This window comes from Rhinopithecus roxellana, chromosome 11, assembly GCF_007565055.1.
Source record: "Rhinopithecus roxellana isolate Shanxi Qingling chromosome 11, ASM756505v1, whole genome shotgun sequence".
NCBI lineage: Eukaryota > Metazoa > Chordata > Mammalia > Primates > Cercopithecidae > Rhinopithecus > Rhinopithecus roxellana.
In genome coordinates this window covers 5,162,103-5,303,805 of record NC_044559.1, presented here as the reverse complement: position 1 = coordinate 5,303,805, position 141,703 = coordinate 5,162,103, and the positions used below count along the sequence as shown (strand labels likewise).

Below are 141,703 nucleotides of genomic sequence, written 5' to 3'. Positions count from 1 at the left end.
AAAAAGTTAAAGACACTACAATCCATGGTGACCTGACAAGCAGGAGCCAGGGAAGTAAGTACCTGATAGCCCCACTCCCACTCCACTTTTCGGATTCCCGCTGGTGCCTTCTGCTGACACAAGCCACCTGGGTCAGGGCGCTGACACACAATTCATTTGGATCTGCCTCCCAAGGGACAGAGCAGGGTGGAGAAGTGCAAGGGTACACCTGGGGGAGTAAATAGAAGTATATTTAGTAAAGCTCCCTTGGGTAGCATTTTAGAAGTTTCTAGTAACATTGACACTATACATGTAATGTAATTCAGCAGTTGTTGATACAAGTCAGGGCCTTCCTGGGAAAGGAAGAAATGAGGGAGCCAGTTGGAGACCTCATAAAGTTCAGGTGCTGGGATGCACTAATTCTCCCTACTGACTCAGTCATTGAGTCACTTGACTTGTGATTTGAAGACCTGAAAAGAAGGAGTTCTGGCCGGGCGCGGTGGCTCAAGCCTGTAATCCCAGCACTTTGGGAGGCCAAGACGGGCGGATCACGAGGTCAGGAAATCGAGACCATCCTGGCTAACACGGTGAAACCCCGTCTCTACTAAAAAATACAAAAAAAAAACAAAAAAAAACTAGCCGGGCAAGGTGGCGGGCGCCTGTAGTCCCAGCTACTCAGGAGGTTGAGGCAGGAGAATGGTGTAAACCCGGGAGGCGGAGCTTGCAGTGAGCTGAGATCTGGCCACTGCACTCCAGCCTGGGCAACAGAGCGAGACTCCGTCTCAAATAAAATAAAATAAAATAAAATAAAATAAAATAAAATAAAATAAAATAAAGGAAGGAGTTCTTCCATTGGACAGCCAAGCCCTGACTGGTGAAGAGATGCCCTTACCTATAGGCCCATGGCAGACACAATACCATGTGCTCACCAAACCAATTTATTTTTCTCCTGGGCACACAGGAGAGCTATGTTTCCCAGCCCCCTAGCATCATGTCGAATTCTGGCCAATCGAATGCAGGGAGAAGTGATGTGTGCCTTTTTCAGGGGTGGCTCTTCAAACTTTTCATGCAATCCGTCCTAGTTCTCCCCTTGCCTACCAACTGGCTAGATACAGGAGAAGAGTCCAAGATTCCCGGGGACAGTGGAGTTACTGGATAGAGAGCTTGAATTCCTGACTCACTGCTTGCAGGAGAGCTGCTCAACTGGGCACATCTGGGTTGGACTTGGCATGAACCAGTGGTGAGAAATGAGGTCTCAGGCCAACAGCCAGTGGGGAATTAAGGTTGGCCAACAACAACCTGAGTGACCTCGAAAGGGGATCCTCCTCCAGTTGAGCCTTCAAATGACTGCAGCCCGCTGGTGGTGAATGCCTGTAGTCCCAGTTACTCAGGTGGCTGAGGCAGGAGGATAGCTTAAGCCCAGGAGTTTGAGGCTGTAGTTATGACATTATGATTGTGCCTGTTAATAGCCACTGCACTCCAGCCTTGGCAACAGAGTGAGACCCTGTCTCTTAAAACGACAACAACAAAAAACAAAACTGCAGCCTGGGTCAATATCTTGTCTGCAACCTGACGAGAAATACTGAGCCAGAACCCAGTTATGCTGCTCCTGGACTCCTGACCCTCAGAACCTGAGATAATAAATGTTTGTTGTTTAAAGCTGCTAAATGTGGGGTTAATTTGTTATGCGGAGATAGATAACTAATACAGTAATACAGTTCATTTGTCATTTTTTGTTTGTTTGTCTATCTTGGGCTCATTTTGGAACCTGTTTTCATTCACGGTGTGAGGTGTAGACCAAACTTTCTTTTTTCAAAAGAATAGCCAATGGTCTCAATAATATTGATGGAATATCCACCCTTTCCACAGACTTAAAATGCTACATTTCATTTACTACCTGTGGTATTATAGTGAAGCTGTTGGTGTCTTGGTATCTAGACTCTCTTCATCAGGATGGTACACAGCCCCCAACCCCTTGCCACTGACAGCTCATATTTGCTTTTTTTTTTTGAGTTGTTCACCTTCTCTGCCAATGCCTGCAAGGCCCTTGCCTTGAGGCTGGAAAACGAAGGTGTGGTCTGAGGCCTCTCGTGGCATAGCCCGTGTGAATTTGGGGGAGCAAACCTGGCTGAGTGTTCCTCCTGACCTGGCCAGGACACCGCCACGTGCCTTATCCACCTTGAGCCCTGCTCACCTTCCACGTGCAACTGCTGAAGACAGAAGGAAAGTAAGCACTCCAGCCCAGCTCCACCTTCTCCCGCCACCCAGACTCTGCCTCGGCACCCGCAAGAGGAGGGCATCAGGAACTGACACCCCTGGCACCTTCACCAATACCCCGTTACCTGCTGTGTGCACCCGGACCCAAACAGATGCGCTCCTGCCTGGCTTAGCTCTCTGTGGCTGTTCTCCCTCCTTTCGGTTGTGCTCCTTAACTGGACTCCCTCCAAGGCACTGTTGGTTCCTCTTTTGTTTTGTCTTGTTTTTTTTTTGTTTTTTTTTTTTTTTTTTTTGAGACAGTCTCGCTCTGTCGCCCAGGCTGGAGTGCAAAGATGGCAAGGTCTCTGCTCACTGCAACTTCTGCCTTCTGGGCTCAAGCGACTCTCCCGCTTCAGCCTCCTGAGTAGCTGGGATTACAGATAGCCGCCATCATGCCCAGCTAATATTTTTTGTATTTTTGCAGAGACAGGGTTTCACCATGTTGGCCAGGCTGGTCCTGAACTCCTGACCTCAGATGACTCCCACCTCGGCCTCCCAAAGTGCTGGGATTATAGGCGTGAGCCACTGTGCCCGGCCTTGTTGTCTTGTTCTTAAGGAAGATTCAGGATCACAGCACAAGCATCGGATCGTAGAGTAGAAATTTCCCAGACAGAGAGCCTTGTAAAATAAAAATGTATCTCTTTGAATTACCATTTTGTTGCTACAGCAATGCTATAGCAATATGAGGAGCTGGTAGGGGGTGGGTTGGTATTTTTTCAAAAAGAAAGATATCTTGGGGTATATTAATTGCCCTGCCCAAATGTTCTCATTTCTGTGTGACCACATCACCAGCAGTTGTCTTCTATGTTGCTGTCTCACTTACAGAAATTCAGAAATGCTGGCATCTTCAAGACATTCCCAATGATGAGATTTCTGGGTGATGTAAATCCACAAACTTTTAGGCTTTGCTTTAGTCAGGGCCCTGGCAGGAAAAGGATGATGCACTCAAACTGAGTAATTGGAGGAGACTTTGATAAGAGACTGTTTAGAAGCTTGTGTGTAGGGCCTACGGACTCCAGCAAGGGCCACTGCAGTGCCTCAAGGTTGGGAACAGCTTGGCCAGGAAGGGCGGGAGATGGAGAAGATTATGGAAGAGGAGAGTGTAGTATATGGAGAGGGACACTAGACAAGGGGTATGGCATTTGGTGAAGGGACACAACCAACTCATGGCAGAGGGCACAGCCCAGCAGGAGGAAAGCTGGAAATACTCACCTGTCCTCACTTGTTCCCTTCCACCCATCTCCTATGGTCCTTCCCGCTGGCCAAGCCCAACTGGAAGTGTTACAGGGAAGGGGTCTCAATCCACACCCCAACAGAGGGTCCTTGGATCTTGTGCAAGAAAGAATTTAGGGCAGATCCACAGAGTACAGTGAAAGAAAGTTTATTAGGAAAGCAAAGGAATAAAAGAACGGCAACTTCATAGGCAGAGCAACCCTGAGGGCTGCTGGTTGCTCATTTTTATGGTTATTTCTTGATGACATGCTAAACAAGGGGTGGATTATTTATGCCTTTTGCTTTTAGACCATATAGGGTAACCTCCTGATGTTGCCATGGCATCTGTAACTGTCATGGCGCTGGTGGGAGTGTAGCAGTGAGGACGACCAGAGGTCACTCTCATGGCCATCTTGGTTTTGGTAGGTTTTAGCTAGCTTCTTTACTGCAACCTGTTTTAGCAGCAAGTTCTTTATGACTTGTATCTTGTGCCAACCTCCTATCGCATCCTGTAACTTACAATGCCTTAACCGTCTGGGAATGCAGCCCAGTAGGTTTCAGCCTTATTTTACCCACTCCCTACTCAAGATGGAGTTGCTGTGGTTTAAATGCCTCTGACAGAGCACATGGATGCAATCTGTAGAGTGGGTCTGGAGGGCAAATGAAAGTCATCTAGCACAGGCAGGTGGCTGAAATAAGCAAGCTACTGATATACTATTTAATGTATTATTTAGTTACTCCTCAGGAATTACAATCACATTTGTTGGATATATAGCTTTTCCACAAAATGATTTTATTTGCTCATGGATCATTGGGACGAAATTTCAAGGATGTTGAACCTTAAAAGGAACTCATAGGTAGATCTCTCCATGGAGGATCCATTGTACAGACGCAACACCAAGTAAAGTGTCTTGGACAAGGTTTCACACAAGTTTGTGATTGTCCCGGGCAGTAGAGGCCAGGTCGCTGGTTCCCTTTGCCACCTTCTGACACCCAGGACAGGCCACCACAGGCCCTCCATGGCTCTCTTCTACAGAGGTGCCAGACCCTGCCTGCTCATTTCCCAGCTTCCCAGAGAAATTCAAGCAGAGGTCTTTCTCCCACTTCCCTCTGGGAAGGCTGTGAAAGATGGCAGTGAGACAGCCGGGTGGGAAGGACTCCCTGGCAGAGCCTCTCACCGACCTGCACATTGGGAGGAGTACACACTGGGGTGGAGTCACAGAAATTTGCACCATTTGCAGCGGGGAGGAGCCTGGCCCCTCCTCTTTCTGTGTGGAACTTGAGATTCAAACTGCGAGGCAGGAAGCACACCAGCAGGGACTCTGGCCTTGCAGACAGTCCCTGTTCCCCTTTTTTTTTCCTTTTTGCTCAACAAATCCCATTATTCTCACCCTTCAAATCATCTTCAAGCCTAACATTTCATGGGCATGGGACAAGGACCCTGTCTTTAACTGAACTAAGGCAAAGTCCCACAACAGCAGGGCCAGGGTCCTTGACTAAAGGCAGACACCAGACTTTGAAGTCTGGCTGCTCTGAGGCCCTGGGTTCCTTCTGCAAACTTCTGGGCACTCTATTTCATCCAGCAAACCATTGTTGGGCCAGAGAATGCTGCTCCTGTTGTCCTTGCCTGAATATTGGACATCGGGAGCCAAAAGCATAGCCCTGGTTGCATTGTTTTACATGATTTGTAAATTTATCCTCGCTCAAGGCTCAGCTCAAATGCATCTTCCTTCCCCTGATGGAAATGTGTCACTTCTTGTGCCTGAATTGAAGCCATGAATCCATTGTTCTGAGTCATTAATTGTCTGTCTTCCACCATGAGCTTGGGAACACAGGCATCATGTCATGTTCATCTTGGCATTCCCAGTAGTTGGCCTCCTTTCTTAGACCTGGGAGAACCTTTGATTACCATGTGAATCTCCTGGGATAAAAGCTGTATTCCAGAGTGGAAAAGGTGTGATTGGCCTTGAGAGTAGGGGGGTATCAGCCCTGGGAAGAGGGGGAGTGTCAGCTCCTGTATTGCAAGAAAGGCACTTCTGTTGGGTTAGGTCAGGTTGCATAGACATCTCAGACCCGGCTTCCGGTGGATGGACAAAGGGGTAAGTAACCACCACAGTTGTGCCTAGGAGAGAATGGACAAGGGTGAGCTACTCTGGTGTCTGCAATTCCTGAGATGGGTGTGACTTCCCTGAACTGTTAGGAACTGGTGAAAAACACTGCAACAAGTGTGGGAGGTGCTGGTTGTCTTAGTCTGTTTTCTGTTGCTTAAACAGAATACCTGAAAATAGGTAATTTATGAAGAGAAGACGGGTATTTCTTATAGTTACGGAAGCTGAAAAGTCCAAGGGCTGTATGCATTTGGCAATATGCATTTCAGGTTCCTCCGTGTCTTCTCATGGTTTGATAGCTCATTTCCTTTTAGTGCTGGATAATATTCTAAGGCAGTGCAGGGTTTCACATGGCAAAGGGGCTGAATGTGCTAATGTGCTAGTTCAGGTCTCTCTTCCTTTTCTTCTTCTTTCTTTTTCTTTTCTTTTTTTTTTTTTTTTATGAGATGGAGTTTTGCTCTTGTCACCCAGGCTGGAGCGCAGTGGTGCGATCTTGGCTTACTGCAACCTCTGCCTCCCAGGTTTAGGTGATTCTCCTGCCTCAGCCTCCCGAGTACCTGGGGCTACAGGCATGCACCACCATGCCTGGCTAATTTTATATTTTTAGTAGATACGGGGTTTCACCATGTTGGCCAGGCTGATCTCAAACTCCTGACCTCAGGTGATCCACCTGCCTTGGCCTCCCAAAGTGCTGGGTACAGGCATGAGCCACCACACCCGGCCTTTCTTCCTTTTCTAATAAAGCCACCAGTTCTACTCCCATGAAAACCCATTAATTCATTAGCCTATTAATCCATGAGTGGATTAGTCTATGATCCAATCACTTCTTAAACGCCCTACCTCTCAATACTACCACACTGGGGATTAAGTTTCCACGTGAGTTTTGGAGGGGACACTCAAACCATGGTACTAACTTAGACAAGGAGGAAAGCCATCTCTGATGGAAGGTACCATGATCTTGGAGGAGCCACAAGTAACTGAAAAATCATATTACTCAAACCTTTGATTTTGTAACATAGAAAGTAAAGCTCAAAACAATCTTCTGGGCCGGGCACGGTGGCTCAAGTCTGTAATCCCAGCACTTTGGGAGGCTGAGACTGGTGGATATTGAGGTCAGGAGATCGAGACCATCCTGGCTAACACGGTGAAACCCCGTCTCTACTAAAAAATGCAAAAAACTAGCCAGGCGTGGTGGCGGGCGCCTGTAGTCCCAGCTACTCAGGAGGCTGAGGCAGGAGAATGACGTAAACTTGGGAGGTGGAGCTTGCAGTGAGCTGAGATCCGGTCACTGCACTCCAGCCTGGGCGGCAGAGCGAGACTCTGTCTCAAAGAAAAAAAAAAAAAAAAAGATTCTTCTGAGCTGGTGAAGTTACGCAGAGGCTAGGGTGAGAAACCCTGGGAGGACAGGGGAGTGGATCAGTCAGTGTGCAGCAGGAAACAGATGACACACTAAAACAGGGAAATTGAGGAGGGTTTATTGAATGGGATTCATTTACAATTGCACGGGCAGCTTCAAGGGAAAACAGCAAAATGGTGCAGTCTCCTGGGGCTAGCAAGAGGAGGAAGCTGTTGGCACCCCAGGCCTAAAAAAGCAGGGGCTGGAGGAACCTGGATAGGGAAGATATAGAAGAGGGCCTCCTCAGAAGAGGATGCAGCAACCATGGTGCCCTGGCCTGGATGGAGTGAGGAGGGTAAGTGCTCCAGCCTCACTCTCCTCCTGCTCTCTGCTCTTTTGCCTGTGCCTCCAACAGGAAGCAAAGGAACTTTGCTGTAGTCCACATGTCAGCAAAACTATAGCCAGGATTCCAAATTCAGCTTGCCACTTATATTTGCATGACCTTTGAGATGAGAAATGCTTTTTACATTTTTGAATGGTTGACAAAAACACACTCTTACCATACAACTCGGCAGTTATGCTCCTAACCCAAAGGAGTTGAAAACTATGTCCACACAAAAACCTGCACACGCATGTTTATGGCAGCTTTATTCATAATCAGCAAAACTTGGAAGCAAACAAGATGTCTTTCAGTGGATGAATGGATAAATAAACTGGATAAATACATTCGAACAATGGAATATTATTCAGCACTAAAAAGAAATGAACTATCAAGCCATGAGAAGACACGGAGGAACCTTAAATGCATATTGCTAAGTGAAATAAGCCAATCTGAAAAGGCTCTACACTGTGTGATCCCAACAATATGATATCAATGTAAAGGCAAAACTATGGAGACAGTAAAATAATTAGTAGTTGCCAGGGGCTAGAGGGGAAGAAAAAATGAATAGGTGGGGCACAAAAGATTTTTAGGGCAGCATGATACTAAAATGATGGATTCAACATTCTGCATGATACTAAAATGATGGATACATGTCATTATACATTTGTCCAAACCCATAGAGTGAATAACACCAAGAGTGAACCCTGATATAAATTACAGACTCTGGGTAATAACAATGTGTCACTGTAGATTCATTAATTGTAACAAGTGTACCACTGTGGTGGGAAATGTTGATTTGAGGGAAGACTGTTGGGGGTGGGTATATGGGAACTCTGTACTTTCCACTAAATTTTGCTGTGAACCTAAAACTGCTCTAAAAAATAAAGTCTTTTTTTAAATACATAGTTCCACTAGATCACAGGAAAAATTAAGTCTTCTTAATCAAAAGAAGAATAATATTTCATAACATAAAATTGCAGGAAATTTAAATTTCTATGTTCATAACTAAAATTTTATTGGAGTGCAGTCACACCCATTTGTTAATATTTCTATAGCTGCTTTCAGGCTACAACTGCAGGATGGAGTAGTTGCAACGGAAACCATATTCCCACAAAGCCTCAAATATTTACTCGCTGGTATCTTACAGAACAACTGTGCTCTTGTCTATCCACTTTCCAAGGCACAGAGTGGATTGAATGTCGAAAGCAAATAGAACATTTCCAGCCAGGGTATTGGTCACAAAGGCCAAAGAACTGTATCAGGTAGTTGTGATGTTTTTACTTTTAGTGCAACCCATGCAACTTTTAGACAGTTCCATGCAAGTTACCAAGTTACCAGAATCCCATTTAGGCACTGAGGTCTCTCTACTTTTTTACCTCAGGGTTTATAGTCAGTGGATAATTCTCTAATCTCCCCATCCTTTGGTGGGCTCATTATAGAAGTATTTCGGGGGATCAGGTGTGGGGGCTCACGCCTGTAATCCCAGCACTTTGGAAGGCCGAGGTGGGCGGATCACTTGAGGTCAGGAGTTTGAGACCAGCCTGGCCAACAAGGTGAGACCCTGTCTCTACTGAAAATACAAAAATTAGCTGGGTGTGGCAACGCACCTGTAGTCCCAGCTACTTGGGAGGCTGAGGCAGGAGAATCACTTGAACTTGGGAGGTAGAGATGGCGGTGAGCCGAGATGGCGCCACTGCCCTCCAGCCTGGGTGACAGTGTGAGACTCCACCAAAAAAAAAAAAAGGTAGTTCAGGGATCCCCAGTGGGAATGAGCTCAGTTGCCACACCGGCTCATCACCTTGTCCTTAATTAGCTTTCTTGCCTTTGTTTTCTCTCTTTCCCTCTCCTACATTTCTGCTTTCTGACATAATTTCCTAAGTAAACTACATACAACCAAGTACTTTTCTCAGGTCTTGCTCTTATGGGAACTCAAAGTAAGAGAATAATATTGTTCTATGTTGTTTAAAGCATTGTTTAATTATTTGGAATTCCAAACACATACAAATTTTCTACTTATATTTTTGTTACTCAGCATTTAATTGTTTTGTGATCAGAGACCATACTCTGTGGTTACTTCAAGCCTTTGAAATTTGTTGAGACTTGTTTTATGGCCCAGCATATGGTCAATTTTTGTAAAAATTCTTTATATCCTTGAAAAGAACGTGAATTTTGCAATTGTTAGGTGCAATCCTTTATATATACATGTTTTATCAGGTTAATTGTATTATTCAAATCTTATGTATTTTTACTGATTTTTTTTTTCTGATTATTCTATTCATTCGGAGGTGTGCGTTAAAATCTTCCGCTATGTTTGTGGATTTTCCTTATTACAGTTCTCTCAATTTGTGCTTTACATATTTCAAGGCTTTGTTTATTAGGTACATGTAAGTTTAGAATTGTTGTATCCTTTTGGTGATTTAAATTCTCTATGTTTATCACTGAAACTTTTTTTTGCATTAAAGTTTATTTTTTTCTGGTATTAACATACTATTTTGTTTATCTATTGTAATATAACAAATCACCCTAAAACTAGCAGCTTAAAACAATAATGACATAGTTTTGCTTATGAATCTATAATTTGGGCAAGACTCAGTGGGGATAGTTTCATCTCTGCTCCATTTAGTGTTAGCTGGGTTGGCTCAAGGACTGGAATCATCTAAAGATTTATTTACTCACATGCCTGGTGGTTGTGCCTGGTTGTGGGCTGGAATCCTAGCTGAGGGTGTTGGCCAGAATACCTACATATGGCCCCTTCTTGATTCCAAGGGTCTGCCTTCTTAGAAAAAGAATCAAGCAGAAGCTATATTGTGTTTTATTACCTACCTTCTAAAGTCATGCAGTATCATTTTCACTATATTCTGTTCATCAAGGCAGTCACAAAGGCCTGTCTAGATTCAGTAGATTCAGGAGAAGGTGAAATAGACTCTTAATGAAGGAGTGTAAATGTTCTGGAAGAACATGTAGAACCAGAAATATTGCTTTTGCATTTTTGGAAAAGCACAATTTTCCACATATAACTATACCAGTTTTATTTTGATCAGTATTAGTGCAGTATACCTTTTCCTACTCTTTTATTTTCAAAGTTCCTATATCCTTATGTTTTAGATGTGTTTCATGTAAACAGAATATATTTGGGTTTTGCTTTTTCATTCAGTCTGACAATCTTGGAATTTTAACTAAACCATGTAGTCCATTTACATTTAATGTAATTATTGGTGTATTTGGGTTCAACTCTACCATCAAACTATATGATTTCTATTTGTACTGTCTTCTTAGCACTCCTTTTAAAAAAATATTTTCTTGTGTTCTTTTTGCATGAGTTAATTAATTTTAAATTAAGACATTCATGTTTATCTTAGATATTATGGCATGTATCTTTGACTTATTAAATATTAATATTAATTAGAATTTTACCTCTTCCCAGGAATGCAAGGACCTTAGACTATTTTAACCCCATTTACCACATATACACTTTTTGTGCTATGTGATAGATTTAAATTCTACATTTTTTTCTTTTTGAGACAGGAGTCTCGCTCTGTCGCCTGGGCTGGAGTGCAGTGGCCGGATCTCAGCTCACTGCAAGCTCCGCCTTCCGGGCTTACGCCATTCTCTTGCCTCAGCCTCCCAAGTAGCTGGGACTGCAGACGCCCGCCACCTCGCCCGGCTAGTTTTTTGTATTTTTAGTAGAGACGGGGTTTCACCGTGTTAGCCAGGATGGTCTCGATCTCCTGACCTCGTGATCCGCCCGTCTCGGCCTCCCAAAGTGCTGGGATTACAGACTTGAGCCACCACGCCCAGCCTGAATACTACATTTCTTTAAAACCTTACAAGACATTATAATTGTTGTCTTACATAGCCAATATTCATTAGCCTTATCCAAATATCTACCATTTCATTGGTTTTCTTTTCTTCCCAAATCTCCAATCTTTCTTCTAGAATCATTTCCCTCTATCTGAAGAGATGAGACCTGTTTAGTTTTTCCTTCAGTGTGGTCTTCTGAAAGCAAACTATTTTGTTTTTGTTTCCCTAAAAATGTGTTTATTTAAACTTCATTCTTGGCTGGGCATGGTGGTTCATGCCTGCAATCCAGCACTTTGGGAGGCTGAGGCGAGTGGATCGCTTGAGCACAGGAGTTTGCGACCAGCCTGGGAAACATGGTGAAGCCCTGTTTCTACAAAAAAATACAAAAATTAGCCGGGCATTGTGGCAGGTGACTATAGTCCCAGCTACTCAGGAGGCTGAGGTAGGAGGATCATCTGAGCCTAGGAAGTCAAGATTGTGGTGAGCCGTGATCATGCCACTGCCATGGGTGGCTTGAGTCTGGGTGGGAGAGTGAAACCCCATCTCAACAATGAAATAATTTTTGTTTTTTTTGAGTCTCCCTCTGTCACCCAGGCTGGAGTGCAGTGGCACAATCTCAGCTCACTGCAACCTCTGCCTCCTGTGTTCAAGCAATTCTCCTGCCTCAGCCTTCTGAGTAGCTGGGATTACAGGTGCCCACCACGACATCCAGATAAATTTTGTATTTTTGCGCCGGTGTGCCCAGCCAAAAAATTTCACTTTTGAAGGATATTTTACTAAATATAAAATTCTAAGTTGTTAATTATTTTCTTTTATCACATTAAACATAATTTCACTGTCTTCCGGATTTTGTAGTTGCTAATAAAAATCAGCTGTCAGTCTGTTCCTCTGAAAATAATCTACTTTTTTCTGTTCTGCTTGTTTTTAAGATTTTCTCTTTATTTTTGGTTTTCTGCAGTTTTACAATTAAGCGTCTGTGTGTGATTTATGTTAATACTGTGTATGGCTGGATGTAGTGGCTCACGCCTGCAATCCCAACACTTCGGGAGACTGAATGGAAGGATTACTTGAGGCCAGGAGTTCAAGACCAGCTTAGGCAACTTAATGAGACACTGTCTCTACAAAAAGAAAAAAGAAAAAAAAAAAAAAAAAAGAAAATTAGCAGGGCATGGTGGCTCATGTCTGCATCACCAACTACTCAGGAAGCTGAGGTGACAGAATCACTTGAGCCTAGGGATTCAAGGCTGTAGTGAGCTATGATCACACTACTGCACTCCAGCTTGGGTGACAGAGTGAGACTCTGTCTCTAAGTAAATAAATAAATTAAGTACTGTGTGTGATTTTGGGGGCTTCTTGAATCTGTGGACTGATAATCTTTCATTACCATTTCTGCATCATGTCCTTGAATCATCAGTTCTGGAAGTCTCATTCACTATTCAAGTATTGCTTTTGCTCTATTTCTTCTTTTTTCTGGAATTCCAATTAAATGTGTATTGGTCTTTCTTACTGTGTCGTCTATGTCTCTAATCTTCTCTTCCATTCGTCATCCATTTATCTCTTGTGCTCCATTCTGGATGAATTCTTCTAACTTGTCTTATGTATTTACTCTGTTTTTAGACTCATCCATTGAGTTTTTAATTTGTGTTATTATGTTTTTTAGTCCTGAATCTTCAATGTCTGTTTTTATAGTTTCCAACATTTTGCTGGAATTTTGAGTTCAGTTTTTATCCTTATGATGATAGTAAGATAGTTTTTTTTCCCCTCATCTCTGTCTAGTAATTCCACTATCTGGAGTATCTGTGAGCCTCTTTCTGTTTTCTATTGTTCATGCTTACTTTTGTTCTTATTTTATTTCTTGTTATGCCTGGTGATCTTTGATTATGTGTTAGCAACTGTACTTGAAAAAATTTTTGGAGTAATTTTAATACTAGGATGATGTCGTCTTCCTTTAGAAATGATTTTCATTTACTTTTACAAATGTGTGGGGACATTAGCAATCCAGGACCACTGCAATCCGTTTTAGTGCTGGAAATTTTTCTGAATCACCCAGATTTCTTGAAACTGAGCTACAGTAAAGGGGAAGGCTTTTTGTTTACTTTTACTTTCAGGGTTTAGTCAATCAAAATTCCACTCCTAACGTATGGGGTGGTTTTCCAGAGTTATCCCTCCCTTGGAAAGGCCGAGCCTCCTCAGTGTTTTAACCACCTTTTCTGATTGACAAAAGTGGCCCAAATGCTGAGCTCTTCTCTCTGGATTTCTACCAAGGGATATTGACCCTTGACAATAATTGTCAAGACAATTTCTTGCTACTTGTTAGCTTTTTGATGTTTTAGAAAGAAGCTTTTTGTTTGTTTCTGGTTTGTTTTGAGAGAGAGTCTTACTCTGTTGCCTGGGCTGGACTGCAGTGTCACAATCTAGGCTCACTGCAGCTTCCATCTCCTGGGTTCAAGCAATTCTCATGCCTCAGCCTCCCGAGTAGCTGAGACTACAGGCATTTGCCACCATGCCTGGCTAATTTTTGTATTTTTAGTAGAGACAGGGTTTTGCCATGTTGGTTAGGCTGGTCTAGAACTCCTGGCCTCAAGTGATCCACCTGCCTCGGCCTCCCAAAGTGCTGGGATTACAGGCATGAGCCTCCACACCTGGCCAGAAGCTTTTTATATTCCATATGGATTGTTTCAGTTGTGTTTGGTGGGAGGGTAGTTCCAAATTATCTAGTTAACTCTTTCTGCATGTGAAAGTTTTCTACTTGCTTTAACATTGAAGAGTACCTTGGTATCCCTTTAGGGGACTGATGAATGCAGGAAGACAAATACCACAGATGATCTGCAGTCATATGTAATATTACAAAGTAGACTGATTTTGAGTATTCTTCTTGTAATTCAATACTGTGACCCTTAAAACTGTACATAATAATTTGCTCCAGAATTTCTGATCCCAGAAAGCTGCCTATGGAAATAATTAATTATAGATGTTTGAAATTATTCATTTATAAGGGAATTTTTAACACAATTGATAATTAATAGAAGACTAGTTAAAATAAAATAGGCTTCTCTTATAGGATAAGATATTGCACAGCCATTAATACTGTAAGATAATAGTAATGGCATAGAGAAATCATACCATAATGAGAATTGAAACCAGTCAATCATAATATGAACTCTTTTAATATATTTACATATACTGGAAATATCACTGAAAATATATTGACTAAAATGCTAAAAGTGGTTGTCTCAGGGTGGTGAGATAACTAGTGCTTTTATCTATCGCTTTTTGCTTTTTAATATTTTTATAATTTTGAAAATTATATATTTATAATTTTCAAAAATGAACATTTATCACTTTTGTAATGGAAAGTGAATTACAAAATAAAATGCTACAAGTGAAACCAGATGTTTTCATTATGTTGTGTTGGAAAATTTATCAATGTAAATAGCCCATAATTTAGATTGGAGAAGTCTTTTTGAATATCTAATACATGTCAGCCTCTTTCATACATATATTTTCACTAATGCTTATAAGTGCTCAATTTTCAGTCACAATGTAGTAACTAGTCATTGAAACTATCTGGACTCTGTTCAAAAAGAAGTCAAGTGGACAGATTGATTGGTACAAGGTGAATGGTATGATTTTCATAGTCAGCAAATTCCTTCAACAAAGGCCAAATAATGGGCAAGGTGAGCTCTTCCAGACATTATAATTTACCCTAATAGGATAGATGTCGAGTTATAAAAATGGCATAAATACTGTAAAAATGAGAAATATGAGAATGGAAAAATAACAACAATATTCATACACTGTACTGCAGCAATAGTTAACATTTTGGAATATGCAGGTGATTGGATTATTGATTCCAACCATCTGCTTCCTTCCCTGTAAAAGGATTATACATGTGATCTGCAGTGGCTTTCCAAAGTCAGAGTATAGTTCTTTGACCTGCTTTGGCCAGTGGGATGTGAACAGCAGTAATATCCACCACGGATGAGCCAAACCTTTAAGAGCCATTAGGTGTTTCAGCTCTGTCCCCTGTTTGTTTCCCTTTGCCACAAGAATGACATGTGCTAAAAAGAGGCTGCTCTTTCAGGCTAGTCCTGGAATGAGATGATACATGCAGTAGAGCCACCACCACTGATTTGCAGACACCAACATGCAATGTGAAACAGAAATAAATGTATATTATAGTAAGCCATGAGATTAGGTGGTGGGGGGTGCTGTCTGTTATCACAGCAAAGCTGACTAATACATTGTTTCCTCAAAAATACAATAGCAGCTCTCTTAACCAAGCTCCCATTAACTGACTCTCCAGATTGACACATGTTCTCCTTTCCTTCCTTTTTTTTTCTAACTTTTCTTTTGAGACAAGAGTCTCACTCTGTTGCCCAGGCTGGAGTGCAGTGGTGTGATCATAACTCACTGCAGCCTCAACCTCCTGGGCTAAAGAAATCCTCCCACTTCAGCCTTCCAAGTAGCTGGAACTACAGGCATGTGCCACCACGCCCAGCTAATTTTTGTTTTTGAGATGGAATCTTGCTCTGTCACCCTGGCTGGAGTGTAGTAGTATGCTCTCAGTTTACTGCAACCTCCTCCTCCTGGGTTCAAGCTATTCTCCTGCCTAAGCCTCCTGAGTAGCTGGGATTATAGGTGCAAGCCACCGTACCTGGCTAATTTTTGTATTTTTTAGTAGAGACGGCGTTTCACCATGTTGGCCAGGCTGGTCTCTACCCCCTGCCCTCAGATGATCCACCCACCTCGACCTCCCAAAGTGCTGGAATTACAGGTGTGAGCCACCACGCCTGGCCAGCTAATTTTTAAATTCTTTGAAGAGATGGGGTCTCACTATGTGCCCAGGCTGGTCTTGAACTCCTGGGCTCATGTGATCCACCTGCTTCAGCCTTTCAAAGTGCTGGGATTACAGGCATGAGTCACTGTACCCAGCTCTCTTTTTTGTCTTTAGTGCATATTGACAATGTCCATGGCACACTGCATACTCAAAGCTGGTAGGCCACTCTCCAGGATAGGTGCTCACTGCTGCCTGATTAACTGACCAAGTGCAAGTCCTAATCCAGATCAAGACAGGTGAGAAGGTTGCACAATAAACCAGTTTGAGGTTCTGGAGTGGTTGGCTGTGACGCAGTATCACATAATTGTCAAGTGAGGGAGCTTGGGAATAAAGCTCTGCAAGACCAGATCTCAATTATACCTTTAGTGGGTGTGTGCCTTTGGTCAAATTACTGAGAGACAGGACTAGCTGGATTTTCTAGGCCTACTAAGAATCCCTAAGCCTAGCTGGGAAGGTGACCACATCCACCTTTAAACAGGGGACTTGCAACTTAGCTCACACCCGACCAATCAGGTGGTAAAGAGAGCTCACTGAAAAGCTAACCAGGCAAAAACAGGAGGTAAAGAAATAGCCAATCATCTACCATCTGAGAGCACAGCAGGAGGGACAATGATCGGGATATAAACCAAGCATTCCAGCCAGCAACGGCTACCCTCTTGGGGTCCCCTCCCTTTGTGTGGGAGCTCTGTTTTCACTCTATTAAATCTTGTAACTACACTCTCTTCCGGTTCGTGTTTGTTAGGGCTGGAGCTGAGCTTTCGCTTGCCATCCACCACTGCTGTTGGCCGCTGTGGCAGACCCCTGCTGACTTCCATCTCTCCGAATCCGGCAGGGTGTCCGCTGTGCTCCTGATCCAGCGAGATGCCCATTGCCGCTCCTGATCAGGCTAAAGGCTTGCCATTGTTCCTGCATGGCTAAGTGCTTGAGTTCATCCTGATCAACCTGAACACTAGTCACTGGGTTCCACGGTTCTCTTCCGTGACCCACGGCTTTTAATAGAGCTATAACACTCACCACATGGCCCAAGATTCCCTTCCTTGGAATCCATGACGCCAAGAACCCCAGGGCAGAGAACACGAGGCTTGCCACCATCTTGGAAGAAGCCCGCCACCATCTTGGAAGCTCTGAGAGCAAGGATCCCCCAGTAACATTACTAACACAGACACCAATGTTGAGAGTAATTAGTTTTCAAAGAATCTTTCAGCAAAGAGGAAATTGTTATCTAGTTTTTATAATGCTTCTCATACTACAATTACCTAAGTTTAAAAACCAAACTTTTGCAAATATTTTATTTTGTTTTATTTTTCACTATGGAAGACATCGTACTTAAAATTAGAGAAAATGGCATAATCCTCCCCCAGGTACTCACGACCTAGCTTGACTAATCATCAGCTGTGGCCAATCTTGTTTCGTCTTCACTTGCCTCCCTATCCCAAAATACACACAGTCTTCCTCCCTGTATTGTCTTCAGTTCTTGCACTGGACTATTTAAAGAAAATTCTAGACATCGTAATTTTTTATTTTTTATTTTTTTGATACAGAGTCTCTCTCTGTTGCCCAGGCTGGAGTGCGGTGGCACAATCTCGGCTCACTGCAACCTCCACCTCCCGGGTTCAAGAGATTCTCCTGCCTCAGCCTCCCAAGTAGCTAGGACTATAGGCATGTGCCACCACGCCTGGCTAATTTTTTTGTATTCTTGTGGAGACAGGGTTTCACCATGTTGGTCAGGCTGGTCTTGAACTCCTGACCTCAGGTGATCCGCCCACCTCGGCCTCCCAAAGTGCTGCGATGACAAGTGTGAGCCACTGCGCCCAGCCTGTTGATACAACTCAAAACTTTTCTCAAAGTTTCCCTCTTTTATTTTTTTTTTCTTTTAACATAAGCAACCCTTGTAAATCCTTTGTCCATGAGATAATCCGTTGTGACCACGTTGCAAATGTCAGGGTCCTTAGCTTTTCTCACCCTTTAGTAAACAGTGCTTTGGGTGTTCCCTTGGTGTTAGGCCAGCCTCACACCTCTGCTGAGTGGTCAAGCAGGCAACCATTTCCACCTGCGATAAGTGCACCATCTGAAAACTCATTTCCTTGAGACCTTTATGAGAGTAAATAGGGAATTGAACTCCTCAAGGCTTTTTGGTCTTGTTGGTCTCAAGAAAGGAGGTTTTCCAGAAACATGTGGGATGACTCAACATGAGGCTCCAGGGATGATAAAGACCCTGAGGTCCCTGATCCATGCAGAAGTTTTAGAAATAAAATTGCTTCAGAAAATGTAGAATGGGCAAATGCAGCATGTATAAATGGAAATATTGCTTTCTGTGATATGTGGTTTAAAGTGTGACTAACTAAATAAATTAGGTATACATAGACATAACTACTTTTTCTTCTCTTTTTTTTTTGTGACAGAGTCTCACTCTGTCTCTCAGCCTGGATTGCAGTGGTGTGATCTCGGCTCACTGCAACCTTTGCCTCCCGGGTTCAAGCAATTGTCCTGCCTCAGCCCCCTGAGTATCTGGAACTACAGGTGTGCACTGCCATGCCCAGCTAAATGTTGCATTTTTGTAGAGATGGGGTTGGCTCATCTCTACTCCATGTTGGCCAGGCTGTTCTCGAACTTCTGACCTCAGGTGATCCACCCACCTGGGCCTCCCAAAGTGCCGGGATTACAGGCTGAGCCACTGCGCCCAGCCAACATAACTATTTTTTCTACAACTCAGAAGTTTTGTGTACTTGTGATGAACTGAAGTTGGAAAAACTGAGCTTTGCATAAGGAGCAGTCTTGCCTGGGGTTACATAAGGTGCTGTTCCAGTTATAGGACAGACTCGTGCCCTGAGAGGGCCCCGCCTCCCCTTGTCCTGCTACATTTCGTCTTTGACTTTGTGAAGTCACTCCTCCTGCCACTGCCCTTGATCAGGTCTCTCACATGCATCACATAAAGAACACTGTGAAGATCCCCTGGATTTGGTCCCTGGTTATTGGCCATCCCCTGGTACCATCCAGTCTACCTGCTTTTATCTAAGTCTCTGCTGGCTTCTCCCTGACTCACTTCCCCTAGCTGCACACACCCTTCATGCTACATGAGAGCAATTGCTGACATGAAAATTCAAAAAGATGAGACAAACACTTCAATAACCTCAAGCCTCAAGAGTCAGAGAGTTAACTTCCTTTTCATTTCCTCCCATAGCCAGGAGGGGTGTTCCAGTGGCTTCTGCTTGGCTTTTCATTGCAATAGACTTATCCTCTAAGTCAGGAAGCAATTCCATGGCAGTGAGGCCATCTGCTCTATCTACACATCCAAAAACTGGGGAAATGACCCTGAATGATTGCTGCTGCCCCATGCCATGGGGCTGTTGTTGACTCTGGTCAGTTTCATTTATCACCTGATACTGTGAGAACCCTGATTGGTGAACCAACCTGGTGGTCTGTGTATCAACGAATTGGTTTTATCACAGAGCCATGGTCAACTGTAATTGAAAATTTTGGGGATTACTCTTCACTTGGCACAGTTACCTGCCAAAATCATCACAGATTCCTTTGTGGAAGACTAGCAGAAAGGTGCACACTATGTACTTGTTCGCCAGGGACCTCAAGTCTGGAAATGGAATGGGTGAGGGGCTGCAACTCTCGTGAAATTGGGCCTCAAGTCACCAGACCTAGGTACATTTGATTATATGGTTCATATGCAATTGGAGTAATGCTGTTGACCAAATATTTCCCATGCTCCACCTTTGGGGCATGTGGTTAGTTGCACTTCCTGGTTCTGTTGTGGTTGAGTGGAACCATATGGCTAGTCCTGACCAATAAGTTGTAAGCAGATGATGTGCGTCACTTCAGGGCCAGAGCATCTAATTACCAATTTATCATCCTCTGGAGCTCTCTGTCTTTCCATTTTTGAGTTGGGCAATGTTCAAGATTATGACTGCTCCATTGGCCTAGATCCTAGCATGAAAAGATGGAAAGTGAAGAGGCCCCAGCAACAAATAAACATCCAGCATGAATGAAAAATAAATCTTTGTTATTCTATGTCATTATGATTTTGACATAGCTTAGCATATCTTGATTGATACAAAAATTGATGCCTAGAGATGAAGGGTCTTTACAAAAACCAGGTTTTTGTGGCATTGGCTTAGGGATCAAGTGATGGGGCAAGGAAACTAATTTTGGAACCTGTTTTCCATTGGTACATTTGACAAAACGATCACCCACAATAACTTGAAAGGTAGATAATAAACCTTGTATGCTTGTAGCTCCAGGAGAAGAGACTAGAAAACAAAATATTAATGTTGGCTGCATATGACATGCTAAATTAAGGAAGAGATGTACCAAGAAAATAATGAATTAATTTGTAGGGCAGGAATGGAAGGGAATAGAGAGTATAGAAACTCAGGAATTTGCAGGATTGAGAGTGGCAAATGTGGTTGTTTTTTGTTTGTTTGTTTGTTTGTTTTTGCAACAGAGTCTTGCTCTGTCACCCAGGCTGGAGTGCAGTGGCGCGATCTTGACTAACTGCAAACTCCACCTCCCGGGCTCACACCATTCTCCTGCCTCAGCCTCTCGAGTAGCTGGGACTACAGGTGCCTACCACCACGCCTGGCTAATTTTTTTGTATTTTTAGTAGAGATGGGGTTTCACCATGTTAGCCAATGTCTTTTATTTCCAGTTAATAAAGTATAGACTTTAGAGGAACTTTAAACAACAAGAAAGACTATTAGAACTCATATTTCAGGCAAGGATCCAACCAAGATTATTTCTGTCACATCCATCATTAAAATCTCTGAATAGATTTAGTTGTCACCCAGTAAATCCTCTCAACTGGATGTAATGGTTCAGGAGGAAAAGAACAAAAGTATTGCTCTCTGTATTAGTTTGCCAGGGTTGTCATAACAAAGTACCAGAAACTAGGTGATTTAAACAACAGAAATTTGTTTTCTCACAGTTCTGGAGACTAGAAGTGCAAGATCAAGGCATTGGCAGGGTTGGTTTTATTATGAGCCTCTCTCCCTTTCTTCTAGATGACCATCTTCTTCTTTTGTCTTCGTATTGTCTCTCCTTCATGTGTGTCTATGTCCTATTTTTTTTTTTTTTTTTTTGAGATGGAGTCTCACTCTGTCACCCAGGCTGGAGTGCAATGACTCCATGTTGGCTCACTGGAAACTCCGCCTCCCGGATTCAAGCAATTTTCCTGCTTCAGCCTCCCAAGTAGCTGGAATTACAGGCACATGCCACCACACCCAGCCAATTTTTGTATTTTTAGTAGAGACGGGGTGTCACCATATTGGCCAGGCTTGCCTTGAACTCCTGATTTCACCATGCCTCGGCCTCCTGAAGTGCTGGGATTACAGGCATGAGCCACCACTCCCGGCCTTGTCCTAATATTTTTTTATAAGGACACTGGTCATACTGGACTAGGGTCCACCCCATTTACCTGATTTAAACTTAATTATCTCTTTAAAGACCCCATCTCCAAATACAGTCACATTCAGAGTATTGGGAGTTAGGACTTCAACATATGAACTTCAGGAAGATATAATCCAGCCAATAACACTCGCTCACTGTATTAGTTCATTCTCACACTGCTATAAAGAACTACCTGAGGCTGGGAAATTTATAAAGTAAAGAGGTTTAATTGACTCACAGTTCTGCAGGCTTAATAGGAAGCATGACTGGGAGGCCTCAGGAAACTTACAATCATGGCAGAAGATGAAAAGGAAGTAAGCACCTTCTTCCCATGGCATAGCAGGGCAGAGAGAGAGAGTGAAGGGGGAAGTGCCATATACTTTTAAACCATCAGATCTCATGAGAACAGCAAGGGAGATATCTGCTTGCATTATCCAACCAGGCCCCTCCTCCAATTTGACATGAGATTTGGGCAGGGACATAAATCCAAACCGTATTACTCACTAAGCATGATGGGCTCCTTGTTCCTGGTACTAAATAGATAGATAGGTGGAGCTGTGTCAAGAAAAGAATGGTGGGCCAGGCTTGGTGGCTCATGCTTGTAATCTCAACACTTTGGGAGGCTAAGGCAGACAGATTGCTTGAGCTCAGGAGTTCGAGACCAGCCTGGGCAACATGGTGAAATCCTGTCTCTACCAAAAATAATAATAATAATAATAATAATAATACAAAAATTAGCCAGGCATGGTGACATGTGCCTATATTCTCAGCTACTTAGCCTGAGGTGGGAGGATTTCTTGAACCCAGGAAGCAGAGGTTGCAGTGAACTAAGTTGTGCCACTGCACTCCAGTCTAGGTGACAGAGACCCTGTCAAAAAAAAAAAAAAGGAAAAGAAAAGAAAAGAACCATGTACTGGGCGCAGTGGCTCATGCCTGTAATCCCAGCACTTTGGGAGGCTGAGGTGGGAGGATCACTTGAGGTCAGGAGTTCAAGACCAGCCTGGCCAACATGGTGAAATCCTGTCTGTACTACAAATACAAAAAATTAGTTGGATATGGTGGCACACACCTGTAATCACAGCTACTTGGGAGGCTGAGGCATGAGAATCACTTGAACCCAGGAGGCAGAGGTTGCAGTGAGCCAAGATTGCACTCCAGCCTGGTGACAGAGTGAGGTGAGGCTCAAAAACAAAAAAGAACTGTGGATATGCTGTTGCAAATGAAGCTGATTAGAATTAGATAGTGCCAAATAAATAAAGAGCCTGGACATGACATTAAATGTTCCCTGAAAACCTCCAGCATTCTTTTTTTTTTTTTTTTTTTTTGAGATAGAGTCTAGCTCTGTCACCCAGGCTGGAATGCAGTGGCGTAATCTTGGCTCACTGCAACCTCCACCTCCCAGGATCAAGTGATTCTCCTGCCTCAGCCTCCTGAGTAGCTACGATTACAGGTGCATGCCACCACACCTGGCTAATTTTTGTATTTTTAGTAGAGATGGAGTTTTGCCATGTTGGCCAGGCTGGTCTTGAACTCCTGACCTCAGGTGATCCACCCACCTCGGCCTCTGAAAGTGCTGGGATTACAAGCATGAGCAACTGTGCCTGGTCAAAAAAAAAAAAAAAAACCCTCCAGACTTCTATAGACAAGAAAGAAGCTCAGAACACTGCTCAGCTTCCGAAGAGTGCATAGTCTCCAATGCCCACTTCAGAAAATGTCAAGCAGGATAATAGAAAGGGACGGACTCTTTCCCAGAAGCTAGTCAAGAGGTATAGAGAATAATGAATTGGGAACACCTACTAAAGATCAGAATAAGTATCTAATTCAAGGAATATTTTCTACACACAGGGTAGCAGGACCTCACAGTATCTTGCCATGAACCAATGTTCATTCTGTATCTTCATTCATTCCTTTTTGATGGAATGTCTTTGTGGTAACCTGTCTCTGTTCCACCATTGTGTATTGGATTTGTAAGGAGCAGATAATTTGTCTTTTTAGTTCATAGAGTCTTTCATGTTGAAATGAAAAGTCACTAGACAGTAATTTTCAGTCATACGAAAATATAAAGGTCTGTAGTAAATGCATGGGCAAATATAAAAATCAGTATTATTGTAATTTTGGTTTGTAAGCCATTTTTTATCTTCCACAGGATTTAAAAGACAAATACATAAAAATTACAAATCTGTATTAATGAGTACACAATGTATGAAGATGTAATTTTGGCATTAATACCATAAAGTAGGGGAGAGAAGAGCTTTATAGAAGTGTTTTATGGCATTGAAGTTAAGTTTGCATCAATTTAAATTAGATTGCTATAACTTTAGGATGTTATATGTAATCCCCAAGGTAATAATAAATTATTCTATCAAAAAATATTGATAGAACTAATGCAGGAACAGAAAGCCAAATACTACATGTCTTCACTTATAAGTGGGAGCTGAACAATGAGAACACATGGACACAGGGACCCCTGGGGCCTGTTGGGGGGTGGTGCATTGGGGGAGAGAGAGCATGAGGTAAAATAGCTAATGCATTCTGGGCTTAATACTTAGGTGATGGGCTGATAGGCATAGCAAACCACCATGGCACATGTTTACCTATGTAACAAACCTGCACATCCTGCACATGTACCCCAGAACTTAAAATAAAATAAAATAAATATTGATAGAATAAATACAAAAGGAAATGAGAAAGGAATCAAAATGTGGCACTGAAAAAATGTAACTAAACACAGCAGATGAGAGTAAAGGAGTAAGTAAGAGCCAACAAAGCTATAAGACATACAAAAACAAATAACAAAGCAGCAAAAGTAAATCTTTCCTCATCAGTAATTACTTTAAATGTAAATGGGTTAAAATCCCCAGTCGAAAGGAATAGATCGGTGGAATGGATTAAAAAGAAAACATGATTCAACTATATGCTGTCAACAAGAGACTCATTTTAGAGCAAAGGACACAAAGAGATAGAAAATGACAGGATAGAAAATGATATTCCATGCAAATAGTAACTAAAAGATTGACTGGGGTGGCTATAATAAAATCAGACAAAATAGACTTCAAATTAAAAATGGTTACAAGAGACAAAGAAAGACATTATACATTGATAAAATGGTTAAAACAGCAAGAAGATATAACAATTATAAACATATGGACTAAACATCACATCTCCAAACTATATGAAGCAAACACTGACAGAATTGAAGGGAGAAACAGACAGTTCTACAATAATAATCAGACACTTGGCCAGGCGCAATGGCTCATGCCTGTAATCCCAGCACTTTGGGAGGCTAAGGCAGGCAGATCACCTGAGATTGGGAGTTTGAGATCAGCCTGACCAACATGGAGAAACCCCATCTATACTAAAAATACAAAAATAGCTGGGCGTGGTGGCACATGCCTATAATCCCAGCTATTCGGGAGGCTGAGGCAGGAAAATCGCTTGAACCCAGGAGGCAGAGTTTGCAGTGAGCTGAGATCACACCATTGCACTCCAGCTTGGGCAACAAGAGTGAAACTCCATCTCAAAAAAGTTAAAATAAAAAATAAAAATAATTGGATGCTTAAACATTCCACTTTCAATGATGAATACCACAACCAGATCAAAGATCAATAAGGAAATAGAAGACTTGAGCAATACTGCAATGGACTGAATGTTTATGTTCTCCCAACATTCATATCTTGAAATTCAACACCAAACATAATGGTATTAGGAGGTGGGGACTTTGGAAGGTTAGGTTATGACAGCAGATTCCTCATGAATGAGAACAGTGCCCTTACAAAAGAGACCCCAGAGAGATCCCTCAGCCCTCCAACCACATGAGGTAACAGTGAAAAGATGGCTGTCTATAAGGAAGCAGTCCCTCACCAGATGTCAAATTTAGTGATGCCTTCATCTCGGACTTCCCAGCCTCCAGAACTGTGAGAAATAAGTTTGCATTGTTTATAAGCCACCCTGTTTATTATATGTTATAACAGTCTAAATAGACTAAAACAAACAATATAAACCAACTGTACCTAACAGACATGTATAAGATAATATAACATTTTTCTCAAGAGCACATGGAGCATTCTCTAAGAGAGACCACATTATAGGTCACAAAACTAGTCAATAAATTTTAATAGATTGCAATCACACAAACTATATTTTTTATCACAATAGAATTAAACTAGAAATCAATAACAGAAGAAAAGCTGGAACAATCACAAATATATGGAAATTAAACAACATAATCTTACATAACCAACAGGTCAAAAAAGAAAACACAAAGGAAAATACAAAATATCTTGAGACAAATGAAAACAAAAATGCAGCATGCCAGGCTGGGTGTGGTGGCTCATGTCTATAATCCCAGCACTTTGGGAGGTCGAGGCAGGCAGATCACTTGAGTTCATGAGAGTTTGAAACCAGCCTGGGCAATATAGTGAAAATTCATCTCTACCAAAAACACAACAAATTAGCCAGGTGTGGTGGTGCATGCCTGCGGTCCTAGCTACTTGGCATGAATTGGTGGGAGGATGACTTGAGCCTGGGAGACAGAGGTTGTAGTAAGCCAAGATCATGCCACTGCACTCCAGCCTGGGTGACAGGTAAGAATCTGTTTCAAAAAGAAAAAAAAAAAAGCAGCATGCCAAAACTTACAGGAGTTATAGGAGCACTCCTAAGAGGGGAAATTTTGTTTTGCTTTTGTTTTGTTTTGTTTCATCTTGTTTTGTTTTGTTTGAGACGGAGTCTAGCTCTGTCGCCCAGGCTGGAGTGCAGTGGTACGATCTCGGCTCACTGCAAGCTCCACCACCCAGGTTCAAGTGATTCTCCTGCCTCAGCCTCCCGAGTAGCTGGGACTACAGGTGCCCGCCACCACACCCGGCTAATTTGTTGTATTTTAGTAGAGACGGGATTTCACCGTGTTCCCCAGGCTGGTCGCGAACTCCTGAGCTCAGGCAATCTGCCCGCCTCCGTCTCCCAAAGTGCTGAGATTACAGGTGTGAGGCACCGTGCCCGGCCTAAGAGGGAAATTTATAGCTATAAATGATTACTTTAAAAAGGAGAAAGATCTCAAATCAATAACCTAACTTTACATCTTAAGGGACTAGAAAAAGCACAAATTAAACCCAAAGCTGTCAGAAGGAAGGAAATAATAGTCAAACAGACAAATAATACAAGAAATAGAAAACCTATAGAAAAACAGTGAAGACAAAAGGCAAATATTGTATCATTTCACTTATATGAGGTACCTAGAATAGGCAGTCATAGATTCAGAAAGTAGAATGTGGTTACCAGTGGCTGTTGTGAAGGGAGAATAGGGAGTTATTGTTTAATGGGTGCAGAGTTTCAATTTTTAAAAATTCTAGAGGTGGTTAGTGGTGATAGTTGCACAACAGTGTTAATACACTTAATGCCACTGAGTTGTACACTTAAAAATGGTTAAAATGATACATTTTATGCCATGTATATTTTATCACAATTTAAAAGATCATTCATCAGGATCAAACAGTAGTCTTCAGTTTTGCTTCATGCTTTCAGATAAGAATTTAGGGAAATGATTTTGTCGTTATGTTCTAAGTTATACATGTGGAAGAAGTGACCCTATGCTGGCTTGTTTATATTCCTCACACCCCTCATAATAATCTATGGCAGATGATATGTGTTCTCCTAGAATCTTGGCCTCAACTGGACACTTAATTTTATTTGACTAGAAGCAAGACCTTAACTCTTTTTTACTTACTTTTAACTTTTTCGCTGCTCTGAAGGTACATCAGGGAACTTAACTCTTTCATAACTGGATACAAAAGGCTACTAGATTCCCACTCTGGAATATGAATGAGAATTTCACTGTCCTATTTTCATGGCTGCGTGATTGCCAAACACCTTCTCTTCCCTTGGGTTTTAGCCCTCAGCCTATTCTTTTGTACCACTTTCTATGTCATTTGAGATTCTAGGATACAAAACAAACAAACAAACAAACAAAAAACCCCAGCCAATTCTGGATAACTGAAGCAAAGTATATTTATGAATTGGAGGAATAGTCTATTTTGAATATGCTTTCAAAATAGATGGGCTTGTAAATAGAAGTGACCAAAAGAGCTATAAAGAAGAAGGAAAGAGGAAATGTAGCAAATGTCCTCTGCTCATCAGCTACCCTGGCTGTGCTGAAAGGCTTCCTTTTTTTTTGAAACAGTCTCACTCTGTCCCCCAGGCTACAGTGCAGTGGCGCAATCTTGGCTCACTGCAACTTCCGCCTCCCGGGTTTAACCAGTTGAAGTGATTCTTGTACCTCAGTCTCCAGAGCTGCTGAGATTACAGGCACATACCACCACACCTGGCTAACTTTTGTATTTTCAGTAGGGACTAGGGTTTCACTATGTTGGCCAGGCTGGTCTTGAACTCCTTACCTCAGGTGATCCATTCACCTCAGCTTCCCCAAGAGCTGGGATTACAGGCATGAGCCACTGCGTCTGGCCATGTGCTGAAAGGCTTCTGACTTATCCTAGTGTTCTTGCAATATTAGCTCAATTTTCAAAGATTCAGAAAAAAAAAAATCTGATTGATCAAGCTGAGGTCACGTGTCCAGCATCCTGGTTCTACCATAATCTATGTGCTACTTCTGTAATTGTTGACAGAAAATTGACAAAAAATTATATATATTTATCAGGTGTAACATGATATTTGGAATAAGTATACATCCTTTCCATAGGAGATTTTAAAAAAGAAATATGTATACATTGTGGAATGGCTAAATTGAGCTTATTAACATTTGTATTACCTCATACACTCATAAACAGAAAAGAAAAAAAAAACAGATATATTTCCAACAGGCATCCAATAGCCTTTATGCCACTGTGCATTGTAACTCTCTGAGAGATGGAAATGGTATCTGGCATTTCCCACACTTCTGAAGCAGATGGGCAAAGGATGCTACTCAGGGACCTCTGGTTTTTGCAACTCTCCCACCTGGCATTGTGTAAAGGTGACTCCCATACCCTTGCTGAGGCCAGCATTCATCCTGGACCACCTGTCCTATCCCACCTCATACCAAATTATTCACTGATTCTGATACTGTGGCCTCCAACCTTGCCACGGATCTTCTTTACTTAGCCTCATCTCACCCCTTATAACTGAAGCTGAAAATTGTACTTCCCACTTCCACTGAGGTACATTGAATAACTAGTCCCAACGCTTCACCCCTCTCTGCTTTCATATTCTTGAAAGAGCCTCGTTGTTGGGAGTCAGAAATCTCCAACTCTGAGGATTTATTTATTTACTCTTTTTGTGTGTGTGTGTTTTGTTTTGTTTTGTTTTGTTTTTTTTTTTGAGACGGAGTCTCGCTCTGTCGCCCAGGCTGGAGTGCAGTGGCCAGATCTCAGCTCACTGCAAGCTCCGCCTCCCGGGTTTACGCCATTCTCCTGCCTCAGCCTCCCGAGTAGCTGGGACTACAGGCGCCCGCCACCTCGCCCGGCTAGTTTTTTGTATTTTTTAGTAGAGACGGGGTTTCACCGTGTTAGCCAGGATGGTCTCGATATCCTGACCTCGTGATCCGCCCGTCTCGGCCTCCCAAAGTATTTACTCTTTTATTTCTGTCCTATTTTTCTCAATTAATGTGTTTTGAACCTTAAATTTAAAAAAAAAAAAATTTTCATGGAACAGCTAAATCCAATTTTTAAATTTTAATTAAAAAAATTTTTTTTCATAGAACATGAAGCTTTCTTATTATGTACATACACATTTAGGATTCTCATGTTTTCTTGATTAATTAACCCTTTTGTCCTTATGAAATGTCCCTCTTTATCTATGGTAATATATTTATCTTAAGATCTCTTTGATAATATTAATAGTACAGGCATGCCAGTTTTCTTTTTTATGTTTAGTGGTTTTAGGGTAGAGCTTATCCATTTTGTTTTCAACTTGTATCTTCTGTAAATAACAGATAGTAATGTTTTGCTCTATTATACAGTTTCACAATTTATTCCTTTTATTTAATTTGTTTTTCACTTAATGTAATTTTTGTGTGGCTGGGTTTAAGAATACAATCTTGCTATTTGTTTATTTGTGCTACTTGTTCTTTGTATCATCTCTCTTGGTTTCTTTTGGGTCAATAGGGCATTATTTTTTTAGTACCGCATTTCATCTCCTTTATTGATATTTTATCTACAGCTCTTTCTACTATATTTGTAGCAGTTTCTCTAAAGATTACAATATGTAAACTTAATTTATCAAGTCTACTTTTTCTTTTCTTTCTTTCCTTTTTTGAGACAGAGCCTCACTCTTTTGCCCAGGCTGGAGTGCAATGGTATGTGCAATCACCGCTCACTGCAACCTCCGCCTCCTGGGTTCAAGTGATTCTTGTGCCTCAGCTTCACGAGTAGCTGGGACTATAGTTGTACACCACCATACCCAGCTAATTTTTGTATTTTTAGTAGAGATGGGGTTTCCCCATGTTGGCCAGGTTTGTCTTGAACTCCTGACCTCAAGTGATCTGTCCAACTTGACCTTCCAAAGTGCTGGGATTACAGGTGAGAGCCACTGTGACTGGCATGTCAAGGCTACTTTGATTTAGTATTATACCATTTCAATTATAATGTTAGAATCTTATGACAGGATACTCCCACTTACCCTCTCTCATTCTTTTCCTTCAAATAATGAATAATTTCATGTTGAAATTATTCAAATAATTTTCTCCCCCTACCTCCTTGTCTAATCCTTTCCTTCTGGGGCTCCAATTATAGGTATATTAGATGGCTTTACAGTGTCCCACAAGTCATTGAGATTCCTTTCAATTTTCTTTTTTTCCTTTTTTGTTTTTTTTGAGGCAGAGTCCAGGCTGGAGTGCAGTGGCATGACCTCAGCTCACTGCAACCTCCATCTCCCGGGCTCAAGCAATTCTCCTGCCTCAGCCTCCTGAGTAGGCGTGGGATTATAGGCGTGTGCCACCATGGCCGGCTAATTATTGTATTTTCAGTAGAGAAGGGGTTTCAGTATGTTGTCCAGGGTGGTCTCGAACTCCTGACCTCAGGTAATCCACCCACCTCAGCCTCCCAAAGCGCTGGGATTACAGGTGTGAGCCACCAAAGCCGGCGTCTGTTCAATTCTTTGTTCTTGATTCTTTATTGATCTCTATTCTTTGTTCTTCAGTTTAGATAATTTTTATTGACTGCCTTCAAGTTCATTCTTTCTTCTGCAGGTCCAATCTACTTTTAAGCTCTTTCAATACATTTTTGATTTCAGGTATTGTATATGTTTATTTTAGGATTTGGTTCCTTTTTTAGTTTCCATATCTCTCCTTAGTTTCCATATCTCTCCTGTAATTCCTGTCTTTTTCTTTTTTATATTTATCTTTTCCCATACATTCTTTAATATATTTATAATACTTCACAATTCTTGTGGGCCAGTTTCAACACTTGTGTCATTTGTTGGTCTGCTTCTAGTGACAATCTCCCTCTATATTGTAGGTCACATTTTTCTGCTTTTTATCATCGCTCGCAAGTTTTTATTGCCTTCTAAATATGGTGGTTGACACGTTTTAGAGACTTTGAATTCTGCTATCTTCCACTTAAGAATTTTTTTTTGTTCTTGGAGGAAGTTTAATCACAAGCACATCATTTTGATCCTATGGAAACTTGATTTTAGACTTTTCAGCGCAGATCTATTTCAATTTTGCCTTTAGTCCTCAGGCATAGTCCTCAGTCCTGGGAAGTAGCCGTTACTCTGAGGTGTGTCCTTTCTGGGGTTTTAATGGAAAGCCAGAGTGTTTACTCAGCTTTTCCTTTTTAAAAAGTAAGTAAGTGTTTTGGCCAGGCACAGTGGCTCATGCCTGTAGTTCCAGCCCTTTTGGAAGCTGAGGTGGGTGGATTACTTGGAGCCAGGAGTTCGAGACCAGCCTGGGCAACATGATGAAACCTCATCTCTATAAAAAATATATAAAAATTAGCTGGGTGTGGCCAGGTGTGGTAGCTCATGCCTGTAATCCCAGCACTTTGGGAGGCCAAGGCGGGTGGATCATGAGATCAGAAGTTCAAGACCAGCCTGGCCAATATAGTGAAACCCTGTCACTACTAAAAACACAAAAATTAACTGAGCGTGGTGGGGCACACCTGTAGTTCCAGCTGCTTGGGAGACTGAGGCATAAGAATTGCTTGAACCCGGGAGGCGAAGGTTGCAGTGAGCTGAGATCACACCACTATACTCCAGCCTGGGCAACAGAGCAAGACACTGCCTCAAAATAAATAAATAAATATTAAAAATTGACAAAAATTATATGTATTTGTCACGTATAACATGATATTTGGAATATGTACAGATCCTTTCCATAGGAGATTAAAGAAAAGAAATATGTATACATTGTAAAATGGCTAAATTGAGCTAATAAACATTTATATTACCTCACATACTTATCATCTTTGTGGTGAGAACACCTAGAATCTATTCTCTCAGTGATTTTCAAGAATATAATACTGTACTTTGTGACTAACTATAGTCTCCATGTTGTAAACACATCTCTTGAACTGCTTCCACCTTACTGAAACTTTGCATCCTTTGACAACCATGTTCCTTACCCCCACGCCCACCTCCCAAGATCATCTAACATGAATTGATCATTCAATAAATGTTGTTAAACACTTAAAGAGCTGATTCTGATCTGTTTTTATAAGAGATATCACTTTTGTCAAAATTTCAGATATTAACTTAGAGCAAAGATTTAATAGTTTTAAAAAATCAGCCATAACAAAATAACAAAAACAATAATATAAACAAAACCAAACCTACCAATCAAGAAATTATAGCGTATATTTTCATAATTTTATAGACTGCCCAAGCATTTCAGCAAAACAAAGCCACACTGAAAAATATTGACAAGTTTGTGTGCATAAAACTGTCAATCTTGTTTATGGGAAAAAATGCAATAAGCAAAGTTAAAATTTAAATGACAAGCCAGGAAAAAATATTTTTGATTGTGTATGACAAACATGAAGTTAATATTACTTGATGGGATCTGAGCTCTGCACTGTTTCTCTAGCACAGGGCAGCTGTTGAAATCTCTGGTCAGTGCTTGCTTTCCTCTGGATTCCTTGGAATCTTGCCCTGTACAAGTGCAGCTTAGGAATCAGCCAAGAACTTGAGGGGTTATATACAGATTTGGGGGTTCTGCCTCTGTTGGTCTCTTCTTTCTGGAATTCCTCCTCCCTCCTCAATTTCAGCTGCTCTGGAAGCCCTGATTCTGGCCTGATTCTTCATCCCAGGCTGTTGGCCTCTTTCTGCTGGAGTTGTAGCCACACCTCACCCCACTCCCACCTACATAATTCCAGACCCCCAGCGCCACAGAGTCTGGGGAGTAACCTCAGTTACTGATGAAAATCAGTTCTTTAAATGTTTAACAACATTTATTGAATAATCAATCCTTTATTCACAGTTTAAAAGTGTAGCTCTGTCATATTTAGGTGACTAGATGTGCTGATTTGTTTCTGGTGTCGGTTCTGTTCCCTTAATCTGTTTATTTATCCTTCTGCTAGTCTCACAATGTTTTATTACAGTAAATTTCTTGAAGGAAAATTTGTATTATTTTAATTATTTTTATGTACAGAAAACTCAACGTGTACATTTAACTCAGTTTAGTGGCAAGTTCTTTAGCCTTTGCCTTTGTGAGCTTGGCGATACGAACCACAGACTTGGGACCTAGGACATTGGCGCCCCAGTAAGGGCAGATCTCATCATATCTGTCATTGTAATTGGTCCTGATACCTTCCACCAGCTTAGCCAAAGCACCTTTGCCTTCCGAGTTCACCTGTGTGAAGGCGACAGTGGCTCAGGTCTTCCTGTGGACTAGACGGCCCAGTCTTGCCTTCTCCTTGATAATGCAGTAAGGGACCCCCATTTTACGACACAGGGCAGGCAAGAAGACAACCAGCTCAATGGGATCCGTGTCGTGTGCAATCACCATTGGCTGAGCTTTCTTGTTCTCCACCAAGGTGATGACGGTGTTAACTCCTGCTTGAAGGACAGATGGTCTCTTAATGGGGACTTCCCCTTTGCCAGCAGTTTTCTTCTGGGCTGAGGCCAATAGCCTCTGCTTCTTCTCTTGCTTTGTCTCTGGTCTGTACTTGTGAGTAGCTGTTTGTTGGTCCAGGGCCTGGGTGAACTGGTTAATCGCAGAAGGCACTTTCAGCTGCTTATAGAGGATGGCTCTCTGCCTCTGCAACCTGATATAGCGGGGCCATTGCACAAAGTGGGTGATGTCTCTTTGGGGCTGGATATCCTGTCCAATGCCAAAATTCTTAGGCCTTTTCTCAAACGGGGGATTCACCACTCCACTTTGTTGGCCTCCTGCTTCTTCATGACAGCAGAGGCGGGAGCCACCTTCTTCCCCTTGGCCTTCTTTCCTTTTGATATCTTGGGCAATGGGAGGAGAGACTATTACAGTAATTTTACGGTACTTATTTTATTTGTGTCTGGCAAGACATGGGCCTCTGCTTGTTCTTTTTTTCTTTCTTTTTTCCTAAAATTTCTCTAAGGTTTACATGTATTTAACCCTGCAGATGACATTTACAATTAACTTCTCAGTTAGTTGTTTATAAGGTTCTTGTGGCGTGTGGATCCTTTGAGTCCAGGAGTTCGAGACCAGCCTGGGCAACAAGGGGAAACCCCATCTCTACTAAAAATACAAAAATTAGCTGGGCATGGTAGCCCTTGTTTGTAGTGCCAGCTACTTGAGAGGCTGAGGTTGGAGGTTCGTTTGAACCCAGAAGGCAGAGGTTGCAGTAAGCTGAGATCATGTCACTGTTTGTGTGTTTGTGCTTATGTTCACACTGCATTAGATGAAGGGTTATTTTGAGAACCTGGATACAGTAGGGTGCTTTGGAACTTGTGGGAGAGTAGAGGGGACGGGATGGGTGCAGCGAGATTGCAGGAGGCTTCCATTGCTGTGGTTCCGGCAGCAAAGCCTCTCTAATGGGATCCACCACTTCTCTAAGGCACCTGCCCTCCTCGTTAGCCCCCAGCCGCAGACTCCAAGGCCCCGGGATAGGTGGGGTCAGAGAAATGCAGGGCTCTGGCCAGAGGGACCCTCGGCAGCGCTCTGCGGTTCCCGTGAGGCCCAGGCAGCGGTTCTGGCACTCCGCTAGCATCGCTCTCAGACTGGAGGGCGCGGAGGATACACAGAGCCGTTTGCCTGGGTCCACGCTCGGCTGTCCTAGCTCACAGGGCGACATCGGGGACGCCCAGCGTCCGCCCTGTCCCCCTGCGCCGCGTCTGAGCAGCCAGCCCCAGCGGCCGGAGGGTCGCGTTGGTTGGGGCGTGGGGCAGCTGGAGGGCTGAAGGTCCCCAGCGCCGCCTCCCGGGCGAGGGGCGGAGGCGCGGATCGCCGAAGTCAGCTCGCCCCAGGTTCGGCACGCTGGAGCTCGAGTGCATCCCAGGGCCCGCCGCATCCGGCGCTGGCTGGCGGCAAGTCCCCCAGCCTGTGGCTCCAGGATGCGCTTAACGCCGTGCCCCATACCCCAGAACCCTCCTTAGAAACAGGCGCACCCTGCCACGCATTCGCCATCCCCCCCAACACACCCCTACAGGGCCAGCCTCCTGTTTACACTGCACACAGTAAACATTAGCCCCCCAATCACCTTTTTAAAATTGTGTGCTCTTTAGGGAATAAGATTTCAGTTTAAATATTTTGGGAATTGATTTCAGAGCGTGTAATGGGGTAATCTTAGAGCAATAATTTTGATGTATTCAAATCAACGTAAACATTTCTACAAATGGTGGAAAAGGAGAATCACCTCAATTAAAATCGGGAGCTACAGACAGACACCAACTGTCACCACCATTGCTTAATATTGTATTAGAGATCCAAACAGATGAAATTTAAAAATGAAATTAAGTGGCATGAACATCTAGTAAAAACAAACAAGGCCATCTATTGTTCCTATAATTGGAAAACTAGAGACACAAGTTTTAAAAAAAAGTCTGGAGTATGTGAATTTGGGAAGTTTGCTCAACCAACCTGAACATGCCCAAGGAGTGTTTGCCTACTCTAGGAACAAGAGCCTTATAAATAAATTTCGTAAGAAAGCTACACAAATTTTATTTTAGACAAACTATAACATGGTAATGAAACAGAACAGTTCACAGTTAAGTTACGTAAACATCTGTTAAACTTAACAAAGTCACTCAATCCATATACGATGAATTAAAACTACTTTAAAAATAAATAAATAAAGGGTGTTGCTTAAGGTTTGGAAGGGGTTTTGAAGGATCTATTTGAACTTTGATTGGGGCAGCCAAGATGATTATTCCAATATCAGCAGAGGACTTTAACCATAATTGATCAGGTACTACCTTTAGCAGGTTTTGTAATTTTCATTACTCAATAATTCAGTGTCTTCTATGGCAATATAGACTGCAATTAAATTAGCTTTTGAAAAATTTGTTATGTCTAGTAACTCAGTTTTATCATCTAATTCTAAATACATTTTCCTTTTTTGGGGAGAAAGAAATGTATTATATAATTCTTTTTCTATAAGATGGATGGGAGCTGATTCAACCAAAAGGAAAGCATAAGTCCCTTGTAAGTGAAATAGCTGAAAAGCTACAGGCTGAGATTTATAAGCCAATACAGGAGTATTTGTGACACCCACCATTTGAATTTTTTGTTTACTCCAAGGAATGAATCTTGTAATAAGGTTAGATGTATTATAGATAATGTGGCTCCAGTGTCAACAAAAGCTTATGTTCATTCTCCATTTAAAATAATTTTTTTTCCCAAAGTAGAGCCAGGGTCATAAGCACAAATATTTAATTTAAATTTCCTGAGAAAACCAATTTCCTGGTCCTGGTGAGAATCAGGAAATTCCTGAACTATGTCTTTAAGTTTTGCCTTTGACCATGATTGAGAAACTAGGGTAGGTTCTCGCCTACCAGACACTGGCTGTTTGAGAAATGGAGCAGAAGGAGGAGGAGGAGGAGGTATATCTGGGCAAGGTAGTAAAGGATAAAGAGAAGGAGGAGATAATAAAGGATAATAAAGAATAAAGAGACAGAGGAGCTGAGGGAGGAGAATAAATTTCAGCAGTCTTTAATTCAGATTTTTTTTTTTTTTTTTTTTTTTTTTTTTTTTTTTTTGAGATGGAGTCTTGCTCTGTCACCCAGGCTGGAGTGCAGTGGCCGGATCTCAGCTCACTGCAAGCTCCATCTCCCGGGTTTACGCCATTCTCCTGCCTCAGCCTCCCGAGTAGCTGGGATGACAGGCGCCCGCCACCTCGCCCGGCTAGTTTTTTTGTATTTTTTTTAGTAGAGACGGGGTTTCACCGTGTTCGCCAGGATGGTCTCGATCTCCTGACCTCGTGATCTGCCTGTCTCGGCCTCCCAAAGTGCTGGGATTATAGGCTTGAGCCACCGCGCCCGGCCTAATTCAGAATTTTTTAAGACAACTTTTTGTTCTCTTGTAAAGAAATAACTTTATTATAACCTCTTTAGAAGCATCCAAGTATCATTGAAAATAACTCTCCCAATTATTTTGTTTTATCTTATAGCTGGCTTTTTCTAATTGAGCACACAATTAAATTAGTTTAGGCATTTCAAAGGTACTACATTTTGTCCACTGCAACTTAGGATTTTCTTAGGTCAAGTAAGACCATTTTTCCAAATATTGATAGGAGGTGGTGCCATAAGTATTGTACATAAATCCAGCTGGAGTTTCTAAAGATGGATCTTTCTTAAAGAGGACTCAGTTTTAGATGGAAGATGGACCATAATTTGGATTTTCTTTTTAAGTGACCAAAGACTCAAAGAGAAAGATGTTTTATTTTTTTAATTTTTTTAATTTTTAAATTTTATTTATATATTTATTTTGAGATGAAGTCTCTCTCTGTCACCCAGGCTGTAGTACAGTTGCACTATCTCAGCTCACTGAGACCTCTGCCTCCCAGGTTGAAACGATTCTCCTCCCTCAGCCTCCCAAGTAGCTGGGATTACAGGTGCCCACCAGCATACCTGGCTAATTTTTGTATTTTTAGTAGAGACAGGGTTTCACCATGATGGCCAGGCTGGTCTCGAACTCCGCATGTTGGGCTCCACCCACCTTGGCTCCCAAAGTGCTGGAATTACAGGTGTGAGCCACCGTGCCCAGCTGGAAAAGATGTTTTGGATCTAGTATTCTGCTTAACAGGGATTACTCCTTGAGGTGTCACCCATGAGTCACTTCTACCCTCTTACGTGTTTCAGTGAAACCCAGACATTTCTGGGGGCTTAGGGCCCTGGGATACCAACCCTTCATGTGTGCCCAACAGGTTAATCAGATTTCCCCATATGTTCTTCCTTGGGGTTTCCCTGTAGGGACCTTACACAGCAGAAGTTATGATCTGTGACACTCCTGTGTGGCCTCAGTTACCTAAGGTGCCTTTCAGGTGGGAGGAACAGTGGCCGTTATATAGAACTGTCTCAGGTCAAGTAAATCACATCCTCAGACAAAGCCTTTTATGAACTTTTGGTCACTCGAAAAGAAAATCTAAATGTCAATTTTAACCAAGCTCCAAAACCTGGCCAGTTTAAAACCTCACATTTAGCTTAAGCCACAAGCATTCACTTTCTCTTTTTAAAAAGAAACTGCTTTCTATTTAACCAATTTTTTTTTGAGACAGAATCTTACTCTGTCACCCAGACTAGAGTGCAGTGGTGCAATGTCAGCTCACTGCAATCTCCACCTACTGGGTTCAAGCAATTCTCTTACCTCAGCCTCCCAAGTAGCAGGGACCACAGACATGCATCACCACGCTCAGCTAATGTTTTGTATTTTTAGTGGAGATTGGGTTTCACCATGTTGGCCAAGCTGGTCTTGAACTCCTGGCCACAAGTGATCCAACCGCCTCAGCCTCCCAAAATGCTGGGATTACAGGTGTGAGCCACTGCACCCAGCCCCAAAATTTGAATGAGAGAAAAGTTGCAAACTTTAGCACGCGAAACAGACAAAATCTTAACCTCAAAGGAAAGTAAAACTACAAACTTGCAGAAGTTTGTAACAGAATCTCTGGAGAAATAACAATAAAGTGACTACCTCAAAGCCAAAAGTTGAGCTTCAATTCTAGCTCTATTGACTGCGGAATTGGGTTGCTTGAATGAAGTCTGACTCTCAGCCAGAATTAGGAAGATATGAAACCTGAGAGAAGTCTTACCAGAGACCCCCGCCAGCTCTGATGAGGTCAGACGAGTAAAAACCACTCATGCTGGTACCAAACCTTTGAGTGCCAGCAAAGCAACGAGGATCACAGGAGGCTTGCTTTAGGTCCTATCTGCAGTTGCCAAAATGTCAAGTTAAAATAATCAAAAGGATCAGAGTCTAATTTAAAGAGAGTTTATTCAAATACAAAGTTTGAGGATGGCCCACTCAGAAACATCAACTGCGAAGAGATGGAGGCAGTGTTCTGAAGTAGAGAAATTAGGGTTTCATTTATAGATGCAGAGACAGAGATGTTTTTAGCAGGATTACAACATTTTTCATATGAAGTTGGCACATACTTCCAGCAATTTGATTGATGATAGGCAATGCATCCTTTTTGGAAAGGGTACATTTAGCATTTTTAATATAATGGTTGTAACAGTCATGGGTTTTCTGTCATCTGGTTTAGGCAAAGCAGGACAACAAAGGGGAAGTTAATCTATAACAAGAGTCATTAAATAAGAAGGCAGGAGGCTTTTGTCCCTGATATAATTTAATTCTCTCTAGTCATTGTACAGAACAAAAAATAAGAAAGCAAGTTAATCTATAATCTGAGAAACAGAAGTTGGAACCATATGTGACTAAGATCACATTCACATTTCTCTCAAGGTTTAAAGTGGGTTTTTTTGGGTTCCAACAACTTTTAAATTATATTTATTTTCACACGAGAAAGCAGGAGGGATGGGACCGAAAACTGGCTTTCAGTGCTATTTCATTTTTAAAGAATGTGCTTGCATCAAGTAGATAACAAATGAAAACCACAACAAACCCAGAAACTCCCTTGTTCTGACAGGAGCTCTCACGCATCAATCTCATCATGTGGTGACTCGCCCCTGTCCCCTGCTGGGGACACAGAGTCCTTGGCGGGGACGCATGGGCAGGAGCAGCTGCTCTTCACACTGGTGTGAAATCGTAGGCTTCTGGTCCTCGGGGAGAAGCTGTTAAGTTTTTGCTACCAGAACTAGGATTCTAGGAGGCTTTTAGATGATCAGGAAGAGGCTGAGACTCCTGGTGGGGACTCCTGCTGGGGAGTTTCTGGACCGCAGCCCTCTTGGTGTGAAAAGAGCAGAGGACAGGGCCAGGCTAGAGGGTCTGCACTCTAGGGCTGGAATTGGGACCCAGCTCTGGGCCTCCACTCTCAGTGTCAAATGTAGGGGCAGCCCCAAGCGTTAGAAGTCGCCCTGCACCCCGGCAGCCGCCTCTTGGTCTCTGTTTCCCATGCCGTGCTCTCTGCCCCACCCTCCTAGGAAGGCCCAGAAGCTTCCAGTCAGGCCTGCAGCAAAGGCTGCTCCTGTCCCTCCAGTGAAACGCTGTCCCAGACATCACTCGCCCACTCAGGCTGTGCTATGGGGGCAGCTGCCACACTCTGGGGTCCCCTGGTCTCCCAAGGAGTCCCCACCCTCACAGAGTGTTGGTCAGCTCTTCTAGCTCCTTCTAGCTCTGAGGAATTGCAGTATACCTAAGGAAATGGGAAGGCCAGAGTTGCAGCCAGGTGTCGGGGCTCAGGGGTCTGAATGGACAGTGAGGCCTCGAGGACCAGGTAGTTCTTTCAGACTCAGGCTGGCTTGGGGGACCCAGACAGAGCAAACAACCAGGCCTGCAGGGGGCCAGGGACTTGGTGCAGGGCAAAGCCTAGGAAGGAACAGCTCATAAGACCCCCAGGCAGTTCTTGGGGAGACCCAGAGGACTCCATCCCTCCCCGTCGCTGCCCTAATCATAGCTCTGAACACCCCTCATCTTCTTCACTGCTCTTAACTTTTTCTGTGCCAGGAACCCCTTTAGAGTCCTGTGTAGCCTATGGAGTCCTTTTCAGAGGTGCTCTTATTTTATTGTATTTTAACATCTTTTTATTGAGACAAGGTCTTGCTCCATCACCCAGGCTGGGTGCAGTGGCATGATCACAATTCACTGCACCCTCAACCTCTCGGGCTTGAGTGATCCTCCCACCTTAGCCTCCCAAGTAGCTGGGACCACAGGCATGCGCTGCTACACCCAGATAATTTTCTGTAGAGATGGGGGGTCTCACTATGTTGCCCAGGTTGGTCTCGAACTCCTGGCCTCAAGTGATCTTCTCACCTCAGCCTCTGAAAGTGCTGGAATTGCAGGCGTGAGCCACTGTGCCCAACCCCAGGAGTGCTTTTTTTTTTTTTTTTTTTTAACTAGAGTCTTGCTCTGTTGCCCAGGCTGGGGTACAATGACACAATCTCGGCTCACTGCAACCTCTGCCTCCCAGGTTCCAGCGATTCTCCTGCCTCAGCCTTCCTGGTAGCTGGGATTATAGGCATGTGCTACCATGCCTGGCTAATTTTTGTATTTTTAGTAGAGACAGGGTTTCGCCATGTTGGCTAGGCTGGTTTTGAACTCCTGACCTTAGGTGATCTGCCCACCTTGACCTCCCAAGTAGCTGGGATTATAAGACTGAGCCACTGCGCTGGGCCTAGGAGTGCTTTTAATGCGTAAGACAAAATACATAGGATTGCAGAGTAAGCCAGTGACATTAAACTGTTGTTACCAAAATATTAAACAATAAACTTGTAATCAGGTAAACTATGTGCTTCTTCATTTAACGAACCAACCACAGAATCTGGTGGCAGGTCTACGCAGGACTGTGATTTTGAGGTAGTGATGAACAAAACCAATATAGCAAGTTATCTGCAACAACTCTGCTGTCATATAGAAGAAGTGATGATTTCCATTGGTCACAAAGTCCCAGGAAGACTACTGCAGAGGTTTTGCCCTTGTTCATAATGGAGGGAGAACCTACATTTCAGCTAGAGGTTACTGCCCTGAATTCTACCCACAGACACCAGGCCTCCTGGCCCCTCCTACCTCATAGCTTCAGCTCCTGTGCCTGTCTGCCCTGGGCACCAGGTGCCTGGATCCTTCATCACCACTGCTTCCCCACACTCTTCAGAGGCTTAGGTCCTGGCAGAGGCCTGAATCCAGCTTGGGCCCCCAGGCTGCAGGTCATAGAAGAGGGGAGAGTTTGCTCCCTGGCCCAGCCAGAAAATAACAGCAACCTCCAGAGCAGAGATGGAGCTGGGAGCCAGGGGAGCTGGAGCGAATGAGGAAGGGGAGTGGGAAACATGTTAGATCCATGTAGGTATGTGGCTGAAGGCTGGCTGTGACTTTGTGTTACACAGCATTTTAAAAAATCCCAGTGTTTAGGCTATACCCCAGGCCAACTAAATCGGAGTCTCTGGGGGTAGGCTATCATTAATAATCCCGGTGGCATAACTTTTTAAATTCCCGGGTAATCATCTTGGGGATGTGCTGTACAAACATGGAAGCCCCACGGGCACCAAGATGTTGCCTTTGCTGCTTCAGCAGCCCTTGTAAGATTGGAGCCTGGATTCTGGGTGAGGCATAAGCTGAGTACTCTCCATGCCTTCTTATGAGGCCACTCGGAAGCCCTGAGAGGCAGGTGTTAGTATCTCCATTCTATGGGCGAGGAAACTGAATCTCAGAGCTGTGTGGTTCCTTGTCACTTCCCAGTTCCCTGTAGCAAATATTGGCAAGGCTGGGATGCCCACCAAGGTTGACCTGATCGTGTTGGGCCTGATGGGAGATGGAATTTACCCTGTTTTTACAGCTTGGGGAGTTTGCCTGCAATGCTGACATGTCTAGTCACAAATTCGAATGCAGAGTTTTCTTTATTTTCTTTCTTTCTTTCTTTCTTTCTTTCTTTTTTTCTCACTCTGTCACCCAGGCTGGAGTGCAGTGACTTGATCTTGGCTCACTGCAACCTCTGCCCAAGTTCAAGTAATTCTCCGGCCTCGGCCTCCCAAGTAGCTGGGACTAGAGGTGCCCACCACCACACCCGGCTAATTTTTGTATTTTTAGTAGAGACAGGATTTTGCCATGTTGGTCAGGCTGGTCTCGAATTCCTGACCTCAGGCAATCCACTCGCCTCAGCCTCCCAAAGTGCTGGGATTACAGGTGTGAAGCACTGCATCTGGCCCGAATGCAGGGTTTTCATTCAGACTCTTGCAGTGCCACTCATGCACTGCTGAAATCAGCGAGGGGTTGCGGGGCAGTCACAGAACAGACCCAGAGACACATCTCTATGCCAGAATGGGTCTTCACTAAGAATATCTCTGATGTTTCCTGTAGATTTCCACCCTGCTTCATTTGTCTTTTACACCTCTCCTCTCTGCAAGGTCAGAAACTGCCCTGGGCTGTCATAAATCAAAGTGGGTGACTCTCTCCCTCAGACAAATGCCCCACTTTGTAGGGAATGACTCAGACACTTGATTGTGATCAGCTATAATATTTTGAGGAAGAAAAGTGCTGTTCCAACAAGTTACCAAAAGGACAGAAAAGTATATAATCCATAGGTCTCTGTTCCTCTCTCTGTGTACCCCAATTAGAGTGTTCCGTGTGCAAACAAGGAAATGTCAAAGGTGCTAAGGAAAGAATTTCTTTTTAAAAATCCTATAGCAAGCTCTCGATTTCTGCTGCGTGTGCCCAAAGCATGTGAAATACAGGACCACCCACTGGCTGGGGTTTTTTACATCCACATGACTCTCTCGGGAGTAGTAAATTTTCACATAAAAGTTTGTTCTTTTAGCTTTCCTCATGTTTTCCTCAGCCATTCTGTTTCCTAATTCCTCTCTCTCACCTGATCCTCTCAAAAGAAGCCTCCAGCAAAGGGAAGAACAGGCCACTCTGGGGCATGGCTGTGTCACCATTCTATACAGCCATGCCCCATGGTAGAATGATGTCCATTCTACATCAGGCTTGCCTGAGGTGGCCATGGTGTCTTAGGCAAACCGGAGTGTGGCTCCGTGCTGTAGGAGTTTAATGAATGCATGGCACTCAGATGGGTATGACGTTGGAGCCCCCCAGACCAGACTCACTGAGATGATACATGCAAACTTGGCAGGCTGGGCACTGGGGACAGCCCTGAGCATCCAGGATCAGCACCCCATGCCAGGAGATGTGGGTGCCGTCAGCAAAAAATCAGGTGGTACCAAAAAATCAGGTGGTACCACAGGTGCTCTAGTCAGGACAGGAAATGGCCTAACCATGCTCTGCAGACTCTGTCCATCATCAGCCCTCCTTAGAGCCGCGGCTCTGTCCTTGTCGGCTTCCTTTGGCCAGGATAGGCTGCACAGGGGGGAATGCAGTGGGAGCACTCCTGCGTGGGAGTGAGGGGAGGGAGAAGCCATGGAGAGCAGGGTGGGCCACGGGGACTGACAAGACCTCGGAACGTTAGCAGGGCCACCAGGTCATTTGGCTGGCTCCCAGCGGGCAGGCCCGCACTTAGGCGGCGGGGGTGATGTCCCCAGGCCAGGGGCAGGTAAAAGGGCAGAGCTGCACCTGGGGTTCTATGGTTTAAGGTGGCAGAAAACTGAGTTTCTGCGTTGTTTTTTTTTTTTTTTTTTTTGCGACAGAGTCTCGCTCTGTCGTCCAGGCTGGAGTGCCGTGGTGCGATCTTGGCTCGCTGCAAGCTCCGCCTCCCAGGTTCATGCCATTCTCCTGCCTCAGCCTCCCGAGTAGCTGGGACTACAGGTGCCCGCCACCACACCCGGCTAATTTTTTGTATTTTTAGTAGAGACGGGGTTTCACCGTGTTAGCCAGGATGGTCTTGATCTCCTGATCTCGTGATCTGCCCACCTTGGCCTCCCAAAGTGCTGGGATTACAGGCATGAGCCACCACGACCGGCCAAGTTTCTGTATTTCTAACTCCTCCCCTCAAGCCATAGGGAAGAAGGTCCCATCCTGAAAGGGTTTGCCAGCTTCCAGAGGAGGGAGGGAGGCCCCAGGTGAGCTGCTGGCCAGACGCCTACAAGACTGTTCTTGCTAAGACATTTAACATTCCCCTGGCAACAGCTCCTGGGTGTTTCCTAGTAGTCTCTGAATAACCAGATAGCCTCTTCCAGTCCCGGGATAAGGAAACCGATCCCCAGAAGTGGACAGGATGGGCATGGCATGGGAGGGGCATAGTATTGCTTGCTGGGCTGGGCTGGGCTGGATGGCAGGGAGCCCCGTTTCCTCTGTGGACAGTCGGTACTGTGGCCAGAAATACAGAAACGCAGGGGCCAGGAGCCTCCAGGGCTCCTAGCTTTTCTTTCAGCTCTTCTTGCAAGGGCTTTCAGAAAATATGTACAGGGGACAGGAATAATGGGGCCCATAGGCCCATAAGTAAAGTCAGCATCCGTCGGGGGTTGCAGGCAGTGGCCAGGACGGCTGGTTGATTCCAGTTCCCCAGAGCGCGGTTATGCGTCTGCCGAGGGCCCGCTGCTGAGTCGTTTCTAAATAGCACACTTCCTGTTCCTGCTGCCCCGGCCTGGCCCTCGACCCTCTGTGCAGCCCCAGGGCAGCTCTCGGGCCTCCTGCCCTTGTGGCCCTGCTACTCCCCTGAGGATGAGGGGCTAGAAAGCTTTTCCCACCTCCAACCATGCCAGCGAGGTGCGAAGAGCAGGCAGCAGTCAGTGCGGAGCTGTGGGCCGGAGCTACATGTACTACTGTGCATACTCAGCCCTCTGCATCTCCCTGGAGCAATGAGGACCAGAGCAGAGGTGATGGGCCATAGACTTCTAGGCCAGGCTGAGCAGAAGGTGGCTTAGGCTGATCCAGAGGCTGACCAGGCAGCAAGCCGCCAAATGCTGCCCACCCAAGAGCCCCTGTGGGTTACATGGGAGGGCTAACCTGCAGGCCATGGGTTGGGGACACACCATCTACTGGCTATGGCAGCGGGTGGGGGTGGGTGGAAGGAAGGACATCACGTCTGTAGTGACAGATGTTGTGTGTTCCATCACCCTTGCCCTGCTCTGCTCTTTGTTGCAGGAACCACATCTCCCCAGTTTCCTTCCCAGGTTTGTGGGTAGGCCTGACCATGGCGGGGCTCCTGTGGAAGATGGTAGGCCAGAGTTGGCAGTGAGGGCCCCACGCCCCTGCTCTGCTCACCACGCACCTCTCCAGCAGCCAGCCGTGCCTCCTTGTGAGTGCCCTGCCTTGGTGGCACCCAGCTGGAGAGCCCCAGCCCCTAGAATCACAGCAGCCCCTTCCTCCTGTGGTCCAGCCTCGGCCATGGCAGTGCGCTCCACTGGTGCTAATCTCTGGGGTGCCTCAGTGTCCCCTCAGATCGGCTCTTCCACCACCTGTTACCAACCCCTGAAGTTCTCCCAAGCATCTATACCAGCACCTCTCCCATTTAATGTGAGGCCATCCTTGTGCATCCATACCTGATCACAGGTCTGGGAAGTCTGCACTTCTAACAAGCTGCACGAGGGGTGCACATCAGCAGCCAGTCCTCCAGCCACACTTTGAGAAGCAAGGACCAGGGAGATTTTGGGTTTCCTGATACTATGTGCCAGGTGCTCTGCTAGGCAGTGGGTCTCAAAGATGAACAAAACCAACCTGTTTGCATTCCAAGGAGGGAGACAGACACGGTCAGACAACAATCACTGCAAATGCCACTATCACCATCCGTGGATGCTCTGAGGGATGGACAGGAGGAGGTGAACAGCTGGGCCCTTGGCAGTCTTGGGGAGGTGGTATTTGAGCTGAGACCCAGAGTAGGGGACAGGGGAAGGTTTCAGAAGCAGTGTGTGAGCAGAGGCTGGGTGACCAAAGGGGCTGTGTGCCTTCAGTGATCTGAGAGGAGGCCAACATGGTCTCCAGGCATGGAGCTAGGCAGGTTCAGTGGCTCCTCCTCTCTCAGCAAGAGAAGACTCATCTGAACTCAGCTCCCCAAGGGATCAGGCCTCCTCCTCCCACAAGGCCTAATCCAGCTTTCAGCAAGGTCTCCAGGTGCTGGCAGTTGGAGCTCTCAGACACCTCCCCAATCAGCTGGCAGTCACACCCAGACTGCCTGGCGCCTGAGCTCGGCTGCTGGTCCCACAAACAAGGCTACTCTGGAGCATGCATGGAAAAGGGGCAAGAGCAAGGGCAGGTCCCTGGGGACACTGAGCCCCATGCAGTGACAGCAGCCTGGCCCATGCACGCACAGAGGAAATGGCGTGCCTCTTGTTGCTGAGCCTCGGTGTTATGCGCTTCCCCCTAAAGCCCACTTCTTATCCCCACATACCAGGTGATGTAGTACCTCCCTCCACCTGCCTTGCACGTTTGGGCTCCGTCTCTGTCTTAAGAGCTATGGAAGCCACCAAAGGGTTAAGTGTGGGATTATCTGGAATTTGTGTTTCCACCTGCCTTTAGGGCTGCAGCAGGAAGCAAGGGCTGGAAGGGAGGAACCAGAACAAAGGGGGCCACAGGAGGGGAAATGTCACTATCAGTGCACTGGGACCATCGGCAACCCTGGCACCAAGCACTGAGGTCAGCCTGCCCCTGGGAATGGCACCAGGGGAGGAGGAGATGCCCAGGATGGTCTCCAAGGGAGTGGGAGACCAGCCAGAGTGGGGACTGGGAAGACTCTGAGGACCCCTTCCACACTTGTTCCTGCGTTGAGATTCTTGGATGGCACAGGCCCATGAGACCATCAATGATCCCAGGTCTCAAGAGGCTGGGCCCCACCCTGAGCCAAGCTTGCAAAGGAGGAGAAGTGCTGAGGGAAGGTGAGCACAGCCAGGCACCCAGGAAGACAGGAGCCACCTGGTCGGAGGGGAGTGATGGAAGGCCAGGGTTTCCACAGGTCAGACCGTAGCTTCCAGCCAGGACAGCTTGGGCAGCAGTAGTCGTAGGAAACACCTGGAGGCTGAGGCTGCCCACACGGCCCTCCTGGCTCCATTGGATGGCAGGCTCCAGGCCGACGAGCTGCCAGGTTGGTGTGGGGTGCAAAGGTTGGGAGCATGAGAGCCATGGGGGGCCTCCCCAGTGGGACAGAAGCACAGGAGTGAGGGGATTGGGCCCTGAGGAGACCTCAGTGTCACCCGCAAGGGCTGCAGTGTGCAGGCCATGGAGAAAGGACATTGTCAGGTGAGATGTTGGCTTCCAAAGGCCCCAGGCAGGGGGCTCCGATTCCTCCAACCTTTCCCTGAGGTGTTCCTTTGAGGTCTGTGGCACCCTGGGTATGGCATGTGGATTCCCGCCTCCTGTGTCCACCTGACAAGCACGTCTCCCCTGGACTCCCATGCCTGCTCCATCACTTGTACCCTGTCTTAATTAGCAGGTTAGAGAGTGGGGTCCACTTTGAATGGGACGTTGTGTTGACTCAGAATTGCTCCCAGCTGCGAGGAATTGGTAAACCCTTACATTAAAATGCAAACAGCTGGCATTGAGCCTAGGGCCAGAAAGCAAAGCCAGCCCTTCAGCCTCACAGGGTGACCTCTGTGAGCCAAAGCCCTGAAGTGAAAGAGCCTCAGGAGGAGGGCAGTGTGAGCCATGGGCTGGCAGCTGCAGGAAGTGCAGCTCCCGCTCCCAGTGAGGCTGCTCCCACTTCTGCGTAAACCTGGGGCTCTGGGAGAACTGTAAAGACTGGGGGAGCTTTTGGAAGAGAAGTGATATCTCTGTCCACTCCAGGGCTCTGCCATTCCCAGCACTGTGCCAGGACATGGCCCCCACATAGGATGACCGCTGCCCGGTCGGGCTCCCCTAAATGCAGCCTCTGTGGCAGGCCTAGCCTGAGCGGCCCTCCCTGGCAGCTGTGTATTCAGCTTCCCTTTTCTCCAGCTTCTGCTGCCTCCTCTAAGACAGGGCAAGGGGCAGGCCTGGGGTCCCCTCCACTTCTGACATCCAGTCAACTTGGATCAGGCCTGCAGGCCTGGGTGAGTTCCCGGGACTCTTCCAAAAATTAAAAAATCTTTATACTTTAAAAATTTCTGCCGGGCCCAGTGGCTCACGCCTGTAACTCCAGCACTTTGGGAAGCCGAGGTGGGCGGATCACCTGAGGTCAGGAATTCGACCTGACCAACATGGTGAAACCCTGTCTCTACTAAAAATACAAAAATTAGCTGGGTGTGGTGGCAGGTGCCTGTAATCCCAGTTACTCGGGAAGCTGAAGCAGGATAATCGCTTGAACCTGGGAGGCGGAGGTTGCAGTGAGCCGAGATGGCACCATTGCACTCCAGGCTGGGCGAGAGAGCAAGACTCTGTCTCAATAAATAAATAAATAAATAAATAAATAAATAAATAAATAAATAAATAAATAAAATTTAAAAATAAAACTTTCTTATCAAAAAACAAGCAAAAGCCACCTCATGATCTGATCTCACCCTAATGCTACATCCTCTTACTGTCTTCATCTGTGAAGGGGTGACCAACCTTGGCTCTATGCAGGGTGGCTGTGAAAACGCCATGGCTCATGGGGGCCAAACATAGCGGTAGGGCCCACTGTGGAAAGGGTGAGGCTGAGCTGCACAGCCTCAGCTGCCCACAAACAGCTCTGGGGGCTCTTGGGGTAGCTGAGGCTGTTCTTGATGAGCTCAGGGAAGAAACACAACATAGACTGGTGAAAGGAGAAGACAGAGCCTTCTGCCCAATGTCCAGGAGCCCGAGCCCAGGAATCTCCCTTGAAACACACACTCTCACACACAGTCACACACCCTCACACATCCACACATTCACGACACCATCCCAGAAATCTTCCTTGAAAAACACACACACACTCACACATTCACATCATCCCAGAAGTCTCCTTTGAAACACACACTTTCACACACTCATACACACACTCACACTCACATTCACACCACCATCATCCAGAAATCTCCCTTGAAACACACACACTCACACTCACATTCACGCCACCATCATCCCAGAAGTCTCCCTTGAAACACACACACACACTCACACACACACATTCACGCCACCATCATCCAGAAATCTCCCTTGAAACACACACACTCACACACACATTCACACCACCATCATCAGACCTTCGTAGATAGACACCCAGGGACCTTGGTCAGAGTGAGCTGGAGGCATGGAGCGATTGAGCATGTGCAGCTCCCGCACCACTGTATAAAGATGGGGATGAACTCTGTGGCTTTGAGTCACCATAACTGCGACACTCATTCCTTTGCGCTTCACCAGACACAGAGCAACCGCCAGCCCCAAGAGCAGCTCCAGGCTGGATCTGCGCCAGACACAGGAGAAAGCAGCGGGCAGGCTGAGCAGGGGTGCTGAGGATGGAGGAAAGCTGGGAGGCTGAGCACAGCTGAAGTCCTGAGCTCCCTGTGCCGTTGACTTCTCTGTGGGCTTGAGCAAGGATCATCCCAACTCGGGATGAACCCTCCTTTGGGTCCAAGAGTCCGGCCAAGCCCAACCCAGGAGCCCAGCTGCATGGCCACCCCAGCCCCACCCAGCAAGTGGGACAGCTCCCAGAGCAGCATCTCCAGCCAGGGCCAGCTTCCGTCCGTCAGTCCCACGGTAAGCCTGGGCGAGCATGTGCATGCACAGAGACTTCCCTATCCCCTTTCTGGTCCCCTCCTGGCCACACGCAGGGGCTTTGAGAGGGAGATAGAAAAGGTCTGAACTCTGCTGAGCCATTACTGGACCTCCCTGAGCCTGCCCCCGATAAACAGGCTGATAGAGGAGGGTGCAGGCAATGTCCTTCCCAATGGAGAGCATTCAAGGAATAGAAAGGCCAGCCCTGAGGACAAGGGGCTGGAATGGCCAGACCTGTCCTTGGCTGCACTCATTCCTTTTAGAGGTTGCTTGGATGTCCCATGGAGCCCTTCAGAGAGGAGGGCACACCCTGGGTCTCTGGATCTGCCCAGCCCACAGTGAAGCCTTGGGTGCCTTCTGTCACCTCCATCATCCTAGCCCAGGCCCAGGGCCATATTCCATCAACACCACTGCTAGCTGGGGAGGGCTGAGGGCACCCTCAGGACCTGGGGATGCTGGCCCAGGTGCTGGACAGGATGGGAAGGTTCCGGTAGTGATAGGGGCCACTGGGGTAGGACAGAGACCAAGCCACCCTCTCTTCTCCAGAAAGGGGTTAGGGTGGGAGGAGTCTTTAAATCCCTTTGTCCTGACCTGATATGGTCATGACCTCCCTTCAGTGACCCTGGAGGCCTAAGCTTTCTTTCTTTTTTTTTTTTTTTGAGACAGAGTCTCGCTCTGCCGCCCAGGCTGGAGTGCAGTGGCCGGATCTCAGCTCACTGCAAGCTCCGCCTCCTGGGTTTAGGCCATTCTCCTGCCTCAGCCTCCTGAGTAGCTGGGACTACAGGCGCCCGCCACGTCGCCCGGCTAGTTTTTTGTGTTTTTTAGTAGAGACGGGGTTTCACCGTGTTAGCCAGGATGGTCTCAATCTCCTGACCTCGTGATCCGCCCGTCTCAGCCTCCCAAAGTGCTGGGATTACAGGCTTGAGCCACCGCGCCCGGCCTAAGCTTTCTTTCTAAAGGGAATTCCCTTCATTCTCATGCCAGGCATCAAGGTCAGCTGTACCCAGTTACGCTATGGGGCAATGCAACTTCTCCTCTAAGGCTCAGTAGGGGACAGGACTCCTGAGAGGGGCTCCACCCAACTCACAACCCCAGCATCTAGAGGCCTCAAACACTGTCTTGGGCCCTTGGGCTGGAGTCCATACTGCAGGCAGGGATGCACCCAGGAGTTGGCTCTGCCTTCTCCCTAAGGAAAGATAGGGTGATCCGGGCCATGTCCCTGCTTGCCAGGTACATATCTGTCTGTCCTACCAGCCTCCAGCAGGTGATCTGAGCCTACTCCTAGAAGACCCCTGTGCCATGGTCTAGGAGCTTGGGCTCGACTCTGGAAAGGACCTGCACTTCCATTCTTCTTGGCCACTTGCGAGCTGTGTGTGCAAGTGGCTTTGCCACTCTGAGCCTGTTTTCCTGCCCTGTTGAGAATCCTAACTCTTCCTTCTCAGGATTATTTGAAGGTGACAAGGGATAATGTGATTCCCTCGTTTCTGTGTCTCTTCGCAGGCAGCTGGGACTTGGGCTGCTGCCTGGGTCCCCTTCCCCACGGTTGATGTTCCAGACCATGCCCACTATACTCTGGGCACAGTGATCTTGCTGGTGGGACTCACGGGGATGCTGGGCAACCTGACGGTCATCTATACCTTCTGCAGGTGCCTGGTTGGTGGTGCTGGGCCCAGGGCACTGAGGGTGGCAGCCATGCAGGCAGGAAGAACATGTGGGCAGGAATGTTGGCTGTAACTCTGGCCAGGGCAGTGTTGAGGCTAGGCAGGGAGGGCAGGGCCATGCCTTCGATGATCTCAGGCCCAGACCTTCCTCAAGGTCACCGAAAGAGCCAAAAATGGTCCAGGGAGGCCTGACTGACTGGCACTAATAGAGACCCAGGTGCATCCTCTGTGGAGGGTGTGTGTGCCCAGAATATGTGGGTCTCTGACCATTCTGCCCTGCTCTCAGCGCACCTCTGTCATCACCTGCCCCAGAGAGCATCCTCCCCCTGCCTTGAAGAGCCACTCTAGGCCGGGTGTGGTGGCTCCCACCTGTAATCCCAGCACTTTGGGAGGCCAAGGTGAGCAGATCACCTGAGGTCAGGAGTTAAGAGACCAGCCTGGCCAAAGTGGTGAAACCCTATCTCTACTAAAAATACAAAAATTAGCCAGGCGTGGTGGTGTGGGCCTGTAATCCCAGCTGCTCAGCAGGCTGAGGCAGGAGAATCACCTAAACCCAGAAGGCAGAGGTTGCAGCGAACCGAGATCATGCCACTGCACTCCAACCTGGGCAACAGAACAAGACTCCACCCCCAACCCCCAAAAAAGAGCATTCCTGGGGACCAGGATCCTCAAGTCCCTCAAACACCCCTGACACCCACCCCCAGTGTCCCTCTCCATCTGCCCCCTTGCCTGGCTCGGTGACTGAGACAGGCGAATGGAGAAGGAGACCCAGGCTCCAGGGCCACACAGCCCTCTGGCTCTCCCACCTACTAGCTAAAGGACTGGGCACCTAATTTCTCCTCCTTGAGCCCACTTTTCTTACCTGCGAAACGGAGCTGTGCTTCATGGAGTCACTGTGATGATGCAGTAAGTTCCTGGATGTGTATTGCCCCACAAATGAGCCACTTACTGAGTGCTGTGCACCAGAGCAAGTCACTTCATGAGTGGGGGCATCTTGTCTGGAAAATGGGGACAATGACGCCTCCCTCAGGGTGGATGCAAAGATGGAAGATGACAGGAGCTGAGGCTGGTGAAAGTGCCTGGCCCGGTCGTGGTGCACAGCCATCAGCTCCTCTGCCCTTTGCCATCCCCAAGGGTGAGGACTACAGAGACAGTGTGTAGGGCAGGGCCCAGGCAGGATGTGACACTGGAGGGAGGGTGGAAGGGGGACCCGAGGACGAGGGAGGCGTGAGAAGCCATGGGAAAGCACAGTCAGGGTACGCAGGAGGAGGAGCCTGGGGAGAAACCTCTGGGGAGATCTTGGCCTGGAGGGACTCAAGGAAACCAGTGAATTGGCCAAGGAGATGGTGTGAGTCGTGCAGAGGAATTTAGAGGGCGAGAAGAGGAAAGGGACATGAATCAAGAACTGGCCTGCGCTGGGCCACGCCTCAGATTTTGGAGAGAAACTGCCCCCTGCTTCACTCTGAGGGAGCTGTCTTGGGGTCCTCACTCAGCCCACACTGCTGGGTTCAACAGCTGCTCAGCTGGTCCCTGCTGGACAGTGGGATAGCTCTGTGGCCCGGCAGCTCATGCCTGTCTGCATGCCCGTGTGTGTGTGCATGTGTGAGTGTGTGGCACATGTGTGCACATGCGTACTTGAGGGGTGCAGGAAGCTCCCCATAGCTCTGGAGGTGTCAGGAAGTGCCTCCTAACAGCTTCTGATCCTTCCAGGAGCAGAAGCCTCCGGACACCTGCCAACATGTTCATTATCAACCTCGCAGTCAGCGACTTCCTCATGTCCTTCACCCAGGCCCCTGTCTTCTTCGCCAGCAGCCTCTATAAGCACTGGCTTTTTGGGGAGACAGGTAGATACTGGGGCTCCCTTTTGCTCGAGGGAGGAGGAGGGTTTTGACCTGGGGATGCCCACAATGGTGGGTGGCCCGAAGGAGGTGATTTGCTGCGCCTGGGCAGAGAGTGGGTAGCTGCCTGTGAGTAAGCAAGAACGGAAGATGCAGTGTTGGTCCTGAGGCCTCTGCCAGCCTTGGCCAGATGTGGCAGGTGGAGGGGGTGGAGTGTGCTCAGGCCTGCTCTTCCTGTGAGGCGAGGGCCAGAGCAGAGTCCACCCCATCTCCAGACCCTCCTCCCCAGGACTCAGAGCAGGGTCTGTGCCCACAGGCTGCGAGTTCTATGCCTTCTGTGGGGCTCTCTTTGGCATCTCCTCCATGATCACCCTGACGGCCATCGCCCTGGACCGCTACCTGGTAATCACACGCCCGCTGGCCACCATTGGTGTGGCGTCCAAGAGGCGCGCGGCATTTGTCCTGCTGGGCGTTTGGCTCTATGCCCTGGCCTGGAGTCTGCCACCCTTCTTTGGCTGGAGTAAGTGGGATGCTGGAACTGGAAGTGGGGCAGATGGGCTGGGAGGGGCACATTCAAGGGGAAGTAGGTGGACTTGGGTCAGCCAGCTGATGGGGACAGGGGTGCCCAGGAACTACCTGAGCCTCAGGTCAGATGGACATTCAGGGGATGTGACCGGCAGCAAGGGAAACTGACAGTGCCCCATCAGGGGCCAAAGGACCTCCTGGGCAGCTGATCCCAAAATACAGAGGCTTTCTGGGTGGGGCAAAGTGACAGGTACTTCTCATGCTGAGTCAGACTAGGCAGGGGGCTGGGGTGTGAGGCCTCTGCAGGTGGAAGGGTGGAGAGCAAGGTAGTAGCCCTCCTGGGGCAAGACTAGGCCTCTGGCTGAAGCCCTGGCAAGCACAATCTTGTAGTTATGGTGAGCTTTCTGCTCAAATCTAGCAGGAATGGGAGGCAGTGGGCTTTGCAGGCCATCCCAATTCCCTCCAGCTTCCTCACTGCACTGGACAGGGCCAGGTCAGGGGCCAGGGCTGTATGGGGACCCGAATGCCACATACAAAGCTCCTGCCAGATAAGGAGCCCTGGTCAGTGCCACCACAAAGCCTGAGCACCTGCCCTGGCTCCCAGGTGCCTACGTGCCCGAGGGGTTGCTGACATCCTGCTCCTGGGACTACATGAGCTTCACGCCGGCCGTGCGCGCCTACACCATGCTTCTCTGCTGCTTCGTGTTCTTCCTCCCTCTGCTTATCATCATCTACTGCTACATCTTCATCTTCAGGGCCATCCGGGAGACAGGACAGTAAGAGCCGAGCATGGAAGGGGGCTACAGGAGGGGGGCCGGCCCCTCTGCCGGGCGGCCCCTGCCCCACCACTCACACTTGCACCAGCCTACCAGAGCATGCCCAGTGGCTGAAGGCAGGCTGAGCACGTGCTTACGGGGCAGCGATGTCTAGGGTGAGCCTCAGGAGACATGGGCTTCTGGGGAGGGCTTTTAGGCATGGCCAAGGGAGCAGAGAAGGCACACCGAATCAAGGGGGAGTGGGGGGCAGCTAAGACCCTCATGTCACAGAAAACTTTCTGGAAGTCACGGCTGCCTGCACTGCTGGAAGGAATGACACTCTCCCAAGTGCCCCCCAAAGATAGTCCAGGGAGGCTCCCCGACAGCAGCCGTGACCCTGGTGCTCGCTGCCACCCGACTAGGGTCAGACCTGGACTATGCGTCCTTCCTAGGGCTCTCCAGACCTTCGGGGCCTGCAAGGGGAGTGGCGAGTCCCTGTGGCAGCGGCAGCGGCTGCAGAGCGAGTGCAAGATGGCCAAGATCATGCTGCTGGTCATCCTCCTCTTCGTGCTCTCCTGGGCTCCCTATTCTGCTGTGGCCCTGGTGGCCTTTGCTGGGTAAGCAGTGATAAAGAGTTGGGGAAGAGGCTGAAGGGGTGGGGGTTGGAGCAAGAAACCTGGGCAGCTTCTTCCTCCCAGCCCAACCCCGGCCAGCCATCCTTGCACCCTAAGACCAGCCTCACAGCTTATTCTCTCCCTGGGTGAGGTGCCCAGCCCCGGGGTGGGTGGGAGGCCACCTAGTTCCTGGAAGCACCAGGGCACATGCAGAGGAGCTCTGCGCCCCACAAAGCTTTGGGCGGCCGGCCTGCTAGCCCCCTTTGGAACACACAGTTCCTCTTGAGGTCTCCTCTCTCTCCACTTGGGCTGTGGTCACATGACCAGAGGTGCTGCCCATCTCCAGGAATGGGTCCCTGAGAGCTGCCCTTCTAGCCCTTTGTGGCTAGAGTCTGGGGATTGTGACATCTGCAGCGGCACGGATGCAGGCTCACCTTCAGAAGTGTTTTTGAGAAGTGAGGGCTATTTAACCTTGGAAGTGTTTAGATAGAAGACCTTCTTATGGAGGAATGGCCTGGTCCCCCCAGGCCCCTACTGTGGGGTTTCTCTACAATAGCCAGGGCAAGAATGGGCATCACGGCTGGGGTGGGGTATGAGAAGAGCTAGGCAGAGGGTCCGAGGGCCAGAGTCAATGGGGGGAAGTGGGGTATCGCCAGCAGCACAGGCTCCAAGGGACAGTGGACCTGGGAACCTCCACCCCAAATTCGGCACATCTTCCTTCCAGAGCCACACACTCAACCACCCGCTGCTCCCTCCTTCTCACTCAGATCAGAATTCTTCTGGCATAGGCCTGGCATTGTGGCTCGCGCCTGTAATCCCAGCACTTTGGGAGGCCAAGGCAAGGGATTACCTGAGGTCAGGAGTTTGAGATCAGCCTGGCCAACATGGTGAAACCCCATCTCTACTAAAAATACAAAAATTAGCCAGGTGTGGTGACGGGAGCCTGTAGTCCCAGCTACTCAGGAGGCTGAGGCAGAAGAATTGCTTGAACTCAGGAAGCAGAGGTTGCAGTGAGCTGAGATGACGCCACTGCAACTCCAGCCTGGGTAATAGAGAAAAAAAAAAAAAAGAAAGAAAAAATTATCCTAGCACTGCCAATTCCTCCCTGTGGGGCTGACTTAGCGGTGCTGGTTTGGGCCGGATTAGGATTTGGGCTTTGGCAGGGCCTGGCCCAGAAGAGAAGGTGCGTCAGGAGGGCCAGCTAGCTTGGGGACCACACCTTCTCTGTCCTAGGTACGCACATGTCCTGACACCCTACATGAGCTCGGTGCCAGCCGTCATCGCCAAGGCCTCTGCAATCCACAACCCCATCATTTACGCCATCACCCACCCCAAGTACAGGTGTGGCTCTTTTCCAGAACCCCAACCTTGGCCTCCGAGGGCCTGGCCTGCAGATGGGGGCAGAGGCCACCACCTTTCCTGTCTCTTGTATGTGTGTTGGATGGGGGCCACCAGCAGCTGGGAGCAGCTAGTGACACTGAGTGGGATCTGGAGTTGGTGTGCCTCCCTCCCCCACCCCAGCTTCCCAGGGTGCACGGTGTGGAGGGAAGTCAGGGCTCCCTGGGCAGTATCCAATCCTAACTATGGGACCTTTCAGACCTGGGGTGTAGGGCAGCCAGGACAGCCCTGTGAATTTAAACCCTTCCCTCACCGCCCTCCCTGATAGTGTCATCCTGAAGAGACCACAGCAGGGAGAGCTCAGCTCTGCTCCCAGGGCCTGGCAGGGGCCTGGAGTGGCTCTGGGCCAGTATGCGTGCTGATAGCAACCCGGCAAGGCTGCTTCTCCCTCAGTGCTTTTGCCTGGTGGTGTCAGTCACTCACCGCCTTCCCAAGGCCAGTGGCAGGCCTGAACCCATCCAGCACAGAGGCTGCTCAGGAGTGTCCCTGGTCTCCGCTACCAGAGATGTGGCTTGAGCCAACCACTTGGGGGCTGGAAATGACATCCCCAGGCTCTCCCTGCATGCCTACCACCCAGAATCTCTCTGTTCCTCCCACCAGCCCTGTGAACCTGTCAATCTCCCCACCCAGCGTCTGTCTTTCTGTCCTCATCACCAGCCATGGTTCCCAGGGTCTGAGCCTCCCCATTTCCCCAGAAGCTCTCGGTTACCACACATTAGGCCTGTACCACCCTGTGCATCCATCCCCTCCCCTGCATCTGTCTGCCCATCCCCTGGCCCTAATCAGATGTGCGGCCCCTGCAGGGTGGCCATTGCCCAGCACCTGCCCTGCCTGGGGGTGCTGCTGGGTGTATCACACCGGCACAGTCACCCCTACCCCAGCTACCGCTCCACCCACCGCTCCACGCTGATCAGCCATACCTCCAACCTCAGCTGGATCTCTGGACGGAGGCGCCAGGAGTCCCTGGGCTCAGAGAGTGAGGTGGTAAGGACGCTGGGCCTTTGCCAGCTTGCACCTGGCCATCCCTTCCTCAGGCAGCCCTGGGGTTCTGGGGGAAACATGGGCCCTGGTGGGGCTACCTCTGAGACTCAGGGACCCTCAGGACACTGGCACCCTGACAGGAAGAGACCATCCCAACACCCCCATGGAGTTCATAATCCTCCCTGATAGGCAGGGGCACTAGGGCCAGAGAAGGGATGGTTTGGGGGTTCCCAAGAGCAGGACCAGGATTGAACACAGGTCTTCCAACTCCAGGCCATCTCCTTTTCCACACTGACTCTCTCCCTAGAGCCGCAGCCTGAAGAGATCAGCACATCTGGCCCTAGATAGGGCTCCGGAGAGTCAAGGCAGGAGTTAGTTTGGAGCTCCTTGCTCCTCCGCATTAAGCCCCCTCCTCCTGGGAGCCTTGAAGAGCTCACAGGATTGTCATGGGCCCTGGAGATAGGAGATGTGGCTTTGAGCCTCAGCTTACCACGTGCTCACTGTGGGAGCCTGGGCAGGTCACTTACCCTCTCTGAGGCTCCACATCCTCCTCTGAAAGGGAAAACAGGCATCTCACATCAGCGCTGGCAAGATGTGTCCAGGGTGGGTGTCAGCCCTCCTTGGTGCCTGCAGTTCTGCTGCCCCTAGATGCCCCCAGGAAAGCTCCGTGCACCACCGGCTCCTATTCCCGCCACACTTGGGCTCTTCCTTAATTCTACCTACAGCGCCCTCTATGGGCCTCAACAAGAGCTGCCGCCGACTGACCCCCCCAGCGATCTCCTCCCACTGCCTGCATCCCCAGGGGTATTGGTTGAGGGACTGAGAGAGGAGCTCTCAGGGGTCCCTCCTGTAAAACACTGTAGTGAACAACAAGGAGAAATCTAATCTGTTAATGGAGGCCTAGACCCTCGTGAAGACCACCCATCTATTCAAAAATATAAATAACCACTTGCTTAGGGAGGTCTGCAGGTGTGCAGATGGGGAGCAAACTTGCACACACGCGCGCACACACACACACACACACACACACACACACACACACACACACACCCTAGCATAGGCATGCACAATTTACGGGGTTTATTTGGTGACCAGCAACCATGCAAATGGTGTCAGGGGCCTCCCGCAATGAATACCTGTTGGGAGGATGGAGGAGGACCTGGTGGGGTAAGGGCCAGACCAAAGCTACGGACTGTCCCTCTCACCTCACATTCACTTTCTCACCTCCCCCAGGGCTGGACACACATGGAGGCAGCAGCTGTGTGGGGAGCCGCCCAGCAAGCGAATGGGCGGTCCCTCTACGGTCAGAGTCTGGAGGACTTGGAAGCCAAGGCGCCCCCCAGGCCCCAGGGACAGGAAGCAGAGACTCCAGGGAAGGTGACTGGGCCCGGTACCTGCCAATCCGTAAAGGGGCGGGGATTAGGGGCCAGTAGCCCAGGGAGAGGCCAGGAAAGGGAGACTTGTTCTCATGGGCAGGGGCAATGCCCTCCAGGAATCACTTGCTCCCAGCACCTCTCAGCTTTTCCTTGTCTGCCTGGGGGTCTCTGTGACTCCGAGATGCTCTGAGCAAGGCCTGCATGTGGTCTGTGTGTGTGTGTGTGTGTGTGATCATGCAACTCTGACACTGCACGGTGCTGTTGGCTGTGCTGTGCCATGATAAGTGCACGTGTGTGTTGATAAGAGTAGGAGGTCTACAGCTGGCAGAACATAGCTCGAGCATGTGTGTGGCCATGTGCCTGGCACATGCTCTGTCACTGTAACACCCATTGACACGTGACAGAGCATGCCCCAATGTGTCTGTTTCAAGCTGTGCATATGAGTGAGTGTGGGTGGTGTGTGCCTCTCTGTGTGACTGCAAGGTTGGACATACCTGGGGAGGAAGGGGCTGCAAGCTATGGATGTGCTCACCATAAATGCCCTGAGATCAGGATGTCATCCAGAATACTTGTGGCTATTAAAAGAAGGCCAGCTGTCGGCCCAAGTGCCTATGGAACGGAATGTCGATGGCGATTAGAGAAGGCCATATTCTAGAACACTGGAAATGTCGTGTGCACAGGCTCCCAAGCAGCCCTTCGCCCCAGCTGACAGCTCCCCATCTGCCCCTCCTGTCACACCCACACAACACCCCCAGCTCAGCTCCTGGGCTCTCTCTGGCTTCCCTAGCTAGTCCAAGGCCAAAGGCACATTCCTGCCTTCCTTCCTTCCTGAGTGCTGTGTCCCTGTGCATCCAAGAACGAAAGTCCTGGGCTGTACCTGCAGTTGGGTAGCCTCAGCCTCTCTCAGCATTCCCCCTGGGGGCACCGCCCCCTGTCCTGGAGCCCAGGCACTGTGCATGCCATAAATGCCAGGACAAAGTCCTGGCAGTGACCCCCAGGCTGGCCAGGCACTGATGAAAGACATAGTGCCTGTCTTGGAGGGATAGGCTGGGGTGGGGTGCTGGGCAGCCATCAACAATCACCACACACATGTGATAAGCGCTGCCATCGAGGTGTGAGCACGCACGGTACTGAAAGCAGAGGCAAGTCCCTGAGGCTCCCCAGGAAGGTAGAGGTGAAGCAGGGATCTGCAGGCAGCAGGGATGGGGAGTGGGGGGAGCACTGATCTGTCCAGGATGAGGATACAGCCTATGTGACTGTGCAAACACAGGGGCACAGGGGAGGGAGCTCAATATGTCCTGGAACAGGATGTCTCTCTGTGACCCTGAGAGCAGCCAGAGGGACCTTGGGGATTGGCAATGGGGGACATAGGAGAAGGGAAGACGGGCCGGAGGTGGTAGGAGCAGTGGGAAGGCAAGGCCCCATCAGGCACTGGCCTAGGTGTCTCTGGACCTGACCTAGGGACAGGAAGCCCTGGGAGGGGGTTGGTCAGCTTTGCAGGGTGAAGACTAGAGGAAGGAAGCGCTGCAGGGCAGGCAAGGAGTGACCCATTTAAGGGCAGCAGGAGCCGGGGTGATTCCAGAGTCTCCACATGTGGAGGAGAGGAGAGGAGAGGATTAGATCGTGGGGGTGAGGATGAGTTCAGTTGTGACCCCAGGAGTCAAGAGCCCAGGGAGCATCCCAGGAGATGCTCTGCAGGCAGTGTTAGGTGTTACTGGCTCCTACTCTGGGCTGTGGACTCTGGGAAGACCCATCCCTGACCCAGCACACAACCTGGCCCTTCCTTGCAACCTCCCCACTGCTCGGTGACCCAGCGTGTGGCGGGTCATCGGGAGACTGCCCCCAGTGAACTGCTCCTCAGCTAAACAGATGTGTGCTGTTTGTTTGCAGACCAAGGGGCTGCTCCCCTGCAAGGATTCCAGGATGTAGGACACCCACTGGCTCTCCCTTTCTTCTGGGACACATCCAGCACCCCCATGTCTCCCTCACATACACAGACCCAGGATTACGCTGTGAGCCTGCAGGATTTGGAAGTGGCCCTGTCACCCGTGCTGCACAGGATTCGCAGCCCTAGCCCCATGTCCCCTCTCCACACCTCAAAACTCCTGCCCCACAACATCCTCCACACCCACTTTCCAGCTCAGCAGCCGCATCCCAGGCTCAGCCTGAGGGGTGTGTGCCCAGGCTCTCCCGCTTCCCGAGTTGTCTGCCTCTCCTCAAATGCTGTGTGCTGCAATTGTCCAAGCGATGACAATGGTGATGGCTCCAGAGAACACACCAGCTATTTATGAGCCTCTGTTCCCAGGGTGGGCCTGTCACTGGCATAGGAAGGCCAGCTCCGCATCTCCCACTGCCAACAGCTGAAGCCGAGCACAGACCTCCCTTTGCACACTGGAACAGTTACTCACCTCTGGCTTCTTCCCCCAGCGCACCGTCCCACTGTGGCCCACATTCTTGTGCACACGGGCATTTGCAGGCACGCTCTCGCATAGTTACCTATTTGAATGCACACTAAGCACATGCGTGCACACTCTGCGTCTGTAATTCATTTCATGTAATGGAATGAATCATTTCATGTAAGCTCCTCCCAGGGCTGTGTGGATCTGACAGGGTATAGGAAAATAAAAAGTGGAGAAGGTGTCTTCAGACAAAATATGGCCTCTACCTGTTGGTGCTATTATGGGAGAGAACCAGGGCCTGGCTTGTAATGCCTCCAGCAACTTCACTTCCTCTCCTCCCTCTGTCCCCACTCTTGGGACTCTCACTCTGAGGCCCACCTCAAACTGCAGGGAGCACAGCAGAGAAGGGACAAAGGCCAGGCTGGCCTCCATCCCCACTCACTCCCCAGTGAGCCGTTGAGCTCCGCCCAGCCCATGGGTACCAGCTGCTCTCTGACTGGCTTCACGTCTCCCGAGGGAGGCAGATGGAGGGAGGCCGGCCTTCGCCTTTAAGAGCACTCTCCTGCCACCCCTGCCTTTCCCCAGAGGCGAGCTTCATCAGGCAGGAGCCAGAGGCCAGAGAAAGAGCGTGCAGCTCCAGGTACAGCCTCCCCCAGCTCCCTGGCCCTGGGGGTGGGCGCCTTCCTTCTCCCACACTGGTTATGCCCTGCTGCTGGGTTCTCTCCATCCTGGCAGGATGGACAGACACCCCTACGAAAGGGAATAAGGCTGGAGTTAGGGATGGATGACATGGGGCTTTGCAGAGAGGGACAGGGAATGGTACAGGGGAGGGATGCTGGCCATGGACTGCTGGCCTCCTGGGCTGGGCTGCATGATATAGGATGAAGGAGGTGATTAAGCGGGGGAAAGGACAGTCTTCCTGGCTTCTTCCGCTTGATAGTTTTGTGACTTTGGGCAAGTAACAAAACAACCCCGTAATATGGGTGATCCTACCTTACACCTTGCATGTGCCAGGCCCCAGGAGTGAGGCTGGAAGCTGAGAAATGACTCATACCTAGGCCTCTACTGACTCCTCAGGGTCCAAGCCAGAGCTCTCCAAGAGGGCCAGCAAGCAGCCAACCCAGTTGCCTCCCCTGAGCCTCAGTTTCTCCAACCAAGGAGCCAGGGTGGGCCTTGATCTATCTCCAGACCACATAGGGGCCTGAGGTGTTTCTTGGGGAAGGTGTTGGACCAAAGACCACACTGGCAGAAGTCCCAAGGTACTGAGGCCCCCTCCCAGAACACCCTGTCTCTGGGGTACAGGCTGAACATGCCACACGTGCTTCCCCCTCCCTGCCCCTCCTGGCCCTGTGTCTAGCAGCTGAGCAAATGGCGTCTCCTCCCTTCTCCCTGCCCCCTGCCATTCCTGCGCAAAGGGCACGGGGCCTGGCGTGTGGCATTGGCAGCTGGAGCTTTCCATGCTGCCGTCAAGTTTTCCAGAGTACAAATAAGACAGGAGAGCCAGGAATAACTGGCTGGGCCCCCAGAGGGTCTGGAGGGGATGGGCCTACCTCAGACCTGCTTTCAGACCCTGTGCCAAGGGGTGCAGGCAGAGGGCCAGCTGCCCAGGACCAGGGCTTTGGGAGGCTTCTGTGGCCATTGGGAGCCCATTATCTGGCATGCATCCTGTAAGAATCAGCCCGGGCTCCAGTGTGGCCTGGGTCCACTCCTTGTGTGACCTTGGAGAAGTCATTTAACCTCCCTAAGCTTTGTCTCCTGCGGGTCCAGGTGGCAGCTTCTCAGGATCCCAGGGAGTGAAGGGCCCATGCTGAGGCTGGCTAAGCCCAGAGCTGCTACTATTACGATCATTTTTATGGCTGGACAACCCTGGGCCAGTCACAGACCAGCTGCAGGCTCAGTTCAGGCCAAGCCACGTCCAGGACCCCACACTGGATAAAGCACAACCCCAGAATCCTGGGCAGGGACCACATGGCAGCAAAGCCTCTGCCCAAGGGATCTCAACCCCTGGCCTTCTGAGCAAGAGGATGGGTACCACTGAGCAGGAAAAGCGAGTGTCTCCGCTCTCCAAAGGACACAGGAGAAAGGAGACCAGAGCATTCTCACCAACCTGGCCAGTCCCCCTTCCTCCCCCCTTGGGGGCGCTGGGTGCCGGACACCCCTCCCCAGGGGCTATATTAGCCGTGTGAGTCATGGTGGACCGGCTGGGAGGCTGCGGGCGGGCGGGACAGTGTAGGGTTACAGTCCATTTATGGGCGCAGCCGAGGGCAGATATCAGTGTCGATGGCATTCGCTCCCAGCTATTCTTAGGAGCCTCTCAAGAGCTCCACGCAGCCCAGCTGGGCAGCAAGGGACAGAGCAGGCAAGGCCGGGGGGCAGGGGCAGGGGCAGGGGCAGAGGTGTGGACTGGGCAGGCGGAGTGCCTGAGTGCCCTCTCACTCAACCCTCTCTACCTTTGTCTGCAGAGGCGGCCGCTGACAGCACCAGCATGTCTTACAGTGTGACCCTGACTGGGCCTGGGCCCTGGGGCTTCCGTCTGCAGGGGGGCAAGGACTTCAACATGCCCCTCACTATTTCCCGGGTGAGTGCACCCTGCCACAGCCTGGCACCCGACGGGGCGGGCACGCTCGGAGGAGGGCGTGTGTGTGTGTGTGTCTGTCTGTCCTTTCTGAGCCTCTCAGAAAGCAAAGCATGCCCCATCCCCTGGGACTGGCCTGGTCCTCTGGTCTCAGCCACAGCTTTTTGCTCACAGGAGCCCGCCGGCCTGTTATGCATGTGAGACGTCATGAGCAGGTGGTAGGTGTTTTTAGCAGAGAAGAAAATGCTGAGTTTTCAGGCAGACAGGCAGGCAGGTAGCTGGACAGAGTACAGCGCCTTCCTGATCCCTTCACTGTTAGAGTGGGCTTAGGGTGCCCCCAAGCCTTTAGCATTTCCCTAGATATGGGCAGCTGCTTTGGGAAGGGAGCATTCCCAGCATGGAGAGGGCAGGTGATGGGCAGTTGGATAGATGGACAGACAGGCTGTTGACCTTGACTGTCCTGCTGTCAGAGTGTGGGGCTGGGCTGGACTGAGTACTGGGCACCCGCTCCATCCCAAACTTGAGACATCAGCACCCTGGCTCATGGGGTGGGCGCTCCTCCCCATTCACCGTGGCTGCTTTGTCTGTCTCACGACTTGTTCCCCACAAGCTCTGGGGCCTGGTGAGATGGCCCCCTGTCCTGCAGTGTCTGTGATGGGGAGCAGCATGGCCTGATGCAGATGATACAGAACATCAGGTTGTCTGAGTAACTCTACTGCCTGGCTGGAGACAGCAACACCAGAGAGGCAGAAAGCTAGCCATGCTCCCAAGGAAGCACTCCAGGAACAGGGACTGATGGGGGAACAGCATCTAGACCGTAGTAGGCACTCCGTCAGTATACGTCAGACAAAGAGACTCCCCAGCAAGGCACTGGTAGACCCAGGGCTGAAGACCATAAGGCTCAGGATGAACTGTGAGGCATACAGGGTTAGGACAACCCTGCCTGGTGGCTGAGCCCCTGGCCATGCTGTTCTGGTCACAAGGCAGGAGGGGGAGGCTCCCAGGCTGTCACCGGAGGGTAGTGGGTGGGCAGGGGTATCTGGGATACTGCCCAGTAGGGGAACAAGGGGCCAGTTTCTTCTCTGGGGCCTTTGGGACTTGCCTTGGGCCTGGGGGCTGGAGGAAGGGGTTGGAGGGGAAGCACTGAAGTGGGCAAGGCCTGAAGGTGCTTGGCAGAGGGGCCAGGGAGCCTGGGCAGAGGGTCAGGAGCCAACGCCACCAGTAGTCTCTGTTTTTGGTTCCATGGGTCTTGGGGGAACCCCAGAAGTAGAAGGCCCACCCAGGGATGCCGTGAGAGCCTTATAATAGCCATAGAGGCCACATGCCTCCAGGGTGGGTGCTGGCCTGGCTCTGGCGCAGGGAACAGGCCCTGCCCTCCATCCTTCAGTTGGAGATGTGGCTTGTTCTAACCTGGAGACTCCACCCCTTCAGATCTACTGCCCTGGAGACCACAGGGTCCTGGAAACTCACAGCTTTGCACACTTTGCATGAGGTGGCGACCTGTGGGCATGTGAGCCCCAGTGGATTTCCCACTGCCCTGCACAGCTCCCCACCCCCATGCTTGCAGGACTCCTTCCTGTACAAGGTGAAGCCTCTGTGTGCTCTCTCATGGGCCCTGTGGCCTCCCCTGCCTGGGACTGAGCCCACATCTCCCCGAGCTCCACCATCTCCAGGCCTCCTGCTGGTGCTCCCTGCCCTATCCCTATGGGTGCAAATTGGCACTGGGCTCACTGGCACTCAGGATAGCCAATGACTTCACCCAGGGTCTATGTGCCACCTGGCCCCAGCCAGCCAGGGGCTTAAATGGCAGCCCAGAGGCCTTAAGCTAGATAGCAGGAGGAATGTCCTTACTCCGGGGAGGGGGTATACAGGGATGTGCTGGATCCAATGACTGGGGGGACTTTTAAAAATAGAACCCAAAGCTCAGGCAGGGCACTGGGGGATGGGCATGATGGCCTCTCGGCTTCCTTTAGGGGCATGCCCCAAATCACCTGAGCTGTGGAGCAGGCTGGACTGGGAACTAGAGCCCTTCCCAGGGCTTGGAACCTCTTGAGAAATTTTGGTGGTGGGCTGCTGATAGCCTGGGCTTGTGTCCTGGTTCCGGGCCGCTGGCAGGGCAGGCCTTGTGGACACAGCCCTGCCATGCCACCAGGGCTGTAGGATTTACTGCTGGGGCTCACAGGGTCCTTCTGCACCAGGGACATCCCCCTACGGGGCAGGCATGGCCAGAGCTCTCTGGAGGAACTCCACTCCCACCCCAGCCAGGACCTGAGCCTGTGCCATAGGGCACTACAGGCAAGAGTGTGTGACCCTGTGGGGTAGGCAGGCAGGCGAGGCTGGGATCGTTACCTCACTTCAGAGCCTGGCAAACTGAGGCTCGAGTTTGCTCACAGGACAGGGATGGCCATGGGTGGATCTCCTGTGTCCTCTCACCCCAACTCCCATGCTGGCCTGCTCACCCCTCTGACTGGGACTACTAGAAAGGCACTGGGGAGACCTGTCCCCTCTCAGTTGCAGGTGTGTGCTGCAGCTCCTCCTGGAGGGACACAGACCACCTGCAGGCTGGGTGGTGGCTCCCAGGGGTCCATGGCAGCAACCTTGGGGCAGCAGCAGCCCCTCAAGGCCTCCCTTCAGAGGGTCTCCTCTTGCGGACTCACAGAGAAGGGGATTCAAGAGGGACACTGGGAGCGGAGGGTGGCGGGGAAATGCCTTTATTTATCCTGGACAGGTGTGGCTGGGCCTGCAACATGAGCTGCCCTTTCACCCCACCCCAGCCAGTTCTCCAGGAAGTGGGGAGGGGGCAGAAGCCCAGAGAGGGAGCAGCTCCAAAGGCCCAGCCCGGACTCTGCCCTGGCAGCTGGCCAGAGGCTGGGACCATGGTCTGGGGTCTCGCCTCTTCACGCCTCTCATGCCCCCACCTTGGGGAAGAGGAGTATGCTTTGTTAGGCTCTGCTGCTCTCAGCTGTGTCGCCTCAGAAGTCTGTTTACCTGCTCAGCCTCAGTTTTTCTCACCCTTAAAATGGGGATAGCAGGCCGAGCGTGGTGGCTCGTGTCTGTAATCCTAGCACTTTGGGAGGCCAAGGGGGCAGACCACTTGAGGTCAAGAGTTGGAGACCAGCCTGGCCAACATGGTGAAACCCTGTCTCTACTAAAAATATAAAAATTAGCCAGGTGTGGTGGCGCATGCCTGTAATCCCAGCTACTCAGGAGGCTGAGGCAGGAGAATAGCTTGAACCCAGGAGGCAGAGGTTGCAGTGAGCTGAGATCGTGTCACTGCACTCCAGTCTGGGGAGTCAGGAAAACTCCCAATCCGGGGAGGCACAGCCAGTTGGAGCCACCCAGGCAGGCAGGGAGAGGCTTTTTGAACATTGAGGAGACTCCCGTTTATTTATCGGCCAGGGTGGAGTTGGGGAGTGGGACCATGGGAAGACAGAAGGTTCCAGTGAGAGGGTGAGCATGAGCAGAACCACAGGGGAGGCCAGTCTCACAGAGTGAGACTCCATCTCAAAAATACATCAATAAATAAATAATGCCTTCCACACCTGTGGGAGCTCTTTCTAACAGGCACTTATGAAAACTTTCCACCTGTTGTCTACCGGGACAAGTTGTGAGACTGGTGGAGTTGGGGGGCTGAGCCTGGGCCCAGGAGGGGCCTGCCTCTCTACTGGAAGCCCTCTGTCCCTAGGGTCTCAGCCACCCCGCCTGCAGGCTCACCTGGAGCACCAGCCCAGAGGCCTCTCCTCCTCTGTGGGTTTCGGTTCCAGTTATTTATCAGACTCTCCCAGCTGTGGTGGGAACATGCTGAGGACAGAGGGTCTCTGGGGAGAGGAAGGGGGACAGGCTGAGACTATTCTGGGGTAGCTGTGCCAGCAATGCCTGGAATTTCGGGGCCGCTGGAGCACGCAGTGCTGTTTCTTGGGCAGCTCTTAGCAGTGCTGACAGGCCATGCTGTTTATAGCTGCACTGAAGGTCAGGCAAGCCTCCAAGGGCTTCTGTGGGGCTGGCAGGGTCCTCCCCGGCAACATCCATCTATCAGCAGGGGAAGATAAGCAGCCGGAGGCTCGGAGGCTCACAGCTGGGGAATGTATTCTTAGAGGTCCCCCAGGCCAGGTCCTCCCTGATGCTCAGAACTGCATCTAACTCTGTGAGGGATCCAAAAGGAGAGGACATGAGGCTGGCTGGGTTCTGGGGAATGAGTGGGACCCTTGGAGGCCTCCAGGCCAGGACACCGTGCAAGAGCAGCTGCATGAGCAGCCCCAGGGCTCCGGGGCTACAGGCATTGTGGGGTAGCCAGTGTCAGGACTTCAGGGCTGTCTGAGAAAGACTGGGCCAGGCCCTGCTGGGGGATAGCTCCCCAATTCCCTGAGTCTCCTTCCCTTTCTACATCATCCCCTCTCATCCAGAGGCTGCCCCTGACTGCAAAGACCCTCCCCCACGCCGAGCCCTCCTGCCCTCAAACACAGCTTTGGCACCCCTTTGGGACCAGGCTCCACCTCTGCCCAGGAACCATCCTTGGAGGCAAGAATGGGCCTTGCTGGGGGCCCCTGAAAGCCAGTGCCCCTGAGGGGCACACCCAAGCCACAAATGGAACTGTGGACCTGGACAGGAGGAAGAGAGGCAGGAAAGACTCAAGAGACACTTGAGGAAAGCCAGGGGAGGTGTGGTCAGTTAGAGGGGGGCAGTGACCCCTGGCTTTGGACACAGAAGGTCATTGATATGCGTGGAATAGTGGGGCCAAAGGCAGATGGCTGTGTGTGAGCAGGTAGGAGGCAGTGGCATTGGGGGCAGGATGTGTGGGTCACTTCCTGGAGGAGTCTGGAGGTGTAGAAAGGGGACATGACAGGAGCCAGTTGGAGTCACCCAGGCAGGCAGGGAGAGGCTTTTTGAGCATTGAGGAGACTCTCGCTTATTTATCAGCCAGGGTGGAGTTGGGGAGTGGGACCATGGGGAGACAGAAGGTTGCAGTGAGAGGGTGAGCATGAGCAAAACCCCAGGGAGGCCAGATGGGAAGGCAGCAGAGCAGGGCAAGACAGTAATTTAATCATACAATGAAAATGCACTTTGCCCCACCCACCCCAACCCAAGCAGGCAGCCTGGGAGTGTGGGAAGGGGGAGCTGCTGAACCCTTCCTACTTATCTGCCGCCTGCCCCAGCCTCCACCCACCACATCTACACTGGCAGATCTAGAAGGGGAGGAAGACAGGGGCCTGCCTGGTTTGAACACTGGGAGTGAATGATGGCCAGAAATGTCTGCAGAGCCCAGCTGCTCTCTCTGCTGCCAGAGAACTGGGGAAATAGGAGCCGATGGCATGGGTGCCTCTGAAGCCTCACTGACGCCTTCTTTCCCCTGGACCCTGTACAGAACTTTCCTCCCCTCCCCCTGACACCCAGTCCCTTCTAGGGCCAGCAGGCTGGCTCAGAACTGGTCAGCCAGGGCTGGCCCCTCAAGCCCCACCCTCTGCCAGCTGTGGATCTTGTTTCCTGTAGAGCCCGGGGATGCAGCCAGCCAGCCTCACACCTTCTGGGGGTAGCAGATGGGGTCAGCACTGTGCCTCCCTGGATTGGGAGTTTTCCTGAAACTCTCTTAGCTCTGCACCCTCCTTACATAACGACATATGTTTAACGACATAATCCTCACAAGAATCCCGAGAAAGGCATTGTCTCTCTCTTGACACTGGAGGGCTTGGAGGCTGGCACCGAAGCTGGGGCCCGGCCCATACTGGCACCTGTGCTCCTCCTTTGCTGCCTCCCTGCCCCCAGCCCCCAGCACTCACAGGTGGCTCTGGCACCAGCTCTCCCTGGGCTACACTTGGGGGTGCCCTAAGACGTTGGCCCAGCAAGGCGGAAGGGCTCCTAGGGACAGGGGGCTGATCTTGGCCTCCAAATACCTGCAGCCTTTCCTGGGGGCTTTGGAGACAGGAGATTGGTGCTCCACCCTGAGGCCATTCTAGGCTGTGCCCAGGGTTGGATTTCCAGGGTTTAGAGGGGCCCACTGGCTGAAGAAGACTGAAATGTGAAGTGGGAATGAAATGCTCATTCAAAGGAGGCATTTAAATGCTCAAAGGCGGATAGAAAGATTAAAAAGAAAAAAACCGCAGCTCCAAGGATTTGGGTGCTTTGGGCCCTTTCTGAAACACAGAAAGGAAAGAGGAGGATGGAGTCAGACAATAGTGATGTGGAAGCATCGTGAATGGAGTGCACTCTCCATAAGCCCTGGGCTCTGGGCAAGGGTCTGAGGGTGCCCCCCTCCAACCCACCCAGGCAGGCTGCTCCTGTGGTGGGGTGAAGGCATCCGATGGCTCTTGGTCATCCATAGGGTGCCTGCCTCCATCCTGCCTGGAGCACTTCCCTAGAGGAGGATATCAGCACCCCCAGCCCCCACCCTGAGGGATGTTGGACCCTGCTCGGGGCAGCCAAAGGCCAGGCCAGCTGAGCCCTGACAAGCAGACACAGCTGCATGGGAGAGGCGCCAGGCAGGGGATCCAGCTCAGCCACTCCCCTCTGGTCAGAGGCTTGGCTACTGACCAGACCCCAGGAGGCTGAGCTCTCCCTTGCTAGCAAGCATCCCCCGAGCCCATGCCTGAGGATGAGGGAGAGCCAGGCAGGTCCAGGTGAGGGGAAGTGAGGAGACCTGGTGGGGAAGGCTGGTGCCAGTTGGCCCACGCCTGTGGGAGAAAGATGTCTCTGAGGCACCTCCAGAGGGAGGACAGTCAGATGGCCCTGCAGAGGGCCCTGCTGATCTGGCCCCCGCCTCTCTTGGACGTCATTCTGGTGCCCTTGCTCATGCTATCATCATGATCTTCTGGACACAACTCCCATCTCTCCTGTCAGTGTCTCCTCTGTGACCAAGGTCGTGGCCCTCCTGCGTGGGGTCTGCAGTGACCCAGCCCTGCAGGGGTACAACCCCTTCTCTGTACGTGAGCATTTGGGGGTGCCCTGCCGTGAGAGAGCCTTGCTGTGGGAGTGTCCTGCTGTGGGGGAGTCCCATGGGCAGTTCACTAGGACAGAACAGGCATTGCAAAATTTGCCCTGGACAGAAGTATGCTGTGCCTGCAGCTTTCTTTGAAATGCCTGGTGAATGAGATGGACTGGTGGATGTGGAGGGATGGAGTGTGATAAAGCAAAGAGAGTGAAATGTTATGGTACAGCCATGGTAGTGGGTGTTCAGGTGTGCACTTTAGAATGTTTTCTACTTTTTCTGCCTAGAAATCTGTAAAAATGTCTATAATAAAATGTTGGGGATCACATAGAGGAGTAGGGAAAGTCGATTTTCTGCAGGACAGGCCTGGCTGGGCAGCTCAACTTGCCCCCAGGAGTCCCCTCTCAGTCTAGAAAACTGTTTTGCTTTCCCGTGCTGATGTTGGTTTTTACCCTTTGTTCACCTCTACACTCAAGGCAGCAACACACTCCTGTCATTAACAGAAGCTATGGCAATGAGTTTGGGGGTAAGGGCTAAGTGTATTTTAAGAAATCTCAAGTAGCTCTAAGATGCCCCTGTGGAGCCTGGAGGGCAGGCTGGACTTTGCAAAGCAGATGCTGTGGCTTCCTGGCGGTCCAGGCGTCTGTTTCTGTATTGTCCTTTCCAGGCTCTGCAGATTCCAGGGCTGGGAAAGGGGCGTGTGGACACAAGGTGACCAGTATTTTAAGAGGGCACCACAGGCTGGGTATGGTGGCTCATGTCTGTAATGCTAGCACTTTGGGAGACTGAGGCGGGAGAATCACTTGAGGTCAGGAGTTGAAGACCAGCCTGGCAAACATGGTAAAACTCCCTTTCTACTAAAAATACAAAAATTAGCTGGGCGTGGTGGCGTGTGCTTGTGGTCCCAGCTACTCAGGAGACTGAGGCAGGAGAATTGCTTGAACCCGGGAGGCAGAAGTTGCAGTGAGCCGAGATCACGCCATTGCACTCCAGCCTAGGCAACAGAGAGAGATCCTGTCTCAAAAAAAAAAAAAGAAAAGAAAAAAAAAAGAAAAAAAAAGGGCACCATAGCCCCTAGGGCTGAAATGGCAGGTTCACAGCCATTGGAGAGGGCTGTCCTGGTCTTGCTGTTATCACCCATGTGGTGTAGGGCAGTGTTTCTGTGACCCATAATGTGGTCATGCAGAAACATCTCAGTTCCTGGGCTGCATCTGCAGAGCCCATCTGGGAATGGGCTGGACACTGGTGACTAGTGACTGCAGAGCATCCTGGTTTGGAAGGGGCTTCCCTGTGAGGGGACTGGCAGGAGCTTCCATCCATGTCTGTAAGCCCAGGGCCTGGCGAGAGGCCCACCCAGGCTTGGCACCTGGGGCAAGGGACTGTCCCCAGAGCCTCTCTGGGCTCCTTCTAGGATGGTTCTCAGGCCTTGGCCTGAATCTAGCTTCTGCCAACACTAGGAGCTGGCTTGGTCCTTGGGTTATAGCCAGGAAAGTGACTGGGATGTACCCAGAGAGGCCCAGAGGACTGGCTGGTGGGCATGTTTGGGAGGCAAAGCCAAGGAACACCTCCAGCCACAGCTTGGGGGGATGGGGTCCAGAGCCTCCTCTTTCCTGTGATGTCACTGAAGGCCAGGCCCGCGTGGCACTCCTCATGATGTGGGGGTTGGGGACTTCCAACATGGTGTGGTGGGAGTCAGGTCATAAAGTCATTCTATGTGATACTAGCAGGGGCCAGCGCATTCCATATGATGTCACAGGGGGACAGCCAGAGTCTCTGGCATTCCATGAGGTATCTGTAGGGGTGGGGCTGCTAAGATCTCTAGGGGCCAGCCATCAAGCCATTTTAGGTGACATCATTAGACCCTCTGGAATTTTGCATCTCATGTGACATCACTGTGTGTAGGGCTGCCACAGCATTCAGTGTGCTATTACTGGATGCCAGGCGTGCAGAATTTGGCATCGTGCATGATGTCACCAAGAGTGCAGCCTGAGCCATCATGACATCCCAAGTAATGTCCCAGGAGGTGTGGCCTTCCTGAGATCCCATGGGGAATTCCCAAGGTGGAGTTGCAGTGGCATTCTGTGTGGTTACACTGAAGATGGGGCCTCCAGAATGTAACATTCTGTGATGTTACTGGGGTTCTGTGATGTTACTGGGGCTCAGGGTTTGGGAACTGGCCCCCAAACCTGCACCCCGCCTTCTGGAGGTATGACACCAACTACAGAACCCTAAGCCCTGCCCCATTTCCCAGCCAATTTTGCTCACCCAGGCAGGGTTGTCGGCTACCTCACCGTCTCCACATCTGCCAGGTAGCACAAAGCACCATGCACTAAGATGCTTTTGAGTAGATGCATTTATCCTGCCTTTCAGCCTGGCAGTGTCTCTGGGATGCTGCTGTATCTTAGCTCCTGCACCTCTCTTTTCTCCTGGATTCTGAAAAGTGCTCCATAGCTTTGCAGGGTGCAGGGGTTATAAGAGGCTAACCAAGGTTACAAATAGCCTGCATTTTTTTTTTTTTTTTAAGACAGAGTCTCGTTCTGTCACCCAGGCTGGAGTACAGTGGCATGATCTTAGCTCACTGCAACCTCTACCTCCTGGGTTCAATCAAGGGCTCAAGTGATTCTCCTGCCTCAGCCTCCTGAGTAGCTGGGACTATGGGCACACGCCAGCAGGTCCAGCTAATTCTTTTGTATTTTTGGTACAGACAGGGTTTCACCATGTTAGCCAGGCTGATCTTGAACTCCTGACCTCAGGTGATCTGCCTGCCACAGCCTCCCAACGTGCCAGGATTACAGGCATGAGCCACCACACCTGGCTGCCTGCAAATTTTTTTTTTCTTTTTTTTTTTTTGAGACAGAGTCTTGCTTAGTCGCGCAGGCTGGAGTGCGGTGGCGCGATCTCGTCTCACTGCAAGCTCCACCTCCTGGGTTCAAGCGATTCTCCTGCCCCAGCCTCCCAAGTAGCTGGGACTACAGGTGCCTACCACCACGCCTGGCTAATTTTTGTATTTTTAATAGGACGGGGTTTCACCATATTGGCCAGGCTGGTCTCGAACTCCTGACCTTGTGATCCGCCCACTTTGGCCTCCCAAAGTGCTGGGATTACAGGCGTGAGCCACCATGCCTGGCGGCCGCCTGCAAACTTTTAAGAGACAGGGTCTCCCTCTGTCACCCACGCTGGAGTTCAGTGGTGAGCGATCATAGCTCATTGTAACCTCAAACTCCTAGGCTGGAGTGACCCTCTCACCTGCCTCCTGAGTAGCTAGAACTACAGCCATGCACCACCACACCCTGCCAAATATTTTTATTTTTGTAGAAACAAGGTCTGGGCTCTGTTACCTGGGCTGGCCTCAAACTCCTGGCCTCAAGCAATTCTCCTACCTCAGCCTCCCAAAATGTTGGGATTACAGGCATGAGCCACCATATCAGGCAGCCTCCAAACCTTAATGGCTCCACACGACAAAAGTTTCTCATTCATGCAATGTCCAACACAGTGTTCCCTAACCATCTCTCTTCCTCACCATGCCCTGCATTCAGTCAGTCAACAAGCAGAGAGTGTGCAGGATCACAAGGATGGTTGCTAGGGACAGACCTGGAAGGGCATACATTGCTTTCACCCTCATTCCATGGGCCAGAGCTAGTCCCAAGGCCTCAGTCAGACACAAAGCTCTAAGCAATGTGGTAGTCATGTGCCGGAAAGAGGAACTAGGCTTGGTGAGCAGCTGGTACTGGCCGCAGCGAATGAAAAACAAAATGATGGCTTCTGCTGAATACTCCCAGGTGACTCTTCCCCCAAAGACTGGCCCTTCCTCAGGACCACCTTCCTTATGCTTACCCCTCACCTCTGCTATCCAATCAGATCACACCAGGCAGCAAGGCAGCCCAGTCCGAGCTCAGCCAGGGTGACCTTGTGGTGGCCATTGACGGCGTCAACACAGACACCATGACCCACCTGGAAGCCCAGAACAAGATCAAGTCTGCCAGCTACAACTTGAGCCTCACCCTGCAGAAGTAGGTGGGAGCTCTCCAGAGCAGGGGGCGGAGGCTTGGGTGTGGGCATGGGGCAGGGCCAAAAGAGGGATAGTCCCATAGCAATTGAGTGGGCCTAGCCCTGGGCTACAGAACTGTGCAGGAAGATAAGGACAGCCCTGGGCCAGAGGAACAACCGGGCCCAAGTCGCTGTCAAGCACCTAGAGGCAGACATTACTGCCTCACTTTACAGATAAGGCTGAGAGGGTGGTCCTGGTGCTGCCCATATGTGGGCCATTGGTCCTGGAAGGCAGGTCTTCCCTGCTTCCACTTTGCCCAGGCAGCCCCCAGTGACATAGCAGGGGCCCATGGATGCTGGCCAAAGTGCCCAGGGGCCATGACTTCTCCATCCTTGTCCGGCCCAGGGCCTTCTTGGGGAGATCCAGCCCGTGGGGTGGACAGTGGATCTGGAGCCCTCTGACTCAGCTGCCTGTCTGTCTCTTTCTCCTCACCAGCCCTGCCCAGGCAGGAGCTTCTGGCCCCAGGGGCAACTTCCTCACTTGGTCTCATTTCTGGTTTCTACAGATCGAAGCGTCCCATTCCCATCTCCACGACAGCACCCCCAGTCCAGTCCCCTCTGCCAGTGATCCCCCACCAGAAGGTAGGTGCTGACTGCGGCGGCGGGGTCCACTCAGCCCTGGTTCCTGGAGTTCTGGCCCTGGCCAGCCTGCCTGGTCTTTGGCTGGCCCAACTGGGAAGAGGCTGTGGGATCAGCCCTGCCCCATCCCTGTCGCTGCTGCAGCTGACCCTGGGGAAGTGAGGCAGCCCCTCGGGAGAGACTTTCAAGCCCCTCTTGAACACTGGATGTGGGAATGAATGCCTGCCTGGGTGCAAGTCACCTCTGCTATGCCTCCTGGCTGCGCCGATAGAAGCTAGCTTGGGCAGCAGTGCTCCCAGGAGAGGGGTCACCTTCCTGGCCAGGCAGGGGACGAGTGTCCAGGCTCTGATCCTCATTTGCCAAGGGGGCCAGGACTGGGTGACTGTGGCTGAGGCCCAGCTTGAGGAGGACCTCCAGGTGTGGAGGGGCGTGCTGGCTACAGGCTTTCCCCTACCCAGATCTCTCCCTCTGGTTTCCACTTACCCACCTGCCCCTCCCAAGTGCATGCCCCTGTAGCCCTTAGGATGTGCTGGTGATGGCCTTTGAGGCAGGCACAGGGGAGAAGGGAGGCCAAGCCCTGGCTCCAGACCTCACCACTGCCTGGGCCCTTCCCAAGGCCCCACTAAGCAGCTCAACCCCCGAGGGCTCCCTGCTCAACTTCTCCCTCTATGTGAGCTGATAGTGACCCCAAATGTCCAGTGGGGCAGATTGGGCAGGGGAGTAGGGAGAGGGGAGAAAAAGAGGCTGACAGGGGTGCAGTAGGTCACAGACTGGGAAAGTGGGTGGAGAGCTGCTTGGGAGATGCTTACAGAGGTGGACTGAGGGGCCCAAATGTCAGCTACCCACTTCCTCGGCTTCCCTCCTCACCTCCCCACCACCTGCCCCACAGCCAGCCCAGGGACCCCATCTCACTGGCAGTGTGGGGTCAGTGGAGCAGGAGTCTGGGCTGTGCCCACTGGATAGCCACTCTCAGGGGCAGGGGGAACAGACACAGAATGGGCCATCCCCTGACCCCTATACCCACTTCCTCGGGCCCTGAGGGTAGGAAGCTTGGCTTGGCTTCCGCGCAGGGCTTGGCACTCTGCCTAGTTGGATGCCAGCCTCAGGCCAGGCCAGGAGCCATGTGCCTGCCTGCTCCTCCACCAGCATCCTCCCCTCCAGGTGCTGCACCCAGATGCTCTGGGCTTCAGGCTGCAGGGCTCGCACTAACGTATCTGTTTCAGGTCCACGCAGGAGCGCTGGGATGCGTGTAGCCTCTAACTGCTCTCTTCTCTCTCCCCTGCATGGCCTGCCGTGTGCCAGGACCCCACTCTGGATACGAACGGCAGCCTGGTGGCACTCAGCCCCAGCCCTGAGGCGAGGGCCAGCCCAGGCACCCCGGAGCTCAGGCCTACCTTTAGCCCTGCCTTCTCCCTGCCCTCTGCCTTCTCCTCACTCGCCGAGGCCTCTGACCCTGGCCCTCCGCGGGTCAGACTGAGGGCCAAGACCAGCCCGGACGGGGCCCGGGACCTACTCGGCCCGAAAGCCCTGCCGGGCTCAAGCCAGCCGAGGCAATATAACAACCCCATTGGCCTGTACTCGGCAGAGACCCTGAGGGAGATGGCTCAGATGTACCAGATGAGCCTCCGAGGGAAGGCCTCGGGTGTCGGACTCCCAGGAGGGTAGGTAACGGGCGTGTAGCTCTCCACGGGTGGCCTGGGCCACCTGGGTCCTCGGTGCTCGGCAGAGACCTGGTCAGGTGGTCAGAGCGAGGCACTGGCCCCAATCCAGCCAGCCCCGAGCCCATGAGGCCAGCAATGATCCTGTGGCGTTTGCCATGAGCCAGGCATGCCAGCAATTTATACGACCAACCACGCTGGGGTGACATGTCGGATTTTGCAGAGGAGGAAACTGAGGCTCAGAGAAGGTTAAGTCACAGTCCGTTTGTCCAGCTACTATGTGGCCGAGCGAGTCCTGAATGCAGGAGACTCTGACTTCCAAAACTTTTTCACTAGGCCGCCCCCCAGAACAGCACAGCGCAGCCTGCTTCCTTCAAGAGCTATGCGCCGATCCCCACCCCTCTGGGGGGAAGGAGGCAGGAGCAGCGGGGAGCTGAGAGGTGGAAAAGCGAGTTCTCTGGGACTAGGAATAGTCTGGGAAGCTGCCTGGAGGAGGGAGCCCCTGAATTGTGTATGGAGAGACTCTTTGGCAGTGGCATGCAGGGAGCGGGTTTGCAGAAGTGACCTTGGCCAGGGTGGGGTGGCGAGGAAGCAGCATCCCAGGGAGAAAGGGGCTGTGCGGGAGAACAGCAGCCTCACCCCCAAGGTCTAGCTGGTGGGACTCTGGGAGCACAGCAGTTAAATGCACATGGGACTGGGACACTGTGGAAGGGACCAAGGGATCAGAGTCCCCATACTGGGCCTGTGTTAGCTCCAAGCCCTTCACGCTTGTTCTCTCACCCTAACTTCTTCTCCCACCCTGTGCAATTAGTGTAGCCCTCTCCAGGCAGGGCAGGCTGAGTCAAGGCAGTAGAGCCTAGTGGTTCAGTGTTCCTCCTCCGAATTGTGGAGGAATCACACTGTCCATGTCTCAGGGTTATTGGGAGGATAAAGGACCTAACACTTGTAAAGCTCTGAGCTTTGTCTGTCACCCACTCACTGCATGACACCTGGTATCATCACTGCCTGGAGCCACCCAGAAGAGTCACAGTGGGAATCCAGTCAGTCTGGCCCAAGCCCATGCCCTTGCCTTTGCCCTTGCAGCAGAAGGTACCTGTGCCCCATCAGATCACTGCTCCCTGTGGCCCTCAGCTTCCCTAGCTCCCCAGCTGTTTCTGGAATCCTCAGTGAAGCTGACCTCTGGCACCACATGGCTTGCTTCCCTTAGCCAAGGTGACAGAGTCATATATGCCCCCAAGGTTCCCCAGCAAAGGACTTTTGCCAGAAAACTCAGGGAATAGTAGAACAGATATGGCCTCCTTGTCCCACCTTTGTTGGGCTGGTAGGTCTTCCTGGTCCTTTCCAGGGGCTGGCCTCAGGCAGGGAGGTCAGCCTCTGGTGGCCTGGGACTCCCAGGAGACCCACCTGCAATGATGATACTGTCTCCCCATAGTGACCCTGCACTCTGGCTATGGACCAGCTAACAGTCCACATGCCTTATCTCTCAGCAACTCTCTCTAACACAACTCTCTCTCTAACTCCAGAGGTGGGCATGATTTTCGCCATCTTATAGCTGGAAAATAGATGCTCAGAGAGAGCAAGTAATTTGCTCAAGGTCACACAGCTAGTAAGTGGCAGACAGAACTGGCACCCAGGTCTGCCTGACTCCACTTTGCATTGAGACAGGGACTTGTCTACCTGCTCAGGGAAGTGAGGGGCCAGGCCCACCTCTGCTTCCCATAGTGCCTAAGGTACTCTGCTGTTGGTGCAGGGGCTGCCCAGACCCTGATGAATGTGTAAATTATTACTTGGTGCTCAGAGCAGCAGAGTCTGACGTTTCCTCCAAGGGATGGTGGGCTAGGGGAGGGTGTGCAGTGGGTGCTTCATCCAAAGTAAAAGCTGATGCTGCTGTACTGGGCAATGCCAGCAGGAAGGGCTGGAGCCTCTGACCTGCGCTGGCCTCTGACCTAGGGCAACCTCTGCTGAGCTGAGGCCACCACCTATGCTGAGTCAGCAACAGGGTCAGCAAAGGCTAATCCCTGTGCTTGTCCATGGCACACTGCTCCCATGCTAAGCACCTTAGACTCAGGACCTGCTCAGTCTGCACAACCCACCGGTGTGGTAGGCACTACCATCTCAAGAATTAGAATTAGGAAACAGGCTGGGACAGATGGGTAATTTGCCCGGAGACACAGTGCTAGGAAGAGGCAGGGTCACGACTTGAACTCTGTCCTCTCTGGCTCCAAAAGGAAGCCCCTTCCACTGCTCTCTCCTCTGGGCGGCTTGGAGTGCAATTCCTTGGCAGCTCGTATCCTCTTGGAAAGAGGAGAGAGAAACAGATGTGGTGCAAGGGCAGACAGGCATGGGCATCCCAGCAGCCCCCTTCTTCTCCTCCCTTCTGGGGCTGGCACTGAAGGGCAGTGTCCCTCAGGCCACTCAGTGCAAGGGCCCCTGGGTAGGTCTTGCATCTTTGGCTCATCTGCCCCAAGACCCAGGCACTGGCTCCTCTCAGATGTGTCTGCTGCAGCCATCCCAGCCCCAGGTCCTGGGTGGGAGAAACTGAGCAGGAGGCAGAAATCAATGCCAAAGAAGGAGCAGGCTGCCAAGGCAGGGCAGAGGCAGCCCCCACTTGCCAGGCAAACACTGCCCTCTGCAGGGGGTCCTGGCCTGGTCAGGGCAAGAAATGACCCTGCAGCTGTCAGCACTGGCCAAAAATGGAGAAGGAATGGGGCTCCTTGCTGGCCCTTTCCTAATATAGCTCCACTTGCAGCTATTTTAAGCCTGGGAGGACAGAGGGAATTTTATCAGTTCTGAGGCAGTGGCAGGCCCAGGGCAGAGCAGGGGCCACTGTGCCACTCCCTGGGACGGGGGACTACTGACTTGAGCCTGGCTCCCCAGGGTTTGGCTGCAAATGACCAGGGTCAGGCCGGCTGGGGCCCAGGCTCCCCCAGCTAGAGCCCACACTGGGCAGATTCAAGAAGATGGCAGAGTTTGGGGACAGAGCCCCCCACCTTCCACACTGTCTCCCTCACAGGCCCCAGACACGGACACTGGCCACAGGGTCTGCCACTGCAGGGAATCTGCATTTAAAGAAACACGGGACAGACACTGCTTTCCCTACAGAGACCATGCTCTGGGAGGCTCACTCTCAGGTCAGAGTGAGAGGAAGTGCCTCTCACTGTGCTGTCCGAGCTGGGCTGCCTCGGCTGGGCGCTTTTCTTCAGAAAGCCTTGAGCTCGGCCAGGCGTGGTGGCTCACGCCTGTCATCCCAGCACTTTGGGAGGCCGAGGCAGGTGGATCACGAGGTCAGGAGATCGAGACCATCTTGGCTAACACAGTGAAATCTCGTCTCTACTAAAAATACAAAAAAAAAAAAAAATTAGCCGGGCATGGTGGTGGGCACCTGTAGTCCCAGCTACTCGGGAGGCTGAGGCAGGAGAATGGTGTGAACCTGGGAGGCAGAGCTTGTAGTGAGCTGAGATCGAGCCATTGCACTCCAGCCTGGGCGACAGAGCAAGACTCCATCTCACAAAAAAAGCCTTAAGCTCACACTTCTCCCTGTGCCTCCTTGCTCCTCCATCCTGCCTCATTGCTGGCCCAAGGGGCCTTTAGGAATGGCCCCTGGGGATTGCGCACCCCACTCCCCTATACCCCAAGAGGAGCAGCCAGAGCTGCCTGTGTCTCTTCTGGGAGGGAGAGGAGGTCCAGGTTTGGGGGCATAGGTAACCCCGCACACACCCTGCCCCCTCACCACTGCAATGCCTGCTCAGGACAGAATTCCAGAGCTGCCCCCACAAAACAGACTCTTAGTCCAGAGATGCTGACAGGCAGGGAGGCCCCTGGGCCTCAGCCTTTTCCATAGCAGCCACAGCTGGTCCTGTCTCCACCTGCAGCTTCCTCTCTGGGATCTATAGCCAGGTTTGTATGTGGGGGATTCATGTATGTGGTATGAGTGTCCCTGAAGATGGACAAGAAAACACTTCTTCTGGCAAAGCAGAGGGCACTGGGGAATGCCCAAGAGGGAAATACTGCTGTGTCAGTCTCTGAACCAAACCGAGGGTCCCAGTCACTGCGACTCCCAGCTCTGAGCTCTCCCTCCTCGCTCCTTGCTCTCCTCACCCAGTGTGGTTTGGGCTGGTTCTGCCTCCACAATGACCAGGCTGATGATGGCCCCGGCGCTCAAACTCCCCCTGGTGGAGCCTTCCTCTGACCACCCTGTCTTCTTTGCCCTTTTCCTCCCCAGGTGGTAGCCAACTCTCCAGCCAAGTTAGTATCAAAGGACAGCATGTGTGTGCGCTTGCGTGCCAGCCCCAGCATGTGTCTGCGTGTATCTGATGTGGATAGGGTGTGCTTGCTGGCATGTGTACATGTGTGTGCATATGTATGAGTGGGGTGCACTTGTGCCCCTGGGTGAGCCTGCATGTGTGTGAAGCTGGAGTAGAAGCATTTGGGGGTGGGAGTGGGGGCTCCATTCGATGGTTCTAATTTCATTCCCAATTTCCTGCTGCAGCAGCTGCTTAAGATGCGCCTGGGGTTGGTGACGGTGGTTGGGGGAAGGGGGCACAGGCTGTGCTGCTGCTGGGCCTGTGTGAGCCTGAAGACCTTTCTGTCCTGGCGACCCCTCAGAAGGGCTGCACTGGATCTTGTCTGCCCGGGGAGCACAATTATCCATTGGAGGGAAGAGCCTCCTGTGGGTAGAGGATGGCCAGCCACTCAGCAAACTGGACTTGAGGGGGCCTGGGCAGCCGGAGCCCTGCTCTGAGGAAGAAGCACATTCCCTGAAGCGTCTGGAAGAGCAGAGCCCTGGGCCACCAAGAGGGTGGCCTGCAGGAAGAGCCCCTTCATGGAGAAACCTTGCTCAGAATCCCTGTGGGTGCCAGTGGAGCCGCTTTTCACCTTTGGGGCGTTCTGGACTCAGCTTGGGCTGCTGCTCCCATCCCCTACCCCCAGCCCCATGCCCCGCTTCCCCTGCTGTGTGTGGTGGGAGATCTCTCTGTGCCTGGCAGCCCCTGCAGACCCTGGGAGTGAGCTCAGGCTCAGCCAGGCCCTGCAGGGGATCTGGGAATGCCAAGATGGTCAAGGAAACCCTTCTATGGCCAGGAGTGGTGGCTCATGCCTGTTATCCCAACACTGTGAGAGGCCAAGGCAGAAGGATCCACTTGAGGCCAGGAGTTCAAGACCAACCTGGGCAACATCGTGAGACTCTGTCTTTACAAAAAAAAAAAACAAAAATAGTGGCATATGCTTGCGGTCCTAGCTACCTCAGGAGGCTGAGGTGAGAGGATCACTTGAGCCCGAGAGGTTGAGACTGCAGTGAGTGGAGATCACACCACTGCACTCCACCCTGAACAACAAAGCAAGACCCTGTATCAAAAAAAAAAAAAAAAGAAAGAAAGAAAGAAAGAAAAAAGAAAACCTTCTGCACTGGGCTTTGGGGGAGGGTACCAAGGATTTTCCTGAATAGACCCAGGCCACCCACCACTGGGAGACTTATGCAGCCTACAGGGGTTCAGGGCCTCGGCTCTGGGAGATCTCTCTCGACACCCACTGCACCCAGCCCTTGCCTTGGCCACCCATGTAACCACCACCTGTTGCCCTTTTCTCCTCCCCATCCCTGCCTGTACTCCCCCACTCCTCCCCCAGCGCCGACTACCAGGAACGCTTCAACCCCAGTGCCCTGAAGGACTCGGCCCTGTCCACCCACAAGCCCATCGAGGTGAAGGGGCTGGGCGGCAAGGCCACCATCATCCATGCACAGTACAACACGCCCATCAGCATGTACTCCCAGGATGCCATCATGGACGCCATCGCTGGGCAGGCCCAGGCCCAGGGCAGTGACTTCAGTGGGTAAGCGCCTCCCTCCTCCTCCACCACTCAGCGCCTCCAGAGCCCGAGGGGTCTGGGCCATTGGGCGCCATCAGGACCAGCTTTCTTCCTTCACATTGGACCTCTTGGGGGCATGGCCCTTGGAGGGGAGCCAGCCTTCAGCAGGGTCTTCTGGAACGTGGGTATCCTCCCTTCAGACCCTCTCCATGGTCAGCTTTAGGAGAAGGGTGGAGAAATGCAGAAAATGGTGGCTTCTCAAAGTGCTTTTCACAGCCTCTGCATTTTCCCAGGCTTCTTGAGGAGGCTGGCTTAAGAAGAGACTTCTACAGTCCTCTTAACAAGGGGACCATCCTGGAGGCCCCCAGGCCTCTCACAGCGAAGCTGTCCTTTAAGGAGGGGGACGTTGCCAGGTTCTTCCGGCGCTGAGAATTGATTCAAACACACTGGCTGGGTTTCTGGTTTTGGAAGGGGTCTGCGAGCAGCTATTTACAGTACTGCTGGCAATCAGTCCCACGAATGGGAGCAATCCCCTCCTCTTTGCCCGAGGAAGCCCGGCCTCAGGCCAGTGGCATTTAAGACATCCTTGGTTCCTGGAGTTCGCCCATTAGCTATGGTTGGGGAATTCAAGGGCTGGTAAAGAAAGAGTTGGCTGAAAATCATTTGTGAATGAAAAATGTTAGCAATGCAAACATTCATGCAGGCAGACCTCTCTCTGTGTGTCTCCGTGTCTCCCTCTCTGTGTCTCTGTCTCCCTTTCTGTGTCTCTGTGTCTCCCTTTCTCTGCGTGTCTCTGTATCTCCATCTGTATGTCTCTTTCTGTCTTCCTCCTTGTTGCTCTCTTTTTCTCTCTCTCCCTTTCCCTCTCTTTCTCTCTGTCTCTCTCGTGTGTTTGTGTGTGTGTGTCCGTCTATCTGTTGTTTCTTTCTTACACACATACACACAGTTCCTCACTGTTTTCTACTTGAGAATACCACTGTGTTGGCTGATTCTCAATCTGGGCAACATCTTATCCCTGGGTCAGGATAAGAATTCCAGGATCCCCCAGCAATTCAAGGCAAAAAGTCTTGAAATGACAGCGATGTTTTTTTCCAAAGCAAGGAAAACAGATATAATAAGAGGGATGGAGGGATTAAAAAGTCCCAGAGAACCCAGTTTCACTTGGCCATTCCAGACCCCAGCCCTTGTGGCCGTGATATGCATGCAGGTTATAAAGGGCAGGCTCCCCAGCCCCAAGGGTGGAACAGTGTAGGCTCCCTAGGCTCTGCTGGAACTGAGGAACCTGGGACCCTCTTGGAGATGCAGTACTTCCTCTAGGCCACCAGGGGGCAGAGGTCACCTGTCCTAGAGCTTCAAGTCAAACTCCCAAGGCTCAGAGCTGCTGCTCTTGGCGTAATTCTGGGCAAGGTTGATTGAATTCCATCATTCAAAGCAGAAAATATGACCATGCAAGTTTAAAAACACAAGCATTAGCTCATGGGTACCCAGAAAAACAAGGCTGCCTAAGCCCAAGAGCTAACAGGGATTTCCTGTTAACATTTCTTTGTCGTGTGTGTCTTTGGTGTGCTCTTAAAAGTAGTAGCAATCGCCAAAGGGAAGTTCAATGGAAAATAATGGAAGAACTGCTCTTCACTAACTTTCCGTTTTCTGCACGTTGGGAAAACTGCTATCATTTGATCTCACCACCAGGGCATCCATCAGTTTTGGAACTGATGCACTGTTGATTAATCGAGGCTTCCGAAGGACCTTTCCCATCTCCCTCCTGTCCCCTCCCATCCCCTCCCTGTTCTTCCCCTGGTATGCCTGGAGAGGGTCCTCTTCTCCTCTTCCTTTTAATGCAGCCACGCTGAGCTGACCATGCCGTGGTGCCAGTGAGTAACCCTCTTGGCCATAACGTGCTCCCGTTTCTGCTGTTAATTTCCATGGTTCCTTCCTCACTGACCGTGTTTTTTCTCTTTTTCTTCCTCCTTCACCCACCCCATTCCAATAACTCATTTCTGACCCTAACCCGGCTCTCTTGTGTGCGCTGCCCCTCTGCTATCCCATGACGGACGCGCACTCACGGCTGGGTTTTCCTCTGCTTGGCAGGGCGTCACCGCTGGCGTAAGTAGACTCCGCAGTGTCTGTCCCGTCATCCGTCTGTCTGGTTGTGGGATGGTGTGTGGGTTTGGTGGGATGTGTCTGAGGACCAGTGGTCAGCCCACGTGCCCTGTCCACACTCCTCCTCACACCCACCTGTCAGCCAAACAACATCCCTTGCAGCCTTTCCTGGCAAGTACTTGTCTCTTGGGGTTTATCCAAATAATGTCACTGTGGTCACAGAAATCACAGAGTAATGACACTCATGCTGCAGGCCCAGGCTGGGGTACATACCTGTGTTCTCCTTGCCATGCTTTGGGGTGGCTCCGCACGCCTTTCCTATCTGCACTGGGACAGTGTAGACCTGGACGTTAGAATCCACACTGGGCCATTATTCAGGGCTAGAAGGTGACAAGGTAACTTCTTGGAGGCCACTCCCCAGAATCTGCGTGGGAAGTGTATCTGCAGGAGCCAGTGCCTGCCATGACCACCCATGGGAGGGGAAAGATGAATCAGATTGGGGGCTGCACACAGTGAAGTAAATGCAGCGGTGACCTGATGCTGCGGTGACTGTGGAGTGTTTTCTGTGGCAAGAAGAAGAAGCTGAAAGTGGGGTCCAGAGAGTGGACTCAGGCCAAGGGCCCAGGACTGCAGGACCTGTTCCATCTTCTCTGCATATATTCTCCCTGAGCCTTGGTGTCATGAAAGGCACAGCAGTTTCCTCATCTGACTTCCAGTCTTGGTCACAGCAGCAACGAGAGTCCCTGGTCTTTGCACGGGGTGGTGGGAAATGAAGCCAGAAATGCTAAGTCCCAAGGGACTCACTCCCGGCAGCTTTCTTGAACCCTTGGAGCCAAGAAAGGCACAGGGGAGCTCATCCTGGGCACATTCCAGGGAAACAGCAGCAAACACCTTCCATCCACTTTCTGGATTGCAAAGCTCCATAGAGAGGCTCAAGGGCCTTGCATCCACACCTTCCCTCACCCACTGCACAGTTCACACTCCCTCCTTCCCTCCCCTCCCAGTGGGTCAGGAGCCAGGACCAAGGAGACCCGGTTGTGCCTTCCTGTTGCCCATTTCACCCAGACCTCAGGAACCCTTGGGACTCCTCCCTATACTAGAAATGGCCTGTCCCAACAACAGGAAGATCCCACCCTCTCCTTTGCTCCCTGGGCAGCTGTAGGCTTCTCCCTGGCTGGACCCCAGAAGCCTCTGCTGGTCTTTCCCAACGATTCCAACCACAGGCTGCCAGTACCTATAGCTCTCTGGGCCAGGGTAGGGCCTTCAGGGAAGCCAGGGCAGCTCCACCCAACCTTGATCACCTTTCCCCACCTCTGCTCTTGTAGCCCATCCTGAGCCAAACACAGGGACCAGTCCTGGAAGACTAGGTCAGTTCCCTGTCGCACTCCTTGCAGGGAGGGTATAAGACATGGACAATGGGGAGGTTCCTCTTCCAGCCAGCCAGCCCTCTGGGGGAAAGGGAGAGGCAGGCAGGAGAGTGCTGGACAGGGCATCTCTCCAGGCATAGGTCCAGGGCCTCCAACTGGGCAGAAGTAGCCTTCCTGAGCCCTATGACTACAGGGAGCCTAATGCAAAGGACACAGGGCTAGCAGCCAGGAAACATAGGTTCTTGCCCAATGGGGCGCCTATCTGCTGTAACCTGGAGCTAGTTGGCTGGCCTTTCTGGACCTCAGCTTTAGCATCTGTAAGAGGAGAGGGCTGGACCAGCAGTCTGTTACTGTTGTGGGCTTCACCTGAGCCCTCCCACGCCTCTGAGAAGGTGGGCTGGGTGGCTCGGTCCTCTGGGCCCCTGGCCAGGGTGAGTGGGCTATAAGGCTTTTGAACATGGCCTGCACTGCAGTCTGATTCAGGCTGGGAGGCACTGGACACGAGGGGCTCTAGGGTTCCTTCTGGCTCTGATCTAGGATTTGTTTGTTCAGCCAAGAGTTTTGTGCACCTATCATGTGCCAGACCCTGGGAGCCTAAGGGAAGATCACATGGTCCCCCACAGAGGGCTGCGCTTCTCTGGGACAGAGGACCAGTGGCTTCCGTGCAGCCCCACTTCCAACTTCCCCAGGCCAGAAATCCCCTGTCCCTGCAGGCCATGCCAGGACCGTGCCTTGCTGCCTCGTTTCTTACTACCTCCCAGCACAGTCAGCCTACTGGCACTGAGCCCAGGGCCCCCAGTCCTTTTCCAGGGCAGTGACAGCATTGGCAGCTCCTTGTTCAGATCCAAAAGTGTGAGGAGGGCAGCAGATGGATCCTGAGGAAGCCTCTGGGTCCCCCGAATGGCCTCTCCCCAGCCAGCCCCAAACTCATGGCCTGCTCAGGGAGGTCAAAGAAGACCTGTTCTGTTTCCTCCCTCTGTAAAGGGGATCTGGGGGTGGGGATGTCTCTGCTGATGTCTCTGATGGAAACTGTGGCTCCCCAGTTTCCATCGGAGGTAGCTGAAATAGTGCCTCCATCTCACAAGCTGAGCCTCTAATCTCAGAGTCCTTCTGACTTTGGAAAGGCATTCCAGGGCCCTGATCACCCAAAAGGTCAGATCCACATTGGGCAGCCGCATTAGGGATAGGGGTGGGGGCAAGGCCTAGGCTTGGAGTTAGCATGGGGGAAGTGCAGACCTGAGGGATCTGAGCCTCCTGTCTCTCATGAGGGAGGGGAGTCACTGCTTCACTGTGACCAACCTGAGCACCGAGGACCCAGGTCATGCCCATATCTCAGGTTCTCAGACAGCAATGGGTAAAGGCAAGGTGGGGACAAAACAATAGGGGCCACCAGTGGACATGAAGCAAGGACCCAGCAGGGTGGGAACTGGGCTCCAGCCTAGCCCTCGCCCACGGCCTCTCTCTGCATTGCAGGAGCCTACCTATTAAGGACCTTGCCGTAGACAGCGCCTCTCCCGTCTACCAGGCTGTGATTAAGAACCAGAACAAGCCGGAAGACGAGGCTGACGAGTGGGCACGCCGCTCCTCCAACCTGCAGTCTCGCTCCTTCCGCATCCTGGCCCAGATGACAGGGACAGAATTCAGTGAGTGCAGGCTCTTGGGGTGCGTGCAGAGGAGGGAGATGCTGAGGGGCCACCGGGGGCCTGGGCCCAGCACTGCGGAAGCCAGGGAGTCCTGCTACCTGCCCTTGAAGGTGGGCCAGCCTTGACAGTTTGTCCGCAGCTGGCAGGGATCCTTCTGGGCCCCTGGGGCAGGCTGTCTGGTGACAGCAGCCTTCTGCTCCAATGCCAACTCCAACAGCGAGCAGCAGGCTTGGTGTGCAACTTCCGGGTGAGATGACTGCCCAGGGCTGGGGGATGAGGCCTTCTCAGGCCACCCCCTGACTCTTTCCCAATGTCCTCTGGGGCCTCTGCCCAGCATACAGTGGACAGGCAAGGGGGCAGTCACCATGTTGGGCCTGGCTGAATCCTGGGGACTCAGTGCCCACAGAGCCCCAGCAACTTTCCTTGCTGTGTCTCCTGTGAGTGCCCTGACCAGCTCCTTTCTACCCACAGTGCAAGACCCTGATGAAGAAGCTCTACGAAGGTCAAGGTAAGTGCCTGGACTCAGGCTCTGTGGCCTTGCCCTCTAGCCCCATCCCTTCCCGGGCAGCCCCCAGGTCACATCACTTATGGAAGGAACCTCTCAAGTTCATGGATTTGGAAAGCCTGGCCTGCAAAGGGCTCCAGCTGACACTAGCTTGAGGCGGCATCCTGGGTCAGTAAGGCGGGCACCTGGACCCGAGTCTCTGTCCTCCAGGCCCAGGCTACAAGAGCAAAGGCTCTGGGCTCTCCCAACTTCATCCCTGGGCAGGGGGCAGGGCTGCTTTGGCCTTCGCTGGGCTGTTGAGAATGAGGGCATCTTTCCCTGTGAGGACACCCGGCTGGCCACCTTGCCCACCCACTTATCTCAGGGCCTGTCCCCCTGTGATTCCAAAGGCTGGGCACTGGGAAACAGGCACTCAGGGGGCTGTGCTGGACACAAATGCCTGACCCCTGGACTCACCTGTCCAGACCCACATTGAGGTACCAGTTCTGTAAATTGCTCAAAGCAAAATAGCTGCTGAAAAAAAGAACAAGCCCTGGACATGAGGACAGGTTTGTGCCAAGCTAGGGGTCTTAGAGCAAGGTTTCCCCATCAGTTGCAGGTCTGAGGCCATAGCCACCAACCTACCATTGTGGGCCGTCAGGTGCTCATAGCATGACGGGGCATGCCATCCTGGAACTCACTGGAACCCACTAGGGCCTTCCACAGTGAGGAGTAGGGCTCATTGTAACTGTATGGACACTTCCGGTAGCAAATATGTCATCTGCATGTTCTTCCTGGCACTGTCTGCCTTGGGCCAGTGCATCCTGTGGCAGCCTCTGTGCAAGGGGCTGGGGCTCAGGGCACCCTCCCACCCTGGGCCAAGCTTTCTGTACTTGCTAACCAGCAGGCCCAACACTCAGTGGCCATGTGATCCGCGCAGAGTAAGACTCCAGCCAGCTTAGACTTGTGGATTTTATTTTTGAACCAACACTTTTGCCAACTCAAGTTGCTCTCACTTTTTGGCCAGGCATCCAAGTCTAAGGTGGGGTCCTGCCAGTCCTGCTAAGGATGGCATGCAGTCTCAATAACAGTTCTTAACCCTTCAGTGCCTGCAGGGCATCTAGAGAGTCCACGATGAAGTGATGTTTGATTTAGCACAGAAGTTAAGCTCCAGCTACTTTAAGTCCTAGAGCTCTCAGCTCTCCCCTCCTGCTGTGCTCCGCTGCCCCTGCGTGCTGCTCCCATGCTTGTCTTGCCCTCGTCTTAGAAGCCACCCATGTAGCTGCTTCAGTGAGCAATGCAGATGTTCCCAAATATTTGATAAAGGAGTCTTTAAATCACACACCCCAGAGCAAGTGGCTTCAAAATCCCCGTGGTTCCTTCCAGCAAGAGGCCAGCAGGGGGCCTCTTTTCCTCCCTCCCCTGGGACCCAGAGCCCCGCCCCCTCGGCTCCCTTCTGGTTCCTTAATGTTCTGCTTCCCTCTGGTATGCAAGGCAGTCACGCTCAGCTTGTGCCTCATTAGCCAGATGTCATTAGAACGGGAAAGAGTACTGTGGAAGTGCATTGCAGCAAACTTTTGTCTTTTCTTTCCCCTGGAATATTTGCAGGCTCTGCAAAGTTATTGAGTGAGGAGAGCACAAAGGCAGTGTTGAAGGTGGTTCCCAGGCCTCGTCCTTGGCCTTCCCCTTCCCTCCTTCAAGGAACATCTCTTGAAGTTTGTTCTGCCTGGTCTTGAGGGTAATTGAAGGGTGGGAGAGTAGTCCTTCCGCCAGCGGCCTAACCCCATGAAAGCTTGGTTCAGCCTCAGCAAAAGGCAGCCTTCGGAGCCTCTCCCCCAGCTACGGCAGGGTTTCATCCTAGGGAAATCTGGGAAGAGGGCCTGGGAAGTGGCTCCAGTTGACTTCCTCCCACAGTCACAGACAGCTTCCCTCACCCCATTAGCACCTGGCTCTGGGGTCTCAGGCCCTGCAGTGGAGGCTCTGAGGCACCCAGCCAGCCAGCCTCTGCCCAGGTCTGGAGGGGGCTCCTCTCCGTTCTGACTTTAATTTCTGGAGAGTTGTCCTCATGGGCAGAGCCACCCATGTCACTGAATCCCAAGCAACTATCCCATGGACCCAGAGGCGGGTGCAGTGGATGTAGCAGTTTTAATCTGTCTGTGATTGAAGCCTAAAGCAGTGTCTGTGATCACTGGTCATGGCTGGGTCCCCACGCTCACCCACATCACTGTCTGAGCAGAAGGGAAATGCTTTGTCCCACCCTGGTCCAGGCCAGTCAGGAGTCTTGCTCCTCAGGGGCCTGAGCCGCACTTCTATCTGTCCCCACTCCCAAGTTCGAAGCTGCACCCCTAGACTCTCCTGACCCATCTTATTGGCTGAGAGCAGCCACATTCTTTTTCTCCTCCCAAATCCCAGTGGGGATTCTCAGGGTCTGTCTTGAAGGCTGAGTTTCCCCAGGGAGGCTTCACTGTAAACTGCTTCCAAGTGTCTCACTCCAGCAGAGCCTGAGTTTGCCAAGCCTTTGCATGGTGACACCTACACAGTCTTATACCCGTGCAAAGGTGCTTTCTCCTTCCTGGCGCTGTGTGGTGAGAAAGTTAGCGGGAATGTTGAGTGAGTAGGCAGGGGCTCTGGGACCTCGAGGTCAAGTGTGAATCCACATGTCAAGAAGACCTTGCAAACTTTCCCTTCACCTCCATCACTGCTCTGCCTCCAAGGTCCACCCCCAGAGTCCCAGGGCAGCTCACAGCCCTCTTCTCCTCTCAGGTCCTGGCTCCTAATGGTATCTCTGTGTCTGGTAGCATGTAGCTTCCATCTAAGGCTCCAGTGCCAACCTGCTGGCCAGCCCAAGATAGAGTATAATTTCCAGGGACTCTGTCTTTACGGGTGAGGTGGGGGGGGGGGGCCTGAACAGCCCAGGCATCAGCTATGAATTTAGCTTCCCACCCTAGAAGGACCCAGGCACCTTAGGAAATTGTCCAGGCTGACTTGAACATCAGCCTCCTGCCTACTTCCACACGGGAGCTACTCTAGTAGGTACAGGTGATGCTGTGGCTCCCCAGTTTCCATCGGAGGTAGCTGAAATAGTGCCTCCTTCCCACAAGTTGAGCCTCTAATCTCAGAGTCCTTCTGACTTTGGAAAGGCATTCCAGGGCCCTGATCACCCAAAAGGTCAGATCCACATTGGGCAGCCACATTAGGGATAGGGGTGGGGGCAAGGCAGGGCTTGGATCTGCAAGGCATCTGGATCCCACTGCTTGGGGGAACCATCCTAGATGTAGCCCAGCATGAAACCCAGACATCCCCCTGATCCCTTATAAGTGCAGCCTCTGCGTTTCCCTGATGCCCGGCTGGGTAAAGAGCTCTGCATCTCCCCATCCTTCCAAGCATTAGGAGCAAAGCTGATCTTAATGAAGAGTCCCCAGAGGAGCTGAAGGTGAGGGTTGCATCACACAGCCCTTTCCATCCCAGATCATGTAAAAATCCTTCCATGCCCCTTTTCCATCATACAAACATTAAGCTTCTTCCAACAAAATGCCAGGGCTCACTGGCTCCGCTTCTTCCCTCCTGCAGCCTCTCAGATGCCCCCTTCCCTCCCTCCTCTGGGCAGTCTCTCAGTTTTGCCCCCACTGCAGCCACCTCGCTTACTTGCCGCACAGCACAAGGCCCTCCTGCCAATGAGTGCCCCCGCCAATGGGCCCCTTGTAAGAAAGCAATGAAAAAATTACCTCTCTTCTTTGGATTTTGAGTCCCTGGTGTTCTGCCACCCTAGTGAGTTTGAAAACCACAACAGGAGCACCAGGGATGTTGCCCCAGGTGCCACTGCCTAAGCAGTCCCTGGGGAGTCTTCTTTCTTGCTCTTGCTCTCCTGTCTCTTTTCCTCTTTCCTGTGCCTTCCTCTCCTGGCTCCTTTCCTTGGCTAGCTGAGGATTTTTAAACAGCTTCAAGTAGAGCATGCTCACTAGATCGGACTCTCCAGGACTGTCCCTGTCCCTGTCCCTCTCACCAAGCACTGATGACAAACTATTACCCAGCCTCCACAGGCCTTGCTAGGACTTGACAATTTGCAGGTTAGCTGCCTGTGTCTGATCTTGTGCGCCTGTGTTCTGGGTAGTGTCTATGGGATGGCAGGACTGTTTGTAGTGCTGTCAGCAGGACTCAACGAGCCCCGCCACACCACCTTTGCTCGTGCCGTCTCCACCCCTTCACCCCAACCTCAGATAGGCAGGTATGTGGCAAGGGAAGAAGATGCTGGCACTTAGATTGTGATTCTGCCCCTGAGTTTCTGTGTGGCTTTAGGTCATTTATGTGACCTCTCTAGGCTTCAGCTTCCTCTTAGTATAAGGAAAGTTCAGACTAGACTGGTGGTTTTCAAATATGTTATATGTTAGCAGTGGGTCCCTTTTGTCAAACAGTCTTAGACAGAGACCCAGTATGCAGGATTCAAGGGGTAGAGAGAGAGAGACTGCCAGGTAAAGCACGTGCAGAACTGAGGACCTCTATGAGTGTGCGGACGTGGGGGCCAGACCCGATGACTGTTACTGTGCAGAAATAGAAGGCCAGCACTGCCACATCTTCTTTTCAAAGACTTAAAGTTGCTCTTCCTGATTTTTATATGCTAGCAATTCACTTTTTTTTTTTTTTTTTTTTTGAGATGGATTCTCGCTTTTTTTTGAGATGGATTCTCCCTCTGTCTCCAAGGCTGGAGTGCAGTGGCGTGATCTCGGCTTACTACAACCTCCACCACCCACGCTCAAACGATTCTCCTGCCTCAGTCTCCTGAGTAGCTGGGATTACAGGCATGTGACACTATGCCTGGCTAATTTTGTATTGTTAGTAGAGACGGGGTTTCACCATATTGGCCAGGCTGGTCTTGAACTCCTGACCTCAAGTGATCCACCAGCCTCGGCCTCCCAAAGTCTTGGGATTACAGGCATAAACCACCGTGCCCGGCCAACTTCTTTTTTTTTTCTTTTTCTTTTTCTTTTCTTTTCTTTCTTTTTTTTTTTTTTTTGAGACAGAGTCTCACTCTGTCACCCAGGCTGGAGTGCAGTGGTCAGTGGTACAATCTCAGCTCACTGCAACCTCCACCTCCCAGGTTCAAGTGATTCTCCTGCCTCAGTCTCCTGAGTGAGTAGCTGAGACTACAGGCGCGTGCCATCACACCCGGCTAATTTTTGTATTTTTAGGAGAGACGGGGTTTTACCATATTGGCCAGGCTAGTCTCAAACTCCTGACCTCGTGATCTGCCTACCTCGGCCTCCCAAAGTTCTGGTATTACAGGCATGAGCCACCACACCCAGCCAACTTCTTAATTAAACTTTTTACTTTGAGATAATTGCAAATTCAGTGCAGTTATAAGAAATAATAGAGATCCCATGTTCCCTTTACCCAGCATCTCCCAATGGTAGCATCTTGCAAAATGAAAGCACAATAACACAGCGAGGATGCTGACACTGATACAGGCCAAACACAGAACTTCCCATTACCCAGGATGCTCCGTGCTGCCTTTTTATAGCCATACCCACTCCCCTCCAGCACCCACCCACCTCCTTAACCTCTGGCAACCACTCATCTGTGATCTGTCCTCCATCTCTATAATTTTGTCCTTTTCAAGAATGTTATAGAAATGGAATCATACAGCATGGGACCATTTAAGATTGGCCATTTTTAAATCAGCATAATTCCCAGGGGTCACCCAAGTGGTTGAGTGCTCCAATTGTTCATCTATTCCCTTTTATTGCTAAGAAGCATCTCATGGTATGGACTCAGAAATTAATTTTTAAATTGAGTTGGAAGCACAGTACAGGTTAAACATACTGTGTTTGTGGCTGGATGTGGCCCTTTGGCCACCAGTGGACACCTCTGGTCTGGAGGATGTGATTGGCCCTTCTAGCCTGGAAGGCCTGCATTCTGATGCCTGTGGCACTGGCCTTTCTCAGGTGCTCTCTTCCTCCATTCATTCCCACATTTCTGGCTGCTACTTGCCTGCTCTGTACTGTGCCCTCAGCTGAGCAGGTGTGGGTTGAGCCCCAAGAGGCCTCACTGGTGGGAAGTGGCCAGAAGTCCCGGCCCTCTATCTGTGACAGTGACCTTGTGAGTATGTGTGGGTGTGCACGCATGTGCCCAGGCTGTGCTCAGGCCTGATGGGCAGGCATGGGCAGGAGCTGTGTGCAAAGGCTTCCCTCTGCGGACAGTGAAGGCTTTTCGAGGCCTGGGCAGCACAGGGAGGGGGCAGGTCTGCCCACCAAGCCTCATCATGAGGGATAGGTGCTCCTCCTTCTTGATGCCCAGCTAGAGGACAGAGATCATGCGAGGTGCACCTGTCTGTTTGGTTCAATCCTGAGAGCTCACAGCCAAAGCAGCCCTGCCCAGCCCTCACTACATGGACCAGGGAGGCCCCCTTTGCTCAGTCTGCCCTCAGAGCCATTAGCCAGGTTCCTTCTCTATGGTTCCCAACTCACTCAAGGCAGGAACTTCAGTCCCTCCATCCTGGTCCCCAAGACTCTGGGTCTTGCCCTAACCCAGGCCTGACCACTTACAATGTACCCCATGGATTGCATAGCTTCTCCAAGCCCATTCTCTCCCTCCCATGCCCTCTGCCCCACCTGTTAGACAGGGGAATGGTGAACACATTCCCTAACCCCTTTCATTCTTCCTCTCTTCTCTCTCTCCTTCTGTCTCTGTCTCTCTCTCTCTCTCTCTCTCTCTCTCTGTGCCACAGGGAAAGGTTTGAAACGGAACGTAACAGCCCACGTTTTGCCAAATTGCGCAACTGGCACCATGGCCTTTCAGCCCAAATCCTTAATGTTAAAAGCTAAAAGGCTGCCTGGAATCCCCCCACCCCGACAGGCTGGACCCCCTCCCTCCTTACCCCCACACAGATCTGGCATGTGAGCCCCACGGTGATGCTTGACAATGTATAACTGTGCTGGGGGCACCTCTGATGGCCAACCGCAGCATTTCTGTCCTCTGCCCTCCCCAGAGCTGATGCTGGGGCCCAGCCCCCTGCAGCTCTGTACCCACCAAACCTCCCAATTCCTCTGTACCCACCAACCTGCCCCATTCGGGGCAACCCTCGCCACCCCCCGAATAGCCTGTAGCCCAAGCCTCTGCCCTCTGCACAGGGCCTTAGCTGTAGACCAGAGAGGGCATGAGGGGTTTGCTGGCATAACACCCCAGAACCAAGGGAAATGGATGGGCCACTACTCAGTATCCTACCATCCTCAGTTCCTGGCCTCATCCCCTCCTAGAATGAGTCACCCATAGATCAGGGTCTGGAGAAGAGGCTGATCCCTGGCCCTGCCCGGCTCCCTCACTGTCCTCTGGAGCTCAGGGCAGCCCGGAATAGGGCTCTTTGAAGAAGGAAGTGGAAACCCCAGGGTAGATGAGGCAGAGACCCCTCCTGGCAGTGGTGAGGTGGGGGCACACACCCTCCTTTTTGTACCGTGTGTGCTGGCTCCATAGTTCTCTCTTCTGTACATATAAGCATGCTTGTTCTGAAATAAAGAAGATTTGAAGTGAACCACACCAAGCCCCAGTCATGCTGTGCCTGTGTGTGTCCCACCCGAGAGGGGCTGTGAGGCCATGATCTGGGACAGAGAGAGGAGAGGCACCACCAGAAGAGGGGCAGGGGCAGTGCCCACCGGTCCCAGGACCCAGCACAGCTCTGGTCCTGCTGCTCTCCTACCCCACAAGTCCCGAGCCCAGCTGCAACCCAGGGTGGGAGGATGGCTGGTGGGAATCTGTGCTGAGGCCCGTTGGGCAACCTTAGTCACCCCCAGGGCAGTGTGTATGGGAATACTTGAATGCCCCCTGCCTCTCCTCCCACACCCTGCTGCAACCAGCAGACTGAGCCATTGTCCTGCCCCGCCCCATCAGAAGGCACTTATGCTCGATCCTGGTCCAGAGGCAAGAGAAGGGTTCCAGTGGGCACACCTGGGCTGAGAAGCAGTTCACAAGGGAACTCAGGGGGCCAGGTCTGGGGCTCAGGGGAGAAGAGATGGAAGGCAGCCCTGGCAGATTATTGCTCAAGTGTCAGGAGGCAAGAGGGCTGGGAAGGCTTCCACCTGGGTCTTGCTCCCGGCTCCCACCCACCTGTGGCCTTTTCCTAGTCCTGAGCATTTAGGAAGGGGTAGGAAGGGCAGCAGCAGTCAAAAAGATCCCAGCCAGGCCTCAGGCTCATGTTTTGCTGAGCTGTGACCCACTAGCTAGCACCCCACTCACCTGACCCAGGCCCGACCGCTTAGAAAGTACCCCATGATGGTAAAGCTTCTCCAGGCCAATTCCATGTCCCTGATTGTGTGAAATCACAGGCTGAGAACATGAGAGTGGTGGCACTTACATTAGAAGCAGATGCTGAGACTCAGCCCTCAAGGCTGTCCTGCCTCCTCTGTGGCTGGGCTGGCCAGAGCCCTGCGCCCATTCCTGCTGCCTGGGCAGAGGCTTTCCCTCTGCCTCCAGGAACTTTAGCAATCCCACCAGGAAGGGTTGGTGTTTGAGACCACTCTCTCCTGCCCATCCACTCTGAGATGCTCCCTAAAGCCCCCTGCCAACCTCTTTTGGCTTCCCACCTCATCCTGCCTCCAGCAGTCTGATGCCTGGGCCAGGCAGGCTTCATCCTGCTGCCTTCATCTAGGCCTCGTGGAGCACACCCATGTTTGGCTGATGTTTTATAGAGAACTTGCAAGGCCCAAGGGTGGGTTGGTGGCAGGGGTCTGCCAGATAGAGAGAGGTCCTGGGCAGTGGGTATCCTGAGGCTGGCAAAGGACCTCAGCCAACCACTAAGAGTTGGCGGGCTCTTGGACACCTGCTCCCAGATCCCAGCCTGTAGGAGCCCTCTTGGAGCCACCTAGTTGAAGCCCTGCCTTCCCACCTACCCCAGACCCCTTCACGTAGTGCCCTGGGGGGCCCCAGGCTGGGTTCCACGTAAACCCCTCAGTATAAGCAGGAGAGATGTCTTCATTCAGCATCCAGTGTCTGTGGGCATTTGTGGAGATGCCTGACTACTGTGAGTGCTAAAGGAATCAGAAAGGGCCAATATAGCTGTGTTCCCAATGCAAGGATGATCATGTATGGTCCAGAGACAGGGAGCATCCCTCCAAGTGATGGATCAAAGAAGGCTTCCTGGAAGAAGAGGTCAGTGTATTTTATCTTCAGAAATGGTTAGAATTAGGGTGGAAGGAGATACAAAAGGCTGGACAGATACTCTAAGCGGAGCAAGCAGAGATGCTGATGAGAAGTGGTGTCCCAAAACCCCAAGTTAATCATTTTGGTTGGAATGGAGAGAATGCAGAGGATGTCATGGTTAGCAGTGGTCTGCATCTAGACTCCCAGGTCATGGGATTTTGAATGCATTCTGAAGGCAAAGTGGAACTAGCAAAGGCTGCAGGGCACCTTTCACACTATAGCTGATGAGGTGTTCTTCATCTAGACCACGATGGCAGTGTGGGCCCTGCAGTTGCAGTGGAGCATTCCTGGGGCAAAGTGATGCAGCTCAGGGTTCCCCTGAGCCATAGTCACCAGGCAGCAAGGTGGAATGTCGACTAGGTGGGTGGCAGCATGAATAATTTCAAGATCAACCACCTGACTGGTATTCTATCATCAACCCAATCAACAGAGATTTTCATGCTCCACCATCTTATCTAACACAAGTAGCATCATCACCCCCATAGTGGCAACCACCCCTTTAGCACTGTCAATATCAATCACAAGGTCCCCACCATCACCAACAGTTCTGACCCAAGCCCAGTGACAACAACCCCAAGACCCAGCATCACCACCACCACCATCCCCATCCTTTCCAGACATAGTATCATAGTTATCAATAACAGCATCAACCAAACTCCACCATTCCCACCACCAACAGCCACCATGGAAGAGCGGGGGCACACAGTCAACATGCTCCACCTTGATGCTGACCAGACTGAGGGAAGAGATAAGCTGAAAAGGGGACGATAGCCAGGCTGTGTTTCTCATGGCCTCGCCATCCCCCCAAGGAGCCATGAGCATTTGGGTCTAGTTTGGTTTGATTTGGTTTTTGCTTAGATGTTTAAACTGAATTATGACCAAGGCAGGAGGCAACTGTAGATCTTAGATCAGGCTGGGGTGATCTCACCAGCACTGTCTTTAGGAATGAAGCCAGGGCCAAGTAAGTTCTCCACAGTGCTTGCTCTATGATGCGCCCTTCAGGATGCTTCTGGGGGCTTGTGGAACTTCAGGCAGGAACTGACATGGAATAAGAGCCCAAGATCCTTCAAGACACCCTCTGATGCCTCCTCTGCCTTCCCTAGGCCCTGGCTTCTTGGTGTCTTTAGACAGTGGTGCCAGAGAGGATGCCACTCAGCAAGAACCCCAAGCAGCAGGCTCCCTTACGTGCATACCCAGGTATACCTGGTGGTGATCACTGTCCTGGTGCTGTGGACAATGATGAATTTTCCTAGGGCCCACATCCAGCTCCAACTTCATGCCCTGGAATCCAGGGTTTATTTGGAGCTCTGGCTGGGGAGAGCGGCAGGTAAGCTGGCCTAACAGTGAATTGGAGCCAAGGAGACAGGCAAAGCCAACTTCCTATTCATTCTGCAGAATACTGTCCCCAGCCTGGACACTGTCATTGCCCTTGTCCTATGCAGTGTCCTCATTTCCCAGCAGCCTACTGGAAGTGTGGTGTAGGGCCATGGAGAGCAGATCAAAGAGATCAGTGTTCTGTGTCAGCCTGAGCCATCCCAGGCCATACCTGCCCACACTGACAGGAGGGTCTGAGTAGCCAGCTCAATGGTGTGGCTTCAGAGACTGCATCTACTTCTCTGAGGCAGTCACATCACCGACATGGCTTCCAGAAGCAAGGTTCTTTCACAAACGGGCTCATGGAAAGGCCAGAGCCAGGCACGGCTACAGGCCTGCAAGCTGGGCTGTCCAAGACTGCCTCCCTGAGCATTAAGTCAGGGAAGACCTGGGCAAGATGTAGCCACTGCTCTTGCCCATCCCAAAACTTCCCACGCAGTTATGGAGAAGGATGGCACTCTCTCCCATGGGGGCAGTCAACCTCAACCTTGCCACTTCTCCAGCTCTATTCTTCCATGACCCTCTCACAGTATTTCATGCTTTTTTTACCATACACCTCACCAGATGGAGGAAAGCAATTCAGTGATGCTTTTGCAAATAGCTCAGGGCCTGCTTGCATTCCTATCTAGGGCAGACCCCTTTAGTGCCAGCTACTCCAAGTGTGGCCCACAGACCAGCAGCATCAGCATCACCTGGAAGCCTGTTAGAAAAGTGAACTCGGCCGGGCGCGGTGGCTCAAGCCTGTAATCCCAGCACTTTGGGAGGCCGAGACGGGCGGATCACGAGGTCAGGAGATCGAGACCATCCTGGCTAACACGGTGAAACCCCGTCTCTACTAAAAAATACAAAAATCTAGCCAGGCGAGGTGGCGGGTGCCTGTAGTCCCAGCTACTCCGGAGGCTGAGGCAGGAGAATGGCGTAACCCGGGAGGCGGAGCTTGCAGAGAGCTGAGATCCGGCCACTGCACTCCAGCCCGGGCGACAGAGCGAGACTCCGTCTAAAAAAAAAAAAAAGAAAGAAAAATGAACTCTCAGCTGGGTGTGGTGGCTCACGCTTATAATCTCAGCACTTTGGGAGGCCGAAGCAGGTGGATTACCTGAGGTCAGGAGTTCAAGACCAGTCTGGCCAACATGGTGAAACCCCATCTCTACTAAAAATACAAAAATTAGCCGGGCGTGGTGGTGCATGCCTGTAATCACAGCTATTTGGGAGGCTGAGACAGGAGAATTATATGAACCTGGGAGGTGGAGGTTGCAGGGAGCCGAGATCGCGACATTGCACTCCAGCCTGGGCAAAAGAGTGGGACTCCGTCTCAGTTTAAAAAAAAAAAAGAAATGTGGACTGTCAGCTCTGCCCCAGACCTACTCAACTAGGAATTCGTTTTAAGAGGATCCCCAGGGGCTTCAAGCACACATGGAAGTTTGCAAAGTGTTACAGTGGTGAGGCCCCAAGCCCTTTTCTGCCACTTTGCAGCTTTGTGATGTTTTACTAGAGACACAATCTCTCTGGACCTCAGACTTCTCGTCTACAAAATGAGGGTCACAATCCCAATGGCTCAGGGAGGTTGAAATGATAACATGGAGTAATAGGGTAATTTCTTTTCTTTTTTTTTTTTTTTTTTTGAGATGGAGTTTCACTCTTGTTGCCCAGGCTGGAGTGCAATGGCACGATCTCGGCTCACTGCAACCTCTGCCTCCTGGGTTCAAGGGTTCAGCCTTCCCAGTAGCTGGGATTACAGGCATGTGCCACCACACCCGGCAAAATTTTTTTTTTTTTTTTTTTGAGACGGAGTCTCGCTCTGTCACCCAGGCTGGATGCAGTGGCGTGATTTCGACTCATTGCAAGCTCCACCTCCCAGGTTCACGCCATTCTCCCGCCTCAGCCTCCCGAGTAGCTGGGACTACAGGCACCATTTAGTAATAGAAAGTATTGTTATTCTAATTATTTCAAATAAGAATAGTGCCTTTTATTGAGGAAAGATTCTACTTGGCTGATCACAACACAACAAGAGGTTTATTTCTTCCTCCATGAGGTACCGGTTAAGGATTCAAATCACAACATCCCTCAATCAGATCCTGCTATTCTTACTGATAAGTTGTAGGACTCTGAGCAACTGAATTATCTTTGTTACCATTTCCTCATCTATTAAATAGAGTCCATGATACCCACATCAGAGGGCTGCTGTGAGGAAGGAAAGACATCATCGTGCCTGGCACATAGCATGAGGTCAATAAATAAACGGCATAAAATAGCGGGGAGTCATTCCCACTCACAGGAGCTGCATTTATCCAGTTGCTGTTATTGCAAATACAAATCAAAGAGTAAAGAATGTGCATTTCTTTGCTTTCCTATCATTTAATTTTTATTCTCTGCCCACCCCATTTTACAGTTAGCCACTCAGCTCTGACTGCTCTTGTCTTCCTAGAGTGGTTCTAGGGAAGAGGTGCTTACAGAATGCCAAGGCACTCAGGGTGGGGGCGTATGGGCATACCTGGTCCTCTGTCAGGTTCTGCCTGCACTGGCATCTGCTGAGACATCCCCAATCCATCTGGTCCACACTGGCAGAGTGATTGCCTTTCCCTTTCCCAGTTACAAGGTCTTTCAGATCTGCAGGTGCTCAGGACCATGTTCTTGTCACTCTTGGGTGCATCGCAAATCCTCTATGGCACCCAGGTCACACAGAGGTATGGGAATCTTTGGGCTATTTCAGGTCTGTCTGGCCCCTCACCATGGGCATGGGGAACCCTGGGGTCCTGCCGCTTCCCCAGGTTTGGCCTTGAAAAGGAGCACAGGGGCTTCTATTCTTGAATCCCCTTGCCACAATGCCCACTTTTGTCCAGGTAACCTTGCTTTGTCTGGCATGGTAGCTTTCAGCCATCTGTATTGTTGGTGCCGAGTCCTTCCAACCCCAAAGCCTAGGTTCTCACAACTCCAGAGCCTAAGCCCTTGACACTCAAATATCTTCACTCTGCTTTTTTTGCTGTATCATTCCTTCCCAAGGTAGCACATGCCCTTGACTGAATGGGGAAGGGTGAAAACAGGATCGGGGAGGAACCCGGGTGGATAATCCCCTGGGCTTTTCTACCACACTGTTTTGCTGAAAAAGAAAAATTAGGAAGTACAGAAAAATTTGAGAGGTGGGATTGGGAAATGCCTCCAGGATTGAAAAAGGTTTTGATGTTATTGGGACCCTTCTGCGGTCTGAGCCTCTGCTCCTGGGATCCTGGAGGAGCTCCTTCCCTGAGCTGGAAGACATACCCTCTGATGATCTTACTCTGTTTGCAAGGCGGGTGGTGCTTTCTGCCCAGCCTGCCTCTGCTGCATCCACCTGCCCCCATGCACAGGGGCCTCATGGGGTCTCCAGGCTCCCTTGACCTGTTGTCTTTTTGGTCCCACCTCATCAGCACCCCTATTGAGCATGCGCCAGTGTGCACCAGCCAGGCCACCACCCCACTGCTGCCCGCTTCTGCCCAGCCGCCTGCTGCTGCCTCTCCCAGTGCGGCTTCGCCACCCCTGGCCACAGCTGCTGCCCACACTGCCATCACCTCCGCTGCTGCCACAGCCCCTGCTTCAAGTCCTGCTGACAGCCCAAGGTAACTGGCCCACAGGTGCTGGGCCTGACCCTGGGGAAGGGAGGCAGGAAACGCCCCACTCTGGGTCCACCTATGGCCAGCTGTGTCCAAGGTAGTTAGGGCCCACGGGCCTGGAGGAAGCCAAGGCCAGTGCTGCTTGGTGCAGAGTGTGAAGGGGAAACTGAGGGTGAATTTCAGGGGTGTGCACCACTGTGGCAGGGACTGTCACTCTGCCCCCCAGGGACACATACACCAGGGAGAGAGGTAACAGTCTCTCTCACAAACATATACACACACTCATACATACATAGTTAGATAACAAAAGGGGACTGTGTGAAAAGTCTTTGTTCCTGGAACTCAGATTAGGTAGAATGAAAGTCGTCCCTGTGGGCTGGAGAAATCAAGGAAGGCTCCATGGAGGAGGGAGCATTGGAGGTGGGCAGGGAAGGCAGGTCAGATTTCGTCAGAGAGAGTTTAGCCATGAACTTCCCACTTCCCCTCCCCTCTCTTCGGAGAAGCATGTTAACGCCAGAGGCACCCCGTATAGTGGGATTTATATCTGCTCTACAGCTTACTGTGTGTAACCTTGAAAAGTTGACTGAAGCTCTCTGAACCGCAGTTTCCTCGTCTGTTAAGATGTTTACCAGGCCGGGCGCGGTGGCTCAAGCCTGTAATCCCAGCACTTTGGGAGGCCGAGACGGGCGGATCACGAGGTCAGGAGATCGAGATCATCCTGGCTAACACGGTGAAACCCCGTCTCTACTAAAAAATACAAAAAACTAGCCGGGCGAGGTGGCGGGCGCCTGTAGTCCCAGCTACTCGGGAGGTTGAGGCAGGAGAATGGCGTAAACCCAGGAGGCGGAGCTTGCAGTGAGCTGAGATCCGGCCACTGCACTCCAGCCTGGGCGACAGAGAGAGACTCTGTCTCAAAAAAAAAAAAAAAAAAAAGATGTTTACCAAACACCTATTATATAAGATTATGATAGAAAAAATGTCTGTAAAACACCTAATACATACAAAGGACACAAATATTGTGAGTTTCTAATCTGCCTTCCTAGACACCCAGCAAGGCAGAGACCAAAGGCTAGGGGAGAAGAGGGGAGGCAGAGGGGCCAGGCTGACAGGTCACTCTGCAGTAGCCATGTGGCACATCGGGCTGGCTGGGGCCCGCTCTCTGTCTGGGCTTCTAAGAGTCGGCCAGTTAGTGTTTGGGGTCGGAGCCCAGGTGTCCCAGCCTCCCACCCTGGTCCCCAGGGTTTGCTGGGGAGGACATGCCTCTTGGATCAGAATGGGTAGGTCCATGGTGCAGCCTGAGGTGGGATTGATATGAGCAAACTGGCTCGCAGGCCTGTCTGCTGCCACCATCCCAGGCTTCATATTAACTGCATGGTGCCCAAGACCAGCCTTTCCCCAGCCCAACTGAAGCCTGAAGGAGGAGCCTGGCCCTCCAGGGATGGTTTCATCCCAGTTTTCTGGGGGGATTTAGGACACTGCTTCCCTTCTTTATACCAGAATCTCTTCATATAAAGGCCTTGCTACCTGCACAAAGAAGAGATTTTGAGGAGGGCAAGAAATGTCTCTTGTAGAGTGGGAAGAAGCCTCCCAATATGAATGGTGAGGGGCTATAGATGCTGGAGCCCTGCAGTCAGTCCAGCCTCATCCCTAGGGCCCCAACCCTGCTCAAAGGCAGGCATCAGCACCAGGCTCATGTCTCAGTGTCCTGGGCATGCCCATGGCTGAGCTCCTGGAGCCCTTCTGGACGCCCCCGACAGGGGGGGTCCTCCCTTCCTTCCCTTTGCCTTGCCAGGAGAGCTGGGGCCTGGGTGGAGCTTGGAGAGGGGCACAGAGGGCTGCCCAGCGGGGAGTGGGGCTGGAGCAGAAGGGGTCACGGCGTTGTACTCTGAGCAAATCTACCTCCCCTCCTCACACATGGGCTGGGCTGGAGCTGGAACTGGGGGAGCCCATGGGAGGCCAATGGACCCCCCACCCTTTCATGGGAGCATGGCTTCAGAATTGTCAATGGATGCCATAAGCCTCTGCTCCCTTTCCCAGAGCCAGTCCCTGACTCAGGACCTGTAGCTCCTGGGCTGCGGGCAAAGTGTCTTCCACTGATGGAGTCCGCCTAAGACCACTGCCCCTTGGCCCACCCCCATCACTATGGAAGCCTGGCAACCCTTGGACACTGTCTCTTCCTCTTCCATGGAGACCCCTACTCTGCTGATCTCAGCACAGAAATCTATTCAGAGAAGGGCAGGTGGGCCTGGGGAGGGGAGACAATGGCTTCACTCAGCCAGAAACTAGGCAGCTTGACAGGGCAAGTGTGCACAGCCTCCAGGTCTGGGATGCCAGCTACCTGAGGCTCATTTTATCTCCATCTTGTCTGGGACAGCCCCTCAGACCTCTCTGGATCCACTCAGAAGCTTGGTGGTGGGTTCTCATCCCAGGGCCACCCCCTTCTCAGAGCCCCAGAGAGGAAGGCACTCCTCATCCTACAGCTCTGCGCAGCAGGGCCCAGGCCCTTGAGGAACAGACAGAAGGAAGGCAGGAAGCCATGGGGGGGGTGGCAGGCAGGCAGGGCTCACTTCTCCAGCACCTCCAGCAATAACCCATTTGCCCTGGGTGTGGGCATGTGGTCCCCTTTGAGATCTGAAAGACCAGGGATGTGTTTTGCAAGGTGTTCATTAGTTTTAAATGAAGAAAAGCGTTTTACAAACAAATATAACTGGGGAACGCTGATCAGACAAGGCTCAACAGGCCGCTGGATTCCAGGAGTTCTCGGAGCCTTCAGCTCTCCGGGAGGAGAGGCCAAGCACATACTCTGCTGAGGGTAATGAACTAGGACACTTTTGAAAAAAATCTCTTTGACCCCATTGTCCCAGGGCCACACATGGGGAAAGGTGATTCTAGGCCCCTTGACAACTAACCCAGTTAGAGGAGGACAACAGGAACTCTATCCAGAAGAGGTGTGTGTTGCTGGGGAGGGTCCTTGAGTGGCGGAGACGGGGTTGGGGGAGCGGCGTGGGTGTCTCCTGACTTCTCCTGAGCTCTCCCTGGAGTATCTGTGCCCAGAAACCTGAGACTTTGCTGCTCCTTCCAGCAACAATAGAAAAGAGTAGGCAGAAGAGGCCAGGTGGTCAGGGGCTGAGGTGCCCCACGAGGTCATGGGGGTAGGTAGTTCTGACCAGCGCCATCTCTCTCCTCTCCCCTCCCTCTGCGCTCTTCCACAGTCCCACCTGGGCAGTCTCTCCCCATGACAGTCTTCCCGGTGTCCTCCTGTCTGGCTGGTGGCTTTTCTCCCTCTCTCCAAAGGCAGTGGCACTAGCCACCCAAGGAACACCCTCCTCCCCTCTGAGACCCTTATGGTCCTTCCTTCACAGTTTCTGGCAGCTCCCAAGAAATGTCTCTGTCAGGTGTCCTCACAGAGGCTTCTGAAGACCTGGGAGGCAGCCTGCCTTGGCTGCAGGCCCCAGTGGGGGTGTCCTTCTGGGTGTAACCCTTCCCCCCTTGGTTCCAGGCCCCAGGCCTCTTCCTACAGCCCGGCAATGGCCGCCTCTTCAGCACCTGCCACTCACACCAGCTACAGCGAGGGCCCTGCCACCCCTGCACCCAAGCCCCGGGTTGTCACCACTGCCAGCATCCGGCCTTCTGTCTACCAGCCAGGTAAGAGGCAGAGCAGGAGGGGAGGCTGTCTAAAGCCATAGGTGGGTTCCAGGAGTTGCAAGAGCCAAGAGATGGCTCTGGGGTCACATCCCCAGAAGAATGGGAAGCAAGGTCTTGCTATTGAGGCTCCACCCTCCATCCTCCAGTTGTGGGTCAGAATCCTGTGGAGCCTGCATCTGGCCTCAGGGAGACAGGTGAGCAAGAAAGTAGTGGATGATTCTAAGGGAAAGCAAAGGAGAACAGAGAAGTCTTCTCTGGACCAGGCATGGTGGCTTACACTTGGAATCCCAGCACTTTGGGAGGTCAGGGCAGGCGGATCACCTGAGGTCGGGAGTTCAAGGCCAGCCTGGCCAACATGGTAAAACCCCAACTCTACTAAAGATATAAAAAGTAGCCAGGCGTGGTGGCACACACCTGTAATCCCAGCTACTCGGGAGGCCGAGGTTGCAGTCAGCCCAGATCGCGCCATTGCACTCCAGCCTGGACGACAGAATGAGACTCCCTCTTCTCCGTTTCATGCCAGTGTATGAGAGTTGGCCGAAGCCATGGGGATACAGAACAGCACAGATGGAGCCTGGACTCGGGGGCAGGTCCTATCCAGGCGCAGGGAGAGACCCCAGGGAAGTTTTCTCTGCTGCTGGAGGCAAGGGAAATGAGACAGGCACTGAGTCAGGGCGGGCCTTGCTCTGGGGGTTTGGTTCATGAAGCTCGCTGACAGCAGGGCTGAGTGTGAGCGGTCGAAGCGGCTTTTGCCCCAGACAAAGGCTGGTGCCAGGGCCTGCTCTGCTGTCGAAGGCAAAGCGCCTCATCACTCCAGGCTGTGATGTTCATGGACACCTCGTGTTCTGGGAATGGAATGAAGCACCCAGCACAGCGTCTGTCACACGGGAGGTGCCCTTCTCTGTCCCTACAGAGAAGGAGCAAGAACAGACGGTTCTGAGGTGAAAACTCCGCAGGGCGAGGTGGCATTTTGCAGTAGTGAAAAGCCTTAGATGGAGCGGTGGAAAGCGGCTGCCCCTGCGGAGACTGAGAACACAGGGAGGGGAGGCTGGAGAGGAGTTTGGAGGAGAAGCGGCGGGTGGAGGCGAGGCCTTGCCGGGGCGCAAGGAGGACATTTCCGTCTCTTCCTGGGGAGGCGCTTCTGGCACCTTCCGGGCGGCCGCCGGCTGTCTTCGCCCAGCCCGCCAGGCGGCGTCAGGGCTCCGGCGGCGCGCTGCCGGCCCGCCCTGCGTCTCCTTCCTCCTCCTCCCCGGGCTGGAGCCCAGGAGAGCGAGACCGGTCGGAGCCGCGGGCCCCCGCGCCGTTCCCAGGCCGCGCAGACATTAACTCATTCCTGCCTAGGGGGAAGGAGGCGGCCGGGCGGGCGCGCGCTGGAGCCGGCCTGCCTCCACCTCCCTCTCCGGGAGGCCCCGCTGCCAAGTGGAGTCCGGGGGCGGCTGGCAGGCGCCCCGGACGAAGTGGGGCCTGTGGGCCCAAGCCCCCCTCCGCTCCCCTGCCCTCCAGGCTCTTCGGACCCGGGCGGCGGAGAGGGCGGGGAGCCCGCGCAAGACCCGGAGCGCCCCGGACCGCCGCGGCCGCAGCCACAGCTCCCCCCCGGGGCCTCCTCCGGGCCGAGGGCGGTGTTCGCAGGCCGGATCTTATCGCTGGCGCCCGAGGTGGGCGGCCGCTCCCCAGAACACCTGGGGCCCGGGAGGGGGCGGGCGGCAGCGTCACGGGGACCCTGCGCGCGGGCCGGGGACGGCCACGTTGGCCCGCGGGCCGGGCGGCGGCCAGGCGCTCGCGGAGAGCCAGGCCCGGCCCGGAGTGAGTCAGAAATCACCTTGTTTAATTACACATCCCCGAGCCCGCCGAGTGCGATAGGGGCCTTTTGAACTTGCCAATTAGAGATGAAATATCACCTTCTAATTTAGACTGGCTTAATTCCGTCACGCAGAAATAGCAACAGCCCCGGGGCTGCGAGATGGGATATCAGGTCTTTCCTGGCATGACGGCGAGCCAGGCTGAAGGGTGCAGAAGCCGAGGGCGGCGAAGCGCCGCTGCCTGCTCGCCACCGGCCGGGAGTGGGGGTTGCGACGGGGAAACGGAGCTGCCGGGCCGGGCCACCCAGGCCGGGGAGGTTCCTTCTCTGGGTGGGTGTAGCCCCCGGCAAGGAAGCCGTCAAATCGTGGTCCAGATTCTAGCCTGCCTCTGTGAGACCTCTGGGTTGTGGGGGCTTAGAAAAGGAGGTGGATCCGGGAGTCTGGAAGGCCTTCCAATAGAGGGAAGCGACTGCCAGGCAGGGGGAATAGGGTTAGTATTGCTGGAGGGAGGCAGGAAAGGTGGGCCAGGGCCCGATTTACTTGAAAGGGGGCGTACTAAAGCCTGTTTTGCTGCCTGGGGGAGTTTCTAAACGGGCATGTGCTGTTGAGTCTGGCAGCCTGAGCTTGTTTGAGCTAAGTAGTTCACCAGCTGGATGACTTGGAAGCAGCCATTTAAGCCCTCCAAGTCTCAATTCCTCATCTGTAAAATGGACTTGCAAATATTATCTGCCTCCTTGAATTGCAGCGAGCAATTACTTGAAATAATGCACGTAAAGGGCCTGGCACGTGGAAACAGTCATTTTGATGAGGACAACACTACCCAATAGAAAGAAATTTCCTAGTAGCCACATTTTTAAAAAGTAAAAGAAAGCAAGCGAAATTCATTTTAATATATTTTCTTTGACTACATATATTTAAAACATCAGGCCGGACGCGGTGGCTCACGCCAGTAATCCCAGCACTTTGGGAGGCCAAGGCAGGCGGATCACGAGGTCAGGAGATGGAGACCATCCTGGCTAACACGGAGAAACCTCGTCTCTACTAAAAAAAATACAAAAAATGAGCCAGGCATGGTGGTGGGCGCCTGTAGTCCCAGCTATGCGGGAGGCTGAGGCAGGAGGATGGCGTGAACCCGGGAGGCGGAGCTTGCAGTGAGCCGAGATCACACCACTGTACTCCAGCCTGGGCGACAGAGCAAGACTCCATCTCAAAAAAAAAAAAAAAAAAAAAAAGGCCGGGCGCGGTGGCTCAAGCCTGTAATCCCAGCACTTTGGGAGGCCGAGACGGGCGGATCACGAGGTCAGGAGATCGAGACCATCCTGGCTAACACGGTGAAACCCCGTCTCTACTAAAAAATACAAAAAACTAGCCGGGCGAGGTGGCGGGCGCCTGTAGTCCCAGCTACTCGGGAGGCTGAGGCAGGAGAATGGCGTGAACCCAGGAGGCGGAGCTTGCAGTGAGCTGAGATCTGGCCAGTGCACTCCAGCTTGGGTGACAGAGCGAGACTCCGTCTCAAAAAAAAAAAAAAAAAAAAAAAAAAAAAAAAAAAAAAATTAGCCGAGTGTGGTGGCGGGGTGCCTGTAATCCCAGCTACTTGGGAGGCAATGGCAGGAGAATCGCTTGAACCTAGGAGGCAGAGGTGGCTGTGAAGCCAAGATTGTGCCACTTCACTCCAACTTGGGCGACAGAGCAAGGCTCCATCTCAAAAACAAAAAAAACGTAAAAACATACATATATAATTTCTTTTTTTTTTTTTTTTTTTTTGAGGCGGAGTCTCGCTCTGTCACCCGGTCTGGAGTGCAGTGGCCAGATCTCAGCTCACTGCAAGCTCTGCCTCCCGGGTTTACGCCATTCTCCTGCCTCAGCCTCCGGAGTAGCTGGGACTACAGGCGCCGGCCACCTCGCCCGGCTAGTTTTTGTATTTTTAGTAGAGACGGGGTTTCACCGTGTTAGCCAGGATGGTCTCGATCTCCTGACCTCGTGATCCGCCCGTCTCGGCCTCCCAAAGTGCTGGGATTACAGGCTTGAGCCACCGCGCCCGGCCCTATAATTTCAACATATCAACATAAAATAATTATTAATGTGTCTTCAAAATCTGGTGTGTGTGTTACACTAACAGTACTTCTCAGTCAGACTAGCCACATTTCAGCTGCTCATCGGCCATTTAGCACTATGTATTGGACAGCGTAGGATTAGGGCTTGTGGTCTTAAATCTTTTTTTTTTTTTTTTTTTTTTGAGATGGAGTTTCGCTTTTATAGCCCAGGCTGGAGTAAAATGGTGTGACCTCGGCTCACTGCACCCTCCGCCTCCCGGGTTCAAGAGATTCTCCTCCCTTAGCCTCCCGAGTAGCTGGGTTTACAAAGTGCCCACCACCATGCCTGGCTAATTTTTTTGAATTTTTAGTAGAGATGGGGGTTTCACCATGTTGGCCAGGCTGGTCTCGAACTCCTAACCTCTGGTGATCCACCAGCCTCGGCCTTCCAAAGTGCTGGGATTACAGGAGTGAGCCACCATGCCCAGCCAATCTTAATCTTTTTTAGCAGAGAATTGAACTTTAGAAAGAAAGGAAATGTTGCACAGAACCCCCTTATGTATAACAGAGGGATGAAGCTGCTCTGAAGTTGTGCTAGATCACCTCTCCCTGCTCTCTGTTCCTGGTGGTGTTCCTGGAATCACTTCTTCCGCCAGCATTTTGAGATTCTCTGCAAAGTTGTTAGGGAGGGTGACAATACCTCAAATTTGGGCTGTACACATTTACAAAATCCATGCACTATGTCACTCCAGCAGGTCCCCAGCATGCCCTGTGGGGCAGGCAGGGCGTCAGGCATTCCACCACCACTGAATAGACCTCAGTCTCGGATTATCTGACTTCAAGATGTTCCATTTTCCTTCCCTCCTCTCCCACAACCCCCCGGCCCTACCAGTCTAATGGGGCTGGGCTTCCCTAGGTGAGCAGCAGGCCATGAGACAGGCTGATAGTACATCTGATCCTGACACCCATGTTGCCCCTATCCTTGCCATCCTTACTCACATTTAGTGACACACTATGCCAGGTACCAGGCTAAACTCTCTATATTTCTTACCTTCCCTTAATCCTCATAATGACCTTGTGAGATGGTAAGAATTAGTATTGCCAGTTTCAGATGAAGAAATTGAGGCCCAGAGAGGTTAAGGAACTTGCCCAAGGACACAATCGGGAAGTAGTAGAGCTGGGTCCTGCAGCCAGGGCTCTTGGCTATGCTATCAAGACTCCACAGCATGGGGTCTCCTCCATGTTGAAAATGACTCGTCCCTGACATGTTGCACTGAGATTTTCTAGAAATTGGACTCATGATCTTTACAGAGGCAGCTTGGGATGATATAATGAATGGTTTTGTAGATGTATTCCCACTTACTAGCTCTGTCTGAGCCTCAGTGACCTCAAGTGTAAAGGGGGAATAATGTGAAGACCAATTCAGATGACAGATGCTATGTGCCTCATTACCCCTAAAGGAGAGGAAGATTCCTTATGGAGAAGGTATTATCTTTTTTTTTTTTTTTTGAGATAGAGTCTTGCTCTGTTGCCCAGGCTGGAGTGCAGTGGCGTGATCTTGGTTCACTGCAAGCCCCGCCTCCTGGGTTCACGCCATTCTCCTGCCTCAGCCTCCTGAGTAGCTGGGACTACAGGCGCTCACCACAATGCCTGGCTAATTTTGTGTATTTTTAGTAGAGACAGAGTTTCATGGTGTTAGCCTGGATGGTCTTGATCTCCTGACCTTGTGATCCGCCCGCCTCAGCCTCCCAAAGTGCTGGGATTACATGCATGAATCGCCATGCCTGGCCGGTATTATCTTTTGAAGGCCTCACTGGCAGGATGGCTCCGGGGCAGGGCTGTGGAGGGTTTTATCTCTTCTTCCTTCAACATGGATGGATCCTATCTACCTGGTCCCTACTCACCCCCAGCACAGAGATTTCCAGGTCATCCAGCTCTGAAGGGTGGGTCACCTGGGAGTGGAAGGTACAGAGTGGGAGCCACAGGCTGCCCCAGGTGGCCCAGGGGAACCAGGTGGGAAAGAGAGACTGGAGGTGGGGCCAGGGTCTTGGGCCCTAAGAAAAACCTTCCTCTCCAGGTTGAGGCTGGAGTGTGGGGTGGGAGGCAGAGGCAGGGTGTGGGTGTGGGTGTGGGGACTGCCTCAGTGCAGTCCATCCTGCCCAGGCTGAGCTCAGGAATGGTGAGGGAGGCTGTGCCAACATGCTTCCTAGGGTTGAGGGAATGAGGCCTCTTTCCTGAGGAGCAGACTGAAATGAGGTGAGGCTTCTGGAACCTCACTCGCTGGAAGAGGAGGCCAGCTGGATCTTGCGTGCAGGGTACAGCTTGGGTCTGCCCTGGCTAGGTGTTGAGAGCCCAGGCTGAAGAGGGCTGGGGGTAAGCAGTTGCAATGCTTTTTCTGTGCTGTGAGCCCAAAACGGTTTTCTGCTCTCAGGGAGCTGGAGGAGGGTGTGGTAGAAGTGAGGCAGTGCATTCTCTTCCCTGTGCTCTGACTGCCTGGACAATCTTTAGACAGTCACTCAGACACACTCTCAGCTTCCACTAAAGCGATGTGGAGGTACAGGGGTCCCCCAGGGCAGCCACGGGCCAAGTGAGCAGCTACTTCTGGGCTGTGTCACCCTAGAGTCTCTGCCCAGCACCCTCTGAATGCCTCCTTCAAGATCCCCCACCCTAATCAAACCAAGATGGAATTTCCCCCAGTACAAATCAATCTGAGCTGTTTTTCAAGAAAGTAATTGTAGCTAAACCTGAAACGTGAACCTGAAAACCCAGGTCACCTGCTTTGTCCTGAGGGCTGACCTAGGTCCAGGTTCAGCAAACTCATGCTAAGGGAAGTATTTCAGATGTCAAATCACTGGTCAGAGTGCAACTGAAAGCATCTTGCAGTCAAGGGCGAGCTGACCCACTCGCTCCCCTTCCCGCCCAGGTACCCCCACCCCCACTCCCTGTCTTCTGCAGGCGTTGGGCAGTCAAGGCCTGGCGGAGCCCCACCCTGCACAGCTGCAGATGTTTATAGCCATGTCCCTTTTCCAGCCCATGTCCAGGGCTCTGCTGTGCTTGCTCTCTAGCTCTCTGGAAGCCCTGCTGAGAATTCAAATCTGGGCCATCAAGAAGTTCAGGAACATGTCTCCTGAAAAAACTGAAATTGTACTGCTCTAATGTTAAAGCCACCTTTTCCTTTTCTGTGGCTGGGAGTGAGGGGAACTGGGAAGAATGAATTCCTGACACACCTTTCTTTGGGTTTTTTTTTTTTTTTTTTGGCTTTTGCAGTGCCTGCATCTACCTACAGCCCGTCCCCAGGGGCCAACTACAGTCCCACTCCCTATACTCCCTCGCCTACCCCTGCCTACACCCCCTCGCCTGCCCCTGCCTACACCCCCTCACCTGCCCCTGCCTATACCCCCTCGCCTGCCCCCACCTACACTCCATCCCCAGCACTAGCCTATACCCCTTCGCCTGCTCCCAACTATAACCCCGCACCCTCGGCGGCCTATAGCGGAGGCCCTGCGGAGCCTGCTAGCCGTCCGCCCTGGGTGACAGATGACAGCTTCTCCCAGAAGTTTGCCCCAGGCAAGAGCACCACTTCCATCAGCAAGCAGACCGTGCCCCGGGGGGGCCCAGCCTACACCCCAGCGGGTCCCCAGGTGCCACCACTTGCCAGGGGGACTGTCCAGAGGGCTGAGCGCTTCCCAGCCAGCAGCCGGACTCCACTCTGCGGCCACTGCAACAACGTCATCCGGTATGGTCCAGCTGTGCCCCTGCACTGGGGCATTGGAAGGGCGTGTGTGCGGGGTTCTTGTCCACAGTCTGAGCCCTGGTAGGGAGAGATGGGGGTAGGAGGCAGGTGTAGGGAGAAAGGCTCAGGTCCTTCTGGCTTGCCCTCTGGTCTGACCTCTCTGAGCCTTAGCTGCCATACCTGTGTGACACCCACTCCCCCAGGGAGCTGGGAGGTTGGCATGAGGTATGTGGGTGAAGCTTCAGCAGGGTGTCTGGTGCCAGGAACTCCCCCTTGGGCTAAGGTTGAGTTCTGGGAATCACCGGGCTTGTCAGTAGGTTTACAGGGCATGTTGTAAGACAGTGTTGGTTTTGACCCAGTTTTCCTTTAGGGTTGCTTCTGGGTCTTTCCACAGATAGGCCTGGGCTGCTCAGGGAGTTGGTGGGCATCTGCCAGACTAAAATGAAAACAAGTGATTTCACACTTAGAAGCCATGGACCATGGGTGCTGTTGTTTGAATACAGTATGTTTGTATGCATGTGTGGTGTGAGCTTATATGCATGAAAAATACACTTTTATTTAAAACTAAAGTAATACATACTCATTAGTGAAGAATTAGAAAACACAGAAAAATAAAAATTAGAATATAAAAAAATGTCCTTGTAGTCCCACTGTTCTGACTGCTAACCTGGAACTAGACAATACAGGTTTGTATCCTGGGTCTACCACTTACTAGCCCTACAGTCTTAAACAAGTTGTTCAAACTCTGTGTGCCTCAGTTTCCCTATCTAAAAATGGGTATTATAATAGTACTTACTGTGTAGGATTGTTGTGAGAATTAAGCAAGTTAATAAATGCAAAAGTCTTCTTGAATAGAGCCTGCCACACAGTATTCACTTAATGTTAGTCATCAGCATCATCATTATTGGATTTCTTACTATCATTATCAGTGGTCAACTGAATTCTATGATATGTTTACCCAGTCCCCTAGTTGGTAGATGTTTGAGTTGCTTCCCGGTTTTCTTTATTGTAAGTGACGCAACAATGAACACCTTTCTGCATGGAGCTTTCTCTGAATTTCACATTACTTCATCAGAACAGTCACAAAAGTCAGAGTTACTGGGTAAAAGTATAAACAGTGTTGGGGTTCTTGAAATACCTACTTCCAAGTTCTGGGGGCTGCCTTACTGGGTGCCATTCTCTGCTTCCCCAGGGGCCCATTTCTGGTAGCCATGGGCCGTTCTTGGCACCCTGAGGAGTTCAACTGTGCTTACTGCAAGACTTCCCTGGCAGATGTGTGCTTTGTGGAAGAGCAGAACAACGTTTACTGTGAGCGATGTTATGAGCAATTCTTTGCCCCACTCTGTGCCAAGTGCAACACCAAAATTATGGGGGTAAGTGGACAGCCTCCCTTTCCTCTGACCCATGTCTCTTCCCCAGCCCTTCCCCAAGATCATGGGGTCCCATTAGGAAGCCAAGAAGTTGCTGGTAACAGAGAGAAAGCAACTCCATTTTTATCCTGAAAGGGAATTGGTTTGATACCAATAAACTTGGGGATAAATGAACTTGATGCAAGAGATGATTGTGCGCCTGTACCACACAGCTTGAAGTGGTGGTGGAACTTCTGCAAAGCAAGTGGTTGCTTCATAACCTGACTTTACCACTCACCAGAATGTGGCCTTGACCCTCAATGCCTCTTTGGTAAATGACAGTAATAAGCAGTACCTCCTCCCAGGTTTAATGGGAGGATTAAGCATCACAGTTTATGTAAGAATGCACAAAACCTGGCACCCAGTTGGAGAGTGACAACCCTTTCTCTGCCACCCCTGGGTCTTTCTTCAGAGTGACCAAGGCCTGCATCCTGAGCTCTCCTGCCCTGTTCCCCAGTAGGATGCTCGGGCAGTGGCCGGAGCCTGGTGGGGTAGTCAAGCCCGCTCCCTTTCTCCTTTCTGTCCTGAACTCAGGCTCTTTCCCCCAGGAAGTGATGCATGCCTTGAGACAGACATGGCACACCACCTGCTTCGTCTGTGCAGCCTGCAAGAAGCCTTTCGGGAACAGCCTCTTCCACATGGAAGATGGGGAGCCCTACTGCGAGAAAGGTAGGAACACTTTGATGGCATGCGGGGAGGCCCTGCAGAGTGGGTGAAAGGGGCAGGCACAGGGAACTAACTCCTGCCTAATCCATTCACATCCAGCCACACAGAGGCCTTTATTTCTGGAAGAAACCTTTGTTTTTGTTTTTAATGGCAGAATCATGCTAATATCACACAAAGGAAGTTAACTATCTTCCCTGCCTATATGGTTGTAGCTTTGGGGAGAGTGAGGTACAGAGTCTACAGCTTATTTTATGCATCAAATATGTGGATCTGGTTGGGTGGGTGGCTCACACCTTAATCCCAGCACTTTGGGAGGCCAAGGCAGAAGAATTGCTTGAGCCCAGGAGTTTGAAACCAGCAACATAGCAAGACCCCGTCTCTGCAAAAAATATAAACATTAGCCAGGTGTGGTGGTGCATGCTTGTAGTCCCAGCTACTCAGGAGGCTGAAGTGGGAGGATCATTTGAGTCCAGGAGTTCAAGGCTGCAGTAACCTGTGATAGTACCATTGTATTCAGCCTAGGCAACGGAGTAAGATCCTGTATCTCAAAAAAAAAAAAAAAAAAAATGTAGCTCACAAGTTGCCATCTTATGACCACTTGGGAAACCTTTCAGGTTAATTTGATTTGGAGACCACAAGGTCTATTCTGAAAAGGCCTTGGCTATGGACTTTGTCCTTCATTCTATTCCTGGTTCCACTTTGGGCTGCTTTGTAATCCTGAGCAAGTTAGTAACCTTCTCTGAGCCTTACTTTCCTAATCTGTAAACACCTGCCTTAGAGAGCTGTGGTGAGGATTAAACCAGAGAAGGCATATAGAGCATCAAATACGCGAGACCCTTCCTCTGCCCCTGTGATATTTATCAGACTTTGATGTTCCTTCCGATTCCTGTAATCTCACTGAGTGAATTCAGAGTTTCTCTGCGCCCCCAAAATGCTATATGTTATGTTAAAATGCCGAGTAAATTATTGTAAATTCAGGAGACAAAGCACTTCATTAGATAGGTGGGAGTCAGTCACTCATTTATTCACAGACTTCCCCCTTCAGAAAGGATTTGAAGATTTCAGAAAAGATAACACAGACATGAAGGCTAAGACAGTAGAACCAGAAAATCAGAGGTGGTAAAAGCAGGCATGCTGATTATGAAGAATAACAGAGCTGCAGGGACTAACCGGGTAGCAAATTTGAGGGCAAAAAGAGAAACACAGTAAGTTAGTTTACTTTAAAACCAGAAAGGAGAAAACATTCAGTTTCTCAAGGGAAAAAGCAAAACAAAATAAAACTTCTTTCCCTGACTGTAAATTAGAAAATAAAAGTCTTGGCCTGACGTGCTGGCTCACGCCTGTAATCCCAGCACTTTGAGAGACCAAGGCGGGCGAATCACCTGAGGTCAGGAGTTCAAGACCAGCCTGACCAACATGATGAAACCCCGTCTCTACAAAAATAGCCGGGCATGATGGTGGGCGTCTGTAATCCCAACTACTTGGGAGGCCGAGATGGGAGAATCGCTTGAACCTGGGAGGCAGAGGTTGCAATGAGCTGAGATACTGCCATTTCACTCCAGCCTGGGCGACACAGTGAGACTCCATCTGAAAAAAAAAAAAAAAAAAAAAGAAAGAAAGAAAGAAAGAAAGAAAAGAAACGTCTTGGGTTCTTATACTAGTGAATGCCCTTCCCAGCTCTGAAGTTAACTGAATGACCTGAAACAAGTCACTTAGTTGCTCCGTGCCTCAGTTTCTGTAAAAGGGAGAAGATAACACCAGTCCTTTCCTTTCTTATGAGCATATGATATTGATTGGTAGTTAAAGAAAGTGCTGTTATGCTTATACAGATTGCTGGTATTCTACTAAAAGCATTATAACGGCCGGGCGCGGTGGCTCAAGCCTGTAATCCTAGCACTTTGGGAGGCTGAGACAGGCGGATCACGAGGTCAGGAGATCGAGACCATCCTGGCTAACACGGTGAAACCCCGTGTCTACTAAAAAAAATTCAAAAAACTAGCCGGCCGAGGTGGCAGGCACCTGTAGTCCCAGCTACTCGGGAGGCTGAGGCAGGAGAATGGTGTAAACCCGGGAGGTGGAGCTTGCAGTGAGCTGAGATCTGGCCACTGCACTCCAGGCCCAGGCAATAGAGCGAGACTCCGTCTCAAAAAAAAAAAAAAAAAAAAAAAAAAAGCATTATAACTTCTATTATTTGAGATAAGCCTCAATTTGTGTCTGAGGCTTTTGAAAGAATGATAGATTTCCATTATCACTGCTGCCCCTCGTCATAGCAACTCCCCCAAAAAGATTCTCGAAAATGATGTTTTGAGTAAGAAGATCCAGGAAGAAGATGGTCTAGTGTTAAGAGAAGACAGTGAGGAAGTAGACTTACCTTCAGACCTAGGTACCTGGAGAGACCCAGACTCGAATCCCGCATGGGCCACTTCCAGGCTAAATGGCCATGGACAAATTATTTACCCCTTCTGAGTCTCCATTTCCTCCTCCGTTGCCCAGGCTGGAGTGCAGTGGCACAATCATGGCTTACTGCAACCTTGTCCTCCTGGGCTCAGTTGATCTTCCCACCTAATCCTATAGCTGGGACTTCAGACATCCGCCACCATGCCTAGCCAATTTTCATAATTTTTTGTAGAGATGAGGTCTTGCTATGTTGCCCAGGCTGGTCTTGAAATCCAGGGCTCAAGCAATCCTCCTGCCTTGGCCTCCCGATGTGCTGGGATTACAGGCATGAGCCACCATGCCTATTTTCGATTTTGTAAGGAACCTCTTACTGTTTTCCATAATGGCTGCACTGTGTTACAAACTCATTAACAGAGTACAAAGGTTCCAATTTCTCTGGTAGCCTGGCAAACACTTGTTAGTTTCTGTTTTTTAAAAAATAGTAGTTATCCTGATGCGTATGAGGTAAAACTTCATTTTTATGTCTTGTCATTTTAATCAACAATTTGGAAGAAGACACAGAAGGGAGTCCTGTCAAATCTGCATATTGAGCCAGAATGATAGGGTGAAAAATAGGCTGAAAAATGCTTCAGCTGGCTGCAAAGATAAGCTGACAACTGCATATAAGGAAGAGAGGTAGGAGGGTCAGCCCTTCACAGATGAACCTGCACCTGAGCAGTTCCCAAACCTGGCATCACGGTCACCTAGGGAACTTAACAAACTAGAGAGAAAATAGATTTTTCAGACCTACCTCAGACCCACAGAAGCAGCATTTCATAGGGTGCCCCACCCTACCCAGGTGTTTCAGTTAAGGTGTGGGAATCAGAAATGTTTCTCGAAGTGTGGTCCCAGCACCAGCAGCAACATCACCTGAGAACTTGTTAGAAATGCAGATCTTCAGGCCCCACCCCAGATCTGGTGAATCAGAAACTCTAGAGGGGAGCCTGGCACCCTGTGTTTCAACAAACCCTCCATGTGCTTCTGACGTTTGGGAATCATTGCTCTAGAAGAGTACTAAGCCCCTTTTCAACACAGAGCACCTGCAATTTGATGGATGGAAATCCTTTTACAATAGCAATAAAATCCATTAAATGCGAGGGTAGTTAATTCAGCTTGGGACAAGAGAGTCAAAGAAAATTAGAAAGACTTAGAGAAATAAAGGAAGGAATAAATAAATGAGGAGCTAGATTATGCTCCTTGTGGAAAATGCCCATGCACAGACTTTGTTCAGTACCAGCAATGTTCTCCTTTTGTAGAAACAAGTGAAGAAAAATATCATCTTAAAAAATATATATATTAGGATCAGACCCGTGCTACCAAATTTTAAAACAAAGTGACAATTCTTCAAATCATACAGAATCGAATTTAAAACAGAAAAATTAATCAGTGGGCAAGACAAGGCATTCCAGAAGTAAATTCGAGCCTTTTTTTTTTTTTTTTTTTGAGACAGAGTCTCACTCTCTTGCTCAGGCTGGAGTATAGTGGTGTGATCTTGACTCACTGCCACCTCCGCCTTCCGGATTCAAGCAATTCTCTGCCTCAGCCTCCCGAATAGCTGGCATTACAGGTTCCTGCCACCAAGCCTGGCCAATTTTTGTATTATTAGTAGAGACAGGGTTTCACCATCTTGGCCAGGCTGGTCTTGAGCTCCTGACCTCGTGATCTACCTGCCTCAGCCTCCCATAGTGCTGGATGACAGGCATGAGCCACTGCACCTGGCCAATTCAAGCCATTTTAGTAGCTTAATCTGTGAAAAGCCAGTAAGAGAAGGAATCACTATTTAATTAGGTTGTTTGAACCATTTAATTTAATTTTTATATTTATTTAAATATGGAACACAGCCCGGCTGGGTGGCTCACGCCTGTAATCATAGTACTTTAGGAGGCCAAGGCAGGAGGACCCCTTGAGCCCAGGAGTTTAAGACCAGGTTGGACAATATAGGGAAACCCCGTTTGTGGAAGAAAAAAAAAATTAAAGTAGCTGACCGTGGTAGTGCACAACTGTGGTCCCAGCTGCTCAGGAACCTGAGGTGGGAGCATAGTCTGAGCCCAGGAAGTTGAGGTTGCAGTGAACTGTGACCACATCATTGCATTCCATCCTGGATGACAGAGCAAGACTTTATCTAAAAATAAAAAAAAAAAGGAGATGATGAATGAATGGATAGGATAGGATACATGGATAAATGGAGGAGGGAAGCCCAGAGAAAGCCTTCAGCAAGGCCATCTCATCACTCTTGGTTGGGGTAGGTAGGGGATGAAGACTTCCCTGAAGTACAGCCTAGCACAAAAGATTGCAGAGATTCTCTCAGGTACAGAAAGTGGGGATGGTTTTCTAAGCCCAGGGCCTGGTTTACACAGAGACCTGGAGGTGTAAGAGAAAGTCCAGGGCACCATGAGACCACCTGGGAGTGATAAGAAAGAAGTCGTAAGTGGGATGAAGGACTAGTTCTCAGGTGGAGACGAGTCAGCCCATACCACATAGTAGTAAGTTCCTGCAGAGCGCAGAGTGAACTGCAACCTGTGCTGTTAACTTTCTAAAGGAAGCAGAACGATGTTTTCTTTTTTTTTTTTTGAGACGGAGTCTTGCTCTGTTGCCCAGGCTGGAGTGCAGTGGCTGGATCTTGACTCACTGCAAGCTCTGCCTCCTGGGTTCACGCCATTCTCCTGCCTCAGCCTCCGAGTAGCTGGGACTACAGACGCCCGCCACCACGCCCGGCTAATTTTTTGTATTTTTAGTAGAGACGGGGTTTCACCGTGTTAGCCAGGATGGTCTCCATCTCCTGACCTCATGATCCGCCCGCCTCAGCCTCCCAAAGTGCTGGGATTACAGGCGTGAGCCACCGTGCCCGGCCGTACGATGTTTTCTTAGCTCCAGCAAGCCAATACATTTCTGCCTACTAAAGAAATTAAGTGTTCCATCAGAGAGGATTGATGGACTGGGATAAATAAGAGCATTTTCATGACAAGCTACAATTAGGCACAAAAGGGGAAGCTGTATATTGGAAAACATATGCAAGAGATAAGTGTAACTGATCAAAGCTCAATGGCAGGCCGATAAGGAGCTGGAGACAGCGTAAAGCCATGGAAATAGGATGAACATTGGAGTCCATCAGGACTGGGGCTGCTCCTTATGACTTATGGGATAGAACCTTTTCAGTCAGTTTCCTCACCTTTAAAATGGGAATACTAGGCCAGGCGTGGTGGCTCATGCCTGTAATCCCAGCACTTTGGGAGGCCAAGGTGGGTGGATCACTTGAGGTCAGGAGTTCAAGACCAGGCTGGCCAATATGGTGAAACCCCGTCACTACTGAAAATACAAAAATTAGCCAGGCGTGGTGGCACGTGCCTGTAATCCCAGCTACTTGGGAGGCTGAGGCGGGAGAATTGCTTGAACCTGGGAGGCAGAGGTTGCAGCGAGCTGAGACTGTGCCACTGTACTCCAGCCTGGGTGACAGAGTGAGAGTCTGCTTTCAAAAAATAAAGAAACAGGCTGGGCACGGTGGCTCACGCCTGTAATCCCAGCACTTTGGGAGGCCGAGGCAGGCGGATCACAAGGTCAAGAGATCGAGACCATCGTGGCCAACATGGTGAAGCCCCGTTTCTACTAAAAATACAGAAAAAAATTAGCTGGGTGTGGTGGCACATGCCTGTCCTCCCAGCTACTCGGGAGGCTGAGGCAGGAGAATTGCTTGAACCCGGGTGGCGGAGGTTGCAATGAGCCGAGATCGTGCCACTGCACTCCAACCTGGTGACAGAGTGAGACTCCATCGCAAAAAATAAATAAATAAATAAATAGGGAATATTATCTCTTCACAGAGATGTCATGAGGATTAAACAAGAGACACAATGGCACTCAAATCATGGGTCCCTTCCCTCCTTGCTTCAGTTATGAAGACTTTCAAAATAAGAGCCAACATTTTTGAGTGCTTGTGCCAAATACTTCACTTACATTATCTTGTTTAATCCACTCAAAACCCCAAGAGTTCAGTACAATAATTATTCCCATTGTATACATAAGTAAGTTGAGACCTTGAGAAGTTAGGTAACTTACCCCAGGTTTGAACGTTTCTTAGTAGAGTTGGGATTTGAACTTAGCTCTTCCTTTATTCAGAGTCCAATTTTATAACCCCTATGGCACACTGGCACTCAGCAAGACGTGGTCTAAGACAATGAATGGACATACTGTCCACAAGAAGAACAGGAAATCACTTAAGAAGAAGCCAACTATAGAAGAGTTGTGGAGGAATGCGTACACCTCTCAGGAGGGATGAAGGGTTTGTAAATGGGATGGAGCTTTTCTAGAATAATCTAGAGATGTTCTACAGCCAGTGTGGTAGAACTGTAGCCCCTTTGGGCCAGAGAGGACAGCTGCCCTGGTGAAGGAGCACAGAACCTGACCCACTGTGCCTCAGCTGTGGGATGCTGGCTGGGCCCTTCACCTCTTTGAGTCTCAATTTTCTCATACACAAAACAAAACAAAAAAATAATAGTTCAATCTCTGAGGGATTTTGTGATGATCAGTCTCATTCACTGATTAACTGATTAATTGGTTAATGCGTTCATTCCCTATGTATGTTTCGGATATTGACTGTGTGTCAGTCATTGTGCTGGGAGTGCAAAGAAAGCTAAGATGTAGTCCCTGACATTGAGATACCTGTAAATAACATCATCCATGTGAAAATGCTTGGTAAATTGCAAAGCGTCATATAAATAATACTTAATAGCATTATCTCCTTGGTTGGGGGTAGGGAAGGAGGAGGAGGAGAACATGCCCCAATAAAATAGTTAAAATACTCTTTATAGTAGTAAAAACTTGTTGTCAACACAAATGCCCCATGACAGAAGAATAGCCAAGCAAAGAACATTCCATAACTCTTAAATACGTTGGACCCTCATTCTTCCAAAGTAAGCATAGCTGTTTGGAAACATGGATTGTTTTCTCTTTGGGGCTTGATCTGTTTGGTCTATTAGAGGTGACAGAAGCAGAGGAGACAATCTCCCTGCAGAATGTTGATGACAGTTCCAGAAAGTGTTTGCAAATCAAACTAGCATGAGATGGTGTCTAAGCCTGGGTCTGAACATCAGTGCAATGATTGGAAAATGGAAAACTATCAGTCATGTAACTGAGTATTTCATCTGTGAGATTACAACCAACCAATTAGATTTCACCTCCTGCCCCTGCCCACTGATTTGGGGGTTGTCTTGGCTTTGGGTCCCCACTGCCCTACTGGGTGCGTGGTCTTCACTCTGCTTTTCATTTCAGACTACATCAATCTGTTCAGCACCAAGTGTCATGGCTGCGATTTCCCTGTGGAGGCCGGCGACAAGTTTATTGAAGCCCTGGGCCACACCTGGCATGACACTTGCTTCATTTGCGCGGTATGTCTCTAGCTTGGGGCTCTGGCTTTCTGAGAAGAGGCAGGAGGGAGGAAGTGGGAACCAGATGACCACCCTCTACATCCCTTGCCATGCTAGCTTTCTGACATCCTGATCATTTTTAAAAGCTGGCAGACACCATGATGCCTCGATACATCACAGTCGAACAAAGTTTCATTCCTAATAATTATTTATAAGCCAGTGTGGCTTTGTTACTTTCCATTTTGTTAAAGACAACAGAGTGTCCCAGGGTTTGGCAAACCAGTGGCTTGTCTCGCCAGCAGTGTTGTCAGTGGGCAAGAGCAGCAGATGATGCTTGGCTTTGAGAGGGGCAGTTGACTTCCCATGGTTATATGTCACTTCAGATATGATGGAGTGACTTGAGGGTTTTCCCCTCCAAATTGTTACCCCAAACACTAGATTGGAGCTGACTAATCCTATGAAAAGCTGAGACAGGGTTTCTCTTGGTAGAACCTTTGGAAAGCAAGACTGAGTATCATTTTATTTTCCTAAGTGGTCCTTTCTTGATGCATAGCTGCCAGGAGATAAGCCCTGGATTAACTATTAATTGTGTGCTACTTATTTCTGCTGAACAGCCGGGTCACTTTTAGTATGAGATTGGCATTTTCCTTCTGAAGGTTTTGGCTTGGGGTGGGCACATGATGGTGTGCCTACAGGCATTTAGACTCTGAGGGAGAGGTAGGAAACAGTCATCCCTGAGAAAGCCCCCTAATGTCAATCTGTCATTGACTAATCTTGATTTCAGAATTTTTTTTTTTTTTTTTTTGCGATGGAGTTTCTGCTCTTGTTGCCCAGGCTGGAGTTCAGTGGAGCGATCTCGGCTTACTGCAACCTCCGCCTCCTGGGTTCAAGCAATTCTTCTGCCTCAGCCTCCTGAGTAGCTGGGATTACAGACACATACCACCATGCCTGGCTAATTTTGTGTATTTTTAGTAGAGAAGGGATTTCACCATGTTGGCCAGGCTGTTCTCAAACTCCTGACCTCAGGTGATCTACCCGCCTCAGCCTCCCAAAGTTGTGGGAATACAGGCGTGAGCCACCGCACCTGGCTGATTTGGGAAAATTAAGACACCCCTACTATTTTTTTTTTTTTTTTTTTTTTTTTTTTTGAGACGGAGTCTCGCTCTGTCGCCCAGGCTGGAGTGCAGTGGCCGGATCTCAGCTCACTGCAAGCTCTGCCTCCCGGGTTTATGCCATTCTCCTGCCTCAGCCTCCCGAGTAGCTGGGACTACAGGCGCCTGCCACCTCGCCCGGCTAGTTTTTTGTATTTTTTAGTAGAGACGGGGTTTCAGCGTTAGCCAGGATGGTCTCGATCTCCTGACCTCGTGATCCGCCCGTCTCGGCCTCCCAAAGTGCTGGGATTACAGGCTTGAGCCACCGCGCCCGGCTTCCTACTATTTTTTTTAACCAGAGTTTCTCAAGGTAAATTTTAGAAATGTATGAAATATCTGTACAGTTTTTACTTGAATAATTTTTATAGACTTATGATATAGGATGACCCTAGTCATAAAGTTTACGGCCATATGCTTTCGGTTCTACACTTTGCTTCCATACCCTGCCATCTGTGGGACGCACTGTATTCACTCTGTGTGTTGGTTTGCTAGGGCTGCCTTGACAAATTACTGCAAACTGATGGCTCAAACAACAGAAATGAACGCTTTCACAGTTCAGGAGGCCAGAAGTCCTAAATCAAGGTGCTGACAGGAGGCCATACTCTCTCTCCAAGCTTCTACTGGTTGCCAGCAATCCTTGGCATTTCTTGGCTTGCAGCTGTGTAACTCCAATTCCTGCCTCCATTATCACAAGGCTGTCTCCCCTCTGTGTGTGTGTCTTCACATGACATTCTCCTCTGAGTGTGTCTGTCTCTGTGTGGTTCTCCTCTTTTTTTTTTTTTTTTTTTTTTTTTTTTGAGACAGAGTTTCACCGTTGTTGCCCAGGCTGGGGTACAATGGCACGATCTTGGCTCACTGCAAACTCTGCCTTCTGGCATGTGAATTTTGTGGAATACAGTTCAACCCCTTAACACTCTGATTTTCCAGCTCTTTGAACAGATTCTCTAGTGATCTTTTAGGGTGTTTTAAATACATCCCCTCCAAAAAGAGACAATGGTGTAAATATACTGGCTTTGGGGTTGTCCCCTGCGGAGTTATAGCTCCCATGTGTCAGGCACAGTACAGGGCTCTCTGAACCTTACGTTCAAGCCATGGCTTGTCTAGTCCTGAGGCACTGCCTGCACATCTGGTTACCCAACTTCTGGAAGGATCCAAGAGACTTGGGGAAGGTCCAGGAAGACAGTGGCACAGAAGGCCTGTTTTCCACAGGCAGGCTGATGAGAGGTCTGTGTCACATGCAGAGGGAATCATGGCAAAGGTGAGTGTGGGTCTGCTCCTGCAAGCCTCGCAATTTCAGCTGAGTCACAACAGCAAAAGTCCAAGAGAGAGACCAAAAGAAGCTGTAAAGCTTGGGGTGGCTCAGGCTGATATTACAAATAAGTTCCAGAGAGTGAAGTCCAGCCTGTGAGAGGCCCATAGCACTGCCCTTTGGAGGATCAGCATGGAGATCGTTAGGTCTCCCTCCAAACCAGCCTGCATGGTACTCACTGCCCTGTCAACATATAGCGAAGTGGAACCTGGTTCTTTTTTTTTTTTTTTTTTTTTTTTGTGAGACAGAGTCTTGCTCTGTGGCTCAGGCTAGAGTGCAGTGGCACGATCTCAGCTCACTGCTACCTCCGCCTCCCAGGTTCAAGCAATTCTCTGCCTCAGCCTCCTGAGTAGCTGGGATTACAGGCGCCCGCCACCAGGCCTGACTAATTTTTATATTTTTAGTAGAGATGGGGTTTCACCATCTTGGCCAGGCTGGTCTTATAAGCCACCCACCTCGGCCTCCCAAAGTGCTGGGATTACAGGCGTGAGCCACCGCACCCAGCTGGAATGTAGTTTTAACATTGGGAAGAAATCTTTTGATTGGAAAACTTTGAGGGACTTGAGGGATTTTTTTTGTTTTTTTTTTTTTTTTTTTTTTTTGGTCCTCTTTCTATCACTTCATATTTCCAAATCACTTTTGATGAGCATGTATTTTCCTGTAACTTCCAAAAACTTGGTAAGAGAAAGATCTGGAGTAGCTCTCCCAGCTGATGTGCTGTTTTCTCATCAGTGAGATCTCAGACAGCACATTTTTAGACTAACTCAGTTTACCAAATATTCCTGGCATTTGGGGAGTACAAGAGTGTCCCAGAACAAGTCTCTACCTTGACGGAATCTAGAATCTTGAAAGGCGAGCAAAGCAACAGATGTGAGCAATTCAAAAGTAGAACAGGACAGTACCCCTCAAGTCCAAAGCATATAAAGTGAAGGCTGGGAGCCTGAGAAGTGCAGTGTGAGTCAAGGTGAAAGTTAAGCTTCTGTCTGGCATTGACACTTGAGTTCCAATGGAAAGGGCCTGATCTTAGTGGAGGAAAAATGTCTTACCAATCCCTCTTTTGCTCTAAGTCTTGCCCTTCCCTACTGGTGTGGGTATCAGGAGGGGATAGGCACTGGTATAACTTTTGTAGGCAGTCCTAGGGGCTGCTGCAGCTGGCCTAGTTTATTACCCTAACTCCGCTGGGACCTGCGGTCAGCACTGTTCATGGTCACCACCCCTTTATAGCCAGGCCCTGATGTCACCCAGCCACAGAGCCTGGGGGTTGGACCATCCCTGTTGTCCCCTATGCTGGGTGGGCAGGAGGCCTCCTCCACCATGAAGCACCTTGCATCAAGAAGAGAGTGGGCACAACTCCCTATGATGGTTCCCACCCTCAGCTCCATCTCACCTATGATCCATATTTGAGGTTCTGTCCCTTTCTCATTTATTGGTCTTCAGTCCCTGGACACCTTCTCTCCCCAGCCTGACTCATCCCGAAGTTCTCACAAGCAACCAGCACTGTCCCAGACCAGGCAGGGTCTCCCAGCCACAGATGCAGTCATTGACAGGCTGACTCACTCCAGAGCTGCCTTTCTGTCTTCCCTAAAGCCCATTCTCACCAGTTAGATCTTGGGTGTCCATCTTTTTGCATTAGTCTTTAACACGAGCCTGGTTATACTCAGCATCACTGCATCCACCTGGGATGTTTTCAAACACTTTTGCAGCTCATTGGCTCCCAGGACCCACTGGAAGCCCTGTGTAATCCTAGGTATAAGGTCCCCAACTGGACCATCAGAGCCTTGCACATGGGGCCAGCGTGGTGACCTTTTCCTTTCCAACTCTCTTGGACTGGATACATGCACATTGCTCCAAGCTCAACTCTGGAGGGTGATTTCTATTTCCTTGGGGGATACCCACCCGTATGTGGGGACTCCACCTGCAGTCCTCCTGATGTCAGTGTCCTGGAGATGGCTCCCAATTCTGCCCCCCAGCAGGGATCTTCACTGCCCTCTCCTAGGCTGGGACCCATGCCAGCAAATATGACTTCCTGGCAGACTCTGACATACTGGCTTATTGCCAACCCAGGGCCTAGCTTACATACTAGTAGTCTGACAAACTCAGAGGGCTACCTCTGTACAAACCCATGAACCCAGAACAATTTCAAGTAAACACAGCCCCTTTCTGCTATGGGGTAGGGGAAAAATTAACATAGAACTGGAGTCTTACAGACCTGGACAGAGATTCTCAGCCCTACAACTTACTAGGTCTGCGACTTAAGAAAGATATAGGCGCCCTCTGAGTTCCAGTTTTTTCATTTGTGAAATGGGAGAAAGGCATACCTACCTTGTAAGGTTTTCATGAGAATTAAATGAGCTGCTGTATATAGAGTGTTTGGCATCCTGCTTGGTCCGTGGTAGCCCCCACAAATATTAGTTCTCTTCCTCAGACTATACTCTATGTTGTCATCATGGGGATATAGAATTTCATCTCTTGGGCTGGGCACGGTGGCTTACGCCTGTAATCCCGGCACTTTGGGAGGCCGAGGCAGGTGGATTGCTTGAGGTCAGGAGCTCGAGACCAGCCTGGCCAACATGGTGAAACCCTATCTCTACTAAACTACAAAAAAAAAAAAAAATTAGCTGGATGTGGTGGTGGGTGCCTGTAATCCCAGCTACTAGGGAGGCTGAGGCAGGAGAATTGCTTGAACCTGGGAGGTGGAGGTTGCAGTGAGCCAAGATCACACCATTGTACTCCAGCCTGGGTAACAGAGTAAGACTCCATCTCAGAAAAAAAAAAAAAAAGAAAACAAAAAAGAATTTCATCTCTTTTGTTTTTTGTATATTTTTCTGCATACTTTTCCATATCTTCTTTTTTTTTTGAGACAGAGTCTCACTCTGTCGTCCAGACTGGGGTACGGTGGTGCAATCTTGGCTCACTGCAACCTCGGACTCCCAGGTTCAAGCGATTCTCCTGCCTCAGCCTCCTGAGTAGCTGGGATTACCAGTGCGCACCACCACACCCGGCTAATTTTGTATTTTTAGTAGAGATGAGGTTTCACCATGTTGGTTACGCTGATCACAAACTCCTGATCTTGTGGTCCTCCTGCCTCGGTCTCCCAAAGTGCTGGGATTACAGGCATGAGCCACCGTGCCTGGCCCATATCTATCTTTTTAAATGATGGCATTCCATTGGAAAAATACACCTTGAAAATTTACTGAATCATCTCCCTATTGAGAGAAATTTTAGTACTTTTCAGTTTCTAGTTAAGCACAGGTTACTTTCTTGTTCTGCAGAGTTGGTTCCACAGGATAAATTCTCTAGCGTGGCATTACTGGGTTATAGGGTAGGCACATCTCAGTGGTTCTTGTTCAACATGGCCAGATTCCCTATGGAGCACTGAGCTCACTCATGTGTCTCTAGCAGTGCACCAGTAGGCCTTGTTCCTTTTTGGCATTGCTGATTTTTGATGGAATGCTTTGTGTGTGTGTTTTTTTAAGCTTTTTGGCTAGAGGCATGTTAGGTTAAAGGTGACAAGCCATTGAGGTTTTTTTGTTTTATTTGTCTTGCTAGATTAATAGGTGTCTAGTGGTATCTCAGGGCAGTTTTTCTTATAATTTTTTTTAACTAATCTTCTTTTTTTTTTTTTTTGGTAGAGACAGAGGCTCACTATATTGCCCAGGCTGGTCTCAAACGCCTGGCCTCAAAAAATCCTCCTGCCTCAGCCTCCCAAAGCATAGGGATTATAGGCATGAGCTACTGCGCCTGGCATCAGGGCAGTTTTAATTTGCTTTTTCTTTAATTATTAGTGAGTACAATCTTCTCTGATGTGTTTGTTAGTTTACTATTTTCTTTAGATGTGAATCCTCTCTGTGGTATATTGACTTGTGAACTTGTATTGACTCTTTATACATTTTGGATAGCATGAATTGGTCAGCTTCATAGTGTATATTTTCTCTATTCCATTAAATTTAATTAATTTCATTTGATTTTATTCTGTGTTCTTCAGGAATCTTAGTTTGTATATAGTCCAACTCATGTACTCTGCTTCTGTCGTTAAGAATTCATAGTGGGAGAAATAGGCTGTTGCCTTTTCTCTGCAATGCATGGGGCAAGGCTTTTTCTTTGTCTGTTTGTCTTTGTTTGTTTGTTTGTTTTAGACAGAGTCTTACTCTGTTGGCCAGGCTGGAGTGCAGTGGCACAATCACAGCTCACTGCAACCTCTCTCTCCCAGGTTCAAGAGATTCTTCTGCCTCAACCTCCCGAGTAGCTGGGATTACAGGCGCATGCCAACGTGCCCCTGGCTAATTTTTGTATTTTGTATTTAGTAGAGATGGAGTTTCGCCATGTTGGCCAGGCTGGTCTCGGACTCCTGACCTCAAGTGATCTGCCTGCCTTGGCCTCCCAAAGTGCTAGGATTACAGGACTGAGCCACTGCACCTGGCCAGGGCTTTTTCTTAAAAGAGCGATTGAAATCTGCTCATGTTCCCCACCCCGTGGGTCTCATGCAGGTCTGTTCTCTGTTCCAGGTCTGCCATGTGAATCTGGAGGGGCAGCCGTTCTACTCCAAGAAGGATAGACCCCTGTGCAAGAAGCACGCACACACCATCAACTTGTAGGCGGCTGAGGCCGCCTGTGCTGATGAGGCCCGGAGCTGCTCCTGCTGCTGGCAACAAAGGATTCGGGAGGCTGATGTTTCTTCTGAGGGGAACGGGGAGAGAGAGGAAGCAACTGAGCCCTTTGGAAGTATAATTTTAGGTTTTTTCTTCTGTACACAAATCGTGTATTTGCATAGTTCAGACTAGGAGCCAAATGAAGACTCAAAACCAAGCTAGTTATTAATCTAAGACTGGAATTGTACTTCAGACATTTAGAGCAGAATTCCAAGAACTCAAAAGTGAAAAGCAACAAACAGCTTTCCCAAAGCGATATACTTCCTGCGGTCACCAGAGGAGGACAGAGCTCAGAGCAGCTGTGGAGAATCTGAAGCATTCTGTGGAGTTCTTAAGCGCTCCCCTGGCAAACAAATTGAAGTGCCAAACAGCACTCACTGCAGGGTATTTTTAGAGTCATAGCTGAGAGCTTGTTAGCTAAGACCCATTGGGCTTTCCTCACCAAAAAAGGAAGTGTTATTCCATTACTAGCGTCATGGAGCTACCTCTGCGCATCAGACTTCAGACCTTGAACAAACTTGAAACATTCTAATGGGAGCCCGGACGTCCAAAGAGATGTCTTCTGGGAGCCACTGGGCAATTGCCAGGGCTCCAGGAAGGGCTCTGGCTCAGGTTGCAGACAGCTGAGAAAAGATGGCCCTGTCAGCCACCCTCTCTCAGTCTGAAACATCCAATGTCCCCAGAAGGCTTAGCTCCTTTTTGAATTGTAATGGGAAAGTAGAATTGGGTCTTTCCAGTTTTGCCCTGTGGTGTGTGAGAGATTTTTTAAAGGCTCTGGGTTGTCTTTGGCCTTTGTTTAGCTTTAAGGGTTCGTTAGCATGAGTGTCCAGTCACGTGCATGAATTTCACCCCAACCTGTGACTGCTCATTTACGATGTCTCCCCCAGTACCCTCCATCTCAAATAGGCTTGGTGGCCTGTGGAAAAGAAGAGAGACAGAGAGACAGTGTCTGAAACAGGATGGCAGAATAGGCTCACATGCCCAAACTCTGGGTGAGGAAGAGGAAACTTACTTTCTGCCACCCTCAGTAAGAACACACGAGGAGGCAGGACCTCCCACCTTCAGGTCTGCACCATCCATTTCAAATGTTCCTTAAAATGCAGCACACTGAGTTTGTACAATTGTGTTAGCTGCTGGAAGGAACAGATGCACTGATATATATGCATTTGCTGTTTTGGCCAATATTTTGAAAATGTATGAGCTGAGTTGATCTAGCTATTATTTAAGTATTTATTGAAGTAGAGGGGCCTTCAAACTACTTTATGATACTAGTGATAGTTTGAATTAGGTAAGCATCTTAAAGCTGTTTGGTGATAAATAAGGCAGTTTAGATTCTGTGGTTGGAAATAGTGTAGTCACTTTCCTCTTTAGGAAGCCCTGTTAATATACTCATCGAAAACATGGCATTGAAGCAGGCAGTTTGCGTGAATGTTTCTCACTTGAGCACGCTATTTAGGCTCTCTTCCAACTCACTCTATTCTGCTCTTACTCCTGTTTTGGATTTTTCTCTTTGCACGTTTGAAATATTTTATGGGAATGTATTAGAACTCTTTTCTTCTAAGGACTGAGACTTCCAGGGGACGGCCATCTTACTTGAGTGTCTCCTCTCCATTAGGGAGAAGGAAGCAGCTAGCTGTGTCCCTAGCTGCAGGAAGCCCCTGTTTTTTTCCAAGCACGAAGCCACCAATCTCCCCCAGGGAGCACCAGGGAGGGACATGGATGTGCTCCTGCCACAGGGCCCTTCCTACCTTTGGATCTGCGAGAAGGTGAATACAAAGCAGCAGGCAGAGTAAAATCTGCTGGGACTGCCTGGAGATTTGTCAGGAGTTGCAGACAAATACCTTGGAGCATTCTGTTATTTTTGGAAAGTTCAAATATGTCAGGACAGAGAGGTTGCTGACTGTACTGACAGGCTCTAAGTCGTTTTCTCCAAAAACTACCTATTCAATTGTCAGGGACTGGTCTTGAGGAAAGAAAGAAAGAAAAAAAACGTTCCCTAGAATTCAGTTTCCAAAATCTCTTTTTAAAGGTTTTACACACACACGCACACACACACATACACGATCATTAAAAAGTATATGATCATTAAGAAGAAAAGTGAAATATCTCAAAGGATGGTTTCACCACAGTCCTTTATTGAATCAATTTTTCTACATTTCAGAGCAAGTATAGATTCTGAGGAACTCTTATTTGCCAAAAAAAACAAAACTAGCAAAAAAAAAAAAAAAAAAAAAAAAACCAACACTTAAAATGTAGCAGGAAAAGAAGGTAGTTTTGAGTGTGGTTCACTCAGTGTCTGTGAGTCTGTTGTAGTGTCAGGCTGTGTCTAGCTCAAGTTTACATTGTGGATGTCCTACAACACCAAACAAAATTTTTCATAATCCATGGTGGGGAGCACACTTTGGAGCTACAGTTCTTGTCTCCTCATTGTTGACATTAATTTAACATTTATAGGCCAGGCGCAGTGGCTCATGCCTGTTATCCCAGCACTTTGGGAGGCTGAGGCAGGTGGATCACCTGAGGTCAGGAGTTTGAAACCAGTCTGGCCAATATGGTGAAACCCCATCTCTACTAAAGATACACAAAATTAGCCGGGTGTGGTGGCGGGCGCCTGTAGTCCCAGCTACTTGGGAGGCTGAGGCAGGAGAATCTCCTGAATCCTGGAGGCGGAGGTTGCAGTGAGCCGAGATCATGCCATTGCATTCTAGCCTGGGCAACAAGAGTGAAACTCCGTCTCAAAAAAAAAAAAAAAAAAAAAAAAAGATAAATACAACTTTTTGCAATGGAGTGACATATCTGCAGCTTATATCTGCAGTGTTTGTGTTAGGAACCTAGCTTTTATAATGTTAACTTTTTAACTCAGTATTCTGGCTTTGGGATTTTTTGTTTTGTTTTGGGTAAGATTTCAGAAGTGGAATGTAGCCTGTTAAAGGTGTGCACAAAAATATTTTGCATGTTTTCTTTTTCTCCTGTGTGAATTCTACTTTTTAGCAAAAATAAAAGCCCCCCAAAGGATGTGCAAATACAGATTTTTCTGTGTAAAGTTTTTCATGTCACATCAGAAGTAGCTTACTTCTATATGGCCACAAATAAAAGTTGGAGACAAAACAAAACATTCTATGGGAAGAAACACAACTTACTTGCCCTGATGCTTAATAGCAGTGTAATTACTGTGTTTAAACCGACAAGGATATGTGAATAACATGAATGTTCTGCATACAAAGGGAATTACCAGGCAAATAAACTAAAAACCTCGTCTCCCATTAGATTTTCATAAAGGTTTGTTTGCTTAGCTACTTGGTGGTCAAATATTTCCAAATAATTTATTTCTGTTCTACTCTCAATGGCTTCATTTCTAGAAAAGTTGCCATATTTCCTCTTACATCATTTGTTTTCAAATAAGTTCAGAGTAAAATCCTCTCATAGCATTTTTTTTTTCTTTTTAATAATGAAGATCCTTCTGAGGGTACTATGTTTAACAAAATCAAACTCATTCTTTTTCAAGGTATTCTGTTTCTAGGAATTACTGAAAAGTAAAGGGAAGTTGTACATACCGTATTTGATTTTTAGCACCTGAATCAGACTTTGAAAGAGCTGTGCAATTACAAACAGAAATCGCATCTCATCATTTTAGTACTTCTTAAAGCTATAAGAATTTTAAAAATAGATGATGGAGAAGAAAAGGCTGCTAGACTCATAGAATTTAAAGGAATCTAGGAGATCACCTAGGCATTTTTCCAGATGCAGGAACTGAGGCCCAGAAAGGGGAAGTGGGTTTCTCAGCCTACACAATCAGCGAGGGAGGCAGCCAGGTGCCATGGAATAAACATGGACTTTGGCATGATAAGACTAGGGTTTAGATGGAGGCTGACTTAATACCACTTGAGTGGTATTGGGAGAGTCTCTCTAAGCTTGTTTATCTATCTAAAAATGAAGGTAATGGCATCTGCTTCACAGGGATATTTTGAGAAGCAAATGTAGTAACTTTTGGAAGAAAATTGTGATACAAATGTCAGTTGTTATTATCACCAATAGAGTGGGGCCATAACCCAAAGCCCTCATTCCTGCTCCATTTTCTTAACTCTTTCCCCTTACCCATACAGGAAAAATCCATTGGAAAAACCAGCAGCGAGAATAAATAATATACAAATAGTGGCTAGGCACAGTGGCTCATGCCTGTAATCTCAGCACTTTAGGAGACCAAGGCGGGTGGATCACCTGTGGTCAGGAGTTCGAGACCAGCCTGGCCAACATGGTGAAAGCCAGTCTTTACTAAAAATACAAAAAGAATAGCTGGGCGTGGTGGCAGGCACCTGTAATCCCAGCTACTCGGGAGGCTGAGGCAGGAGAATTGCTTGAACACAGGAGGCAGAGGTTGCAGTGAGCTGAGATCACACCACTACACTCCAGCCTGAGTGACAGAGCAAGACTTTGTCTCAAAAAAAAAAAAAAAAAAAAAAATTACTAACAGCCCAGAAATATGAACCAAAAATCAGAATTTGGTATAATTAACTTGTATGTAATTTCTGCCCTCCTAAGGATTTGTGGACAGAATAAATATTGTTTGTTTATTTGCTCATTCATTCATTCTTTCAACAAATATTTATTGAGCATCTACTAGTGACACGAACAGGCACTGCTTTGGACACTGACAACATGACAGTGAGTACAGCAGACAAAAACTTCGACTGTCATGGAGTTTACTTTTTTTTTTGACTTTTTTTTTGTGAGACAAAGTCTCACCCTGTCTTCCAGGCTGGAGTGCAGTGGTGCAATCTTGGCTCACTGCAACCTTCACTTCCCACATGCAAGCGATTCTCCTGCCTCAACCTCCTAAGTAGCTGGGACTGCAGGTGCCTGCCACCACACCAGCTAACTTTTTTATTTTTAGTAGAGACAGGTTTCACCTTGTTGGTCTCGACTCCTGACCTCAAGTAATCTCCCTGCCTTGGCCTCCCAGAGTGCTGGGATTACAGGAGTGAGCCACTGCACCCGGCCAACATTCTTTTTTTTAGAAAAAAGTTATTTATTTTTAATTATTTTATTAAAAAAAATTTTTCTTGAAGCAGAGTCTTACTCTGTCACCCAGGCTAGAGTGCAGTGGTGCAATCTCAGCTCACTGCAACTTCCGCCTTCCGGGTTCAAGTGATTCTCGTGCCTCAGCCTCCTGAGTATTTGGAATTACAGGTGTGTATCACCATGCCCGGCTAATTTTTGTTATTTTTAGTAAAGACAGGATTTCGCCATGTTGGCCAGGCTGGTCTCAAACTCCTGACCTCAAATGATCTGCCTACCTCGGCCTCCCAAAGTGCTGGGATTATAGGCATGAACCACTGTTCCTGGCCTACTTTCTTGTAAAAACAATTTATTTTATAACTATGAACTTCACTGTCTGATTCTAGTTAAGCCTCTATTAACACACATATGAAGGGTTATCTGAGAATAAAGATCATGGGTTCATCTATCTACTGAGCTTGTGGAATAAATCCTGCCATTAACTTTGTCGAGGCAATCAGCAACTTTCTGAGCCATCAGACAGAATGTCTTCAGTTCAGTGCTGTCCTCTGAGCCTCAGGCTCATGTGTCCAGATTTTGCCTAACTGCCTCACGTGGATGTCCCGCAGCCACCCAAGCCCACCTGCTTCACAGGTTGGATGGACGGCCATCTGTGTGTGCTTCTATCCTTTCTTCTGATACAGACCTGCCCCGTTAGGTGCAGTGATTGGTTCAACAAGTGGGTTTGTGAACCAAGCCAGAGCAATCGGAATTCTTCTTCCCTGAGACTGCTAAAACCAGATCTTGGAGAGAGATTCTCTTCTCTTACTTGTAGTTGAGCTGGAAGAATGAGTCCAACAGGCCCTCTGTTCCCTCTCGTGTGAAGAAAGTCTGTTTACTCTAGGAGAGAACAAAGCCAACAGGCATTGGGAAGCAAAGAATTGAAATGAGAGAGATGGGGGAGTGTTCTGCCAGTGTGATGGCTCCTGGATCTTGTAATTCCCAAGGCTCCACACTTATCTTTTCCTTGGTTTGCTCGATTTCCCCTTTATTCTTTTTTTTTTTTCATTTTTGAGACAGAGTCTCACTCTGTCGCCCAGGCTGGAGTACAGTGGCGCCATCTCTGCTCAGTGCAACCTCCTCCACCTCCTGGGTTCAAGCAATGCTCCTGCCTCAGCCTCCCAAGTAGCTGGGATTACAGCCATGCACCACCACACCTGGCTTATTTTTGTATTTTTAGTAGAGATGGGGTTTCACCATGTTGGCCAGGCTAATCTTGAACTCCTGACCTCAAGTGATCCACCCACCTCGGCTTCCCAAAGTGCTGGGATTACAGGCATGAGCCACCGCACCTGGCCTTCCCTTTATTCTTGACCTTGTTTAAATTGGGTTTCTGTCACTTGCAACCAAAAGAATCTCAACTAATATAACGTCCAGTGCCAAATTCATGATGTGACATTCTGTTATCCATGCTATAGCTTCAAGAAGTATCAAAACAATCAGATGTGGCTTCTATTTGTAATTGCACAGCTCTTTCAAGGTCTGATTCAGGTGCTAAAAATCAAACATGTTATGGAAAACTTCCTTTTACTTTTCAGTAATTCCTAGAAACAGAATACCTTGAAAAAGAATGAGTTTGATTTTGTTAAACATAGTACCCTCAGAAGGGTCTTCATTATTAAAAAGAAAAAAAAAAAATGCTATGAGAGGATTTTACCCTGAACTTATTTGAAAACAAATGATATAAAAGGAAATATGGCAACTTTTCTAGAAATGAAGCCATTGAGAGTAGAACAGAAATCAACTGAAATATTTGACCACCAAGTAGCTAAGCAAACAAACCTTTATGAAAATGTAATGCGAGATGAGGTCTTCAGTTTATTATTTGCCTGGTAAATTCCCTTTGAATGTAAAACACTTATGTTATTCATATATCCTTGTCTGGTTAAATAAGGTGATTAAACTTCTGTTGAGAAGGCCTTCAAATAATCTGCCGTCCATGCTATCCTATCTGAGCATGCATGCTAAATAAATGCAGAATGCTTATAATTGTAACTATAATTTCAAGACAAATCCCGCATGCTTTCTGACTGAACGCCTTCCATAGAGGAATTCCAGGGCTGCCACTGACTTAGTTCTCCATCCTCCTAGCCAGCCTGCTTCTCCTCTTGTATTCTTTCTTTTAGTGAATTGTAGGCACCACCCAATCATTGAAACTAAATATCTGGGAGCATCCTAATGTCTTCTCCCATATTGCTCTGACAACCAATAATTACCACAGCCTGCCCATGTACTTCCTGAACCTGTCTTGAATCTGTTTTCTCCTCTCATCCTCAGCACTCCCGCCTTTAAAAAACATCTCTCCTCTGCATCATCTCAGCAGCTTCCTAACTGATCCCCTTGTCTCCATTTTGCTCCCTATCCACCCCGATTCCGTTCCCATTCAGGATCTCTCCAAAAATAAATCTCTCCAAAAAATAAATAAATGGTCCTGCACAACTTATAAATGTCTTCTCATTATGCCTGAACAGAGCCCAAACTAACCTGCATTTACAAGTCCCATATGCCAGGCCACTGTGTCTCTCCAGCCTCACTTCTCAACCGCAAGTGCTACCTTCTCATGATGCGCCATCGTCCTGGCCACAGCGGGCCAGTGTTCTCTCCTCGGTATTTCTAAAACACTCCTGTGTTTTCACATTATTTAAAAATTGTCTGTTTACAAAGAAATAACCATTCGGGCTGGGTGCGGTGGCTCACACCTGTAACCCCAGCACTTTGTGAGGCTGAGGAGGGCAGCTCATCTGAAGTCAGTAGTTCAAGATTAGCCTGGCCAACATGGTGAAACCCCGTCTCAACAAAAAATACAAAATTAGCTGGGTGTGGTGGTGCATGCCTGTAATCCCATATACTTGGGAGGCTGAGGCAGGAGAATCGCTTGAACCCAGGAGCCAAGATCGTGCCACTGCACTCCAGCCTGGGCAACATGAGCAAAGATCCATCTCAAAAAAAAAAAAAAAAAAAAGAAACAGAATTGAAATAACCAAAGAATGCCGTAATTGTTATTGCTTAGCTGAGAACAGGGTGCTATTTTTCACAAACAAATTCTATTCAAAACCCCAAATATTTTATTAAGTAAATTCTTACAGACTACCTTTCCATTTGCAAATCAGTTATTCCCTTTATCTAACTCTGGTTCAAAGTCTAGTTCTTGCCTTTTTCCTTCTGCTTGTTTAAATTGGGTTTCTGTCACTTGCAAACAAAAGAATCTCGACTAACACAATGTCCAATGCTGAATTCAGGATGGGTATTATCCTGAATTCAGGATATCCTGAAAACTATTTCAAATAGAAGCACTGGGAATGTTGGAGGATCCCAGTATTTGTGGAAGAAGAATCACTGCAAGGCATCCTAGGCCAATGTGTTCCCAGGGTAGAAGGAAGGAACGTAAGTGGCGCTGGCAATTCTGTCTTGCATGTGGTCACCTCCACATCCCTGCGGAGCCCCTCTTGTCCTACTTGTGACTTTCTGGCGAGCTGCAGGAGAGGGAGGCATTGTGGAAAAGTAGATACAGATTGGAGAAAGGCCTGACTCAGCCTAGAATCCAGTGTTTTGTGGGGCCATCTTTGAGAAAAAGAATATATTTGGGAGGCTGAGGTGGGTGGATCACCTGAGGTCAGGGGCCCAAGACCAGCCTGACCAATATGGTGAAACCATGTCTTTATGAAAAATATAAACATTAGTTGAGTATAGTGGTGTGCACCTGTAATCCCAGCTACTCGGGAGGCTGAGACGGGAGAATTGCTTGAACCCGGGAGGTGGAGGCTGCAGTGAGCCAAAAAAAAAAAAAAAAAAAAAAAAAAGAAAAGAAAAGAAAAAAGAAAAGAAAAAAAGAATATAAAATTAGCTGGGCATGGCGGCATGCACCTGTAGTCCCAGCTATTCTGCAGGCCAAGGTGGGAGGATCGCTTGAGCCTGGGAGATGGAAGCTGCAGTGAGCTGTGATCACACCACTGCACTCTAGCCTGGGTGACAAAGCGAGACCTTGTTAAAAAAAAAAAAAAAAAAAAAAAAAAAGCTGGCAGGCTGTGGTGGCTCACGCCTGTAATCCCAGCACTTTGGGAGGTCAAGGTGGCTGGATCACGAGGTCAGGAGTTTGAGACCAGCCCGACCAACATGGTGAAACCCCGTCTCTACTAAAAATACAAAAATTAGCCAGGCGTGGTGGCAAGTGTCTGTAATCACAGCTACAAGGGAGGCTGAGGCAGGAGAATCACTTGAACCTGGGAGGCGGAGGTAGCAGTGAGCCGAGTTTGCACCACTGCACTCCAGCCTAAGTGACAGAGTGAGACTCTGTCTCAAAAAAAAAAAAAAAAGAAAAAGAAAAAAGGGGTTACAGTAACTGCAAACACCAAATTGAGTATTCATTTAGAGTGATGACAAAATCACAACAAATGAATGGAGTCCCAGAACTCTAGGTCACTTTCTTCTAAGACCTACTTACGCAAGTTATCAGAAAAGCTTACATAACAATGTTCCCAGGGCTGGGCATGGTGGCTCACATCTGTAATCCCAGCACTTTGGGAGGCTAAGGCAGGTGGATCATCTGAGGTGCGGAGTTCAAGACCATCCTTGCCAACATGGTAAAACTCCGTCTTTACCAAGAATACAAAAATTAGCCGGGATGGTGGCGCATGCCTGTAATCCCAGCTACCTGGGAGGCTGAGGCAGGAGAATCGCTTGAACCCGGGAGGCAGAGGTTGCAGTAAGGCAAGATTGCACCATTGCACTTCAGCATGGGCAATAAGAGTGAAACTCCGTCTCAAAAAAAAAAAAAAAAAGTTCCCTGATTGCAAACTAGCTTTCCCTCTCAACCTAGAATATTCCAGCAACTCTTAGCACTCATGGGAGTCTTTGAAAGTGAGGGAGGAGCCTTGAAGTTTAAGCTGCATTAGTTTCCTGGTAAAGCTACTCTAGACTCAGGCAAATAGAATAAAGGACACAGCCATTTTGGGATCCTGATTCCCTGGTTCATGCTCTATGTTAGGAATTGGCAACATTTGTCCAGGACTGTTCCTGGAACCAGGGCCAAGACATGTCCTGGAATTGGGAGGGGAAATCAGATTACTGAGTGAGGTAAGGCTGGAAATGGCTCTGCAGCTCCCTCCTCCTAAGAAGCAGTTACCTCTCTCCACCTTCTAGTTGAATTATCCCTATCTTGTAAGCCCAGGTTTAATGGGAAGGTAACCCAAACAGTAAACAAGCTGTTGAATGGTACGGTAATATTAGGTTGGGAGTTTAAGAGGAAAGATGGGTGTTGCAGAAGCCCGAGGCAGTGGCTCAGACCTGAGCCATAGATACAAGGTCCTTTTTTAGTTGCTTGGAATGATTAAAATGACCAGGGTAATGTCATAGTTTGTAGGTTAATAGCGAGAATGTGACTTTAGAGAAAAGGAAACAAGTTTTGTTATTGTTTGTGAGTGTGTGTGTGTGTGTGTGTGCACCTTCTATGCTTATGCACAGTGCTTGGCACTTTATGTATCTTTTCTCATTGAATCTTCACAACTCTACCAGGTAGGGAAGCCAAGGTTTAGACAGATAAAAATACAACTCCCCAAAATACCTCTCTCCACTAGGCACTTGATGTGAAGTCCTTCATCAGAAGCAGGGAGGAAGACAGAGTTGAGTTTAGTTCCACATTCATTGAGACTTTACTTTGAGCCAGGCCTCATGCTAAATAACTAAGTACTTTATTGTGAATTCAGAGGCAAATGAGACACAATCCTTGCATCACAGAACTCATAGTCTGGTTGAGGAGATAATTAAGTTATGTATAATTTCACTATCATAAGGCAATAAACGTTTCTTCAA

At 49.8% G+C, this 141,703-nt stretch overlaps 2 protein-coding genes and 1 pseudogene across 7 annotated transcripts; 2 read left to right on the top strand and 1 right to left on the bottom strand.

Moving 5' to 3' along the window:
- Positions 1–32,895: 32,895 nt before the first annotated feature.
- LOC104675838 lies at positions 32,896–34,783 on the bottom strand (annotated as a pseudogene).
- Positions 34,784–49,387: 14,604 nt separating this feature from the next.
- On the top strand, positions 49,388–61,586 carry OPN4 (opsin 4). 2 transcript variants are annotated; one of them, XM_010380489.2, is made up of 11 exons: positions 49,395–49,767; positions 51,286–51,433; positions 52,322–52,352; positions 53,157–53,290; positions 53,601–53,804; positions 54,414–54,585; positions 55,017–55,181; positions 56,412–56,519; positions 57,380–57,560; positions 58,791–58,934; positions 60,824–60,862. In XM_010380489.2, exons 1-11 carry the CDS (start codon positions 49,624–49,626, stop codon positions 60,860–60,862), a joined length of 1,470 nt encoding a protein of 489 aa, XP_010378791.2. In that variant the 5' UTR covers positions 49,395–49,623. The 2 variants fall into 2 exon arrangements, with proteins under 2 accessions (XP_010378792.2, XP_010378791.2); XM_010380490.2 differs by lacking the exon at positions 52,322–52,352 and having other exon boundaries at positions 49,388–49,767; positions 51,286–51,431; positions 60,824–61,586.
- A 1,981-nt stretch (positions 61,587–63,567) lies between these two features.
- Positions 63,568–133,867, top strand: LDB3 (LIM domain binding 3). 5 transcript variants are annotated; one of them, XM_030940606.1, is made up of 15 exons: positions 63,568–63,691; positions 63,795–63,910; positions 74,685–74,836; positions 75,380–75,455; positions 81,333–81,355; positions 82,733–82,936; positions 87,853–88,022; positions 88,494–88,530; positions 102,471–102,659; positions 106,153–106,298; positions 113,398–113,866; positions 115,056–115,236; positions 115,821–115,941; positions 123,637–123,752; positions 130,697–133,867. In XM_030940606.1, the coding sequence occupies exons 2-15, from the start codon at positions 63,818–63,820 to the stop codon at positions 130,784–130,786; spliced, it is 2,067 nt and encodes a 688-aa protein (XP_030796466.1). In that variant the 5' UTR covers positions 63,568–63,691; positions 63,795–63,817; the 3' UTR covers positions 130,787–133,867. The 5 variants fall into 5 exon arrangements, with proteins under 5 accessions (XP_030796466.1, XP_010378787.1, XP_010378786.2 ...); XM_010380485.2 differs by lacking the exon at positions 102,471–102,659; XM_010380484.2 differs by lacking the exons at positions 81,333–81,355; positions 82,733–82,936; positions 102,471–102,659 and adding an exon at positions 76,755–77,113.
- Positions 133,868–141,703: the final 7,836 nt, after the last annotated feature.

Coding starts and splice junctions, on each gene's coding strand:
- OPN4 (XM_010380489.2), top strand. CDS start 49,624: ATGAACCCTCCTTTGGGTCCAAGAGTCCGGCCAAGCCCAACCCAGGAG. Junction 52,353..53,156: donor GGAGTCACTGTGATGATGCA/GTAAGTTCCTGG, acceptor TGATCCTTCCAG/GAGCAGAAGCCTCCGGACAC. Junction 56,520..57,379: donor ATCACCCACCCCAAGTACAG/GTGTGGCTCTTT, acceptor CGGCCCCTGCAG/GGTGGCCATTGCCCAGCACC.
- LDB3 (XM_030940606.1), top strand. CDS start 63,818: ATGTCTTACAGTGTGACCCTGACTGGGCCTGGGCCCTGGGGCTTCCGT. Junction 63,911..74,684: donor TGCCCCTCACTATTTCCCGG/GTGAGTGCACCC, acceptor CTATCCAATCAG/ATCACACCAGGCAGCAAGGC. Junction 75,456..81,332: donor CAGTGATCCCCCACCAGAAG/GTAGGTGCTGAC, acceptor TTTCCTCCCCAG/GTGGTAGCCAACTCTCCAGC.